General features: G+C 35.6%; 1 protein-coding gene across 4 annotated transcripts; it reads left to right on the top strand.

Annotated features, from left to right (window-relative positions):
- Window positions 1-52,498: 52,498 nt before the first annotated feature.
- Window positions 52,499-126,113, top strand: yrt (erythrocyte membrane protein band 4.1-like yurt). Of its 4 annotated transcripts, XM_081739820.1 has the most exons (17): window positions 52,499-52,832; window positions 61,113-61,217; window positions 69,494-69,536; window positions 70,906-70,984; window positions 78,436-78,533; window positions 80,297-80,417; window positions 82,139-82,226; window positions 85,002-85,090; window positions 86,189-86,290; window positions 86,559-86,696; window positions 88,402-88,829; window positions 94,912-95,031; window positions 103,399-103,578; window positions 107,979-108,099; window positions 110,917-111,013; window positions 114,353-115,018; window positions 125,036-126,113. In XM_081739820.1, exons 1-17 carry the CDS (start codon window positions 52,680-52,682, stop codon window positions 125,240-125,242), a joined length of 2,835 nt encoding a protein of 944 aa, XP_081595946.1. In that variant the 5' UTR covers window positions 52,499-52,679; the 3' UTR covers window positions 125,243-126,113. The 4 variants fall into 4 exon arrangements, with proteins under 4 accessions (XP_081595946.1, XP_081595947.1, XP_081595948.1 ...); XM_081739821.1 differs by lacking the exon at window positions 103,399-103,578; XM_081739822.1 differs by lacking the exon at window positions 114,353-115,018.
- Window positions 126,114-144,179: the final 18,066 nt, after the last annotated feature.

Genomic DNA, 144,179 nt, shown 5'->3' with positions numbered 1-144,179 from the left:
TTACGAATTTTTTTCTCCTCCATTTTCTCGAAAAATACGTATGAACATTTACGCTCACACGTAAATAATCTTATTCTGTATAATTAGATCTAGTGATTATTATATGTGTCGTCTTCGAACATATTTTTCCTGTCAAACACTAATAAATGTAATAATATTGTAGAATGTATTATTATTACTATTACTATTATTATTATTGTTATACCGATTTCAATTCATTTCACCAAATACAATAGCACCTTTTTGTTATTTTCAAAAGAATGAGATTATCTTCAATCTATGGGGGAGGGGGTATTGTCCTAAAAGCATTCCGAAATGACTGATGCGTCAAGTTGTTCAGCTTTAATTTATTTTTTCAGTTCACCGCAGTGCCAGAACTTGTCACGACATTATACTCAGTCACGACTTAACAGAGAAAAATTTGAACCACAACGAATTTCTTACTTTCTCAAAATCTCTAGTCAGTTTTCAATTGTGATTTCTATGACTACCAAGATGACCAGCAGAGGTTCGCATTTCCATTGACAAATAAAACGAGTTGTACTGTACTATGCAAAACAGGTAAGCTAAAATGGAAAATAAGCATATTTTTCTTAAAGTCTGCATTCACACTGACCTACACTACAATGCACGTACTTCCCACAAAGATGAGAAAAGAACAGTGAGCATGTTATTGTTGACTATTGGTATCAGAAATAGACCGTAGACTGTTACTCTCATGTCATGCCGATGCAAAAAATTAAGAACATAGTTATCAAGAATACGAAAGATATTTCCACTGTGCCTTACTCTAAAGGTAAAGAACAAACATAACGATTGAGAAAAACTTATTCTGGCTGTTTACATCATTCAAAACTCCTTGTATTCATTTCTAATAATAACTTTAATATTCAGAAGGAGTTTACCTCGGCAATAACAGAATGGTAATTCCTTAATGCAACCACGTGTATTATAGCTATCTCTCAAGCGTGGGAGTGTTTTAACATTTATTCACTTACAGTATCTAGTCACATGTTCCTTCATGACCAAGTTGCTAACGTGCGTGATTTCTGTGTACGTACTCCTGGATTCAATCCTTGATGGCATACTTGTCTCAGATTCCATGACCAAGGAGTGTTTTGAATTTACTTTAAATAATGACATCTTTGGCAGGGGCGCCCGAAGAAAATTTTCTAGGGAGGGGCCCATCTTCATGGTTGCTACATTACGTCTGGTATTTAATATGATTGGTTTGCTATATTGCGTTTTCGTGAGCCAGAAGGGAGCCCGAGGCCCACCCTGCCCTTCCCTTCGGGAGCCCATGATCTTTGGTGCTTGAATGGAGAATTCTACCTATCAATTGAACAACTAATCCAGTGGTTCTCAACTAATGTGTCGCGACACACTGATGTGTTACTCAGTCCCCTAAGGTGTGTCGCGAAATTTTGAAATTTAAAAATCATTAAGAATTTGTTAATAATTAGCTAAAATCGAGACAGACTATACCAACACTTCCAGCGGTAGCAATAGTGTTCAGTGCTATTTAAAGTCATTATAAAAACTATTATTATTATTATTATTATTATTATTATTATTATTATTATTATTATTATTATTATTATTATTATTATTATTATTATTATTATTATTTACAATAAAACATATCAAACAAGTGTGTCGCAATGTCCTCCTGGATGTTCAGTAAAGTGTGCCGACAGTCAAAAAAGGTTGAGAACCACTGAACTAACCCATTGCTTCATAAGAATTTTTTTATAAAACCTTACAGTCGAACGTTCTTTGCTACAGTTCTATAGATCCTAAAATCACTCTATTCTACTGTTTGATAAGTAATATCAGGGGCGTCATTTAGGGGGGGCTCAGGGGGGGCAATTGTCCTCCCCCAAGAATTTGAGAAATGCATATACTTTAATCGATTGTCCACTAATACACTAGTACAAAACATTGAAGTTTTTTGTTGGTGGTGCTCTTGCCCCCCCTCAAGCGAAGTCTGAGATGACCCCCTGAGTAATATTAGTAACAACAACAGTCGAAGAAATAACACATTGTTCAAAACTCTTTACTTCCAAACGTGTTTATTGGGAATTTTCATATCTATACACAGTAGCGTAGCCAGGATGTGTTGTGGGGGGGGCAAGTGCTGTTATAGGTACATGTAGAAAAATTATATATATATATATATATATATATATATATATATATATATATATATATATATATATATATATATATATATATATATATATATGTGTGTGTGTGTGTGTGTGTGTGTGTGTATATATATATATATATATATATATATATATATATATATATATATATATATATATATATATATATATATATATATATATAAATTACAAACATCAAAGTACCAAAGTACATTGTTGGACCTTTTTCGGGGGGCGGACCCTCTGTGCCCCCCTTCCCTACGCCACTGTCTATACCTAATCTTTGAAAAACTTTTGAATGAGATTGTGAGGGAGAAGACATTCGAAAGAAATTTATTTATTTATTTATTATGTATGGCACAATACTACTATCCTAGCCAGTAATGTACTTCAAGGAACTCTACATGTGTATGTTATGATTTAGGCATGTATGAAGGACGAATGAGCAACTATTTTATTTTATTTTATTTTATTTTATTTTGTTAACTTATTTATTTATTTGTAATCATTTTGAGCTGTACTTTGGAACAAATTTTCCACAAAAGTGCTTACTGATTTAGATACCGGTTTAAGTCATATATATAGGCCTATTAAGTAATTTTACAGGTGGCTGTACAATATGTTGTCCCTCAAATACTCAAAAAAGAGTCTACCTTCAAGAGCCGGTTAAGATAATACATAATATATTATACATAAATATTTACACCTTCAGCATACCTTCTAGAAAAGCTGTTCTGCCACATTAACATATTAGACAGCTTGTTTCAAGTTCAATTAAAATTTTTAACAGACCTAACTCATTAAATGTGTAGTAATTAGTTCCTTCTGCATATTTACGACGCACTCCACCATTGCCTTGTCCCCTTTAACGTACAGGTTTTATAATGGAAGTGTCTGTGACGCAAAAATGGCCTAGAGAATGACCATGTAAAAGAAATATTGCAGAATGAACTCAATACTAGTGTCTTAGCACGCGACAAACTTTCACCTTTAAAAAAATCGTTTATGAAACTGCAATAGTAAGCTTCATAAAACTGTCTTCTTGTATTCTTGAAATATTGCTAATTGTCTGTGTAGTAAAAGCAGGGCCGTAACTTGTGGGGGGCAGCAGGTGCAATTGCCCCCCAAGGGAGCTTTCCGCCGTTCGAGGGGGGCCCATTTTAAGACAAAATTTTCTTACTCCATATATGATACGAGCATGAAATTATAAATGAAGCATCAAACAGGTTCACTACATTAGATAAACAGAACAGTACACAAAAAGTTTTTTTTTTTTTAAAAAAAAGAGTCGTGGGCCCATTTCAATAAAAAAATGTCTACTGTTAGGGGTACAAGAAATAATATTTATTGGTTTGGCTTTGAGATTTGTCAACTTTGTCCCCTTAATTAATTAGTCATGTATGGAACGGGCCCAGGGCCGTAACTAACGGCCCCGCAAACCTTGCTGTGCAGGAGGGGCCTCAGGCTCCGGGGGACCCATAAAGAGTAAGAGAAAGATGGAAAAGGGGGCTTAAGAATTCGAAAAACAACTTTTTCTAGGGGGCCCAAATACGCGTATTAATGCTTCCACCCCAGAAAAAATCTAAGTTAAGGCGCTGAGTAAAAGTATTAATGTTTATGGTTTCCAATGACTTTGAATTTATTCCTGAATATTGGAAGTGATACATATTAAGATGAAATGAAGTATACACAATGACGGATACACTAATGAAATTTTCGTTATGACACTATGGGTAATGAGATATACCCCAGGCTCACCAAATGAGATTTGTATGTAGACAAATATCGTATGCGTGGGTTTTCTCGGGGATTTTCCGTTTCCTTTCACTTTCTTCATGTCATCATTTCGTTCATTAATATCATCACTATCTCCTTCAGCCTTGGAGCATAATCGTAGAAGGATAAAAGATATAGCAGAAAGTTACGATTAATTCCTAAATTTAGTTTACAAGAAGATGCGTTTCGTCATTATTACTCAACTTTATACTGAAGTATGCTACAGAAAGGAAAATCAAAGATAGTAAACAGAGTCTAGAGCTGAATGATATTTACTAGGTTATGGTGTATACTGATGATGTAAATTTAATAGGGAATGATAGGAGAACAATAGAAAGAAATGAAGAAGTCTTATTAAACGCTTGCAATGACATGCGTTTAAGTGCTAACGCAGGGAAGACTAAATACATGGTTTTTCGTCGGAATCGCAATACGGTCAGTTATGGATGTGTTAAAATATCAAATAATACTGTTGATAAAATCGAGAGTTTCAAATATCTAGGATCAATATTAACAGATGAAACCCATATTTACGATGAAATTAAATGTCGACTAAAAGTAGAGAATTCGTATTATTATTCAGCTCAAAATCTCTTGTCACGAATTCTGTCGAGGAATCTGAAGCTTAAAATATATAAAACGATCATCATAATTGTTGTTCTGTATGGTTGCAAAATATGGTCGCTTACTCTGAGGGAAGAACATAAACTGAAAGTACTTGAGAACAAAATCCTAAGACGAATATTCGGACCTAAGAGAAACGAGAATGAAGAATGGCAGAAACTTCATAATGAAGAACTACATAATTTATACGGTTTACCAAACATTGTTAGAATCATCAAATCTAGGAGGCTCAGATGGGCACACCATGTAGCCAAAATGGGAGAAAGTATGAAACGTTGCCAGTCTTAACTAGAGGTCCAATCGGAAAATGACCCTTAGGAAGACTTATGCGCGGGTGGGAGGACAATATTAAGATGGATTTCGTAGAAGTAAAAATACAAAGTAGAAACTGGATCCAGCTGGCTAAGGATAGAAGTCAGTGGAGATATTTTGTGAACGCGCTATTGAACCTCCGGTTTTCATTGGCTAGAGAGAGAGAGAGGGGTTAACTATAATATCGTCTAAAGGTAAAACATATCAAATTAATAGACCACATCAAATTGAACAAAATAACATGCTTGAGAATACATTCCGATGCGTAGTTTTCGAGAAAATTATTTTTTTATGGCGTTAAAAGTATGTCGTTGGTTGTCAATCTGATGAAGTTGATATTTTCTATTCTTCTAGATTAGATTATTTATTTACGAGAGTGTACAGTATATGAAAGATATAGGCTGTTAAATAGCAGACTGTGTCTGTTGTTGTTTGATTTCTCCTAATTTGTGACACATATTCTTAACAGTGGTACAACCAACAACATAAGCAGAGGGTTTCTTTGAGGAGTATTCTCCCGGAACATTTTATTCATTCTATCATTTTTTTGACAATTCCTTCATTTGTTTTCATTTAGTAGCGGCTAATGTTAGTGTTGCAGCGTTGCGCAACGACCAAAGTATTTCAAGAAAAAATATTATTGTCAATAGTAGTAAAGAACAGAAATAATACTTTTTAATACTTGCATATATACACTTTAAATAACATATTTTTTACTTCTGTAACTGTCCGTTCCGTTAATCCGTTTTAAAAAGCGAAAAATAATCCGTCACAGAGTCTCTAATTTACATTCTGTTGCAGCGAGCATACAACGACCAGATTCCTTCAGCGCGGCAATTGGAGCAAATGTTAAGTCTCCTTTCCCCTATCTCAGAAGTTAAAGGGACTGGTCGTTGCAGTGCTTCTGCAACACAGCACGTTTTCCAGTGAACGAGAAGGTTTTTTACGCTAAATAAGATTTCTGAATTTTTTTTCACTAGCAATTAACAAATGGAATTTGTTTTTATGCATTCATATTTTTAAATTACGGGACTATACTGAAGCAAATCAATATAATGACAATTGAAAAAAGGGATTGCAGAATTACAAAATAAGAAAGAAAATATCTAGTAGAGGAGAAAACAAATGAAAGTAGACCCGCATTTACAAGTTAATTCTTAGCTTATATTGATAATGAAGGCTTCTTCTATAGTAATTTGTGAAACAAATATTAATAAGTCAGTATATAGAATCGCCCCCTCTGTGGATAGTATTTTAGTATAAACATATTTCTTTTATAAAATAAGTATATTTTATACTCTTGATAATTTCCACATAAAACTGTATGATGGGGAACGCTACATTGAATTTGGGACTTTGGGACTAGTTAGCAATGCTCAGGGGCGTAGCCACGAGGGGTCCACCGGGTCCGGACCTCCCAAAAATTTTGAAACTTGACTAACATTTGTAGACTTTCTTAATGAACTATACTTGTTTAACAGAGAAACGATTGATGTAGGCTAAATATTTTATTTTACGCCTCATCATGTACTCTTCTTTTCTTATAAAAATAATCGTTCTATCATTTTCTCTAAAAATATAGATGACAGTAAGTAAGAATTACTTATCGTCTTTTCGGGTGCAGTATAAGACAGGTTCCATATTATGTAGACGTATTGGACTTCCCTCAAATACTTTGGACCCCTCCCAGTTAACATTTCTGGGTGTAGAACTGCCAGTGCTGTTTGCTTTGATGTTCTTTGATTTTTGGCTTCTGTTACATGCTGATCCTAAATCCGGCGGGTTTCAAAGTTTCCTTTCCAGAACATATCACATTGGTAAGCATTGTTTCACCTCATATGGGAGTATATTGTGTTCATCGTGCATTGCGTAACAACCAAGACGGATGATTTGGAATGTAGTTTTTTTTCTTTTACGCATATGTGTGTGTGTGTTGATGTATGAATATGTGACATTCGGAATTCATATAGCAGTACCTATTTTGTATCAGCTGTTTTGGTTTTTAATTATTAGGTTTAATTTTATTGGATGTGCTTTAATTCTGTAAATAACCTACAAATTCTGAATAAATTGTATACCATGACTTCTGTAAATAACTTACAAAAAACATTGGCCAGCTTTCAACTGAGGAAAAATTTGCAATTAAGGCTCAGACAAAACAAGCAAAGGGCAATTCAGGAGAGTGTTCGAAAAAAAAAGGTTTAAATTTACAGGATATCTTGTGGCAGTTGTGTTGTTTGTACCAGATACATTTCCTCAATTTATTTTAAATTTTCCTGGATAAACTGTGAATAAAGTGTGTTCAATGGACATTTTTTATAACACTAATCTCTGCTACGAACTCCCTTCAGTCAACGCTGAAGAGGAATTCGGATCACTGTCAGGGACTGAGTTTGCTAGAATGAATCGTTCGCAATAATCTAGAAAAAATATTTAGTGAATCTACAAAGCTTCTGAAATTAATATTAACTGTACCTATGGCGTCAGCAAAAGACGAAAAGTTTTTTTTTTCCACATTAGAAAGAATTGACACTTTCAAGGAATTGAATGTCCCAAGAAAGGTTTTCACCATTGGTTATGCTTTCCATCGAAAAGTACCTGACAATAAGAATACCAGAGTACAACCAGCATGTATTAGACAGATTTGCTCCATCAAAGAGAGGAGAATGAACTTACTAATTAATTAAGGTGATTAATCGGATAAAATGTTCTGCATTTTTTATTTTTTAAAAAACAGAATTTTATTTAATTTAACGTCACATAGCATTTGCATCTAAAGTTATGCTGATTAGTCACTGAGTCAAGTTTATATCTTCTATCTCTTATCGTTCGTACTGCAACACCCGAAACCACAATCCACCGGCCTCCACTGTTTTCATTGTTCACAAAGATATTATTATTATTATTATTATTATTATTATTATTATTATTATTATTATTATTATTATTATTATTATTATTATTATTATTATTATTATTATTATTATTTCACAAAATTATCAAAAATAAGTACAAAATGCTATTTCAGTGTATAACATGGAGTTTAGAAACGTATCAAGTAAGGGCAAGAAAAACTGTGATGGTTGACATTGCTGCTCCTTCATAAGTTTCTTAATATGGTAATAAGCTCGACAAAGCACATCTCACAAGGAACGGAACGAACGGAGAATTAACTATAAACCATGACTTTGCGATGAACAGTGTTGAAGCAATAGCTATTCCACTGCGAGTCTACGATTTTGTTTACTAACATAGTTAATGGGCCCCACGGACTTACTCCATTGTCCATGGCACCTAATTTTTTATGCATGATCATATCTTTATTATGTTTATCGAATGGACTAAGTTTGATTCGGATATCCAGTTGACACGTTCATGTCTGTTCCTTGTCAGATCACCTTCCACTCCTAAACGGTTGCGATACTTTGATTTTATTGTGGTCAGCGTCGAAAATTCTGATTCACAGAGGTAAGTTGTCGAGAACTGCACAAGAACTTATGACTTCTTTTGCTACTCTTGGGTAAACAGGTAGGAAACAAACCCAAAGTTCTTCCAAAGACATTGAGTTAAACAGTTCTTTGGCACCTCAATCGCATTTCAATTTAATTGCTTCCTTTTGAATTTTAATATGAAAGTAAATCCACATTAACAATGAAAGGTGTTTATCTAATGATATTGTCTCTTCATATGGTTTAAATTACACTCTTTAATTGTCAAGAAATTCATTTAATCGAGGAAAATATAAAAAATTGGGCGTAGAAGCATTCAGAAATTTCCACAGTAGGATCTTTTTCATGAAAGCTCGGGTCTATCCCGTCATAAGAGGTTAATATGTTCGTGTTTCTAAATTGGAGTTTGAGATTGAGATTATTTAATATTTCAATAAAGCAAGATATGGAAGAGAAAATACAAATATACGAGGGTCGTTCCGCAAGTAATGCTTATTCTTTTCTTAGAAACTAATGGAGATTGATAAATAACAACAGCACAGCTAAACAGAGCAATATTTCAGGTACATCAGACTGTCATTTTTCCACATAGTTCCCACTATTCGTTATGCACTTTTGCCAACTATGAAACAGAGCCTGCATGCTGCGCTTGTAAAAATTGGATTTTTTTTTCGTATTTGATTTTAGTTTTTGATCATCCAAAACGCTTTTTGTTTGATCAACAATTTTTAACAAGGAAGTTTGACTTATAATTATTTTACAGAAAGAAACGTTAGAGCTCTGATAATGTCAGAGATACAGTATTTGTGTCTCATAAAAAACAATTTTTGTAGATACGTTCTTTTGACACTAAGACGTCGAAAGGTGCTTCCACCACCTTTTCATTTTGCTAGTGAAAGGTTCCAGACTACTCCAACTTCATACCTTTCAGGGAGTATTATTTTTATAATAATAATAATAATAATAATAATAATAATAATAATAATAATAATAATAATAATAATAATAATAATAATAATAATAATAATAATAATAATAAAACTTTTATATTTGTCTATGAGCGCCAGATGCACTGTTGACAATTATCTTTCCAATCGGACGAGGTGGAGAGCATCATTCCTAAGGACAGTATAACACTGTGGGAGTTGATTGCCATCTTTTTCAATGAACATAAAACCATACCTGATATAGTCTTTACTATACAATCTTCTCTTTGAACTGGAAGTTGACATTTTATTTCACATCACACTGACGCAAACGACAAATTACAAACCCAATTCAACATTCACAACACCACAAAATAAAATTCTCACAACAAAACATCTGCCTGGAAAATTAATGAAACGAGCAATAACTTGCGAATGGTTCCTGTTATTCAGCAGCACAATAGCGATACTGTTGAAACGAGAAAGAAAAGAGTCCGTTATCACTCGATCATTAATCAACTTCAAAATAACTAATTTTGGTTGTTGATTTGTTACCAACAATGCCAAAAATAAATACTAAATACTACTCTGATCTCTTTCGATCTGATCTTTGAACTCTTCGTTTTTAGAGCCATTTATTATAAATTACATATTTAATTATTAATTATTGTCAAAAGGGTTGTCAGTGTGTTTGAAAGTAGGCTACGATAATAATAATAATAATAATAATAATAATAATAATAATAATAATAATAATAATGAACAATGGTATGCAGAAGTACTTTTGGAAACAAATATAAACTAGTGAGAATAGGATATTATTATTATTATTATTATTATTATTATTATTATTATTATTATTATTATTATTATTATTATTATTATTATTATTATTATTATTATTATTATTATTATTATTATTAAAGATCTGAAAATTCAAAGCTGTATCTGAAGCCGCAGAAGGGGTCAGCCGAGAACCACATATAACCAACGACCAAAAATAACGGGGGAGAAAGGGCGTGAAGTATATGCAAAGTTTGTGAAGGGGGAATCAGATGAATAAGACTGGAAACATGTTGAGTAACCGACGCAGTGTATGTTGGTAAGCAACCCAAAATACTCTAGAAACGTACGGAGCTGCATAATCTACAGGATAAATTCAATGTATCTTCTAAACAAGGAGGCAATTATAATTAATTAATTAATTATCAAAAAATTTCAAATAGTTTACACGTAAGAACTTTTCTTGGGAGAAAGCTTATACGATTAGTAAAAATATGAGCAACGGTTCTCGAAATAATCGTGAACATACATGCATACATTCAGATCAAACTGATAACCCCTTTTTAAAAGTCGGTTAATGAAAGGAGTTCTGACAGATTGACCGACGACTAGGCCAAACTGCTTGAACTAGGACTTGAAATTTGAACAGTATCTAAGATTTGTGGCGTGAGGTACCACTAAGGAAGGACTTTTGGAAAACTGACTGAGAAAGAAGGGGGAAATAGAGGTAGACATTATAATAAGATGTCCACTCACATCTCGGAAAGCTTTAAGGTTTCAGACATGAAATTTTGTTATTTGGTTGTTTCAGTTAAAATAATTAAACATGTGGTTCAGCGTTCTTGGATTTTTTGACCTAAGAAGGAAGAAAATAGTGGGGATTGCAATTATTATAATTAGATGCCCATATCTCGGAATGCCTTCCCTTAAGAGAAATGAAATTTCGCATTTGGACTTTCAATTTTCAATAAACACGTATTTCAGTGCTTTTTGATGTTTGATTTGAATGGGAAAATAAAGGAGAAGGTGGTTCACTATCAGGGGCGGACTGACCATAGTGGAGTTGTGGAGCTTTCCACAGGGGCCGGTCCATTACAATTCCAAGGGGCCGGTAGATCTAGAAGACTTTCAGCAGGGGCGTCATTTAGGAGGCAGAAGGGGGCAATTGCCCCCTCCAAGAGTTTGAGGAATACATGTATTTTAATCGATTGTCTAGTAATATACTAGTGCAAATCGTGAAGATCTTATGTCGGTCGTGCTTTTGCCCCCCTCAAGCGATGTTTGAAATGATGCCCCCGACTTTCAGACAGTACAGTATGACCAAATCGAAAGATGTAGACTATATCTGTAAAACATTTTTAAAATGTATGCCTATTGAACAGTCAAAATAATTAATTTCTTAATTTCCAATTTAAAATTGATTTCTTTAATGATGTTATAGGCCTCCACTTTCGAAATACAACAATGTTCTTTATTTTGCATAACTCTCAGACAAGGTCTGTAATGTAAAAAGGTTAAAATATATAACAGCCAGCCAACTCCCAAAATTTTATTTTGTATGAAGTTAAAAATAAAAAGCTAAATACACAAAAAAATCTTTCTCTTAAAACAGTAGAATAGATATAAAATTGTGACGATTCTGTGCTATATATTGGAAACTGAAGAAACATTGAGAATACTAAGCACAAAGTAGACCTATCTCGAATTGAATATAGTTTCATTTACAATAGCATATATTTCTTAGCTTATAAAGGACGAATTTTAAAATATAAAATTATAAAAAATTAGCATTGGATAACAAAACAATAGGGGCTACTTTTCTTTGAAAGGGGCCGGTTGGTGGAATTGTTCCACAGTGAAATTTTTATCCGAGTCCGCCCCTGTTCACTATGATGCAAATACGAGGTGTTCGTATTTCGTATTACACTTCGAGTGCACACGCATCCTATAGCCCTATCTATATGAAAGGTGCAGAAGGAAACACGTGGTATATTGCCCTCCTCTGTAACACGTTGGAGTATTTGCTAGTACATAATATTACAACAAATGACAATCTAAACACAAGAGAAAGACATACTTCTCTCTCCCTTTCCTTCATAACGATGTTAAACTGCAGACCGAACTAAGAACAACTGACTACAGTAAGACAAATAACAACAATATTGTTTGTGTTGTCATTAAAAGTAGGGTGGAGCATTTAAGATCTGAACTCGCTTTCCTTCTCTCCATCCCACAAAAGCATTACGAGGATCTTGACCCTACAGTTTCCATGTAGAATTGCTGTTCATGATCATTACTCTTAATATAGAAAGCTGATTTGTGCAGTTTAGTAATTCCAGAAAAAAAAAAAAAAAACTATTATCTTGTGTATACGTATCAGAAACGAATGGACAAGATAACACCTTGGACTTTATACAGGAACACTTTATATATATTCATTCTTATGCCAGGGACGTAGCTAAGGGGGACACGAGGGGCACCGCCCTCCCCAAATCTTGGCTTGCCCTCCCAAATATTTATTTACAATTATATGTTACAGTTTTGATCCGACAATAAATGAAAAAAATATTCATAGTAAACTCAAATGATTCATACTTCTAAGAAAAGGTTACTTTTAAAATCTATTTATAGGCTATTTCTTAAGCGTTAAGTGAACCGTAATAAGTGTATAAAATCAGTAACTTTGGGGGCTGGGCGTCATCTTCGTTAACATTGGGAGGTTCTTCCAGACCTTAGAGTGATTCCAGCCTTATAGTCGCTAAAAATCTGTACGAATGCACTTTTTATAACCAACTAAGACAAAACTGAAAGGTCGATTCGACCCAAAGGCTACCAAGATGCCTCTCCCCCATTGCTGAGGTTTGCAACATAGTATTTTATATTTTAATTGTTTTACTAGAAGGTATTGAGTGTAGATTTACTTTTGTATATTTATTATATTTAACAATGATTCTGGCAAAACAGATGAAAAAATTTAGACCACTAAATGTACTGGCGCTGGCAACAGGCTGAGCGAGAAAGAGTTTGTTTTCTTACTGAACATGGAGTGTTAAGTTTGCTATGTATGTGTTCTTGAAATTAAGTTAAATATGGAGAAGTTTATAAAATCTGGATATTTTATTTCACATGTAAAAAGTGAGAGACAATTGAGGAGTACATGCAGCGAAACTGATTAGGTGCATGTTGTCGCTGAGGAAAATATTTATTCGGATGCTGTTGATAAGGAAGAAACTAAGAAAATTGCTAGCACCTCACAGCAAAACATTGATGTGAATGACTTGTTTTCAGAGGTCCAAAGAAACTGGAGATGTTTTGGATCAACAAAACCACGTATCTAGAGAAGAAATAACTGCCTGTCGCGAGTGCTCAAAATGTATAGGCTTAGTGGCGATTGTGGTACATTTGGGTCGACAGGGATTGGCTTTCCGAGGCAACGATGAAGATGACAACAGTTTAAATAAAGATAATTTCTTGCAAATATTCTAGTTGTTACGATGTTTTAACTTTTTTTTTTAAGACTATGCAGCGCCAGGAAATACCACTTAGGTATATTTATACCCAGAAATTCAAAATGAAGTTATCTTGTGCCGCGCTGAGGAAATCATCAATGTCATTGTAAGTGAACTGAATGTCACAGGAAAGTTCAGCGTTATAACTGATGAAACGCGAGATATTAGTGTTTCTGAACAACTTAGTGTTTTCGTGAAATACGTGAAAAATTCTTAAACAGTAGAGCACTTTTTGAAATTTGAGGTAAATGCTGAATACATATCGAAAACAATTATCGAAACTTTGGCTTCTGTAGGTGTTAATAAGGGCTCAAAATGTATTGGGCAAGCTTACGATGGGACAAGTGTTATGAGAGACCACATAGGTGGTGTGCAAAAGTTATTTCGGAAGTCTCATCCCCTCGCACTGTATATCCAATGCCATGTGCACCAGTTAAATTTAATAATTGTAAAAGTTTGTTCGTTCGAACAAGCAAATACCTTTTTGATTTATTGCAGACTTTGCATAATTATTTCTTTGTGTAAAACCTTATAGACGATAAAGCAAGCTCGGACAGCGTTAGATTTGGAGTAATCCAGTATACCTGGTCTTTCAGACATTCGTTGGGCTTCACATGCCGGTATTTGTTCACTGAACGCTTTGACAAAGAATTATGGAGCTATAATCCCTGCATTAGAGGGTAAGGATGCTAAGAAGACTACTGAAGTTGAGGGTATTGCGGACAAACTAAAATCATTCGCAATTGTTTCATGCTTGATTGTTTTTAGCAAGATTATGGGAATTACTAGTGGCCTGATAATTTTCTACAAGGAGGAGGAGGACCTAGCAGATGGCCAGCTACCTATTTGTTTGGTTATTGGAGCCATGAAAAAAACTTAGAACAGAAGAAAATTCATTGCGTCTCTACACTGAAACATTGGAGTTTGCCATACAAAATGGTGTAGAATGTTTTAATCAACCAAAGAGCAGGGAAAAGCGAGATAATAGTACTTGTGGCATGAAAGGTTTTCTGGTTTCCGGTAGTATTCCAAAAAGATACACTATCGGGTAGTATTTCACTATCCAAAAGTACATATTTCAGAGTCCTAAGGTACTCACGAAACAACTTTTATAGAGAGAGTTTGGCAACGGACATATAATTTGAAGTACTCACCAACTACCTCTATAAAAATTGTTGCGGAAGTACCTTAGGATTCTGAAACTTGAATATTTGGATAGGACACATACAATATTAGTTTCTAAGTGAAATCTTGAGCCGAAAACGGTAGGTCCCATAGTTTCGGAGCTATAGACCTTTAAAGTTTTTTTTTTTTTTTTTTTTTTTTTTTTTTTTTTTGTAATGTTTTATGCAGCCTATAACTCCGAAAGGAAGCATTTGTGCATCCAGGTTGGCCTATACTTTTTCTTCTATCTTGGTGTCAGAAATCACCTTCCAAACGTCGTCGGTGTTGTTTTTGGTACACCATATATATAACATGTCCCTGTCTTATGCTAATATAAGTGCGCTTAGAAAATTGAATGATATTGTTTTCTTTTCAAATAATCAAATTTATCAAATTATAAACGGAAGAAACGATAAGTGTCTCTCCAATGAAAAGTACACTCACTTACGACTAAATGTGAAGGGTAAGGAATCCCTCCTCCCCAAACACATACACACACACACGGGACATGCCATTGAAGCTCACATAACCTATAAAGGCGATGTACAAGTAAGTCCTCATCAGAGACGGCCTTAGTAGTTGTGGTTGGTCCAGCTGCACCCACATTAACTCCGGTATTTTATTTTTCCTACAATTCAATCAGTTCTGAATATCTTGAATTTGTACTTAAGTAGTTTGCATTATGAAACATGTACTCTTAACACACTTAAATTTTCTCAGATATTTCCTTGAATACATCCATGGTATGCAAGTATTGTATATTCATATATGCAGCTTCTTTAAATACGTGCATAAACGTATTTATTACGTACATGCTAATATTATGCTAGAGCGTATGGTGGCAGGAAAGAGAGGGAGGAGGAGAAGGAGGCAACAGTTGACGGAAGGTATCAAAACAGAAAAGTTGTACGTGAAGATGAATAGGTTAGCTGAAGACCGTTCAGCATCGAAGCTTCTCACTTGCGGCAAGGACCTGCCAATAATGGCAGAATACTAATGATGATGATGATGATGATGATGATGTAAGTATTTTTGTTTTAATCTGCCTAATCTTTCTCCAACCTGCATCCACATTACAAAAATTCTGCGTCCGTCACTGGTCTCCATATTTGACTTCGACACGTACAAAAGGTAATATACTTACTTGTTAGTACCACAGCTGTTTCCCTTTGCCTGCTAGGTTTTGAACACTTAACTGAGGCAACGTTAATACGGGAAGACATGGTTGTCTCAAAATTACTCTGTATAAACTACCTCTGTATACTCTGTATAAAGGTGGGACACAATGCATGGCATTTAGGCTAAGCGAATGAAGACTATGTGTGATACGATGTTGCCGTGAGGCTAAGCAGTGAAGGGTTAGTCGTTTCTTTCGTGCACACATGGACATCAATATGTACAAAAACATGGCAACACCGCAGTCCTCTCATTTGCTACCAGCGTTTAAAGGAAGCAACGTCATCAAACACCATAAAAGTTGTTCCTTAGCATATTACTTTTAAACAATAACATTTGTTTATGTGGTAGACAACAGAAGTTCCCAGAACAGTTGATATTAGAGTGCAGCGAAATTATATTCAACGAACAAAAGAATGCAGGAATCCAGGAATGCAGGAATGAAAGAATGCAGGAATCTAGTTATAACAGTATAAGAGAAACTGTTACAAATGAAGAACATTTAAAATAGCAGATAACATGTTATAAAATATTAGACGTAAACAAATATTATAGGTAGTTTAAAACATGCAGAGATTGGAACGAAAACAATGAGAAAGAAGTGCACACTGTCATGTGTATATTAGTGTTGGTTTCTTTTTATTTATGGCATTTTTTTTCTTTTCGTATGGGAATTGCTTTCGTTGTATTTTATTTTGTCTTCTTTAATTTATATGTAAACAGAATAATATTAAATAAAGGTAGAAAAATCGAATAAAGACAAATAAATAAATGGTTAAACAGTGAGAAAAATATTAATGAAAAATCAATACATCTAGCAAAATGAGTGAAAATGAAACACGCAGAAAAGAAGCACGTATATAGGTCACTAATATGAATTAAATGTAAACTGAATAATGAAGTGAAAATCAATTTTAAAACATATGAACTGAAAGCAAATAATTCAGATTATGTAGAAAAAAATGTACCTTCTCAGTTTTTCAAGTTAATATGCGTGTTTTATTCATGTAAGTCATATTTTGGATCTAATTTCAATCATGTGAGTTTTGTTTCTCATTATGAAATTGCAATAAGTGACGATACTAGAAAGGCAAGGGGCGAGACTCCCGGTGGCGTTGTGCGCCCCAAGACATGTATTGAAATGTAGGTGAACTAATATCAAACTATTACTTTCCATATAATAATAATAATAATAATAATAATAATAATAATAATAATAATAATAATAATAATAATAATAATAATAATAATAATAATAATAATAATAATAACTATTCCCCAAAAGATCTCTTTTTCCCTTTGCTTGCCTCTTCAAGAAATTAAACCTGTAAAGTCACTACGTTTAATATTCCAAACTGAAGTGATAGATTTATCTCCTCCAGCTTCAATAGGCGGATGAAGAGGAAGATGAAACCCACATACACTTGTGAAGCTAGCTCTATAACAAACAATAGGTTCTGTTTAATTTTGTGCTCTGCGTGCCTATATGGCTACAGTCGGCGCTGGAGACCGGGCTCGATTCCCGGTGGGAATTCATGTCGTTAGAATCGCACGTTAGCTTTAGGTCGATGTCCCTTGTAGCCTCGGTGCTCAAGGGGATGCTAAGCTTCAAATTGAGAAGCTAATCTATGAAAATGTAATATTAAAACTGAAACCAACAGATTTTTATAATTCTGGTTTGAATAGAAGTATTAAAACCTAGATTGAACCACGGGTGGATACAGGATGGAGTCCTGGAGGGGACGGATAGACTCCAAGGGGTAGGGGCGGTCCGAGCTTATGGAGGTGAAATATTCACCTAATGATCTAAAGCCAGGGACGGATCCAAGACGGACTTCTAGGGGGGCGGTAGGTTATAATACTGCTACTTAGAGCTACTTTTAAGAGCTCCAAACTCTGGGATGGGTTTTATTTATATATAAAATAAGAAAGTTTCCTCTTCTGAGGGAGGCGATAGCCCCGATCGCCCCCCTTCCTGAATCTACCCCTGGATTGATCTTATTCTTGGACCAGTAAATTTATATGAAGGAAAATTTCCAAGATGTCTATTTCTGATTTTGCTTTATCAGGAATAATAATCAAAGCGGAAGTTATAAATTTCTACCAGTTCTACCTAGGTAGTTCCATAGAGAGATAAATGATAAATTGATATCTGTTCTTGAAATGCTGAATCCATATTTAAAAAAAAAAACAATTATAAAAAAAAACATTTCTTGCCTTCTTTTACCATTCTTTTTGTAGAGATCAATATTTAAGTCGGAAGTGCCAGCTTTTAGCCTTTTATTACTGGGATAAAGAGGTAAGGAAAGAGATGTAACCTTCTTGGCACCCTAAATTCATATCCAAAGACCATTTCTCGCTATTTCTTATCGGTTTTACTTTATGATAACCAATATTAAAACCGTAACTTAAAATAGGTTACAATTACTTCCGGTTTTAATGGAGTGGTAAAAGCTGAGAAGGGATCTACACTTATGATACTGAATCTATATAAGAAAGAAAGTTTATCACTTTCTTTTATCTTCTTTTCTCTATTGCGTTTAACGTTAAAAACCGAAAGTGGTACAAATCTATCTTCTAATAGAGGAATAAGAACGGAGATGGAACATATTCTTGGGTTGCTAAATCCACATGATTAAACTATTTCCGCTATCTTTGACCGTTTCTACTTCGTCACCTGTTAAGACATAGACAGACGGACGGAGGAATAGTTCTGTAAGGGTTCCATTACTTCTGCATAGTTTCAGAGAAAGAAAATTACTAAAATTGATTACATAAGCAGATGAAACAAAAAAATTAAATGCATTATTCGAATTTAGATGACTACTAGGTAAGAAAAAAGGCAATTATAGAGAGTGATCTAAAAATGCAATGAGAGATTTTGAGGAATTTATGTGATTGAAGTCTCACACTAAATCAGGAATAAGTGGAGGATTTTTCTTAAATACATCACAGATATCCGCCGTGAAACTAGGAATCACAATGGTGGTGTATCTTAACACATACGGTAGTGTATAGCACCCAATATTTATTTCTGGATTGGATCATCGGTCAGAGTATTAATCTCGGGTAATAAATGAAATGAAATGAAATCTTTTAAGTTTTAAGTTTTACGTACCACTGTTATGCCAGTTAGGGTAAAGGAGACGTTAATGATGAGAAATAAATGAAATGGTGAAATGAAGAAAGTGTGATGAAACAGGAGAACCCCGAGGAAACCCACGCAGACGGTGTTTGTCTACCACAAAGTAAACTTGGCTCGAGTTTGGATCGAACCAAGGACTCCATGCATCAGAGGTGAACGCTCTACCACTGAGCTAATCTCAGGTAAGAATCTGACTAGTAGTTTGGTTCCCATTTTAAGTAACAGGTCTTATCTCGTGTACTTTCGGCGTTAAAATGGTAACTCTAATAACCAATCATTAGGATCTTAATGTTTTACACCTTGGTTTCACCTTATGTAGTATACTGAGTGTTGGTTAGTGAGTAATATTCGTATGTTTCTCAAATGTTGAAAATTCGACAATAATCTGGTTACTGTGTAAGTAAGGTGCATATAGTACATATTCTTCTGTATTATTAATGCTAGTAATCCTTGAGTCACTGGAACACAATGCCCCGGAATTGACTTATTAAGTGATATCGTCACTTAATGCTTTAGTTGCTTCGTTCTTGTTTATCGCTGGGTAAGGAACAAGTTGTCATTCTTAAACAATGACTAATGAGATTGCGAATAGTCCTTGTGACCTGTATGTTGCGTTTACACAACTGTAGTTGTTATGTATTAATAGCGTACGTAGAGAACGGTAGATCGTTATATGATACATAGTATGCAGAATGACAAGTGTCGAAATGATGGCAAGGGTAAAAAGTACAGCATCATAATACGAATAAGTTACGTAACTATGAATTTCTATGAATCCAATTCCTCGTTCATTATTTACCATCAGTAATACGAAGATTCTTTTCCGGTTCTAATAATAATTCTTAAAACTAACATAATAATGTGTTAAGAGAATTTGTATTTCACTCATACGTTATTACAGATTAGTAATCACTGCTATTCCGTAATTAATTATCTTTTCTTAATGATTCTTTAAAGTTTTTGTAGTTTTTTTTTATAACTAAGCTACTAGGAGAAGGGTTAATCTTTCTGTGCGTTTAATGCTTATTTTTATTGTTATAATAATGTTCTCCAAACCCATCCTCACTCTAAATGTTTGTCAGGTTCCATATGAATCAATTCCCATTTTTGCTTTTCGTTAAAACATATAAATTTTCAAGCTGATCATAAATAACAGAAAATGAACAATTTTCATATCGTATAAAAAAGTTTATATGAGTAATAAAAACTGTTTAAAAGAAAGTAATATTAACTGACTTCCCAACTGCGCTAAAAAGCAATAATAATAATAATAATAATAATAATAATAATAATAATAATAATAATAATAATAATAATAATAATAATAATAATAATAATAATAATAATAATAAAGCGCACCATTAGGGTCTACTACTATATTGTTTTTAAAAATTTGAAGTCTGTAGCAAGCCAAACTAATGCCCTATAAAATTACCATCAAAATCAGTTGAATCGGTCATTGCAGAAAGGGCCTAAGTCCATTTCGTGTAGCTTTGAGATATTCAAGAAAAACTTTTTAAATCCAGGACTACAGACTTTTCTTGTGCTAAACCTATAGTTCAATCTTGCGTTTCCATCGTTGTAACACCTTCTACACTTGTCCTTCCTATACACAAAGCTGTCTATACCCTTAGACAAATGGAAAAGTTTATAAACGAAATTTCAGAAAATTGTGACTTACGTCCTTTCTGCAATTATTGGTTCAATCATGATATTAACACTGTCAGCAGTTGATGAATGTCATGGTTTAGCTCCGAAGATTATCATCAAATGCTAACAAGATTTGCATGAAACTACCGCAAAAACATACTTCTTGAAACACAAAGTAAATTACTAAAATTAGTGCACATGCACCTGTTTAATTTTTGTTTTTATTTATTTATTTTTACACACTTTGAACAACATCGGGATCTAAATCTTCCTGGTAAACGTTTTGCTGACGACACAGGACCAATACAGTCAAAAGTGGGACAAGAATAACAAACAAAAGTATCTCAAAAATTGTGATATTGAGTTAACACTTGTTTCTTACGAATAATTTTACAAGATCTACTGATCATTGTAAGAATCATAGGCGGCGGAGACTTCATTCCTGAGATATCCAGTTGATGAGAAGATATATCTCCATGCGAAAGCAGATTTGGCTCATCACTAGGAGGCGGCAGTTGATGAAATGTCATCTTTCTTCTGGTATCGCCGCGATGCATCTATGATCTTAATTTATTAGTCTACCGAAATGAGCTACTTTCGCAACAGAAAACAGTATACCTTTGTCCTTCCTTGGTGACAGAACGGTTTTCTTTCGATCTTACATACAGTTAAAGCAAAGTGATTAGTCTCCTTGGAAACCCGATGTTTACCTTTAGGTGACTGTTTGCTCTCAAGAACACAATCTACTATTCACTACAGAACAATTTATTCGAAACACGGCATAGAATTGATGACAGAGGCTATATCTTCTTTGACATTTTATCCTATCAGTAAAGAAACTGTCTCAGTGGAGTCGCGAAACCCAAGTCTTGATCTTATTTTTCGGAAACTAGATTACTAGCTATAATAGAGACATTTCATACTGTATCCGTTTCATAGCATTGGTCCAGAAATTTTTATTTTTTATTTTTTTATTTTTATTTTATTTTATTTTTTTTTATTTTTTATTTTTTTATTTTTTATTTTTTTTTTGCTTTGCTTGCTTATTTTACGCTGAAATTGTGGAGAAATATTAGTGCTCGGTTTCAAACGTTTAAAAACTTGAAAAGGAACCGGATCCGAACATATGAGGGCGCAAAATTTGCGGTCGCCATTAGCGACTAGAAATTTAGAGCTGGCGAGTAGTGTTTAGTAGGAATGGTTTCTGCTTAAACTCAGAGGGCTGCGCAGTTTCTGTTTCGCACGAATATATTGTTACTGAATGTGAGAAGAAAGAAAAAAAAAACGGACTGTGAAGTCTTCACAGCGTTGTGATTCGCTCCTCCTTTTCCACCCTCAATCGAAATGGTTTGCTTCAACGCGAGAGATCGTTTCCCCCGCTGTTTGAAGCTAGAAAGCTAAGGGGAGAGCCCAACGCCTACAATAGATCAACCAATCACGTCACGATGTCAGAAATAAATAAATAAATAACAAAATAAGTAGAAACCTAAAATATTTAAAAAAAATAGATATTTGCATGAGTGTAAGGCCTTTCACTTAAGGACTTTGATCCGGAGACTGCAATCGACAACTGGTATTCAGTGCAAAGAGGGAGAGCGTTAAACAAACATGAAGTCTTAAAGTAAAATACTTTTTAACATGTACTGTATATGAATTGTCCAATTCAAAATTGATTATCCTGAATCTAATTATCTGGTTTTGAAATTTTATACCTTGATGTAATCTCTTTCTTTGTCAAACAAAAGGCCGTGTGTGTGTGTATCGGGGAGAGGAGGGGGGGCGAAGAAGGAGGGTTTATCATAATTTGTACGTCAGATATACTGGCGACCATTATTTTTGGATTGGCGAGTGCGTCTGATCTGAAATTTTGCGCCCTGGAGTACGTGTTGGCTAAAATTAGAAACTGGACATTTGTGTGAAATAAGTTATTTTGTTTGCATAATTCCAATACTCCGTCTCTTGAAGTCATTACGGATTTAAAACCATATATATATATATTACAAATTCTGTTTTTTTTTTTTTTTTAATTTAGGTCATTTTTCTTAAGTTTCGGTGATTTTTCGTCATTTTTGGTATGATTCCATCATTTTTTTTAAAATATTTTTGTCATTCTTTTGATTTTCGCAATAAACCCGAGACTTTACAATAAGGTAAACAACAAGCGAAAGAACGAGGATCTCAATTACAGGCATTAGGCTTTCTTTCCATGTTGTCAAGGTAATGGTGGTGTACTCAACCATACGTAAGGTAAGTAGAAAAACTTGGAGTTTTCATTTTCAGTAAATATTTCTAAAATTAATTTTTGTGTGTGTAATATTTTAAAAGCAACAAGTGAAGTGACGTTTAAATTTGTTGCTTTTTCGACCTTCTATATCTTGGCAGAAACAGACAGCGTGTCTAGAAAGTCCTCCTACCCCAAATGTGAACCTGATATTCATTTTCCGTTTTGTCTTTACAATTTGTTAATTCTAAACAATAATCATTTGCGTGGAGGAGTTATTTATTTTTCTTCGCTGTAACGCACAGGACATGGAAACATATCATGCTTAACAGAACGCCGAGAAGAAGAAACAAGTGTATCTTACGCGGAACTATTTGCTATATTTGTATTAATCATTTAATCGTTGTTAATTTATATTTTATTTGCATATTTTCATTTAAAATCAAACTTACATATTTCAACTGAAGAAGCTCGTATTTTTTTCTGGTATCGCGGACACGATACCCATCATTTTGTATCTTAGTTGTATTCTTTTAAAGTTACAGTTACAAATTTAATCGTCATCTTTACAATTTTCAGGTTATTTTTCCATGTTTTTAAGGACATTTTATAGGTCACATACAGTGGTAGATCAAAAGGGTTAAAACTGGGCAACCAGAACACAGGCTATAATAGGTATATCATGAGTTTACTATAAACTTTGAAAAATAGATAAATAATAGCTTCAATTATTTCTATCACTCGAAAAACTAATGGGCTAGGCTAAAAAGTGGGGGGGGTGAAATTGAAGGGGATTGCTTACTCCAATGACGATATGTTAACGATTGTTTAGCAAACAGTTGTATCTTTGTTTTAGAAACTTGACAAGCTAAGTAGTCTTATTATAATCACTGTTCAGTAATATTTGTATTATAAATTATCCTAACGACACATTAAAATATTTAACGATATGCTAACTATACGTTAATTAAAATGTAACGATATGCTAATTTTAATAGTAGTCAGTGAAACCGGTAGCAATTTATTGTTTATTATGTAACACTAAATATGTTTTGACTTCTTCATTCAGTCTTTTTCGTAATAAAAAAAATATATATGTACTGTATAAAGTATTTGTAAAACGCTCCAGTCTTTCGTAGCAGTTATTTTTCTCGTAATGATTTTCGGCTGGCAAATTATTTCTCCTTTCGTTTTTTGTTTCTCAGCACTGTTGTTATTAAGAATTTTGCCCGACATAGCCTACTTTCCGTACGAAAGAAAGTTACGAAATCCTTCGCGGCGCGTGCCTTTTTTAAAAATAAAAGGTTGCACATGTACACACACACATATATATATACATTGTATACTGCTGTCTCTAAACTTTTATTGCTTGGGAAATAAATGAATGGCGTTTTTGGATGAACACCTTTGCAAGGTCTAATGATAATTAGTGATGGAAATCTGAAGGGAAAAAAATAAAAGTATAAAAACTCTTAATAACTTTCATTCTTCCCTTTACTTCTTCATCGTAGTATCTGGATTTCTTTCCGTAGTGTTTTTACTTAATGTAAGCTAAATACGAGATCTTAACTGCAAAACAGGCGCGGGTCGAGAGTTAAGTCACATTGGTAAAAACCAGTTTTATCGGTTCAAGTTAAGGGGGAAACAACTTATTTAAATTTCTTTATATTATAATGTAATACATAGAAGAATTAAAACATTGGGAACTTTTTACTTCCTTTAGTTTCAAGAGATAAAACGTTAAATTTTACCGATGTGACTTCCTTCACGAACCGTCCTTGCATTTCGTAGCATTAGCTATTACAGAGTGTTTTAAAAGTCCCGTGCCATAGGCAGAAATCACAATAGTTGTTCAATGTAATCTCAGTTGAGTTACACACACGTTTGTAGGCGGAATCCCAAGTTCTCGAAACACACGGGAGACATAATCTCAGCAAATCCGCAATGGAACCCAGGCTATTGGATTTCAGCAGCAATCGTCCTACTACGATAATTTGGAATATTGATTGTTGTTCGGGGTGGTTTTGATTGAATTCAATTGACGACATCTCGGTGTGAGTAACCTTCACGCCCACCCAGTAGTATTATTTCTGTAGGTTTGTCCTGTGTCAGCATCATGGACTACAATGAAAGAACTTAAAAAAAAAAAAAAAACATTTATCTTGTAGCGTGGGACTTTTCAGACAACCTGTATAGCTGAAACCATAACTTCAGACATGTTTCCTACTCCTTGTAAAAGGAAAATTAAAGAAATTAAGTCACTGCATTTACTTGAACACTTTATGTTAGGCAGGGGTGTCATTTGAGGAAGGTATTGGGCGATTGCTTCCTCCGAGTTCGAGATGTATATTTATATATATATATATATAGTGTGAAACTCTTATATGTCGTGGCCCCCTCTTCATCAAAATCTGAAATAACGCTTCTGATGTGAGGGGAGGAGGGTCCTGGAGAAAGGTAGCATCATGCAGTAGTCAAGTTGGTGAAAACCAATATTATTGCAGTAACAACTTTGGTATTAAAACCAGAATTAGTTGATTTTTACACTTCCGGTTTGAATAGATTTATTACAGTAGGTTAAGCAGAAGTTCGTCAAAGGGAAGGGTTGAAGATTCTAATTTCATATAGTTTCAAGTGCTCGTTATGCGTATCTTAATATGGTTCATATATAATTTTCATGTCTTTTTCAAAGGAAGGTTTAAACCCCGAACTCCATTGTACGCCACAGAAGGGTTAAGAGAAAAGACGGAACCTATTCTTCGAACGCTAAATCGATTCGAAACAAACAAATGAAAGGAATGTTTCTCGCTCTTATTGGTAGAACCGTATCCAAGGGGGGTCTAGGAGAGCCAGGCCCCCCTAAATTTTTGCTGGATTCCTAAAATTTTCACGGTAGGCTTGCAAACGAACCCCCCTAACTTCTACTGGCCCTTTCTACATTTTTGGGCTGGATACCGACCTGCTTATCAGTATTGCTCGATGTAGATTAATATTGTAACCGGAAGTTGCAGTAGATTTTTACCATTACCGGTTTTAGTCGAGAGTTAAAATTGGAAATGAAAAGTGTTCTTGCGATGTTTAATCGATCACAGGAAACCGTTTTTCGTTCTTTATTACTCTTTTTGCTCTATAGTGCTGTAGAAATAGGAAATTGTAAATTTCTACCATTAACAGATTCGATTCCTAACTTCTGACCCTTTACATCTTCGCCAAAATTGATGATAATACATCAACATATTTTTAGTTTTACTTCTTCTTCTTCTTCTTCTTTTTCTTTTCTTCTTCTTCTTCTTCTTTTTCTTCTTCTTCTTCTTCTTCTTCTTCTTCTTCTTATTATTATTATTATTATTATTATTATTATTATTATTATTATTATTATTATTATTATTATTATTATTATTATTATTATTATTATTATTTCAAAATATTTTAGGATTTATTTTAAATAAAAAATTTCATCCATTTTGTGTGTGAATGGGAATGAATTTAAAACACTTATTGCGTTGCCTCTTTGAATGACAAGGCTTACCCGTTGGACCCGTTTGCTTCTAGGGTCCCCTGATTTATTAATTAAAGCTGACCCCAAATTTGTCAAAAATTTACTTGTTTCTTTACTAAAAACACCCATGATTTCAGTAGCAAAAGCAATGTAAAGATGATCTTCTTTTAATTTTGAATATTTCGAATGCTTTCGTTTACTAGCTGCCTCGGCTGCACTTCCTGCTTCCTCGCTGGTTAATGTTATGTATAAGGGTGCGAAAGTGTCTACGCATGTAACATCCCACATTAGACTTTGGCCTCTTTTCCAGGGAATTATTATTATTATTATTATTATTATTATTATTATTATTATTATTATTATTATTATTATTATTATTATTATTATTATTATTATTATTTGTCTCATGGATGGATGAACTCACGGCCAGGTGGAGTAAATATATATAGGAATTTAAGTAAACCTCTTTTAAAAGCATGTACTGTACGTTACACCGTACTTGAATCCACAGGCTTTAGTTTTGGAACTCATGTTATGATATATATTAAATCTCTTTCTGGTCATTTTAAATTTTATTCTATCTAATTGAGTTATATCCAACTGTTGCGTTACGAAAATCACACTTGAACAACCATAGCGTTTTTCACACTCGTGTAACCGAAGCAACTCAGAAACAATGTAATAAAATTACCAAGCATGTTATCGTATTTACTTAGATAAGATAAACCAAAACATAAAAGGGAATAATTTGATGCTGTAGATTTACATCATACATTATCTTAGCTATCAAACGTGACGTAAAATACCCTTAAAAAAGAAAAGATATACCTAAAATCACACATGGTATATACTTTGAAATAGGGACGTACACAGGGATGGGTCCTGAGGTTCCGGACTTCCTCGAAATCCCGCCTTTTCTGTAAATTTTAGTTTAATTTTAAAGGTAGCTTTAGAAATTTTAATGTAATTTATCCTAATACTGTATGGGGCGGAAACGTGGACATTACGTAAAGGTGACGAAAATCGACTGGAAGCCTTCGAAATGTGGGTGTGGAGAAGAATGGAAAGAATTAGTTGGGTCGATCGGAAAACGAATGAGAGAGTGTTAGAAATGGTGGGTGAGAAAAGAACACTTTTAGATAGTATTAAGAAGAGGAAGAGAAACTGGTTGGGACATTGCCTAAGAAGAGATTGTATCATGAGGGACGTCCTAGATAGTGTTGCCACGAGACGAGGCGAGACGAGACTTCAGGCTGTCTCGTCTCGTCTCGTGCAAAGCATGTCTTGTCTCGTGTCTCGTCTCGAAAAAATGTGCTCGTCCCGTCTCGTGTCTCGTCTCGAGAGGTTCTGTCCCGTCTCGTCTCGTCTCGTCTCGTTTGTCTCATTTTGCCTCGTAAAAAATATAGCAGCATACCATGGGAACGAAAGTTAAATGTAGCAGGCTGCACCATGCTAATCAAGATACAACTAAGTTACAAGTATTAACCAGAACACAAAGACAAGAAATGTCACTGTAACTACACCGTGAGGCCTTCACCTCTGGTGTATGTGGTAGTCAGTTCGATCTCGGTTAGTGCCATGTGAGCTTTGTGGTGGACAAACATCGAATGTGTGTGGGGGCCGCGGTAGCTCAGTGGTAGAGCGTTCATCTCTGGTGCTTGGGATCTCGGATTCGATCCCAGCCCCTGCCAAGTGAACTTTGTGGTGGACAAACACCGTGTGCGTGGGTTTTCTCGGGGTTCTCCCGTTTCGTCCCACTTTTTTCATTCCACCATTTCATTCATTACTCATCATCACCGTCTCATTTAGCCTAACCGGCATAACCGTGGGACCTAAAACTCAAATATTTCATTTCATTTTTCGAATGTGCGTGTTTTCTCGAAGTTGTCTAGTATCCTACCACTTTCTTCATTCCACTAATTTTCCCATCATCATCCATTCGGGGTGGGCCAAAGTTGCCTAAAGGTCTTAAAAATAAATTCAAATAAGCTCACAAGGCAAGGACAAATAGTTTACAAGATAATATATCTCTGCTGTTAGTTGTCTGAGGCTTCTCGACCCTGGCTTTTTTTTTTTTTTTTTTTTTTTTTTACATTCTGAAACATTGTAATTTGTTTCACCAGTTTCAATACACGAATATACAGTAAATTGCTCATAGGTACTTCGAGAGAGAGAGAGAGAGAGAGAGAGAGACAGAGAGAGAGACAGAGAGACAGAGAGATGGAAAGATATATAGATAAATAGAGAGATAGATATGTGTGTACACTTTGATTTCATATATTCCAGCCTTTAGGTTTCCATACCAATCCAAAAACTACTTTCCATTTTAGCATGTTTAGATTTGTTGCAATTATTTTTTTAAAAAAATAAAGCTTGGAACCAAATAATTTTATTGAGTAATGGAAAGTATTTGATTGAAATTTTATGTTACTGCACAGTAAGCTCTACTTAAAGTGCCATAGTAATGAGAGCTGAACGACACATCTGACCAAAGATTGAAATTTGTTTCACCACTTGGGGCCAGTCTTCACCTCCATGGTACAAATCTGTTCCCATAACCGCGGGGTGTGTGCCACTATATGGTGGTTGCCCCGTTTGTGTAACAAACTCATGACAGTACACCCAGATTAGCTAGTGGTCTAAAAAAAGTTGATTTTTGGGTGGCCATTTTGGATTAAAGTTTCTTATATTGTCGTGATCTATTCGCAATCATACAACGTACATCTTCATACCAAGCTGAGCGGTCTGCGGCTATAGACCATAGCCTTGAAGGCCCCGGGTTGAGTCCCGGAAGGGTCATGTGTATGGATTTTAACAACATCTGTTTTTTCGTATTGTGTCAGGGGGCGAAATCGTACGGGATAAAAGGATTTCAGTCTGAAAAAATTGGAGAGAATATCCTCCCCAGGATACTTTCATGGGAGTAAGGAATTAGTAAAAATATAGGATATACATTTTATAACAGGTTTAAAATTATGGTTTGGGTATCCTATTTCTTTTCTGTCAATTATGTTCTTCAATGTTCGAATTTTGATCATTCTCATGATATTTTCTGCTTTCAATGGAGTTCCATGAATATTATACCAAATGTTCTTTACACTCTGTAAGAAACCATTTCTGAAGATAATTTAAGTCCTAATGAATATTATTCACTAGGAAAGGGAAGTATTCTCCTCCTCTCAACATGGAAGCAGAGCAAGGTCCGTCGACCCTACTGTTCCGCGCTTTTACAGGTCCCTTCATAACTCGCTGTTTCTACGTAGCCACTTTCTCCAGCTGTAGTGTGACGACACCGTGGTGAAGCAGGGACAAATATCGTGTGGTAAGTCTATGTTCCGCCTTAGCGATTTGCAAAGGAAAACAAATTTTTAAATGCAATAAAAGTAAAGACTACATACAGATACAATATGTACTCACTATAGCATTGAGTAGCACTTGAAGAACAGCTTTGCATCAACTGTCTTAAAGAACATTCCTCCTGCGGAGTTCCTGTGTTTTTCTACTCAAAAACCGAATTCTGAAGTATGTCTTAGCTTGTCGAATAGTTTCAAGATCGAAGTGTCTTTCTTAGGACATAAAACGGTCAGCCAATCACATTCTTTTTCTTTTCTTCGGTTCACAGTTTTTTGTGAAATGTTCGAAATATAACTTCATACTATTTTATTGCTTCCATCCACCTGGAAGAAGGTGAAACGAGACCACCACATAGCCACATATTGCCACCATTGAACTTCGAAAGAATCGCAACTATCTTGAATCCTGAGACTTCAACTTCCGATATGATTTCGAAGAGTAATTTTTACTTTTCATAGTCTTATCGAAATCATAATACACTGGCTGTTTCCACACATCTATTAAGCCTCGAATCATTGGCACCTGTACATTTCTGTGTGGTCCTAAAAATAAATAAACGTTTTGGTCATAGCATACACGCCTACTAACATTCAATTCATCAAATATAAGCACTGAAAATTTTTCCACACTTTTTAAGTAGCGCCCTTGCTAAGTCAAAATTTTCAAAACTGGGGTAGGAATACCAGGAAAAAACGGTAATTTTTGCATACAACGTCGAAATGTTGAAACATTGGGTACGGGGATTCGAACTTGTAACCGCAGATGATTGTATAATTTATCAATGAGGCGTGTTGTGTTAATGCACGAATTATATCTTAATCAATCCATCTTAGTTTTTTCTTGCCATTCATTAGCATATTTACTTGGCCCTGTATAAAACTTTATTGAAACGATCACAATATTATATTTTAGAACTGGCCTTTGAAATTAATTCTTTTATTATATTTGCTTTCCAATTCTTTTAACTTCGTTTGTAGACATATTATTTTGGCTTTGTACATACTGTTAGACTTCAGTTTTTCGTTCTCTTTACGCAAAAAGGAGAGCTCTTCCTTTGGTTTATGCCTCTCACTCTCCACAAAACAAACGAAAAATAACGTAAACAAAGAGTTATTTTTTATTTCAGTCACAATAGTTATTTCATCTGGCTGCACCCCAATGTCTGATTTGTTTTCTCTTTAAACACCTAACTTCCGTACATTTAATTCTTTCATTATTTACACCAACACGGTTCCGTATAGTAAAGGTAAGTTTAGTGAAGGCACGTCTTGTTTAAACTTTTTCTTGGGTAGAATATTTAGAAGCTCACATTTTAAATTATGTCCATAAGCTTCGGGAATAAAATGATCGGAATAGACGCTGGCATTTTCAACTTTAAAGATGTCTTTCCGACAGCATTTCTTTTGCCAAACTTTCCGCAAAGGAACCGAGGGAAATACATGACAAATAACTTTGGAACCCGTAGTATTTCTACTATAATTGCGACAAGTACTTAGTGTAAAATTCGACATGCTTATAGGCTAACACGAGCACTACAGTAATTAATGTTTTCTTAATACAGGAAAGCAAGAATCACTCACTTTCCTGCAAAAATCAAAGAAACAAACAAGGGTGAATGACAAGGACCTTGAGCGAAAGCTGTTTCTGCTCCCGCCGTGATGTCACAATTTTACTGCATCTTCGATTTTCAAAGAAGGGTAGTTATGACGCGACCTTAAAAGAGGAAAGGAACAGTAGGGTCGACGAACCTTGGAAGCAGAGGGCAATTTCGCACACTGGTCAGATCAAACATTTCCGCGTAACAAAACGAAGGTCCCCCTGTAAAATCTCTTCATTTAAAGTGTTATTTTTAGTATCATAAATTTGCTGAAAGCAAACAATTTGAAGGGTTCGTCGATAATATCTGCTTTTTTTTGTCCTGCGCCCGCCTTCCAAACGAAGAGGTGAATTTTACAACATAACTGCTGTATAATAAGCGAGCGATTGGTAAAATGGTAAAAGTGTATTTTTATGTGTATGTGTATGTGTGTGTGTGTGAGAGAGGGAGAGAGAGAGAGAGAAGACAAAATTTTAGTTGAAAGATTACATACTTCAATTGCCGTTTTCGGTTAATTTCGGTTCATATAGCAAAAAGAATACCGCCACCAGAGAATCCGCCATCTCAACCAGAACTTTCAACTACAGCCTGTAATGAGTGTAGACCTTATCCAGTTTTCAAATTGAATAGATGGGGTGGTAGTTCGGTTTCTTGACCTTGTAAAAATCTTCCCTGTCTTTGATTTTGTTTGTCATCATTCCAGCCAGAAATAAAAAAAAAGAGAATTCCTCAGTTTACAGCAAGGGGAATTGGAGACAAGACATTAAGGATGATATACCTGGAAGCTCATGTATCACGATTGATTCATTCAATAGCCAGAGGACACTTTTCTATGAAGGCTTTTCAACATGTTTTGTCACAAAGGGGATTTTCCTTTTGCAATCTATATGACCACTGGCAATTTCAATCTTGGCCATTCCCGCCAGCGTTTTCATTTTCGAGACACGAGACGAGACGAGACATTTCACGAGACGTCCCGTCTCGTCTCGTGTCTCGTCTCGTTTTCGAGACGGGACAAGTAGTTTGTCTCGTCTCGTGTCTCGTCTAAAAGGGTTCCGTCTCGTCTCGTGTCTCGTCTCGTTTACGAGACGAGACTAGACGGGACACGAGAAATGTCTCGTCTCGTGGCAACACTAGTCCTAGAAGGTATGGTGGCGGGAAAGAGAGGGAGCGGGCGAAGGAGACTACAATTAATGGATGATATTAAAACAGAAAGATCATACGCGAAAACGAAGAGGTTAGCGGAGGACCGTGGAGCATGGAAGCTTCTCAGCTGCAGCAAGTGACCTGCCAATAAAGGCAGAATACCTATGATGATGATGATCCTAATATTGAATTTCAACCGCCCCGAAATTATTTAAGAAAATAACTTAATTTTGCCCATGTTTATGTATACTGTTTCCGTTTGTTTTCGTTATTACCATAAATAATTTCTTTTGTTTATAATTTGGTCCTATGTCAAAGATTCAAGTTAGAGGTCTGCACGGGCCGGAATTTGTAGCCCGGGCCCGGCCCGGCCCGTGAACTTACAATGTGAGGCCCGACGCGAGTCCGAAATATGTTTTAGCATTTAGGTCCGAGCTCTTGTGATAATCAAATGAGTTCGAAACAAGCCCGAATTACAGAAACTTAATAATTAACGCAAAATTGTATTTTTATTTGCAGCAATTAGAGGTTTAATTTTACAGTTGTGCTTTAAAAGTTCTCCAGAAAAAAGGTGCAATATATATCGTTGTATAGTATATTTACAAAGTTAGGCCCGAAAAGGCCCGAGAAATATGGTTCTATATTTTAAAATTCATGGCCCGGGCCCGAGCCCGTGCAGACCTCTACTTCAAGTCTCCATACATTAAAATAACATTTAAAAAAAAAAGTTTGGTTTATCAAAAATTCCTTCATACACTTACTCTCTCTGTCTGTGGGCCCGTCCGTGAGACACAGAGTCTCAAGAGTTTCTTGGTGGATCACATTAATTTTGGCCAAGGGTCAAAAGCTAAAAATCAAGTTTGTTAATGAAAATGATCCATCCAATTGATCTGAAAAACTGGAAAATCAAACATCGGTTCACCATGTATTTCTATGAGAGTTGTAATGGATATCATCCTTGTTCGGTAGACTACCCGTAGTGTTGTTGAAATTAGTAGATTAGGATAATGCCTAGGATGGAAAATGTTAATTTATCCTTGGGATACAGCTCTAAAATGAAATTAAATGACTACCTCAACAAGTCTAAAGACTTAAATAGTTTCTATTTTTAAATATTATTCCATTAAAATATACTTTATTTAATTTGAAGTAAAACGCTATCTTTAATCATAGACTTGGTAAAATTTAGTTTTTAACAAAAAACAAACTCCTTCACGTGGCGTACGCTGTGACATTGTTACTTGTTTAAAGATACAATTAGTTTCATAAAGGGCAAACAGTTCCTTCCAGGGGCGTCTTTAATACCCCGTTTCCCGAAAAGGGCTACTTTTCTGCCTAAACACGCTAGGCACGTGCCTAGAGCGCAAGAGATTTGGGGGTGCAATAATTGGAGGGCGGAAAAAGAGAAAACATTAAAATACGCTCGTGTAGAAAAGAATTTGAAGTGTTGTTTCTTTTCCTTGCGATCATATATAGATATATAAAACAAGACAAGAGTTGATACAAGAAGTATATTTTCAAATTCGAGGCGAGACGACAAACCTAACCATTCTTGTCTCGTTTTCGAGACGAGGGTTCAAGAGAGACGAGAAATTTCTTGAGTTTCCTGGGTAACACTAGTTCACGTAAGTCTTAAGATCTCAAAAACTGTTTTTAGTGTTATGATTATTAGTAAAAAAGAAAGAACTACAAATTGATAGAGTGATTGCATTTAGTTACAAATTAAGAATATTATGAAAGTTTAAAGATATGCATGTCATCATACAAGATGTGGTGTGTTCAAAAATAAACCGAACTTTTGAAATAGCACACCAACCGGCAGAGGGAGCGCGCTGCGGCTTCTGAGTGCACCTAGCAGCAGGTTTAGACAACAAATTGTCATTTGCCACGTTTCGCTATGACCGTTACAGTGTGACCACCGCTATTACTTTTGTACTAGATCTAGTACATTTTATAGTATTTTAGTGTTCTAGTTCGTTCACCAACAAATCTAGTACTTTTGTTCTCCTCTTCTTTTCTCATAAGTACATTTGGGAGAGAAAAAAAAGAATCTCATGAAAATTTGGCAATGTACGAATATGTCACTGTTCCTGGTAACTTTTTTCTGCCTGTTCTTCTCAACAGTGGTATTTATAAGAGCGCAAGTGGGACAGATGCCGTCCAGTCGCCTTCTCCAACGAGAAGGAATTCTGGCAGTGGTTAGTTGTTCCTCACTTGATAATTCAAAGGGCTCGGGAAACGGGGTGATAGACCTAGCGCTTCTTCATGAATCGCTTCATATGCTTTTGGGGTAAGTGTTAGGGTGGGGGGAAAGAGTTCTAATACGACAATTAAGCAGGGATTCTGCCAGGACTTTTAGTTTGAGAGCGTAAAGTCAAAATTGGGAGGGAGCAAGTGGTTTGCACAGTTTCTATAAAATTTTGACTGAAAAAATTAAAATTTGGGGGTTCTTTCAAGAAGATGGGGGTTACTCCCTCACCCACAAGGAAAGGGGGGAGCTGCTGGAAACCTTCTAATATGATATTGATATCGTAAAATGTCATAAATAAGAGTGAAACGCGAGCAGGTGAAATTCTACTACTTTCCCCCCAGATCTAGTACTTTTTTCTGCATAGTACTAGTACGAAATATTTTTGCTTGGTGGTCACACTGGACCGTTACTTGGTGAGCTATAGCCGCAGAAGTGAGCAGGTGCACAAGCTGTTCGTCGGATTAATGATACAGTGACAATTAAAGAGCTTGAAGAAAAGGCGTATGTGTGAAATTTTGCTACAAACTTGGTAAAACATTTACAGAGACATTTCAATTGTTTTTCAATTCATTCAGGGTCTTCTCTTCTTGTCCAAAAAAAAAAAAAGTACGCATGAGTAGGCCAAAGATCAAGGTGAAGTTGGGTGTGTTTTCTGATTGGAAAGGCATTGCACATCATGAATTTGTATCACGTGGTCAGATTGTAAACAAACAGTTGTACCAGAACATTTTAGTACGGTTGAGGGATGTTGTGAGCAGAAAGAATCCTGAATTCTGGGAAAACCAGACTTGGATGGTGCACCGCGCCCGTGTGCCTACTCACGATTCGCTCCTCATCCGTAGTTATCTAGCAAAACACCAAACCCCGTTGTGTCAGATTCACCCTATTCTCCGAATCTAGCTTCAGCAGACTTTTCCTGTTTCTCAAACTTAAAATCAGTTTGAAAGGACGTCGTTTCCAAACCATAGAGGAGATTCAGGACAACGCGACAAGAGACATGCGCACCATCCCAGAAAATGCATTCCAGGAACCTTTCCAAAAATGACAGAAACGTTGGGAACAGTGTATTGACAGTGGAGGAGACTACTTTGAGGGGGACAGTACTTAAAATGTTGTACAATGAGCAACAAAGATGTTACAACAGATGTTGGGTTTCTTTTTGAACACACCTCGTATACTTCAATAATAAATATGGTTTAAATGTTCTTGTATCACACTTTTAGTAGACCTCTCATGACGCGAAACGATTATGATAACTACTAGATGAATTTAGAAAGATAATCAGGGCATATACTTTGGACATCAATTTATAAAACAAGGCGACAAAATGTTCTAAACGAGACAAGAAAAGCGTGCCGATAATCGAGACAAGACGAGAATTCGACAAAAAATACACAAAACGAAATGACAAAACATTATTTCTAGTCCTGTGGGCTATAATTATTGTCGATACCTTGTTCCATCCAAATTAGTGCCTTTAGAATAGTCTATTTGTTTCGAGAAGCAAGTTTCTTACATCATCTGGCAACACTAAAATAACGTAGTATGCGTTACGTTTGAAGTCTTTGCACTAAATGTTTCGCCAAATACTTGCTTATACATAACTTACAATAGATGCTGGGTTTATATGTTCGCATCGAGCTTTTATGAATGTTTAATTAGCGGCTTACTGACCAAGTAACAGCCATACTATACTGCTATTTAAATATGTACAAAATGTACTTTAGTTCGTGTCAGAAAGACTAACAAATAGATGTTAATATGTTGTAGGTCACATTTAATTTCCTACACGACGAATGAAATATACGTAAGTTTTCTTTGAAATTTAGAAAAAGGAGTGTTAGATTCTCATTTAAATTTGAAATTTTTCGCCTTTAAAAATTTTGCGTTCTAGGCATAATTGAATATACGACCCAGCTGGAGAGAAATTTGCTAGCAGCATTTTAATTTCAACGATCTGATGACTTTCGAAATTTATGAGCAACAAACCAAAAATGTTAGTCCCTAGTGAAAAATCTAATCTTGACTGACGGTAATTCTTTTCTTTTCTTTTCTTTTCTTTTCTTTTCTTTTCTTTTCTTTTCTTTTCTTTTCTTTTCTTTTCTTTTCTTTTCTTTTCTTTTCTTTTTTTTATGTAGTTTTGGGGAGAAATGTAGTTGCTTTAGTTTCTACTTTTGAATAGGATTGTCCCATTAGTATTTCAAACATATACAATTGGACAGCGGAAGTAAAAAATACACATCTTGTAAAACGGGAAAATCTCTTTACAATTGAGAGGGAAGATATAAATTTCGCTTTACTAAATTTGAGATCCCTACACATATTGACATAATGTGTAATTTAAAAGACAGTAGAGAACAGAGAAAGCACTAAATGCTATTTTGACAGTTCGTTTCTGCATGAAGTGGTTAGAAGGAGTTGTCATTCATACACATACAAACATATTCAAAATAATAATAATAATAATAATAATCGCTGCTATAGCCTTCCCAGCGCGAGCGCATGTGGTTCGGGACCATGTTAAGCTGTAAGTACATGCCTCATATAGCCTCGTTTCTGAAAGGGACGCTAAACTGAAATCAGATCCAAAGTTATTTGTAGTAGACATAGAATTTATTGAATGCTTTCCTATAATTTTTATGATAACTTAGGTCTACTTGTTTATCAAGAATCTAATTACTTCTCGTATCTACGTAGTAATTCTTGGAATTTAACTGTTGACAACACTGTTGCTAGATACCGACTACCACTGCTGTGAACATTGAAAATTTATTCGAGGAAACAACAAGAGAGTTTTCTTTTTCTTTATGCATTGTATTTGTTTATTTATTAATCTATTTATTTTCTGCATCATTCCAACATTTATATCTATACATTTCATGAAGTGCAAACAGGAAATTTGCTATTACAAATTGTTAGTTTCATTTAGTTTCAACATATTCTCTCAGTAAGTAAAACCAAACGTAGGACATGTGTCCCCAAAGTCGAGTGGGTTTATTATTAGTTTGCTGGTTGATTTGGAGTTTAAGGCTGCTTTTAGTACTAAGGCTATATGAGACGTGGACCTACAGCTTAATGTGGAATACAGATTTCATGAACTCGTACCAAGAATCGAACTCGGGTCTCCTGTGTTAAAGGCGAGTACGATAATCATTGAACCGCGAGTGAGCTCTAACTGGTTTACTATCATATTACTGAAGATATCAGTAAAATGTGACAGGGGTGCTCGGTATTGAATTTTAAAACACCAATTTTCGGTATTTTTTGAATAACGAAAAATATCGATATACCGATAAATTGAAAAACCGAAAACTCGAAAATACCGAATATTAATATGCCGAAAATACCGAACAATATTAAAATCCGGAAACCAAAATACCGAATGATGTCGAAAGACAGAAAACCGAAGTACCAAAAATACGAACGATACCAAAATACTGAAAATACCAAACGATACCAAAATAATGAAAATACCAAACGAGACCAAAATACTGAAAATAACAAACGATACCAAAATACTGAAAATACTGGATGATACCAGAACTGTAAATACTGAATGAAGTGCAGGATAGCTAGCAAACGGGAAAAGGCCATAATTATATATATAACAAGCTTGTGTACCCATAAGCTTGTTATATATTTTACGGTGGAATGAGTCATGTTAGTGACATTTCTTGCTGAGTTTATTCTAACTGACAAGTTTTACTCTTTTAGTAGTAGGTACTTCTCTGTTCAAGTTGAGGTAACTAAAAATCATTATTTGGAAAGAGACACAGAAGTAGCTATACGCGAAAGAATTAAGAAAGACTCATATTCTGTTTTTCTCAGGACAAAATGTCATGAATCGTAACATTTAAACAAACGATTCATCGTGTAGGTAACATTGTGTTCTACTTTAACTACATCCAGAAGCCCCAAATATTGCATTTCATGCCAACCAGAATGGCGGGTTAGTCTCATTTTCTTTTCTATTGATAATACAAAAGTACAATTGTTACAGCTCAAAAAAAAAAAAAAAGTTGTCAGAGTTTATTAAGGGAAGGAATCTATTTTATGTTTTAAAAAATCCGAATTTATTTAAATAGACTAGCCATTGACTAGCTGGGGGCTCTGCCCCAGACCCCCAAGTTTGCTCGGCCTACGGCCTCGCATTTCTTATCTATAGGTCTTTGCATCAACATTGGATTTCGTGAACTTGCTCCTCACATTTCCAGAATTTGCCTATCCGAGGGCTTCGCCTCTACACACTGTCTTTGCTCGGCCTAGGGCTTCTTACCTCTTGAACCCACAATTCTATCGTTTCTTTTCCTATTTTTAACTATCTAAAAGATTTTGTATCCTAAGAAAACGCCCATTTAAATAGCATGGGAATTTTTTCATCCCCCTTTAGACCCCTAAAAAATTAAAAAGTGGTAGAGCGTGGCTCAGTGGTAGAGCGTTCACCTCCGGTGCTTGGGTTCCCGGGTTCGATCCCAGCTCGCGCCGTGTGGACTTTGTGGTGGACAAACACCGTGCTCGTGGAATTTCTCGGGGTTCTCCCGTTTCCTCCCACTTTCTTCATTCCACCATTTCACTCATTTCTCATTATCAACGTCTCCTTTAGCCTAACCGGCATAATCGTGGGACGTTACACTTAAAGATTTCATTTCATTTCATTTTCGTCTTTGACCTCTGGTTTGATTCCCCGTGGGAGTCCATCTAATTCATATTCCACGTGAAGCTGTAGGTCCACGTCTCATATAGCCTCGCTGATAAACAGAATGCTAAGTGCCAACTCAATCAACCAACTAATCGATTCAAAGCAGTGAGGCTGATTGAGAAACCTCAAAGAAAATATACGCTATATTACCAAGTCGAAATTGAACATGTTTCTTATGAAAGTTACTCTGGAAGATTTTCTTATACCGTATTATGTATATGAAGAAACTTCCAAATTCGGAGGACTTTATCCAATTTTGACCATTTATCTTTGATTAATTTAAATCTCAAGCAATAGGAATGATCCAGAACCTCTTTAGAAAAATATACGTTATATTGCATCAAAAACAAATACGCATAGCCTATATTTAATCGAAATTATCCTGAAAAATCATTTTGCTATCACATTATTTATGTGCAAACATTAAACGAAGGACTAATTGTAAACTCGTTGTATCACCCTATTCTTGACACATTTCAACTGTAAACAATTGGCTTGCCTTAAGCCTCGAAGAAAGCAAACATCAAGCTTTGTGAAAATCGGAAAAAAATTTCGAAAGTTTCTGTGGAATACATAGACAGAAAGACTAGAAACGCCGTTTAAGTAAACTGGAAGATCATTTCAATCCTATTACTACCATTAGTAGTGCTATTATTATTATTATTATTATTATTATTATTATTATTATTATTATTATTAGTAGTAGTAGTAGTAGTAGTAGTAGTAGTAGTAGTAGTAGTAGTAGTATTTGAAACAAAAACGATTACGAATGGATAAGATATTCAGAATATAGCATGTTTTCGCGTATTGAATATGATATTGTTACTTGGAGCAAGGAGGAAGGGGACAAAAAAATAAAACAAAATTTCGATTACCTATTTTATCTATATGTGAAAAAATGACGTTATACGTCGCCTTTTCGCGAGAACAAGAACTGTTTGAAGTGAATTTTTTAACACTATAAAATAATACCATAAAAGGTTAGCTGCAATGAACTAGGTTTTTATAGTATTATTTCATATGGATTAGAATATATTTCTAAGGGGAATAAAAGGAATTCAAATTGCTTACAAAAACAGTAGAGCACTTTACGTGACTCATAAGTTGATGAGATGAAACTGGGCATATAAGCTCTTCATTAAAAATAAGTAAACACGTTTTTCAACATTTTCGAAAATTCCATTTTTAAATGAGAAAAATAGAATAATTCTTTATAATATTTTAATGCCTGATTTTATACTCATAAAATGCCTAACATGAGGAAACGACTGAATCGTTAGAAATGAATTTTGAACATACCTGGGTAGATAGTACTTGGATTTTGCTGATTTATTTCCTCCAGGAAGAATGAATTGCCACATTTGCTCTCAATGAAAATAACTTGCACCGTATTTAACATGTTATATACCAAAGTATCACTCACTTCACCACAACGCTCCAACTGGTTCATTTCTCAGAGGCATAGCTACTGGTATTCAGCACAGTCTTCATTATTGTGCAGTTACTGTCCCACCTGCACTTCACCTTTTCGAACAGAATATCACGACTGTCTATTTTAGAGGCCTCACAGTTATCTTTGTCACTATTTACTATCGTCCAGGCAAAACTTTCAACTGTAATTTCTTCCACTACATTGATACCAACTCCCGGCATTACATTGTCATGGTCGATCTCAATTTTCATAGTCGATCACAACGAGACAAAGACAACTTTCTAGATATTGTATGGAATGAAACAGGGTTCAATTTCATACTTTGTCGAAACCTACGCGTCCTATCAGTAATATTACTCCTGGCATAGTCTTAACTTCATCTTCAATCTCTCTGTCCATCATTATTAACTCACAGTATCTCAGTATTATATCTGTGCTTGACTCTATAGGTAGTGATCATGTCCCAGTCAAAGTCGAACTTTACTGTTCTCCTAACATTCAACCTAAGCCCTCAGAAAGTTTACTGCTACCAAAGGGCAAATTGAGATCAATATCGCTCCGATTGATTCCTACGGAATTACCGTACCCAACACACAACATGAACTCGATTGAAAAATCGCTGCACTTACTGCAGGCATTGACGACACAGCATATCATTCCATCCCAACAACCGAAGTTCAGTTAGCGTACATAAACCTAAGTTACCTCCGAAATACTTACCATGTATTTTAACCTCACCTTACGCAGAACTTTCCGTGAATTTCTAGCGACGGGTAACCTTAAAGCAATTCGGCTTCATCGCCAATCCACATTTGTTTCGTTTCATTAAAGAAACGACACTGGATTCAAACTTATAACACACTTACCAATGAAACTCACTATCAGTGTACATAATATTGGCGTAAGTTCCATCAACTAGCCGGTAGAGTTTCTTATACTCCATTGTTCATAATCATGAAGCAGTCCTTACCAATGCATAAAAAGCTAATATTTTTGCTTCATATTTTCAAGATACCTTTACACTTCTACCCGGTTAACATACACCAGACATCTATAATTATCTATCAACCGTAATACAGATGCAGCTTCTGCTTCTCTTCGACCATCTGCTGTTCATGATTTAGAACCCAATAATGATCTAACCATGCTGATTCAGCCCGAAAATATTTAGTAATAAACTTATAGTTAAACGCAATACTACTCCAGACTCTATTACATATGTTCTCATCAGAGAGGTCTTTCTTAGTAGGGTCTATGCCTTCATTCTGCGAACTGAATTTTTTCCGCTCGAATGAAAATACTACTAAATACTAAATTTCTTATCTCTCCTAAACCAAAGAGACCTCCATCAGGAGTCACATCCTACCGTCCTTTTCACCTCAGTACTTGTCTCTGCAAACTCATGGAACGATTCCTTGTCCCTTGCGTGCATCACCATTTTTATTCTTATAATTTTGTTTCAATTCACCAAGCTGGATTTGACCACATTTTAGCACTCTAGATCAAATATTCTGTCTTATCAGGCCATAATTAATATACCGGTAGTACAGATTTTACTTCTGGCCAGGTAACATTTGATCAGGAAAAAAATTCGACTTGGTTTTGGAATCCTGGCTTATTATACAAACATCATAGCTACCTTCTGTCATTTTCGTACATCCGATGCATATACTCCTTCCTAATATGGCGACTAGCATATATCTTAATCAATTAATCAGCATCTCATCCAATCTTTTTATAACCTGGCGTACCGCAAGGCTCATCTTTGTCTCTTTTATTATATTTATTGTACGTCGCTGACCTTGTTCCTAATACACAACATTTTAGTTTGCTGATGACACTGCTTTCTTCACTGTACGATCTCCTAATAAAACTATGCAAGTGGCTATTGATCCATTCGTGCACTAGTGTCATGTGTGATGGCTGAGTATTAACTCTTCAAAGGCATAATCCATAGTATTCTTACTACATAGGTGTTACTCTCGAGTACATCAAAACCCGAATCTACTTTGCCTTCAAGTTAATCATACACCTGTTCCCGTGTCAACTACTATTTACGTACCTCGGTGTCATTTTTGACACTCATCTTACCTGGACTCAACATCTCACCAAAATCATAGGTCAAGCACAAAATCGACACCTTCTCAAACAATTAGATGGCACAACCTCGTGACTAAGGGCACATACCGTACGCCATACATATAAAATATTCATACGGAATATATTAACATATCATCACACAGCCTGGACATTTGCACCCCAAAAATTTAAGGAAAACTTACTATCCTAGAGCGTCATACTATACGCCTAGAATATCGCATAAGAGACCGTCCACATATTACATAACGCTATTTTTGAACAATTTTGACCCCTTCCCTCCCCTTGTCACACATCGTAACGCAAAGCGGAACCCCTTCCCCCTTTGTTACGTAACACTTTTTGATTTTTCTTTTTTTTACCAATTTTCCTTATTTTGGGGATTATTACAATGAAAAACTATTTTAATGGTAGTAATTTTTATTACACAATGCTTGTATTCTGAATATTTTGTAGCGTTTTTTCCCAACAAAGCAAAGTATTAGAAAACGGTAGTACCGTAATAATATTTCAACCCCATAAGATTGTTTAATTAACCAATCTTAATTCTTTGAAACTAAATATGTTGTTTTCCCACGGATATCGCATCTATTCTTTTAGCTCACCGATGATCGACAAATATAAATTCTGCCGGAAAATGCTGATGAAACAGGATCTAAAGAACTGACATCGACTCCTTTTTCCGGGATACAGGATGCTTCGTATATTTGAAGTTCGTCGACGATATTCCGAGGGAAAAAGAAGTTCTCTTCCTCGTCGACCGCAGATTCGAAGTGACTGCACACGAGAAAGAGCAGAAACATATCGTTTGTGAATAAGCTTTCAAGCAACTTCTTTGGACTTCGGACTTCAGTTTATCCCTTTCTAAATTCTTCTATCCTAAATCAGTGCCAGAATGTGAATAAACTCGAGTTCTCCAGAAATATTCAAATCCAAACATAAAAAAAAACAGAACGAGATGAATATCCGACGAATTAGGTTTTTAATTTATTATTTTGTTCTGCAAATCGTTGATCGTTCCGTGGCGGAAAATATTATTTCACCAAAAAGAGTTTCTTCTGTTTTATATGCGAAATCCCTTAGGGGAATATAGTGGGTAATGATTCAAATCAAAAGTTTTAAATGTTCTCAGGAATGTCGATACGAGTGAGAACGGGAGGGTATTTTTAAGTGGTGGATACGATCGCTAACAACTAACTCCAGAAAAGCACGTGCCGTAAATACAATGCTGCGATATCCACAAAACGGAGTTTTACTGTATTTTAATACACACAGGGTTCGTCACCAATAATGCTGGTGTCTAGTAGCGTCTTCCAATCCCTTTTGCATGATTCGATTTATAAGGCTATGTGTTCACAATTTCCCAAAATAATAGGAATATTTATTTATTTATTTATAAAGAAGAAAATAACTGAATAAAATTATTTGTTTAAAAGATTGTATATAAACCTGAGAATAAAAATAAAAATTACAGCAAAAAAACATGCGTTACGTATTGAAGACGTAAAACCCCTCCTCCCCTTGTCACACTTCGTAACGCAAGGTCCAATCCCCTCCCCTCCCCGTTGGTGCGTTACGTAATACGTGGAGGACAACTAAGCCTTTTACATCCAACACAATTATTTTATGAGATGATTGACTTTCCGCCACTATTTACTCATCTCGAACAACTTCGTATTCGTTATATCTGCAAACGTTTTGCTCAGCACCATCCTATGTTACTTCATAATATGAAGTTCATATCCTCCGCTACCGTGATACCAATGCACCACTAACTTACGTTCATATTCCTCTTCAGCACTTCATGACATTATACCATTTACAGTTAGATCACGACATATTTCTAACTTTCATCTCGTATCTATCCATCATATGCACCGTAATTAACTGTTAACAAGGACCTCCTCTGTCTTTATTAGTTCCTGAATCGACCAAGGAACAGAAGATAACTTCATTCGACTGAATTAACATAATCTTGTGATCTGATGTCCAGACCACTGCATTTCATTCTTTTACTTCCCTTCACTTCATTTCCTCATTTCTTCATTTTCTTCTATGCTGACCGCAACTTTATTTCCTTCCAATCGATTGTGCTCCTGTAATTGCTAGCAATGTCAACTTCTAGTAGTTTACCTCATAGTGTTTTTTTTTTCGGAATCATTCCATTGAATGGGTAATTAATATTAATATAATAAATAAATAATATGACAACCTCTTAGACTACCTGCATTTCAATGGACTCAATCAATCAAAACTATATCACTTACCCGAAGAAAGGACGCTACGACATGATGGACAAAAAATTAGACATTCCATAATTTGGTCGCTAGCGATCTTTCTTAGCGAGTACAGAAATATCTTGCTATTGTGGTTTTGAAACCCTTTCTTGCTCATATCTCAGACATTTGTTGCCTCCATTCTTGGAGAACTGGACTTTTCAAGCCAAGTATGTGCATTACTAAAAGTTTGTCCAGAAACTACTAGGTCCAACTTTGATGATTATCCAAACGGGTTACCACATCTACATCAACTTTCATTACAACATATTGTATCCCATTCGCTCTATAAGGTCGGCTCTCCATGTAAGATCTTGCGCATATAACTTGGCCTTCGATGGATGGTCGTAATGGAGAATTACCTCCAATCTTCCTTGCATTCCCGTCCGTTTCACAAAAGTGGAAAAGCGGAAGGATGGTGAAAGACAAAGCAGAACGTCCCACTGCTTCCACCATCTCGAACGCATCCAGCCGGTACCAATCGTCACGTCAAACGGGGAATTATGCTGAGAGTTTGCTTAACTCACTGTCAGCAAATACACAACATTTGAATCAAACATTAAATCTATTGACATGGGCTCTAAAATTGTTTATTCTTCATTGTCACATCAACAACAACATCAATAAGTCATCGCGTCTGTATCAGGACAACATATTCATTTCTTTCTTCCTCAAAACTTTGAGTCAAAGTTCTCGAGTACCGTAACGGGATAATTCGGAAATCATCAGACCCAAACTTCCCGACCACATACGATACAATGCTTCTTTTGAATGCTTTGAGAAAAACATTAAAATCGACATACTCAATTCATCTCGACGAAAACAACCACCAATCCAAAAAACCTCCTCTTCTTTTAGTGGTCGTCAGGTGTGTCGGTCCCTCGTACACAGACGAGGAAATTCCCGAAGATCTGTTGTTGGAGGCCAAAGAACATCGGATCCGTAACGATCAGGCACACCACTTACAGGATGTGAATCTTAACATCATCAGAAGAGTCAATCGACACCCTACTTGCATATAGCGCTCTGATCCATAAAAGACGGCAGCGTGTCAAATCATCTCTATCGTCACTAATACATAAGAATCGAAACAACAACGAAATACAGCTTACATCACCAATGAAAAATCAAAACAAAGAAAGTAAATTGATAACTAAGGTACACAGAATATCTGAAACAAAATACGTCTTTAGATATCCGATAGTCATCCAAATAATTGCAGGTTCCTCTACAATAACAAGGTAAGTGGATTTACTTCGATTCCTGGTAAAAGCATAGAAATAGAAGGTGTACCTTGCTTTTCCGCTGTCTCTAGTGCGTATTCGAAATATCAGTTGTGAGAAAACCTTATTCATCGGTAAGGAGCCGCCATTCCCCGATGCAGGTAACAAAGAGCGCCAGGGTAGATACGAGGCCAGTGAAGCAAGCACTGGTAGATACGAGGAGGCGACCCGCGGTTTGTGTAACTTTGCTGTGCAAGTCAGTTGAAGTGGAAGCACTGTTATGGAGATATATTTGGAGCTTCTGTTCCGAAATAGACACAACCGAAGCAGCCGAAGAACGACAGACGCGAAAGGGACGTAAGAGAAAGGAAAATCGTGTACTCTTGCAAAGAAATGTTTGCTCTTTGACTTTGAAGGCTCTAAAATGGTGGAAAAACTGTGCGAAAACACGTTTCTTCTCAGTTTTATTTCTTTTTTGACAATGTTGCTATCACTTTCAGGCTCCCCAAAAATATATGCTGTACCTGAGGGTATTACAAAATTTTCAACAAAAAAGTCAGCGACGTCACCCCAAAATTTTTTCTACGAGTTTTTTAATGTTCAAAACGCAAAAAGCAAAGAAAATGCGCATAGATGTTTTTGAAAAAAATTACACATTTACACCTACATAGTATCTACAATCTGTGAAACTTTCAAACTATATCGACCATCCCCAAGAAAATTTTAAAAATATTCAATTTTGAGCATGTATGATACTATAATTCGGTGAGGGGTAGGGGTAGGTGGTCAAAATTTTTTTTGAGATACTTTTATGTCAAGGGTATCATTTTGAGTCAATAACGACCCAGTTTGGATCAAGAGCCGATTTCACTATCTTACTAGGAAAGACCCTTTGGTAAATGTTTCTTAGGACTCGAATATTAAAACTGTAAACTTTGGTGGTCCTATTTATTCCCTTCCGTTAGTAAAAAAATCGTAAAATCACTAAATTTGTCATGTGTTCACCACTGGTCGACCTAATTTACCTTGTTTTATGAGGCTTTCTCACGTTATATGGGTATGTGTTTGAGTACAGGGGTCTGTTCTCTTTTATACGACGTGGATACATTGATGCTTCCTTCTCAGAATTTGAGTATGACTGTTAACCCTACCACCCCTTAACCCTAAAATGCATAGTGGGACAGATATGGGTCATAGGGGTAAATGTAATCTGTGCTTTCCTACATACAATATGTAGTTGCTAATGCATTTTGAACCAGATTGCATTTTGAACATTCTCCAGTTTCCACTTAGATGGCACTCTAAGCGTACCGGCACATCCGTTGCTCATTTTTCTTTTCTCTTGCAAAACTACTTTTTTTTTTTTTTTTTTTTTTTTTTACAGAAAATAAAATCATGCATTGTAGAGTTAAGTTTAGGAATTGTCAACTTGATAAACGTTCATGAGGTAACAAATATATATTTCTGTAATTTTGGTTCGTCCTACTTGTTCCTTTTATAAATAAAGGAAAAAATCTGTTAAAAGTTCAAACTTCGAAAGTTTTTGATCTATATATCCTCCTTGATAACGCTTTATAGTATTATATGCTTATGTAGTTGAGTACCAATGCCAATTCTTTCATAGGTCATGGATACATTGATGGTCTTCTCTTAAAATTTTGGAGGAGTACATTGGCTACTTTTTAAATTTGGAAATTTTTAAATATGTATATACAGTGGCGGATCCAGGATATGATCAAGGGAGGGGCTAAACCATAATTTGTATCCAGTGTAAAGCTGAATTGAAGCCCATTTTATCCAGTGTAAACCTGAGCGTCAAGGGGGGCTAGAGCCCCTTAGCCCTCCCCTTGGACCCGCCCTTGTATATATATATATATATATATATATATATATATATATATATATATATATATATATATATATATATATACAGTGAAACCTGTCTTTAGCGGAATCGAGCGGGACTTGCAAAAGTTTCCGTTAAAGTCAGGTTTCCGCTTAGTGGAGGTAGGCCTTTCCTTTCTTTTTTAAATAATGCTTATAAAGGGGCATACTGAGGAAATATATTGCTGTACGTACATTGTTCGATTACAGTACTTTTTTTCTTCTACGAATAAATACACAAAAAAATTAAAATGAATACAAAATATGCTATGCACACGTTTTCTTTATTTTTCTAATAGCCAAGCAAGGTTTTATGTGTACATTGCTGCTTGGCTGCTTGACTTTCCGCATAAACTTTAGCCTGAGAAATTATACTAAGTGAATCAGAATCACTTTTCGTAAGGCAAATTTTTGCAGTTCCTTTAAACTTCTGAGAGAATCTTGATATGTATTTATTCTACACTCTTCTTGGAACTCGTTATCGTATTCCTCTTCTTCCTCTATCTCGTTTTCTTCTTTCCAACATTCCGTATGATTCTTGGTTAAGTTGCGGGGATTAAGGACAATTTGTGGGGGTGAAGTGGTTGGGGAAGGTCAACACTGTCCAGAAATATTTAACAAAAGAACGAACATTTTATCGCAGACAGTGTAATGTATATGTCTCACAGAATGTCTAAACATCTAAACGCTGTACTCCGGAACTCAGAATTTTCCGTTAAATGTTTATTTTTCTTTCCGTTGTCATCATAACACAGTTTCCGCTTAATGAAGGGAGTTTTACATGTTTTGTTCTCCAAAATTCATGGGACCGTAAAATGTTTCCGTTTAATAAAGGGTCCGTTGAAGACAGGTTTTACTGTATATATATATATATATATATATATATATATATATATATATATATATATATAGGATAATAACTCTCTAGAATAATAACTCTCTAGGATAATAACTCTCTCTATTGTATACTTCTGTAAATTTGGATGGCCTTGCTTGTTCACTTCTATGGGTACAAAATTGTCAAAAATACATTGTCTAAAGTGATGACGATAATTTTAAATTTTGGCATGAAAATTAAATTAGTATGAGGTGGAAATTTTGAAGGTTTTGCTTACTGTTCACTAAGATAGATTGTAAATATGATCATACGAATGAATACAGGGTCCTATTGTTTTTCATTGTACATCTGTACCTTGAGAAACTTTTCTTAAATTTTGGGAGCAGTACATTTAGTCTATTCTTAAAGTTTGCAATTATCAAAAGAAATAAAAATTCGTAATTGTTCTGTATTACAAGAGTATATAACTTTTGTAAATTTGGATGGTATAACTTGCTTTTCTTTCATGGATAAAAAATTGCCAAAATCTGACTCACAATGTCACACTTAGAACTTTCTTGTAAATTTATTTTTGGTGCAACTTGATTGGTCGATCACTGTCTCTGATTAATATCAAAATTTAGACTTGAAAAGCTAAATTTAGAGTGTGAAACTTGATAAGCAATTAACAAATCCGATTACTTTACAATAATATTTTTCACACTTTGAACTTGGGTTTGTAGCTATGATTCTTGTATAGTCTAAGGTCATTGGTGTAAAGGTATCTTTAGTGATCCCTGCCTCACACTTCAAACATTGGACTTCAAACCTGGTAGGTAATTATTGTAACTTATTGATATACATAATTTCACATTTGAACACTAGAATTCTAGCTATACCTCATACACTAAAGTCGTTGGTGTGAAAATTTAAGACTTAATACCTGATATGTAATTATTAAAATCGATTAACGTGCAACGGCAACAATTTTACACTTTGAACTTTAGTCACAATTCAGAATCGTGGTACTGGTTTATACCGAGCGCCCCGAATAGTATACCGAGAAGGATAATTTTATATTACTTGACATATATTACAACATATTTAGGGGCAGGAGTAACTACTAAGGATGTTCACCTCCTTGGTATCCTCTAGCATCATCATTGTTTTTAACTTCTATATGCTTTCTTCTAGAAAATTTTGTCCGAGAGAACAAATTCAACATGTGAAGGGACTGTTCTAGGACACTTATTTGTTGAAGAACGTGTTTTACATAATATTGACATATAAGCGCAGTCTTGATCACTCTGGATTAGCTTGTAAAGCCATTCCGTTTCTAATAATAGTAAATGTGTTCATAAGATAGGTATCATCATATCAGCGGCGCAAATCTGTCTTCAACATTGGGAAGGGGGACGGGTAAGACTTTTTTTTTTCTTTTTAGAGATGCTCAGACTATTTATGAAGTTGAAAACAATGCTGTGGAGGAATAGGGGAGGAGTTGTCTTCAACATTGAGAGGCGGGCATATTTTGAGGCTTATTCTGAGATGACATCAATTTCATCTCACTTTCCTTTGTGGCAATCGGACACAAAACATCCCATTTCTCCCCAAAAAACATATTTCAAATTGTATTATTGGGGGACAACCCTCCCCAGTTCCAAGATCGGAGTGTAGATGTGCCCCTCACTTCCCGGGATTTGCGCCAGTTCATGCTATATAATCTTATTGGAACTAGTTGAATTATTCCATTAATGTCGTCTCGAAAGAAAGCAACTGTCTGTGTTTTAACTTTCTAGTGTGCACTATATGATAATGCCAGTAATAATGGAGTAATAATGTCAGTATTTCCAATGAAATTTACTGTTCTTTGCTTTCATGAGGTTTGTAGAACTTCACGCATTCATTAGTATGTTATATATTATCCATTTTATAATTTTAATATAAATTGTTCGTATATATATTTTAAAGGAAAATGTCTCACATGTTCGTCTATAACACTAATTCCTAATAGTTAACTCTCGTCACTCTGCTATGTGCGCTACTTGCCTATGTAGTTGAGCACCCAAATGTTATATACAATACTAGCGTTACTGACAGACGGGACGTTTTCCTTTCATAATAAGGATTTGAGTATATTTCTTTCAAAATATCATCCACCTGACAAACTCAACTTTGCTACCATTTACCATTTTTACTCTAAAACCCGAAAGTGAACTGATGAAGAGAACTGTATTGTAAGATTTTCCTTACTTATGGATAGAAAAGTTTGGAAGTCTAATAAATTCTACTTTCTAGAATGCAGTATGTGCTTAGCGAAGATGATCATCGTTTCAAGATCCACTACTATGACAGCACATTTGGTAGGTCCTACGTAGGCTTTAGTCGGCATGGTTGGGAATTGCAAAAATTTGTTGGTCCAGCGTAGTTACGTGTAGACCCTAAGTGGGAAAATACGTTGGCCCATGTGTAGTGGCGTATTTAAGGGAGTTTTCGGGCTTATGCCACCCGAAATTTTATTTACTATTTTAAAATAAATGAAATATCTTGCAGAAATTTCACATTTTCAGGAATAAAGTTAGCAAAGCCCCAGAAACAAAATCGTAACTACTCCACTACCCACGTGTATATTGTCCAACAAATAATTCATGTCATTTATCCAACAGTTTCGACCTCGTATTCCCAGTTACATTTTTTTTTTTTTTTTTAAATTTCTTTCGTAGAAGTTGGGAATTTAATTGGTTGGCAAATGATCGGCAAAGCGGTAAATAATAACGTTACCTAGACTACGGATCCCCATTGTTGGTCTATTGTCTGTGCTGCTAATATAAGGGTCCTTTTATGATATAATCAACATCTAGTACGTATATATGCAGTATAATAACGTCCAAAGCAAAGTAGAAAGTCGGTAAGGCGCTCGCTCTAGCCTTACCCTATCCTCTATATAGTCATCAACATTGGGTGACAAACTTTTAAAAAAGAATTCGTTTGAAATAATAATAAAGTATGAAAATTATAATATGTAACTTAAGAATATACTTCATTCAAAACCAACTTAACAAATAGCATATAGACGTATGATTTTGAGTAAACCCGCACATTTGCTAAATCGAAATTCCAACATATAGTAGTAACCAAGGAATAATAATATTTTCTTTAAATGGACTTTAAATAGTGTTTCTCAGATAACTGTGTCCAGAACAAAGCACACTACTCGCTGTAATTAATGCAACAATTGTTTCTCTCAAATGGTTTTAACCGCAAGTAGTGCGCAGCTGCAGAGGATTAACGGTTGTGCAAAGGGAAAAATCTTCGTCACACAGTACCTGGTAACTGTGTTGACATAGCATGTGTGGCAGGAGCGGAGGTGGGAGTGATTGTGGTTGATTAGATTTGTTTATGTGATGATTTTTTGTTTTAATCCGTCCACTTAGGTGCCTTATATTCATGGTTTAACAATTATTTTAAGGGGCTAGTAGTGAGGCCTCGGAAACCGTCGTAATGTTGCGATTTTTAAGCAGGAGAAAGGGTCGTAACGCCCAAAAGACAGCAACACAACCCAAATCCGGACAACAACGGGCGATCCAAAGTAAACATCTCCTTCCGTGTCGAGTTATTCTTTTGGATGGCACTGATCTGTCAGTTGATCTGACGGTAAGTTGCTTATTATTATAATTGCTTTATATATGCATTACTAGATTCATAGTGACGATGTCTTGTCATAGTAGGATGTGATGTATCCATTATTATGTTCTTGACCCAGAGGCTATGGTATGCTGAGCGACGCCAAGTGCCTATTGTTTGTGTGTAATTGTGCAAGTTCGCTTATGAATAATTTCATGCATATTCTGTAAAGAAATTAGTTAATTTTAATGATGGAAGTAATAAGTAACGAACACGTAGTCAAAAATATGCGGATCCTGAGACTTTGAGTTAGAGAACTTAGTCATACTTTTTAAATCCAAGATGGGGGAGGTTAACTTCTTAGCACTAAACAATGAATAGTAAGCCAGTTTCTTTTCTCAAAGCTAATCTACTCTTTAAGTATAAAATTTGTCGTTCAAGTAACTTACATTAATTATCGAAACTGAAGATGAATATGTTATAGTATAATATGATCATTTCATCTATATGAAGATAGATTATGGATATTGGGATGGATGAAACATTTAATGGATATAATATATGAATCATTTAATGGATATAGTATACATAAAGCTGCATCAGTTCCCGAAGGAGCAGGACGCTCATACTTTTAGGGATTATTCATTGAGTATGTACGAACGTACAAAGGGGGTAACAAAGCGACTTTTATTTACTTATCGACTGATGCGAAAATAAAAAAGAACGTACCTGTACTTTATATCTGCATCCGTAGTGCCCTTGTACTTTATCTATGACTATGTGTGTGTGGGGGGGGGGGATTTAACGCATATCGCATGTCTTGTGCACATAGATACTTTTTACTATTGCACTACGTAGAAAATTTATAGTATTTCATGTAGAAGTGGTAATAGAACACAGAAGAAGCGCAGATCAGGGGGTTCTCATGTATACTATTACCATGTCGCTAATCATACATCAAAACGACTCTGCGTAAGGCCCTTAAGGTTTATTTTGTACAGGTCTAGGAATTCTTTATCGTTACGTGTCGAAGGCTTGGTTAGTTTAGTACAGAACAATCTTGCCATTTTTTAAGGTCTATGTTTAGTTGAAGGGCCTTATGCAGAGTCGAAAAAAATCACAATTTCGCTAATTTGTGTTAATATTGTATTAGTTTAAGGGTAACTATTTGTATTGTTGTATTCACATTCCCTTAAGCGCTCTTCCGGTGAGTACATATAGTCTATAGCATTTCAAATTTCTACATATACTTCTGTTTCATTCTTAAATGAGACACGAATCAATAACATTTCCCTTCATTCAGCTCATTTCCGTGCAGGTTTACTTTTGACACACCACTCGAAATAATTGTTAAAAATTCTTTCATTATTTTCCTTCTTATTGTTCTCCAAAGGATTTGCATTTTGTGACACGTCATTACCCCGTTTAGCATATATAAAATTCAAAGGGGCCACCACAAGTAATTTCTGAAAAATTACTATTCTTTTATGATTTGCACTTTTTTTTTTACGATAAATACGGTGTCCGGATGTATGGCGTAAAGATTACAGTGCAAAAACCACAAACCAAGCTGTGCTAGGTAGCCACTAAAAAGCACGAATGGTCCGAGTTAGGGCAGGGCGAAGGTGGTGGGCCTGCGCAACAGCATGGAGGTGCTTCCGAAGGGAGCAGGTGCGTCAGCGACATTGGTATACGCGTAAGTGAAGATAATGAAAACTGGTGGGTTTTGCCAATGATACGAATTTCAGTAGCACTTACGGTTTCACACTAATAATGCTCCACTTGTAAACATAAAATACAGCTTCCGTATACTGTGCAGAAACACCGCCGGTGGAAAATAGTATCTAATACCTTTCTATGCACTATCTTATTTTAACCGTAGTGATTTTACTTGTAATTATTTTACACTAATAACCCTACACTTGTAAACCTAAAATACAGCTGTATTATCTTGTGTTTATTTCTGTCGCCTGCAGAAGTGTGTTCCTTATAAATATGTGTGTCTTTTCATGCAAAGTGCTAAAGTTTACCTGCTGTAAATTTTCTATTTTTTACCTATTTCTGACTCCGTCGTCTAAACAGTAAGTACACAACCTCTACAGCATTTTGCATTTCCCATTTCTACAAAATTTACTTATTCTATTGTTAAATGAGGCACAAATCAATTATACTTCCCTTGAACTCATTTCTCTGTATAATTTTTTAAACCTACTTGTGGCACCCTTAATCTAAACGTAGCTCATTTCTGTTAACACTAAGTTAGGTTTGGTATTTTCAATTAGCAGTTACCCTCATTTAAACATTTGGCCTCTTTCATATAAACATAAACCAATTAATTAGTGATTGTGTAATTATCAACTTGGTTTTAAAATGTTTTTCCGTAGTTATTAAGGTAACTTCTTTACTACACTGTAATTAAAGTTAGCAGAAACCTGCCTTCACAATTTTACGGCTTCGTGAGCTTTTAATAGAACTAAAGTAGTTTAACTTCTGATGAGCTATGATCTGTGTATAAGAAAAACAAAAGAGAACACTGGGCAATTCTAAAGGCTTAAGTTTTGCTCTACTTAGGTTTAAGAAAATCGAAAGGAAAAAAAAATAGTTTAGGCAATTCAGTCAGACAAGGCGCCCCAAAAACCAGTTTCGAAAAGTATTCTAGTTGTAGATAATGTGAGGTGTTTAAGAGGAAAACGTTCTCGCTGCTAATGTAGTACTTCAGCGCCTAGACAGATTTTTCTTTATTTGGTGTTGTTTCATTATCAAAGGAGAGGGCCAACATGCACAGATGTGTGTATAACCTAAAAATGGAAAGTTGTGTGTTAGTATTGGTTCTCCTGATTTCCTTCATATGTTTAATTGTATAAGATCAAGGTAGGTTTCGTTATTTTATAATAATAGAATAGGGCATGGTGGCTCAGTGGCAAAGCGTTCACCTCTAGTGCCTGGGTTTTCTCGGGTTCTCCCGGTTCCTTCATTCCACTATACCATTTCATTCATTACCATCGTCATCGCATCCCTTGGTCTTGGAACATAGTTCTGGGGTGTTACATCAAAGTAAAATAATAACAATGGGATAATTATGTATTAAAAAAAAAAAAGTAGCCTAAATAGTCTATAAAGTGCTTCGAAGAATTTATTTTTCAGTAGAGATAACTAAATGCACGACCTCGTGTTCAGATGAGTTCTTATAAATTAATAGCGAGCTCCAATGAAGGTAGTAAAAGCGAGCCCACTTAAATTAATTAGCGTGAGATGAGCTATTATGGATGCCGAGCGAGTACGGGTGGGAGCTAGCGTGAGCCATATTAAGCGTAGTGAGTGCAAATGAAAATAGTGAGACAGCCCGACTGAAAAGTAGTCATGTATTTTTCTGGGTATTATTTTCAATGTCTTTGTCAACTATATAATGTCGTTTCGTCCGCAGTGCAAGATTAATTTTGAGTAAGAATTTTTATTTTATATGTCGTTATTGTTTTGCGTTTTAAGGATGATTTAAAGGGACAAGTTTTGGCGATATATGTCACTACAGTCTTCGTATCTGTAATGTATTTTTTGACCTTTCACGAAAATTTCTTTTACAAATTTCAACCTAGAGACTTCAAATTTTTAGAGAAGAAACTTCATAACCTATCAAAGCCAACAATCCGTGCCGATTTTTTATTTAAAATTTTCTTCATTGTTGAAGGTTTGGATATCCATTCCAACAATCAAGCTATTTCGACAATGAAGAAAATTCTAAATAAAAAATCGGCACAGATTGTTGCCTTTGATAGGTTATGAAGTTTCTTCTCTAAAAATTTGAAGTCTGTAGGTTGAAATTTTAAAGAGAAATCGTGAATTTTCGTAAAAAAGAAAAAATACACTAGAGAGATACGAAGACTGTAGTGACATCTATCGGCAAAACTTGTCCCTTTAAACTAACCTTAACGTTTCTTTTCAATGTGGAGGCTATATGAGACGTGGATCTACAGCTTGACGTTAAGATCATATGAGCTCTCACTGGAAATTGAACCCGAGTCTCCTGCGCCCAAGGCTATTATATATGTTTAGTGTTTTTACTTACGATTATGTGCTTCAGGCAAAAGGAGATGGATGATTAATGAAAGAGAATTATTGTGAAATAAAACGTTTTTGTGTGTCACTGTAATTAAATTAAACCAAGACACACACACTACCCATTAAACCAGCGGGGAGGGTTCTCTGCGTTCAATGTAAGGCCTGATTTCTCATCATATGTATATTTGAGAAATGAAGGCAACAATCGATTTTTTGAAGACTGTATGTGAAATTACGGTTCAACGCAACATCATTTTGACTTGCTGACTGTTTCTTTGGGAGAAGGAGGGGAATCAATGGCTTAGTGTAGAGAACGTACCTTTAATGGACACGTGCTATACTGCAATTGATAATACTTGTCCTTCCTCACAGCTTGCTGCGCGCACGCGGTGTTCAATGCTTTGCTATCGGGTTTTGCGTCTGGTATTGAAATATGAAATTATTCACTGGAAGTGAATAAAAAGAATGGTGTAAATAACCAGCAGGTCCACTACTCAAGTTGACATTCGACGAAAACAATGTGAATTCATTTATATTCAAATTGGCAATGTGCGGAAGGACTGGAATTTTTACATTGCCGAGCGAGAGAAATGAGCCGCTATAATTGGCTGAACGTGCTGTTGCCATAGAAACAGTTCTTCTTGCCTGATTGTTATGATGATCTGTAGGAAGGAAAAACAGAGGAAAGCAACTGTTAGAAAGAGCAAATTGTATCAAATGGACTGTAGATCATGTTTGTGGTGAACAAGGCTTTCTCCGGATTACTTCTTTCATCACCACTTACTTTCCTGATTGCAGTTTATGTGGTGCAGGTCCCTCATTTCGCATGAATATACTATCCCTAAAAAGAAGTTCAGTTACAATCAGTTGATCAGTCTAGTCATTCACTTGCAATGATGATCCGCCTCCTAACGCATAACGAGACGCCCAGTTAATCCGTTACCGTCCCAGTATTAATCTGTAGAAGTACTGCTGATTTATCCGCTGTACAAAGCCTCGATTAGTGCATCAGACCCAATTTTTGGCTAGGGAAAAGTAAAGTAAATTGAATTGTTTTCTACATTCCCTTCTGGCGCTTCACAAAGGACACATGATGCTAAAATTTTTAAGATCTGGAGTACAGGAACCTGGAGATTTTCACATGATGTACAATGCAGATAAAAGAACAAGAGGCACAGAAATCTATAGTAACGTACGGTAATCTTTTTATTTATTTATTTTTTGTCTTCGCTTAAAATAGATAATAAAATAAAGGTTAGTACTTATTAAATTATCTGAATGTTAAAGCATCGTACTGACGCTGCTTTGGAATGACCTCTTGTTATCTACATCATATGTGGTTTTCTAGAAAGAAATTGTTCTGCTAATAGGACTACGTATTTTTTATCAATATTTTCCAATTGTGTAGAAAAAGTTAATGTTTCCTTGAGTTTATATTATTGAGATTTCTTGTTAAAAATGATTGGTTCCATTTCTTAATGCACTCCGGAAATACCGTCAGATATCTGCACCGTATCATCAGATTTGGTAATATTACTCTCTATTCTTCATTTATATATATGAGCCGACTAGACATATATCTGTGCTCCAACTTTATACTAACCACTTTACTCCAAAATAAAATAGTAATTTGTAGGTTTGCAATTCTTAGCTTTCTTGAAGTCCCAACAGAATTATCGATTTGCATTACCGCTATTAGCCTTTTACCGAAGATCAGTACCGTTGTCAGCAGATTTTATTTTATTTTAACCTGCGTCCTCTTACCTTTTTCGAAAAGGTAAAACTGGTAAAGGCATACTTCGTATTAAATCACATTATAAGATGATGAATTATTCTACGTTGACAGATCACAGAAAATCATTGAAACGTTATGTCGGAGCATTTAATATCTGGATTCATCAAGTAAGTGTTAGTTTTTACTCTGGCTGTGACTGGAAAGTTTTAGAGAAACTGGTTTGTCTTCTGTTCGTCTGGTTCTTGGAACGGAATTTTACTCCCGAACTTCCAATGTGAATTCCGTCAATTTTGTTCGACTACTGATTATCTTGTCCACATTGAAACTATTATTTAGGATGCTTTTCTTCATGAAGAACATTTAATGGCTGTCTTTTTTGATCTCTTAACACTCCTATGATCTACCTGGCATCCCGGAATCCTGCAACACCTAGACTCTTGGAGACTGCATGGCCCTGTGGCCTTGTTTCTAGGCGACCAATATTTTCGAGTGCGAGTGGCGTTACCTTTTCTGATCGCTTCCTTCAAGAGAAGTATGTCTCTCAAGTAGTATTTTGAGTGTGGTCTTTGTTGCTGTGGCTGTGATATATATCATTTGAGTAATAAGTCTGCCACTACTGATCACCAATATCAAGAAGAGTTTTGCTTTATGTTACACGATGGCTTGAAACACCATGGCTCTATTCGCTGTGCGTTTGTGCTTAGCTATGCCTGCTATGGGCACCCCTTCTTCCCCCTCCTTTAGCACTGAGGTGCTTGCTATTCTTCATGCCTTAGATTACCATGTGATCCATACTATTGTCCGTATTTTGATCCTATCTGACTCCAAAAATGTTTTGTCAGCCTTAGTAATGTTTACACACAATACTCTAGTTCAACATATTCTCTTGAAATGCCTGGAGCTCCTTCGTGGCTGTGCGGGTAGCATAATCGCCTTTGGCGTGGCTGACCCGGGTTCAATTCCCTGCCGGAGTTCGTGTGGTTTGGGTTCCACGTTAATCAGTAGGTCCCGTGTCATAAAGCCTCGCTGCTGAAAGGAACGTTAAACCCAAAATCAACTCTACTCAACTGTTGAATTGCCATTCACTACCTGCTACTAGTTCCGTTCTCAAATTTTGTTGGATCCCCAACCATGTGAGTATTTGTGGTAGTGAACAGGCAGATGTTTTAGCAAAAGACAGAGCTTTTCATGGTATTTAACTTCTGACACCCCTATCTTGCGCTGATATTCACCTAGTGTTCAGTTCTCGTCTTTTGCAGCAATGGCAGTTGGATTTAAACCTATCACGTGGCAACAAATTACATGCCAATACACCTAGCTGAGGAGCTTGGGTCTAATTCGCTATCGTCTAGTCGGAAAGAAATACCATTAACTCGACTGTGGATTGGGTATAACCTTGTCACAGGTGCATATGTTTTGCTTCGGGTTGCACCTCCGAATTGTACCGTTCGTAGTGCATTTTTGTCAGCTCATCATCTACTTGTTGATTGCCCCGCTGTGACTCTTTTTCAACTGCGTTATGACATCCCACTCGACCTGAGATTACTACTTGGCGATGAATTATATTTTATTCCTCGACTCGTGAGGCTTTTATAGCACATCCAAGTTTCACATGGGATTTAATTTGTTTTGTGTATGGATATCTTTAGTCTTTACTAGTATTCCTTCCCTTATTACTAGTTTTACTTATTATAGATTTTTTTCCCTATTCGATTCGCTTTACGTTGGTGTTGTTTTGTCACAGTATTTCTTCATGGTCTTTTATTTTGTTTTTCTGCATAGTTTTATCTCTGCGAATCAGGGCGAACCCCGCGTACACCTCTCGCCGAGCAGCCCCTGCAAAGAAGAATTACTTCTATTGTTTTCATTAACGTCCACTCTGCTTGTGTGTATGTGGTCCGACTAAGTAGAGTCATTTTACCTTCGACAGTATGTTGTGACATTTGTCTGTCGTTTTCTACCCGTTTCCGTATGCTCATGTTCTTTTACGTTGTAGTTTTCTAAGATTTTTTTGTTTTTGTTTGTTTGTTTGTTTGTTTGATTTTGATTATGGTTCTGAACGGGTGCATATAGACCTTGTTGGTACACCCATGTCATTGCTTGTTCTTAATCTATTTTGTTAATTATTAATATTCATTCTATTACGCTATTAAATAATTTAGGTGAGATAAGTTCAGATGTCCAGGAGGTAGTTTGGTGGTAAAGCACTCACCTCTGCTGCAAAAGATCCGTGGTTTGATCCCAGTCATATGAGCTTGTAGTGGACATAATGTTCGCGGATTTTTGTCGGATTGTTCCGATTCCTCACATTCTCATGCCATTGATTCTTTCGTAATAATTCACTCTTAAGTAAATCATCGGCCTCCTCCTCCATCAGAAATCTTACTGTAGTTAGCGTTTTGAGGAAGTGTCCTGACATGCTTATATCATAAGTGTGGTGTATGTTATACATAATTCAGTGATTCTACGCATATTTGTGGCAAACTAAAAGTAATGTGTATTACAATACTTATTTTCAGAAAAAAGCAATTGGCAATGATCTGTATGAACAAGTATTCTACTCCTTGGATCTCATTGAAAAAGACTATTTTGGCTTGCAGTACACAGATGCAAATAATGTGCAGGTAAGTCAACTTTTTTTATCTGTATTGAAATTATCACAGTTTCACTGTATTGGTTTGGAAAAAACTTACGTATATTTAAATACTTCAGATTTAGTATTTGTGAAGCATGTTTTACTGTGTAAGGGTAACCTGTACGACTAACTTTTTTCTACTCCACGTATTACGGTTAACGTCATCTGCGACGCTTAGTTAAATTTTATATTTCTTGTATAAATACAAAAATATTTCGCTGTGCAAAGGTTTCCCGTGTTTATATACCCTAGTCATATTCTGTACATTGTAAATAGGAACCTCCACTTTAACTTAGGCAAATAAAAAGAAACTGCCTTTATCATCCCCGATTTTGTTTTCCAACTTTATAGTTTCCATAAAAAAAAAAAAAAAAAGCTAAGAAAGTTCTGTCGTTTTTTGACCCACCATCTTCGAACATCGATATGTCACCTAAGATGTACCTGGAAGATCAACAGTAGTCCCCGTCAGCATGGATTCCATCACGGTAGAACTTGGTGGGCTGTGAAGCGAAGAAGGTATCAGGTGCATTTTGCTCCTGTACTAAGGATTTGAACCGGCGTCCTCTAAGGTGATTGTCCAAACAATGGTCCCGGGTTCGATCCCACCCCCTCCAAGTGAACTTTGTGGTGGACAAACACCGTGTGCGTGGGTTTTCTCGGGGTTCTCCCGTTTCCTCCCACTTTCTTCATTCCACCATTTCATTCATTACTCATCATCACCGTCTCCTTTAGCCTAACTGGCTTAACCGCGGGACGTAAACTTAAAGATTTCATTTCATTTTGTCCAAACAATGGAACAGGTGATAATCGGACGGTGCAATGTCTGGGGAGTGTGGCGGATGCAAGTGTGTTTCCCATCCAAAGCGTAGTATGGTGTCTCGGGTCATCCTTGCCACGTGGAGCTTAGCGATGTCTAACAGGAGGACACCATTGCGATTCAGAAGTGCTGATTCCAGTTTTGAGTTTTTCTTGAACACAACTTAACTGCTGACCACAGTTGCATTGACGCTTTGTGGTAGCAGTCCAGCAAACACACATGAGGGCCTTCTTTTGGTGCAGTGCTGATTTCGGCTGTTTTGGAACCGCGGCGCCATGGAGCTTCGTATAGGACTTATTTCTCATTAGATGTCAACACCTTGTCCAGAAATGACTTTTTCCTCAGACGAGACAGCAAAAAAATACAGGTGTTTGCTCGCGTTGCCTTCTGACCGGAATCAAATCATGTGGGGCCCATCGGCCTAACTTGCAGTGCATCCCAGGTTAATGGAGGTGCTGCCGAATGATTTCTCCACTCACACTGAATTGTAGTCCCAGTTCCTCACATGTCTGGCCACTGTTCGCCTCAATTGCTGCCTGAAGATCTTCATTTTGTACATGTGTTGGTTTTCAAGCACGTGGTGCTTCTTCGAGTGTTTCGTCACCGTCCATAAACTTGTTAAACCACCACTGCACTGTCCGCATAGTCACGACACCCTCACCAAAGGTCTGGCATATATTCCACCCCACTCCAGCGGCATTTGACCCCAGTTTGAACTCGTGTAGCATATACGCCCTTATTACTCTGTGTGGAGATCCCATGTTCACTCTGTCCTTACGTAAGTTCAAGGTATAACTGAACTACCACAACCAGGAACATATTCAACCATTGAACTTTGCAACTTTTCATTTTGAGCTTTGCAATTTGCAGCAAGATTTGTGTTTCACGAAAAACTATTTCTGCAAAGTGAAAACTTGAAAAGATTTTGCAGAAATTTCTGAGTTTTGTTCTTCCATCATCTTAAAACTGAAAAGTGAAGGGCCACGGTGGCTCAATGGTAGAGCGTTCACCTCTGGTGCTAGGGGTCCCGGGTTCGATCCCAGCCCCCGCCAAGTGAACTTTGTGATGGACAAACCGTGTGCGTGGGTTTTCTCTGGGTTCTCCCGTTTCCTCCCACTTTCTTCATTCCACCATATCATTCATTACTCATCATCACCGCCTCCTTTAGCCTAACCGGCATAACCGTGGGACGTAAAACTCAGAGATTTCATTTCATTTCATTTTGAAAAGTGCAAAACAAGAGTTTGCAAAGTTGTGTCGTATTTTGCAAAAAGAAGTTTGGCTTTGTCTGAATGATTGATTAACAGCCATTGTCGTCTGAAAATGTGTTGGAGGTTATTATATTCATCAGGTGATGAATCAAGTGAGGATGAGATTCCTATGAAAGTGCATAAAAACAATCAACTTCTATTTCAGTTTAAAGAATACTTTCGTTGGACAAGTGAGCAAGTAGAGTTCGTATTGGAGCATATTAGACCGGCTTTGAAAAGAACAACAAAACACAGTAAAACCCTTACAGCAAAACAACAAGTACTTCTTTGTCTTCATTGGCTAGGAAATGGTGCTCTAATGCACAGTGTGTCAAAAGCAGCTGTTTGTAGAACAGTACATGTTGTTGTGAACCCTTTTACGAACGTTATGTTTCCAGATATAGTAAAATGGCCAAATGACAGAAACAGGGCCGGATCTAGGATTGTCTGAGGGGGATGCACCAGTAACTACCAAAATAAACAATCACACTGAAACTCTTCAAAGTGACATGTGACAGTGTTCTTTATCCCTAACGACACTGATGCATAGAACTGAGAAAAGTATTTTAAAGAGGGTCGCAAGTGATATGCAGGAAAAAATGTTCTTCTCTCGTCCTGGCTTCTGTCCTTTTTTTTTCTTTCTTTCTTTCTTTCTTACTTGAAAAATGTCATTGTTTTGCTTGGTGAATATTTTTCCTTCATCCTTTTGAAAATCGACTTAAACTGTTGCTTTTACAAAGCCCTGCTTTCTTTTAAGCCCCAAACAGAAACATGATGGCAAAAAGTTTAGATAAGTGTTGGTATTTTCACTGCTAGCTTCTCTTTTTAGATAGTGTATATTTACAACGAAGGGCCGGGGGGGGGGGTGCACATGCATCTTTGCACCCCCTTAATCCGGCCCTGGACAGAAACAATATTGCACGAAATGTTGTACGAAAAGGTGGTTTTCTTTTAGTTTGTCGATGCATAGATGGAACACTTATTAATATCCATGCTCCATCGCAGAACGAAGAAATGTTTGTAGATAGACATGGGAAGCACTCAATTAAGTTTTGATGATATGCGGTCCCGATTATGGGTTTTACAGTGCAAATATAAATTGGCGTGGAAGTGTACATGATAGTCGTGTTTTACGTAATTCTGTGGTAAGCTGTCTATTTGAAGGAGGTTGAAGACCGTTCCTCTGTGCAGTTTTGCTTGGTGACAGTGCAATAGATTGAAAGATTGGCTTATACTGCCTTTGCATAGGAATCCAGAAGATTGTTGTCTTTAAATGAACTAAATATTATATTGTTTTTCTTTGACTACTTGAAGAACTGCTATTTTCCTCTCATCAACATCTTTTTCTTTTCCATTTATGAAATAATTCACTAAAATTCCTATTACGAATCTTTGCAAATTACTAACAAGAATACAGGCGCTGCGCCTAAAGTCGCACTTCAACATTCACTTTGCAAATGCTTTGCAACTGCAGTTGCAGAACATCAAATTGCAAAGTTTTTCAAAAATAATGATAAAACTCAAAAGCTTTTCACTTTGCAAAATTTGCAAAGTTCAATAGTGGAATAGTCCTCAGGTAGTATGTTGGATATACCCACACTAACGACTGACCTTCACCTTATTTCCATTGGCATTCAACTTACGGTGTGAGGGACAATGGAACATAGACTTCCACAAAAAGACGGCAAATACGATTTATGAATTGAAGTCGACATTGTTTTGGTATGTACACTCATGTCCAAAATTATTGTCACATGTCTATAAATATGTTGTAGGAATATAATTTGATAACGAATTCGCCCGGTATTTCTTATAATGTTAGTATGCACATAATCGGCAAATACATGTATGTGGCAAATTTCATGTCAAAAGAGCAGTGAATAAGAACAATAAGACGAAAATAGAACTTTCTTGTCCATTTAGCAACATTTTATTTTATTCATTCTAATTTTCGTATTTATATTTCTTTTCCTATGAAATTCACCACAAATATACATTTTCCGATTATACACATACTTTTAATATAAAGTACCCTGCAAAATCATTATCAAATTATATTTTTACAAGAAGACAGTTACAGATATGCGACAATCATTTTGGACATGAGGTACATATGAATGTAGTAAAACTATAGTTTATTACACCAGGGATGCAAATAAGCACAAAATTTTACTGACCCAAGATAAAAGCTACTAATCCACATCCCTCAATATAAATCATTTACTTACCTTCAGTATAATATTAAATACTCGCCCACAACGATGAACCACTCGCCCGGAGCGATTGGCGAGTGGTTATTTACATCCCTGTATTACAGTTTGGTTTTCACATACGTACCTCTTTTAAAATTAAATGATAAATAAACCTTAGTTTTTCCGAAGACTCCATGTTTGCGAATCTTCTTTGCAACTTCCGGTTCGAATTTTAAAATTTTGTTTTCATGGTTTGAAAGATCGAATTATCCCTTTCTGAAACAAATTTTGTATCATTTCCATCCGCGACCATTTTCTCGAAAAACCCATATTTTGGAATTTTGACAGATTGCTCATTTTTACATGAGTAATAAACTCACCAAAATTCTTTATCAACCAGTGCTTCACGAATTAGTTAACAGCCTTTAAGCGAATTTTCGTTAAGTGGGACGTCCCATTGGCAACACTGGAAACAATAAGACGACGATAATTGGATCGTAATTGCAGCTTATATTTATTAAATAAAGATTAATAATGTTTTTCTAAGTACATCTTATTTATTTTTTAAAATCAAAAGGACACTAAGTTTGTAAAATGACTCCCATCCTCCCGTATTCTTAACCCGGAAGATTTGGCATATAACTTTAGGTAGAAATTATGGAATGAAACACAAAAGCTACATTTTAAGTTCACTTACTAATCGTTTGAAACAGCTTCACTCAATATTATCACATTGAATCAATCATTTATTTACTTAATGTAATCTTCAATAATAGTATGTACGAGGGCCACTATTTATATTTTGAGCCTAACAATGAAAAAACAGTGATTTGTCATTGAAAATTGATTTATTGTTTTTCGAAATATTCTCCTTTATTATCAATACACTTTTGCATTCATTCGAACCATTTGTCAAAGCATTTTTTCCAATCATCTTGAGACACCTCCATAATATGGTTTTCGAACAAATCAATGGCTTCTTCCGCCGACGAAAATAGTTGTCCACGCAATTTATTCTTGACATTCGGGAACAAAAAGAAGTCATTGGGTGCCAAGCCATGAGCAGTTTTTCCGAAAAAACAAACGACCATTTGTTTCAATGTGCTTCGAGCGCGGATTTGGTTCATCTTGAAACACCCATACAGTCGACTGCTGTTTATGTTCCGACTCATATGCATATATCCATGATTCGTCCGTCACCTGTTACAATCTTATATACGTCTTTTGAAACACGGCCATTGTATTTATTAAGCATTTGTGTACACCAATCGACGCGAGCTTTTTGAGTTTTTGTCAAAGTATGTGGAATCCAGCGAGATCAAACCTTTCTTATAGCTAAATGATCATGTAATATTTTATATTTGCTTGTGAAACTCTTGCCTAGGGTTGCCTTAATCTCACAGGGCGATCTTGCAGTATTAGGTTTTGCACAGCATCAATGTTCTCTTGAATAACAACTGATTTTGGACGACCTTCGCGAATTTCGTCAGTGAGTGAATGGCAGCCACAGGTAAAATCGTTATACCAGCGTTTTACAGTGGCAAAGGGTGCGGCTTCATCGCCAAATGTGGAAGTAAGTTGTTCGATGCACTCTTGTCTTGATAATCCACGTCGAAAATCGTAATAAATCATCGCACGAAAATCTTCACGAGTTAATTTCATTTTTCTGTTGTCACACAATCTTCAAGTGAACGTGAACAACACAAATAAAGCTATTGACAAAACATTTGAAGTACGTTATGGTCAACAATGTCAAACGTTTCTATGCAAACAAAAATGGCGCCTTACTACAACCAGTGTTGCCAAGGCTGAAAATATAAATAGTGACCCTCGTAACTATGCAGATGTTCAAGTAGGTTGTAGGTGCACTGACTATTCGTAGTCACAAAAAACCTGCCGGAAACCTGTACCCTGTTGAATGTCAGTGTGAAAGCATGAACACAACTTCAACTTGACGTTATATATATATATATTGTTTGTGCTACCCCTACTGGTTATCGTATATGCATTTAACAAAAGTTCATCTTTGCAAACTCCTTAAATCTGTACACTTAATAGCAGAAGTTTGATTCTGGAGGAATTATGAAGTAGGTCGATGGTACATAAAAAATTAAGTATTTTCCGCAATCAGAAAGTGACTTCGCTGAATACGAGTTACCGGTCATACACTTTCCCATTCTTGTACTTTTTTTTTTTTCTTTCTTTCTTTTGAAAATTGTCTATTTCAGTTCCTGGCAACAAAGTGAGAGCAGTGCCTGAAGCAGTTGCTTGTACTTTACTCACAAATTCATGTGCAGTTTTACTGCTGTGTGCCTGTTTTTGCGAAAGGTTATGCCACAGTGTTCACAACCACTCCAGTATTGTCGTAGGGCCCTTGCCATGACCAGTTTCACTGAAAATGTACTGCTTTGTCGGACATTGAAAGTGATTTTTAAAGTAGGAAGCAACACCACCAGAAATCCCTGTTACTGTTTGTGAAATAGTAAATATTACTCTTCGAGGTTTTTGAGAATTTTGTTTATGGCTATGAGGGCATGAACCAAATCGTGTTTCGTCACCACTTACTATAACAAGACTGTCTGTTGTTTCGTACTAATACACTACTATCATGAAGATGAAGATTGCAGTACTCATTTTTCCAGTGATAACTCTAAATTTTACTTTGCAGAATAACAATCCAGTTTCCAGCGCAGTCTATGTACAGTAAAATAGCATTTGTATCGTGAGATTTTACGCGACGCTTTTCGGTAGCAATTAACTCTCTCTGATTATTTGATGTAGCTTAGTATATGGCGTTTGCGGAAGACTTTGCCCAAAGAACGCTTACCTCAAGAGTAAATTACACCTTGTGCATATTTTAGTAAGAAATAATTTACATAATATTACACAATTAGTGAAGTGTATATTTATGAAATATTTGAGAAAATTGTCTGCGTTATCTTTGAGGAAATCGTCAAAATAAATAAATAAATAAATAAATAAAAATAAATAAATAAAAATAAACTATACCCCTCATATTTTTTTCAGAACAAATGTATTATGCCATATTATCTGGTTATTAATGATATATATTTATTTATGAAACATGAACAAAATCGCTTGAGTCCTTATTAAGAGGATCGTTCAAAAAAATAAATAAATAAAAAATAAAATAAAATAAAATAAATTACCCATTGTATATTTTTGGGACAGATTAGTTATGTCATAATTATCAGGATAATAATATAATATTAACAAGATCGCCTGAATCGTTTTTGAAAAAGTCCGAAAAAAAAAAAAAAAAACACTCCAAGAATAACCCATCCCTCGTAGGTTTTTTCTCAACTATACCATAGTATAAAATGAAGTATTTGCCAATTGAACATAAGGAACACACATTAATTTCTGTCACAGTACTGACCTGCAAGTGTTCCTATGCTACCAAAATCCTTCAGATAATGTTAGATATTTCGAGCACAGTTCCAGAGTTCTCATTCTCATGAAGGTTTTGAAGCTTAAATCATGCTGCTTAGCTGGCTGATTACTGATGTCTTTTTGATGGACACAGAAATACTTTCAGGACAGTTTTGCCACATAATGGAATAATTCCTATTTGCTTTAAATTGCAATAAGACTCCGAGAAACAGATAGTGCTAGATGAATTCATGAGTAAGACGGGTAAGGCCTAAGGATGTGTTTTCTTTAACTGTATAGTGGGAAATCGTGGTAAACCAATGTTTTTTGGTAACGTCTATTTTCTTTTACGATGATTTGCAATCTAGGGAATTCAGAAAAGTGTTTCTTTTGTCTGACCAGGTTCTATTAAACCAAAGGAGAGAAACAAAAGATGTTCCCGTACTGGTGCGAAAGGGATATTTTCAACTTGTATTAACATCAGTGTTGTTGCATGTACTCTTTAGTTTTCATGGTTTCCAAATATCTGTTTATGTGAGTAAATTATTAAAGCGTGAATCGTGTCGTGTGTGGATTGAAGCATCTTTCAATAACTTGAAACTCTCCATTACAGCATTGGCTGGATCCTACTAAAGCTGTCAAGAAACAGGTTAAAAGTAAGTACAAATAAATTAATGTGTGGTTAAAATTTCTGTTATGGAATATGGTGGTTGGTGTTGATCTCTGATTATTATTTGTTTATGTATTTTATCCTTTTATGTAGTATGTTTTTGGTAATTTCAAATAACTTTTATTTCAGCTTCGTCTGCATGTGATTGTGATCGATTACTATTGTGTTCTGTTAGAATCTGCTAGTCTCTTCTGCGTTAATTGTCTTCATTTTTTATTTATTTATTTTTTATTTTATTCGTCAGATGGCCTTGGACTTACGTCTTTTGGGATTTGCTTCTTAACTTAATTCATATTATTAATTAATTGATTATTAACAAAAGGGCTCATACTAATCTCTCCTATTTAATATGTTCTTCCGTAGTTCTGTACTATTTTTCCAACGCTTTCTTTCTTCTATGTGTTGCGTAGATTTTTGTTTCTATCCACAAATTTGCTGTATTTTTTTATGAAACAAACTCTCAAGAATTGGTATAGAATTAGATATGGCAGTTACTTGAAGATTTGTCTCTTGATAAACTCATGTTCTATTCCAGTTGAACATATACTGCTGATAATTTGTGTCTCCTTGTAGACCACATTAGAATCAAAATAGTTTTTCAGTAGGGTAGTTTTGAATTTTATATAGACGTGAAAGCCATCGTCAGTAAATTTAAAAACAAAGTCATAAGGAAATATAGATTAAAATAAAGGTCATAGTAAAATAAAAATTAAATTGTAATATGATATACAAAAAATGAACAAAAAATATACGACTGAAACGTGAATTAAACCTGAGCCTCCGGCTTACTGTGTCGATGAGTTAACCACTACGCTACCCAGCTTCCTTCCTGAACACCCGACTGTTTTTCCGTTACTCAGCACTACTTTAAGGGTGGAACATCAAGATTGGAGGAATGTTTACAGTTCGGGGAGCAGACTAGATGGCATAGTCTGATTAACTCATCGGCATAATAAGACGGAGGCCCGGGTTCGAAGCACGTTCTGGTCGGGAGTTTTCGCTTTTGTATATAATTAAATCGCATCTATAAAGGATTCGGTGGGATATAAAATGAGTTAGTGTCTCAATTTATAAAAAATCAGCCAAATTATTCTAGTTTGATTTCCAAAGTGAAATTGTGGTATTGATTCTTTTTATAAAAGGAAAACTAACAGTTTGATAGCGATTGGTGAAGATTTACGGTATTCGCTTGGATCGTAGTTCAAGGGAAGAGGTCAAATTAGATTTTTAATCCCAGGTGAATGTAAAAGGCAAGAACAGTAACAGTATTTTCCATGCGGAAAATATTTGTATGCAGATGATAAGGGAATTTGATAATTGGATAGAATTAATTGTGATAATTTCTTCTGTTTTAGTTGGACCACCGTATACATTCCGACTTCGGGTGAAATTTTATTCATCTGAGCCTAACAACCTGCGTGAAGAATTGACAAGGTAAGGTTTATTCTGTATTTAAATACAGAGTGTTATTGGGAATAATCGTATAAGATGTTTCAGTGAGATATTTCACTTTTTAAATAAGTATATTGGAATGAATAATGTATTAGACCATCTACTACAGTACTTAAATTTCCAGTTTGGCTAATTCTTCGTAAACACAGAGAAAAGGAACTGGCCATCCTACTTCTTCTCTACTGGCTTAATGGCGCCTCTTAGCAACATTAGGGTAAGCGGGTTAGAACTTTATTTCGGACAGAACGCTCATACATAAATACAAATGTAAATGAAAGAATTTATCTGGGGAAATAATTTACGGTTAGAAGATGCTGAAAATGTTTCACCCCTACCTCCTTTCCCTGGAGATACAACCGTGACTATTTCATCATGTCATTAGATACATTTCTTAACACAATTACGTCCAGGGGCCGCGGTGGCTTAGTAGTAGAGCGTTCACCTCTGGTGCTTGGGGTCCATGGTTCTTTCCCAGCCCCCAGCAAGTGAACTTTGTGGTGGACAAACACCGTGTGCGTGGGTTTTCTCGGGGTTCTCCCGTTTCCTCCCACTTTCTTCATTCCACCATTTCATTCATTACTCATCATCACCGTCTCCTTTAGCCTAACCGGCATATCCGTGGGACGTAAAACTCAAAGATTTCATTTCATTTCATTTGCAACTATGTCTATAATGTTTTCTGCTTTTCCACTGATCCTAGAATTGTTCTTAATCAGGACCACCACAAACCCAATTCTCACCACACCGCATGCCCTGTATGGAATTGAAAGATTTGGTAAGCCAGTAATCCTTCACAATAAACACACCCTATCAAATTGTTTCTCCATTTTAATAGTTATGTGATACCAAAGAATATTGTTAAATCCGCACGAGAACAGAAGATCGATATGTGCTCAAATTAAAACTCCTTATTTCATGCATCATGTCAATGTGTATGCTTTTTTTAAAGTTTAACGTCCGTTCAGCAGCGAGGTTATATGAGACGTGGACCTACTGATTAACGTGGAATCTGAACCACATGAGCTCCCACCGGGAATCGAACCCGAGACTCCCACGCCAAAGGCAAGCGTACGCTAACCGCTTAGCCACGGAGGAGCTCTTCAATGTGTATGTATTTTATATTCCAACATTACTTTTTAAGTGAGTTTGTGAACACCATTTTAAATTTTGCGTGCCCTTAAGAATGAGGATATGTGCAGGCTCTCGGGATCTCTTGCGTACAATCGTATGTCATTTGTATTTACGGTATCAGTCTGTACGCTTCACAATGTTAGGTCGACATTTCTAAGACAATGGGCAGGCCGCTGATAGTGAAACACGATTAGTCATCCGGTTGCTAACAGAAAAAAATAATGACAGCTGCTAATATCTATCACCAGCTATGTGAGGTGTACGGTAACGGTACAGTGCGTGATAACAAAATGTGAAATTTGGTCAGATTGTTCAAGAAAGATTCGAAAACGCCCATGCTTAACAAATTCAAGACCTGATCAAAATATTTTAGCTCAGAGGAATTCTCCATACATACAGACCTTGCATATAGTGGCTTCCAGTTCTTCTGCCATCTGAAGAACGACTTTGAAAAAACTATCGCAATGGGCTGAAGAGTTCTGCGAGGAGAGTGTCCAAAATCTCTTTATTTGGAGTGTCCAAAAACCTTTAAACGGGCAAGAAAATACATAGAAAAATTAAGAATTGTATGTAACTCCAAATAATAATACTTGTTTCGTTTTTATTGCAAATCGAATCTTTTCAAATAATAATAATAATAATGCTTGTTATTGTTTAAAAAGCGAGACATTCACAGAAACACCCTGTAAAATGTGATTTTGGAATAAGTTAAGACGTTAAGTGCGTCATAATATACGGAAAGTTGTTTTCGTTATAGGCTAGTAGATGGCATTATGTTTGTGTGTGTTGCTTCATTACTTCAGTTATACGAGACTATGAGGTGGTACAACAAATAGGCAAGAGGCATACTTCGAAACAATGAAAATGAAATGGAAGGAAGTCTTTAGTTTAACGCCCTACTTTACACTCTAAAGACTACAAAAGAATGATAATAATTGTAAGTGAATCATCTTGGAAAAAATGGTGAAATGAGTATGTGAAAGAAGCGAGAACTTTGAGAAAACCCACAGACAAGATGTCCACAACAATCGGGAATGCCTAGAATTTTCGATCAGGACCTTCGCACCAGAACTGAATGCTCTGCCATGAGCCACCGTGCCTCGTGTATACCCAGACATTATCCTGTAATTATATGACTACCGAGTGTGACCATTTTGGTATATTGCCTTATGTGGGTCTCGTACTTTCGTCTGTTTATCAGTGTTACTTTACGATATAAATCCTTGGTTGTAAATTTTACCTTGGAAACAAGCCTAATGGTTTTTACGAATACAAGTGAATCTGGCATTTTCGAATGTGAAAAGGTGATATAGCTAGTTGTCAGTTTAGGAAAAACGTTGAGGCTATAAACGATTTTTGTAAAATATGATGAAATTACCGTTTCAGGGTACTTGACAACGATGTCCTTAGGTCAGCTCTCCCTTCTCTCACCAAGCAAAACTAACAAACAGGTTTTTAGGTTTTTTTTTTTTTTTTTTTTTTTTTTTTTTTTTTTTTTTTTTTTTTTCGAAGGACAATATGTCACATTATACAGTTAGTAATAAACGTGAACAAAATCGAAAGTCCCCAGGCATAACTTACTCCACTGGTAAACAACTCTCTCTTTCAATTTTTCTTCGAAAACTACATTGAGCTACATTTCGGTAAAGAACAAAACCATTGACATTCAAAAGAACTCAATTCCACCAGTAAATTTCTGAATTGTTTTGAGACAAATTCTTTATGCCATAATGTATGTTTATTTGCTACAAACGATGAAGAAGATTATTACATCTGTTTTCGTCCCTGCGTCGGGAATGTGACGACCTCATTGCCTAATTCTTCAGCACTGCAATAGCCACTAGTCTTCCAGGTTGGGAGCTCATCACCATTCCTGTAAAACCCCTGTTGCGGATGATCTGAGGCAGAGGAATGATGATATTTCTGTACAATATGGTGCCTTGGATGAAGCCGGCCTAATTTTCTATTGTAACCTGGAAACTATTTATGGATTCCGATTTGATTTATGGGCCAGATTTCCATTTTTTAAATTACTTTGACCTAGCTGTGATTCTCAGATCTGGTTTTGCTTGTCCTGGGGTCTTGTGACGTCGGAGTGAAGCTTGGCGTCTACTGGTGCTGGATGGAGTGATGCCGTGAAAGGGAAATCTAGAGATGAGATATCTTGAATCTACAAATAAGCCTCACCTTTACAATGAGTCCATAGGACGCTGATCTCGTTAAAAGTACCCTTCAGTCAAGGTTAGAAGTGGCGCTGGGTCCTCGCATATTGGGTTGGAAGTCATCGCAAGCAAAGCAGACCAATTTATTGTTATAAAACTAATATCTTTAGACAGTTTCGCTAACCATTTAACTTATATCAGACACTATCGCCAGGGAAGTAGGAGATTATACCGTAGTTATTTTCACAACATGGCACATAATCAAACCCCTTAAAAGCCAGAAGTATAAATACTCAATTAGAGGAAGCGAACGAAGAGAAGATCGTGGAACATTTTCCACGTTATTTAGTTACTAAAGATGCAAAGTAAGAAGCTACTGGTAGTTTGAATAAACTTTCACTTCTCATTCTACTAAGACATTTGCAACATAGTGCTACGGAAACTTTTCCACCAGGACATATTCGCAAACTTAGAAATAGAACTTCCCTCATACAGATTGTAAATGACAAACAAAGTTATTGCTCAAATGCGCCACATTAGGCACTTACAAGTTGAAGCACATCATCAGCTGAATATCAGTAAAGGGATGATTATTTGACCTTCGAACTTTGTCGGAAGCCGAGATCAAGGATGAGTTGGTTGAGCAGCATGTTGTGGGCGTTAAAATGAATCCACACCCGCAAGATTGGAAAACTACAACCGACAGATTTCTATATCATTGCGTTTGACGTCCCAGACCTACCAATCTCTTTCCGATCATAGTGGCCTACCTGCTTTACAATTTACCCATTTGCCTCGTTACAATCTCCGCCGTGCAGATTGGGGACAGGTTTCTGCAGCTTTGACTTTATACCAGACCTCATCTTTCCGTCAGGGAACATTTTTGAGGCCTTTCACGCAAGTATGGTAGCTTCTGCTAATGCTTCGATTCAATTGTTAGATGGGGTTCCTCGAAAGCGTATTGTCCCTTGGTGATCGGAAGAAATACATTAGCTATTCTTGCATGACGCCGAGCACTTCATCCCTTTAATCGTGTTTTTACTGGTGACAATTTGGCAGTTTGGTCTCCTTCATGCCACAGCACGCTACTTTATTAAATAAAGGAACGGCGTAGCTGGCACGATTATGACTCTAGTTTAACTGCAGATAGTTCAATGAATGCTGTTTGGTTCAAAGTTTGTCGTTTTCAGCGCTATTCCACTTCCATCTACGCTTTTGCCAATGAATTCGGCCAGTATTTTGCTACAGTTTCTAGTTCATCCAGTTATTCACCTGACTTCGTACAAGTTGTAAGCACGAGCAAAATGTAAACTTACATTTTACATCACAAAATAATGAAGATTACAGTTTGCCTTTTACTGCTATTGAACTTAACCACTGCCTTCACTAAAAATACTGCACTAGGGCCAGATCCATACATTATGCTTTGCTTCGCAATCTTTCTGCCACTGACAAACGATATCTTGTAAACCTCTATAATCGTATCTGGATTGAATGATCCTTTTCTGCTGTCTGATATGAAGTTTATATTCTTCCTGTTCTGAAACGTGGGAAATCGGCTACGTCCAGCTCTAATTAAAGCCAGTGCCTAACGAACTGCTTATGCAAGTTATTGTATTATTATTAAAATAAATAAATAAATAAAGCGCAATATACGTTTAGTGTAGTATTTGGAAATTAACTCATTGATTTCCAGTATCCAATGTAGTGTCCGGAATTTCCGTTCCAATACTGATCATTTTGAGAGTGCAATCTAGGGTGCTTTTCGCCATCGCGATGTCCTGAAAGCTTACGACACCACTTGGAATCATGGAATTTTACATCAGCTACTTCTTTGGTTAGTATGAGGTCATATGGGTTTCTTTCTACACCAGTTTCTTGGAGATTGAGTAGGATCCACAGTGTCTTAAGTGTGACTTTCTTTGCTGTGGCGGTAAATGGTTGTATGATATAGATATTTGCTTTTGTTCATGGAATGTATGTGGACGGAGTGGAAATTTACTGCCGCACTTGTGACCTCATGTTACTACTAGACAATTACAGCTCACTGTGAAGAAGTTTTCACGTTGGTTGGATTTTGTTCTCCATCGACAAGATTGTCTATTTTTATCGCTTACGGAGTTGTGCATGTTATCCAGATCTTTATTTGAGCGATACATGCTTGTGTTTTGTTGACAGTATCCAATTTCTGGGCCTTCCGTTTGGTCACCGGCTGTCTTCGAAGTCCATCTACGAGAGAGAAAATATCGCTCTCTAAGAGCACTCCCAAATGTGTAGTCTTCAGGGATCTGAAAGTGTAGTCCAATGTTTCTTGAGTGCTGATCGTAATGTTCTATGTCTGTATCGTACCTTAACTCGCTCAGTTGAACTATGGATGCATGATTTATGTATCTGCCAGACTTAACTACATTATACCAACTAAACACTGTCTATCATCTTGGTATATTTGGCGGCAGGTGCATTCCTTACCAGTTCTATTTCCAGCTTGTATATTAAAGCGCACGAGCCATCTTTTAACTTATCTCCGTCATTTTCTTCAATATTCACTGTTGAACTTTGCAATTTTACTAATTTTACTTACGTCATTGCATGTCATGCGCAGGATCTTAATCTTTTGTGACTCTCAGAGTGTTTTGAAGGGGCATAGTTGCTCAGTAGTAGAACTCTTACCTCTGGTACATGGGGTCCCTGGTTCGATCCCCGGCTAAATAAGTTTGTGGTTGACAACATCGTGTCCGTGGGTTTTCTCAAGATACTCCCGTTTCTCTCATTTCATCATTTACTTGCCTTAATCATCGTCTCCCTTAGCCTAAAGGGCATAATTGTGAAACGTTCAACTGAAATTTCAAAGTACTCTGAGTAGCCTCCTTGATATGCAGAATAACATCCTTTCGTCTAGGAAATCCTCCTATCATGTCATTGATTATTAGCACAGGAATGTGAGGTACAACTCAGCTGGGTTCCGAGCCAGATTGGCATAGTTGGTAATGAAGAGGCAGATCGTGCAGCAAAATGCTGGCCATGAAGGAAGAAAGCTTGATCTTCCCATACTCAAGACGATCTGCATTCACTATGGACTGCTGAGTGACAACACCGGCAGCTCGATTGGGACCAGATTGTCAACAATAAATTCCATATACTCACACTTGGTGTCTGGACCACCAGCTTAAGATTTTCTCGACAGGAGGAACGAATTTTAACTCGATTTCACATTGGAAATTCACACTTAACACATGGATTTCTGCTTTGTGATAAAGACCCATCATTGTGTGCGGGTTGTGGAACTAAACAAAGTATTCAACATCTGCTTATGAATTGTCCTCATCGTGCCCACCTTAGAGCGGATTTTACCCTGGCCTACCAGCAGACTGACCAACACTTCGGAGATGATTACCGAACGATCTCTTAAGCTGTCATGTTTCTCCGTCACATCCATGTTCTACCCAGATTGTGATTGTTTTAGTGTTTATGATTAATTCATTTCTTTCTTCTTCTGTTTTTTTTTTCTTTCTTTCTTCGTCTATTGTCATTCAAAGCATTTTTTGTTTCCAGTTCAATTGACAATCTCTGACTTCTTTTATCTTTCAGACTAACTTGGGACTTTATTTATTCTTGCCCCGTATCCCCGGCAAAAGAAGATTAATATTCCACTGTGTTGGTAATTTTACTCTAGTGCTTTTATCACTGTGTTTATATGTTTTCTGTCCTGTATTTTCTTTCTTGGCAAACTACTGAATTTTAGACATTGACGTGTGCAAAAAAGACATTTGCAGTATAGCGCATCCACTCCAATCTCGTACTCTTACCAGTTTTCGTAGACCACAAAAATTGTGTGATTCATTATTAAATGTTTACAAATTGGAGAGAGCAATTTAGTACTGAGCCTTTATTTTATAGTAACTTGGTAATTTTGAAAGATAAATTTCATTTATTTACAGTAAAAGTTTAATTTCTACATAAGGTTCGGAAATGATTAAAACATAAAAGGTGAGAGATTTTAAGTTGAACACTTGTAAAATTGAAAACACGTGAGTATAAAGAACCTAAATCAATATGAAAAGCTCTGTAGCTGTTCTATTTATTAAGTAAATAGTTAAGATGCAGATATGGCTGTACTAATACCAATTTAACTTGTTTCAGGTACCAGTTCTTCTTACAGTTGAAGAATGATATTCTGGAAGGAAGATTGGAGTGTCCATATCAAACATGCATTGAACTTGCTGCTCTTGCGTTACAATGTAAGTACCATTTCCTAAAACGATATCATTATACAGTTAATAATATTGGTTATATTTGTAAATCAATAAAAGTGGAATAGAGGGTGCATGCCATGTTTTTTTAAATTTTTAAATTTACTATTGGCAACAGTTTTGCTTGGATATGACTACTGCTGAAGTTGAGATTTGTACAAAACTAAACCTAAGATTACATAAGAAAAGATATGTATGGAATGCATATCTAATAACAAACCAATATTGGACTCTACAATAACACCACTGGGTTTTCGTTCTGTTGCTTTAAAATAACGGGAAGGCAGAAGATTCAACAGCGTAAGGAATTAAGCACAAGTTTTGATGAATAGCGATTTGGCCTTACACTATTATTTTATTACAAACGAAGCAGAAATATCTCAAGAGAAAGAAAAAAGTTCTTTAGAGTGAAGTTAAGAAAGTGTTGGAGTTATATGAGTGCTATTGTGATTTTAAAATTTTTGTCACAGCACCTGTAAACAGACACTGAAGATCACATAGTCGACAGCAGGGAATAATTTCTATTATTCAATTTTTCCGAGAAGTCTAGCCCTAGTAAGCCTTTAGTTTATGGGCACAGATTTAAAATACGTTGGTCATGCATTTCCAACTTTGATAACCAAAAACAGTAACAGGAGGCCACGCATTGTGGGATTGCTCTTCAGCGCGTGAACTATTCAAGTAGGTTCTTTTAGAGTAAATTGAAGGTGCTGTTTGATGTTAACGAATTATGAGTATTGTTTTTCTACGAACAGGAATGATACCGATAACTTAACGGACACGTACCGAGAATGACATCAAGAAGTCGTTGAAACGTATACGATAAAGTTAATAATAGAATACCTTTCAACATTGGAATATATATATATAGTTAAATATTTCACCGTTATGCCCTGCCGAAGGATAATGAATGGTAATCAAAGGAATAGCGGAGTGATGATAGTGGAAAGAAACTAAACACTCGAAAGAGTTAACATTCTTGTTTATTCCATTCTGTACATTATCATAATACTGTATTCGTTTTTCAGATGAGACCTAATCGTATAAATAAAAATAAAAGTGATCTTATTTGTGATTCCATCACGTGCAAACGGTTGAACTGTTTGAAATGAATTTTTGATATAGTTACTACCTACCTTGAACTAGGTTTCTGTGATGTAACTTTCTTTAAAAGGTGAAAGGAGGGGCACCGGAGGATTAAAATTTATGACAAAGTGTCTCACGTTCTTCTCGGGTTAGGAAGGCGGAACTTAGTATAGAAACTCCTGGTTAAATATAAGCGGATACGTTTATAGACATTTCGCCTGTTAGAACGGAGGAATTCTATAATATTTTAATTTGCCAGTTTGTATCCATAAAATAGCAAAAGTGAGGGAACTATTGAACCGTTTACAACGAAGTTTTGAACATGGGTTGACTTGTGTATTTATCAGTACACTTCAATTGAAATGCGTATCCTAACGAGGGAAGGTTTATTTTATTTTTATTTATTTATTTATTTTTCAAAAATTAACACCTGTACTGTTTGAAATAAATTTTCGAACATAGCTCTTGGATCGAAATGAGCTTTTATCATTTAATTTCGATTTAAGTACTCATCCAGCGGGGATGGAAGGAACAAGTGTCCGAATATATTTTTCAAATATTTTCTAGATGTATTCTTCCCGTACGAAGAACAGGTATTTCAACTATAACTATTAAATATTATTATTTTGATGTTATTTGTTAACCTACTTATATTGTTTATGTAGCTGAACTTGGTGACTACGAGGAAGGAGTTCACACACCAGCTGTAGTATCGGAATTTAGATTTGTTCCAGATCAAACCGAGGAAATGGAAATCGCTGCGTTGGAAGAATTCAAGAAGTGCAGGTATAGTATTCACTTATTTTCAGGTACAGCTCTGAAAACATAGATTAGAAAGAATTATACATTATGCAATCTAAAAGAGTAGTGAGATATGGGGTTAGTGTCCCAGATCTAAAGTATATGAATCCAAGGTGGCGACAAACCCAGAAAACCGTGAAATTTCAGGGAGTTGAGAAGACCGGGAATTCAACTAAAAGTCATCTTCCTCCTGTGAAAAACGTTTGACATTGGTTTTGTTACGCTCACTCCATTTGAGAAACCATATTTTGACATACTGAATTTTTGCCGAAATTGCAAAGTTTCTATATAAATACGGTCTTAAACTTCTGGAGAAATCACTTTTAAATTATAAATTGAAGTTTCATGTTCGGATCGTAATATGTCTGGAAATTTATGGTGTGCGTTTGGTGGGAATGGAAGGGCATCACGCATCATGAGCTGCTGCTTCCGGGCGAAACAATAGACTTAAACCTATAAAGTTGACAATTAAATGCAAGTACACCGAGCAATTCAAAAGAAACGTCCGTAACTGGTCAACAGGTAAGGTGTCGTATACTATACTGACAACGCTGGACCGCGTACATAACAATCCGTCAGAAATTGAAAGTGTGGCGGCTGAGAGATTTAAATACATCTACCGTATAGTCCGAACCTGATACTGTCATACAGTCTTTTGTTTCTGCAGGGTATCTATCGGTCACGAAAAAGTCACGAAATTTAGCTTTTGGGTCACAATTTTTTTTTAAAACTGTACAAATGTAAGTACAGATTGGAAAATTTTGTTTTATAAAACGTCAAAATTCACCACCAAAAAATGTCTATGGTCGGGTTTAGACGCTTCGCACTCAAATTCGCTCTTAAAAATGTTAGGAATTTTTTTATGATTTGGTAAAGAAAGTTCACGAAAAGTCAGGAAATTCCATTTTGGAATTTTAGTAGACATCCTGTTCTGTTTCTGTAGAACTCCCTAAATGGTGTCAAGTTAGTTTCAAAAGAGAACTGTGAAAACCAGATGACACAAATTTTTGACCAGAAACCACAGCAGTTCTATTGCGACGGGATTATGGTGTTACCAGGAAAATGGCAGGTCATCGAAAAAGACGTTTCAGAATGCTATTTTCAAATCGCAATAAATGTATTATCAATGCCCTTCAAAGTCTCAATACTTTTTAGACAACTTGATATATTCAGAAGTATAATTGAAAAATAAAAAAAATTGGGAAGTAAGTGTTGCATTCGACTAATATGACTGAGTAGAAACTTGTTAAGATGTCTGTATGCGAATTTCGAATCCGGGGCTTTCTGTTATGAAATAAGAGCGCTAACCGTTCACTTACACTCTTGTGGGAAATGAGCCATGTATTATTCTATCATTATTGTGCCTGCTAGTATTACAAATAAAATTACTTTCCGAGATTGTTTCTTTTGCATTTCACATAAAAGTTTGTTATGTTTGTTTTCAGTGTTAGGATTTTTACAGTCAATTGTGAATTGATCTACCATCGTGTGTTCTGATTTTCTATTATTTCTGTGAATATTAATAAGGGCGTAGAATTACGTTTCCAAAACTTATTTATGGTAACAATAAAGTGAGTCTCTCAAAATAGCTAATATTTAAATACAATGTTTTAAACTGCCAGAAACCTGTTGTAATAAAACTAACTTAACATATTTTTATTTGTTTCATAAGTAACACAGTTGATCGAGTTAAATTTCCTTTTCAGAGGTCAGACTCCAGCCCAAGCAGAAATAAATTACTTGAATAAAGTGAAATGGTTAGAGATGTACGGTGTGGATATGCATACGGTGTTGGTAAGTAATGTATTCTTAAAACGTTAATGATTTCAACACAAATGATAATATTATAAAATAAACCTACTTAACTTTAAGCTGCGGACGTAAATAGTTTAATTTTATATTGCGTTCAAAATTTGAATATAACTGGATATGAGCTAGTATTCCATCACGTTTGTTTTTGATGAATCTGGGGCTTTTATGTCATGGAGTTCGGTTTTAGTAATTTTCTTGTGATTCATAAATTCTGTTCGACTTAACGGTGAGATTACACGGATAACTGATAGGAATATTATTTCATTATGCTAAAATACTTCCAGAAAAGTTCTGTAAATATCTTGAAGTAACGTAATCTTCAATAAAAACGGTTCTTTTGCACATGGACATTATTTGAAACCTATAAAGCTATTTGGTGTCCAGTGATTTTTTGTTTATTTTCTGTTTTAAAAGTTGTGGTGACTTACAGCCCACTGGGTTTGTGAATAGTCCATATCTTGTGACGTTATTACACAAAGAATCGAAAAGTATTATTCAGAGAAGTGATGGAGAAAAGTAAATATGTATTTCCCCGGCGAGCCCGAGCATGAAGATAAAATGGAAGGCTCTGCAAAGAAGCCGAATATTGGTTTCTGGATTGCTAATGCTCTTTATCCGTCATTATGTTTCTCTTTTGATTTTTTAAAGTGTGTATTAAGCCCTCTTCTCGGGTTTCATCTTCTCAGTTTTTTTTGTATTCTCTTCATATGAAAAATCTTTCAGGTGGCTATCTTGCGTTTAGTGTATCTGTTATATTATACTGGCAACTTTTAAAATTTACAATATCAAATAGTTATGAAGTGCACACTGTACTTGCCAGAATAATATAGCAGCTATCAGAACAACCTTGTAGTTCATGGAGTGGCAAAACCGATTAGGTTGCAAGTTATTCTTAGACCAGTAACTCAATGACTACTACACTAGCTTTATATGTATCTATTTTTTAGGGGGTAGAAGAGCCCAGTAATTTTGGGGATAGTTAGTTTTTTCTATGGAAAATAATAGTTTTATATTATTTGACCTATATTACAAGACGATATGTCTAGAGGGCAGGTGTAATCACAGGGTCATCACTCTCTTCTGGCAGTAACTAGACCGCATTAGTTGGGCATGTTTTTCTTCTTTCATCAACTCTGCTAGGTGCTTTACTCACAAACTTCTTAGGCATGCACATACAGTCGTCTACCAGGGTGTCTGTCGGTCACGAAAGTCGCAAAAAAGTCACGAAATCAGGAAACGGCCATGAAAGTCAAGAAAAAGTCACGAAATTTAGCTTTTGGGTGACGATTTTGTTTTATTTGTACAAATAAAAGTACAGACTGGAAAATTTTGTTCTATAAAACGTCAAACTTCACTACCAAAAATTTGTATGGTCTGCTTTAGACTCTACCGAATCGCAAGCGAAGCACGCTTCTATCGCATGCATGAAAATTCGGGCTAATTCGCACCCAAATACGCTCTTGAGAGTATTAGGGAATTTTATGGTTTGGTAAAGAAAAGGTCACGAAATTTAATTTTGGAATTTCAGTAGACACCCTGTCTACATTCTCCTTTAGTTAGCAGTTTCGATTTCGAGACTGTAGTCTTAAATTGTATTCATTTTATAAAATGTAAAATATTGGAGAACTAATTTTTAGATATGAATGGCAGTAATTGTGCTTAACCCTTTCAGACCTGGTGGTACATTTGTGTACATTAAGTTTTAAGCTTAATATAATTACTCTGGAGGATTCTAAATGGCTGGGTTTTTATGTCAGAATTCTTTGAACTTTTCTAAATCACTTTCCACTATTTCTGTGGTGTTTTAATCTGTTGTCAGGAAGCAATGCACATTTCTTGTAGACTACTTGCAGGGGCTATCACAATGGACAAAGCTCAGCCACGTAGGCTGTTTTATTCTTGGCGAAACAAGCTATTTGCAATAAATTCTCCTTTTGTTTTAGTGATGTATTTTGAGTTTCTAAACTATATAGATCACAATGATGTGTTCGATTAATCCCATTTTTATTTTACATACGTATTTCAACCCTAATGCACGCAAAATGTTTCGTCCATAATTCTCTAAATATGACATCCGCAAACGAATTAACGGTTGTATTTCATTTGTTAAGTCATAAAGAATAATAATTCAAAATAACAATAACACCGGAGAGTAAACAAAAAATCAGGTCTGAAAGGGTTAAAACATCATTGAAGACTTCCTTAAGGGATACCGGATGGAAACCTGTCTCGATCCACTAGCATCAATCGGAGAGAAGTACCTCTTCCAGTTTATGAATTTGGATTACATTTGGATAACACTGAGCATGTCAACTTACGAAACTAAACTTATGCATGCATAGATGTGGTTGAACGTTCACCTCTGGTGTATGGAGTCGCTGATTGGATCCCATCTCATGCAAATTGAACTTGGTGGTGAACAAACACCGTCTACGTGGATTGTCTCGGGATTCTTCCGTTTCCGCCCACATACTTCATTCCACCGTTGTCATAATCGTGGGACGCTAAAAATTACGCGTATCGTAAAAATTGTTCACGATAGTATTTGTATGCACACTAGGAAGTATTCGTATGCACACTTAATTCCATCTATGCAATTGTATGTGTACTGTCACTGGAACGAATTGTAACACTTAGAACCATTGTTTAAAATTTATTTACTTTTTTTTTTTTTTAATCCACCACGTGCGAAATATTTTAGTTTAACATGTATTTAAATTACATACCTCAGTACTTCATTGGAAATTTTTATTTTAGGGTAAGGATGGGTGTGAGTACTCTTTGGGATTGACGCCAACGGGAATCCTTGTGTTTGAAGGAGCACAAAAGATTGGTCTCTTCTTTTGGTAAGTTTGTACTGACATATTCCATAGAATAGTTAGATAGTTTTATGTCTATATTGTTGACAAAGGTACTTGGATTTCACAGAGGCATAGATCATTTGTTACGGATAGATAATTGTTATTCTTGCAGATGAATCACTGATCTTATAACAAATTTATATTATGTAAATAAACAAACAAACAGAAAAAGATAATAAATAATTGTCTGCAATTGTAAGGAAGTGCCTAGAAAGAGGTTGACGTATTTGTAATATTTCATGGAAGAATGGAGAACTAGAGCTATATGAGACGTAAACCTGCAACTTAACCTCTTTGGTAAAAGTAGTACTGTAGTAGGATTATTCTTTAAATTAAATCAGGACGTGCACTTTTTATATACTGTATACACAAAATAAGTAATACGTAAAATTGTATGAAAAACTGAAAGTTACTTTATGCGAACGGGATACGTACCGCATCAATATACGTTCTTCAATGAGTTGAGAACACTGCAGCAAACTGTAATACCAATAGTGCCCATAAATACTCGAAAGATATTTTCAGTGACATGCAATGTACAGTATAATTTTCCAGCCTCCTTTGTTTACGGTAATGGCAGAATTTCTAAGAAATTGCTTTCTGGTTGGAGGGTACAAATTTATTGAGATCCTTCAGATATTTTCTTACTGATCATTCCCTTTTAGGAATCAAAGAACTTGCGTAATCACTAGTAATTTTTAGCATTCTATAAGTATCTATAGTAAGATTTTCAACAGGAAATAAATATTAATTCAGTTTTTTCGTGTTTCTAAGGCTCTCGATATCTAAAGAAATATGCATAATCTTACACGTAAATAAACTGATCACTTACGACCTAAGTACTTAGTATTATCGTTTCTCAATAATTTCATATAATTCAAAGAGAAATTGCTAAAGAATTGCATGTGGAGAAATATCTAGTTTGAGAGAGTTACGTAAATCTTTACGGAAAATCGGGTTAAATAATTGAAAATACAACAATCATATCTGATTTTCTGTAGTTATTTGTGATTGATAAATTCCTGCACTTACTGTTTTTTTATAATTGTAATTAATAACTATTTATGTATTAAATTATTACAGGCCCAAAATAGGAAAATTGGACTTTAAGAAGAAGAAGCTAACGTTGGTTGTTGTGGAAGATGATGATCAGGGGAGGGAACAGGAACACACGTTTGTATTTAGGTAAGCAAACACTTACAGTAATAATATATATATATATATATATATAAAGATAATAATACTTTGTTTTCTGCGTGAATATAAAAAGAAAGCAGAACTATAAATGAATACTGGGAACTACCAAATCAACCTTACTAGTCTAATGCAATAGCAGGGAATATTAAATGAGTTGATTCCTGAACTTGAAGTACGGTTTGTTTCAACAGTATCTCATGTTGTATACTAACTATTTCATTGAACAGTATATTGTATTTTATGTTCAATATTTCAGGTTACACAATGAAAAAGCTTGTAAGCACTTATGGAAATGTGCAGTGGAACATCACGCATTCTTCAGACTTCGAGCACCGGTTAAGGGTCCTTCTGCAAGGCAAAACTTCTTCCGTATGGGTTCCAGGTTCCGTTACAGGTAAGAGTTATTACACTTCGTAGTCTATAAGCTACATAAATATTTTTCGGTTCAACACTTTGTGAGAGAGAAATTGAGAAATGGCTATAACGTAATGACGTCCCAGATTTGAAAAAGTTCAAAATGTAATGTCTTTGAGGAGAATTAAGGAAAAGGAACTTAAAATATGCTGCTAAATCAGGGAAGAAAGAAAGGAAACGGATTTAAGCAATAAAAATAATTAAGTGTAGAATTTGAAACCTCTTCTTAACGTTTGATTTTTTTTAAAGTTAAACTTGTAAGTCATTTGATATTTCAGAAAATTATTTGGGAGTGTATAGAAGGCATTCTAAGTGATAAGGGCAAACGGAACAAAGGGTTGTTTTCTGAAAATGCACTCTGAACGATCAAAATAATCATACGTTTATTTTAAAACTGTATTTTCTAAGGGAAGGAGTAACTACTTCCACAAAGTATATATACAGGTGCTAGATTGTGACCATAGATCTACAGTCACGATTAATGCCAATTCTACGTAGTAGATGACATGATATGTAGTGTAAATAATATAAATTCCCCTAGCTGTCATTTGAATGCGTTTTAGGAATATAATTCCAGAAATGTCATCGAAGATCCTAGAAATGTGAGGTAAGTCTTGGACAAAGATCTTGTTAAATTATGGGAAACATCCTCTTCCAAAATTATTCATAAAATAAATTTTCAGTTCGTTGTGAACTGTGCAGATGAATAACAACCTTTTAAAATAACAACCTTTAGACCTGTTGGATGTAATGCAGAATTATTAAATACCGTGTAAATAATAAATAAATGTACTTTTATGGTTTATCCTAAGTTAATTTCAATATTAGAAATCTAAATTTCTAGAGTATTCGTACAAAACTTCTATGGAACTGTTGTTGTATATATATATATCTCAATTAAAACCTTTCAGACTGTCCACTACAGCTGTTTACTTACTGGTCGGTTCATATATTTTTCTCAGGATCTTTCTTTCCCATCTCACTAACCATTCCTCCTCTCTCGTGGTCATTACCCAACTTTCCGAACCATACATGACTATTGGTTTTAGTATTGTATTGTACAGGCTTAATTTTTTTTTTTTTTTTTTTTTCTGCTGACGTTTCTGGACTTGAATACATTCTGTAATGCATAATAACATTTATTTCCGTTTCTTATTCTTACCTGTATCTCCTCTGCTGTTTTATTGTCTTCGGTGATTGTCGTGCCCAGCTACCTAAACTTGTTCGTTCTATTGTATGGACATCTATATTTAAATCCCCATCCTTATTGGTCCGTTTGGAATTTTCGAGTTTCATATATTTTGTTTTGTTTGCATTTATTTCTAACCCTATTTCCTTTGCTTTACTTTTCATTACTTTGTAATTTTCTTTTAGTATGTGTCTGTTTCGTGCTAGGATTGCTATATCGACTGCATAGGCTAGAATTTGAACTGTTCTATTTAAAATGGTTTCTTCTGAGTTAATAGGAGTTGTCGTATTACTTTTTCCAGCGCTATGTTAAAAAGTATTGTTGAGGTTATTTCGCCTTGTCTTAATTCCCTCTTAACTTCAGATTCTTCAGTTAAGTCACTACAGCTGTTTAATATGCTATCATTTCAAGGAGTTTTTAACCTACACCCTAATTTTATTGTATTATGGTAAATTTCAGACAACAATTTATTTTAAATGTTTTAATATTGTTTCAGCGGGAAGACGGAATTCCAAACGACACAACAAAATCGCGCTCGACGAACCGTGCAGTTTGAGAGAAGACCCAGTCAGCGCTATGCTCGTCGACAGTCCCATGTATTACGAGAAAGACAGAGGCAAGACAAATCTGCTGCGAAAGAACCCGAAGATACTGCTGTGACTGCGAAGAGTGAAAACGCCTCAGGAAGTTCGAAAGTGGAAGTAGCAATTGTAACTCCTCCTTCATCACCCACGAAACCCAAAAGTTCCTCCAGTTACGCAGGGCAGAGCTCGTCTTCCAGTGTAACACAATATAGCTCATCACCAACAGCCAGTATAGTGTCCGGAGGCACTGCAAATGGAACTCTCAAGAGAAGTTCTCCACAGAGTACAATTGTTAATGGAGTAGAGAAGCCTGGAAGTCCTGTGAATTCCATACAATCAGGTAAGAATTTTAATTATCAGTATATTCAGTACAAACATCCTTTTCACGTGAAATTCACTTTTCTAATATGTAGAATATTATTGGAAGTAAATTAATGTAGACTTAAACGTAAATAAATGTAGAAAAAATTAGTGTAACACTGGTAATAAATGCGTAAAGAAGCTTTCACAAATTCAGTTATCTTTTTAGACCATACTTCAGGGCGCAAAATTTCAAAGTCAGACGCACTCGCCAGTCCAAAAATGATGATAGCCAGTATCTCTGTTCTTACCATGGGCCACTTGTTCAAGATGAATAACAACAGTTTTCCTCGACTTAATAAGAGTTTTCAGAGAACCCTCCTCCTGACTAACCACCGCACAGTGTGGATATCAGAAAGGTTAAGAATTTCTTCTTCAAGAACCTGTGCTATATTTCGCAATGTATGAAGTCTTTGCAGAGAGATGGTAAAAATTAAAAATAGTTTTCACTACGGAGTCGAACGTTTCTACGTATTCGACTTCAGGCACACATCTAACACAGCTAATTACAAGTGGTGTGCAAGACCGTGTATTGCTATCATTTTGGTACATAAAGCTTTCATTTGCACAATCAAATCAAATATGTATCCAACCATATTCGCGGCCATTCTTTAGCTCTTACACTGGAAACATTTTCACGGTGCACATTACTTTGATCATGTATAGCAAAGGTGTCTTTTGAAAGGTGCAAAAAGCTTTTGCTCTCTATCTGATCAATGTTACTGGCAGGTGGCTGTGTACACAATTTACAAGATGTAACATTTGTTGAATCGTCGTATAACAACCACTCGAACTGACCTATCCAATCTTTAATAAATTTTCTTTTATTCCCAACTGGCAAAATATCATTGTCCCATTTCCTCTTTGCAGAGCAGCAAGGCGAATTAAGCAATATACGGTTGCATATTGAATATGTATCACTAATAACACCTTTCACTTGCTGAGGCACGATGTTGTCTTTGTCACACACATCTTTATCCTCAGCCGTCCCGACATATCTAGTAGTTTTAGCAAAAAAAGACTTTTTATAATTATAACGTATTATTCACAGGAAACTAAACAGATTCACACAAATCGCACATAGATTTTATCGTGGAAGCACTAAGAGGAATATTACATTCGTTATAGGTTCACGTTGTAAAAAGACTGGCACCAAAAGATTACCACGTCGATACAGTGACAAAGAATGGCATGCTTCTCCAAGCCTTGCAAGAATTGCTGTTTCGATTCGCGTTTGTTTAATTGGTTCTTTATATTCGCATAGAGGCACTGTTAACGATGAATTTCACGACAAGGGCCAGATAGAAGTAATTCCTCCCTACATCTTTATTTATTTATTGACTGATTGATTAGCTAAAAAGAGAAAGCAGTTAAGTGACCAGTGATAACGGTATCTCATGCAAATATCTATTTTTTTCTAATTTTATGTATTTACTTATTTTGTTATTTATTTTACTGAAATCGTGACGTAATTGATTGATCTATTCTGAGCACTGGGCTGTCCCTCCAACTGTTCTAGCGGGGGAAACGATCTCTCGTGTTGACACGCCAGGAGGCAAACCATTTCGATTGAGGGTGGGAAAGGAGGGGCGAATTACAATGTTGTGAAGATTTCACATTTCGTGTTTTCTCTCACTCAGTGACAATTACTTTCGTACAAAACAGAAACTACGCAGCCCTGTGAGTTTAGGCAGAAACTATTCCTGCTGAACACTGATTTCCGGCTCTAAATTTCTAGTCGCCAATGGCGACCTGGTGAACGGAAATTTTGCGCCCGGCCGTACTTAATTATCTTCCAATATTTAAAGACATCATTAAGAATTTATTCCACTAGATAATACTAGTACTATACACTTGGAAGAGAAGAGGTGCAAAGAATACAGTGATCTGTGAGTAGCGATTTTCGCGAATATAAAATATTACACATGTACCGCATATAATGAAATAACAAATATGTACAACTTGTGTTAAATATGATTTCAAAAGTAGTTCCTAACGTAATAAATGTAAATAGCGTCTTTTAAATGTTGTGAAATAATGTGTGTATCAATAAAATTTTAGCTGAACATAAATTGCAGCACCTTCTGTTGAAGTTAACTGCGCTAAATAAAATGAAATAAAATTCATGTAGACACAAATTACGAAATAGATCTTCTCAAATGCAGATTACTGGAAGGAAAATTACTACGTCCAGAAATGTGCAATATACGAGGGTGATTCAGAAAGTAATGCCTCCAAGATGATATCTTTGTGTTTCACAGATAGCACCGTACAAGTATCAATGGAAAGCTTGCTATCTCAGCTACAAGTGGTGGCATCATTTTCCAGTATAGTTACCATTACAGGCAACACACTTGCGCCAAGGTTTTTCATGCAATTGCCGAAGAATTGTGGTGGCTGCCGATGGTCTTAAGTTCGGGGAAGAACCAAAAGTCACAGGACGCGAGATTCGGTCTATAAGCAGGATGAGGCAGAATGTCAACGATACTTTGCTGCCAGATGGGGCAACTGAATTTTGCGGAGAAGGGAACGTGTGGCGGTGCTCCATTGACTGATGCTTCGTAATGGTGTATCCACGGCTTGTCGACGCTGATGAATGCTTCTGGACGCATAACCTTCCGCAGTCAGAAATTCCATGACAGTCCGCTGTTTTCAACCGGACATCACCACTGGATGCCATGGGTTGTTCCATTACTCTGGAACGAGAAAAGATAGGAAAGTGAAACAAGAGATATTCTATAGCTTAAACAATAGTGCATTAATGATAGAATGTTTGCAGTATTATTGGCCAAATAGTGAGCTTGGCATTACTTTCTGAATCACTCTCGTACCAATCGATAGATCTTACTGAGTTGCAGGGCTATCGGGCACAAAAGTCACGAAATCAGAAGATGGTCATGAAAGTCAAGAGAAAGTCACGAATTTTAGCTTTCGGGTCACGATTTTTTTTAATCTGTATAAATAAAAGTACAGACTGGAAAATTTTGCTCTATAAAACGTCAAAATTCGCCACAAAAGTATCTATGGTTGGCTTTAGAAGCTACCAAATTGCAAGCAAGGCGCGCTTCTATCGCATTCATAAAAATTCGGCCTAATTCGCATCCAAAATCACTCTTGAGAATGTTAGGAAATTTTATGGTTTGGTAAAGAAAAGGTCACGAAAAAGTCACGAACTTTCATTTTGGAATTTTAGTAGACACCTTGAGCCCAACAAAATGATACGCATGACTTTGAAGGTTCATGCGTGGTTATCGAGAAAATGGAGAAAAAATAAAGCTTATGAGACCATTCATTATGATATTAACAAGACGGCACTACATATTGTGATTAATGAGCTGACATTGTTAAAAGTTAAAATCGCCATTAACTCTTAATTTCTAATTAACTAAACTAATATATATCAGTTCATAGATCACATCGAGCTAAACAAGGTAAATGCTTAAGGTTATATTCTCATGCGTAATTTTCGAGAAAATCGAAGAAAGAAAAAAATGTATCAAAATATATTGCTAACTAGCAAATTTTGGTTTGCTTTTCCCTAACGGAGACACACACACACACTTATGCAAATACTACTACTATACTTGTAATTATTATATGTAAGAAATAAGTCTCTAAGGAACAAAATTTAATGTTCATTATTAAAAAATAAATTTAATGTCGTTCGCTGTTTTCGATAGCGACAACGAGAGGAAAATAGCATTCAGTCATGGAAATATGCAAAGTGTTCCAAAAATAAGTCTTAAAAGGTACTTTAAAACTTCACTGGAATATGGTGGGATTTTTGTTGGATATAGACACACCAACTCAAAAGATTTTTGTTCTTTCTTTCTTTCTTTAGTTCATTCCATTTCCATATGCATACACTTGGTGGCATGATACAGTATCTAATTGATATTCCAACTTATTCAGACACTTTTTAGTACGGGGGACGCGGTGGCTCAGTGATAAAGCGTTCACCTCCGGTGCTTGGGGTCCGTGGTTCGATCCCAACTCGCGCCGTGTAGACTTTGTGGTGGACAAACACCGTGCTCCTGGGTTTTCTCGGGGTTCTCCCGTTTTCTCCCACTTTTTCATTCCACCATTTCATTCATTTCTCATCACCGTCTCCTTTAGCACACCCGTGGGATGTAAAACTCAAAGATTTCATTTCATTTTTCTTTTTAGTACTCACCTTCAAGTGTCGTAACAGTGTCAGTTATATGCACTATAAATCCTCATTGTCAGTCGTTGTATGTCCTTGATGTACTCCTATAAAAAGAATTCCATTCTCTCCCAATCCATCGCTGTCTAAGAAATGACCGAATTGTAAGGTCCAATGCAGCAGCGTACTATCTTGCTGGAAGAGTACACGTGCTTGCAGATCATTCAATATTGTTATCAGGTAAATGTCAAGGTAATGCAGCGGAGGAGAAAAGACAGCTGTATAATGCGATCAACCAACACGCAGTACCAAACATTAACTTTGGGGTTATCACGTTCCATCTCCCTTACATCATGTAGATTAGTTGAGCCCCAGGTGAGTACGTTATGTTTATTTTATTATTATTATTATTATTATTTTTTTCAAATACATGGAAAGTGGATTCATCTGAAAATAACACTCTCTTTAAAAAAAATCCTCCCCATATACACATACAAGAATATCCATAGCAAATTATGCATATTTTGGTGTATCCTCTGGTTTTCTTTTGTAGTGATCACAATTGTTATGAAAATTAATGAAAGTACTTCCAGATTACTTTGTGTACTGTCGTGCGAGGGATATACAGGTCATGTCATGCTCTACATATGGAGGTCTGTCCACAATAGTGTAAAGCCTGTCGAATTTTTCTGTGTTCTTTACTTCTTCGTGACTTGCCTAAAAAGTGGTTCAAATCGACAATGTGTATCTGCATGGAGTTGCCCTACCATTTTCTTGTGGATGGTCAAGAGAATGGTGACCTTCCATATTACGTTCTAAAATTTATGTTGCGTGGAGAAACGAGAAAATTATTCATTACCAATAAATAAATAAATAAATAAATAAGTAAATAAAATATCAATCACAAGTTCCACCATATGACAGTAAAATTGTAAAGTACTTGTTGGGACAGGTACTGTATGTTAAGGGGGAAGACTACAATATATTTTTCAAAAGCTAACAATTTTTCTTTTGCCCATTTTTCGTAAGTGAAAAGAGATAATGAAATGTAACTTACCATAGTAATAGTTAATGTTATTCTACACCCGAAAATACGAATCAGAAGAATTTTCAGTGTTGCCATCCATAGAAATTACAGTGTGATTAGATTTTGAATTACCAAAAAATCTAGGTTAAGGCAGAGACTAGAAAAAAGAATTCAACGGTAATTGATGACTTACCATGGTGTCTTTGTTCCTTGTTAACTACTTTTTAAATAATATTTTTATTTTGTAATAACTTACATAATTTATTACAAAATAAATAAAAATATTATTTAAAAAGTAGTTAACAAGGAACAAATATACCATGATAAGTCATCAATTACCGTCGAGTTCATTTTTCTAGTCGCTGTCTTAACCTAGATTTTTGGATAATTCAAATTCTAGTCACACTAATTTCTATGGAAGGCAACACTGAAAATTCTTCCGATTCGTATTTTCGGGTGTAGAATAACATTATATATTATTGTGGTAAGTTACATTTTATTATCTTTTTTCACTTACGAAAAACGGGCAAAAGAAAAATTGTTAGCTTTTGAAAAATATTTAGTAGTCTGCCCCCTTGATTGTTTTTATCTTAGAATGATGTTTAACAAGTATTCATCATTCTTCATGCAAGGGAAATATTCAAAATTCAGGAAATCAAAAGATTCTCTGGTTTCTGTAAACTTCAGTGTGTCCTTGTATTTATGTGCGATAAACCAATCGGTTTTATTGGAGTTATTTTGCGATGATTTTGTCAATTGGTAAGGCGTCAAGTGACTTTTACTGCTAATGCACTTGAACGTAAATTAATTTGTTGTTAATTTGAGGTAAACTATCTATAAATATATCATTTAATGTTAATAGCAGAATTTATTTTATTTATTTTGATTCAGATGCAGAAGAAAGATTGGATAACCTTTTGAAGAGTCTTGCTAAGGAAAAGCTAGGTGCTGTTAACTCGGAGGAGTTGAAAAACGATTTATCTGCATCTACGGGATCTAGCAAAACTGATGGTACGTTATGTATATGAACTTATCAAAATCTCACTTATAGGTGATAGTATTTCAAATATCAAGAAATTCACGTCATAAGTTATGTAATAGTATTTCATTATACACATGAATTACATACCATAAAATTGTGTAAGGCATAGTTACACACATGAAAGTACCTCGTAAACTCTCGTTGAAACACTTCATCAAATAGAAAGGGGAAGAAGTACGAGGAAAAGAAAAGAAACAGTAAAGAACAGAGGAAAACTGTGAACGGGCATAGAGATAACATTTAAATATGTAGCAAAGTGGCCCAAATATATTTTACACAGTATTTTTGAAAGTAAGAGTATTTCATGTTAATTTTTTCTGTAAACTACATCTTTTAAACAGAAGCTCTTCTAGAACTGAGGAGGTTTTATCTTGTGTCTCTCCATGTGACCCCGGGCTCTGTTTCCAGTGGGAAAGCACAAGAAATTTAATTTCATAATCATTCACTTTCGCTAACCATCCGCTTTCTTTAACGTAAAGGACATAATCGTGGGATGTTAAACTAAAATATTATTTCATTTTTGATTCACTTGAGTTTTATCTTGTACTGTCATTTTAAGTATGAGACGTAAAGTTACGCATTCGATAAATTCTCTGCGATGTGTATTCTTTTTTCTAATAGTGTTTCTAGTTCAGACGCCATAAAAAGTTATATCTTACCAGAATACAAGTTGCACGAGAAAGGAACCATCTTCAGATTACAATGAGCGTTACGAAGCCGTATGGTGCTGCAATGGAAGAAAAGTAAACTATATTGTATGATCAGTATTTAGGAAAGAGGGAATGTAAATATAGTGATGTGTTGAGTTTAAAATGTTTTGTTTCGTTTTTACATTTGCGATCAGCAGTTGGGGAGGAGGAACTAAAAACAACATTTGACTTTACAAAGTAAGTGTTGAAAAATTTATAAATGTGAAATTGGTGCGTTTTAAGTGGTATAATCAGGACTCCCACCGTCGTGGAAGATAAGAAAAAATCAAACAGTTCAGCTTACTCATAAAAATTCCTAGATGCATATAGATTAAAAACCTGCAGGATGGAAAAATATAGTTTTTTCTTTAAAATTATATATATATATATATATATATATATATATATATATATATATATATACAGTATATATGGACGTGAAAATTTGTAGATCGTAACCTAGAAAAGTCACAGCATTCGTGCACGCCAATTAAGTGGGAACCCTGCACTATATAGCCACTGCAAGAAAAGCAATGCTCGTATATAGTTGGGGATGGGTATTGGGGGACCGAATACTGGCATAGATACTTTTCGTCGGGTTCTCAAGTAACCTAAGTGAATGTTGCTTCAGCGACGTGAAAGTTTGTATAACTTTTACTTTCAAAGTATGAAATTGTACTCAAGTGTTGTAATTTTTACGTAAATGGAAAACTACCTAAACTTGCATTTATCCTTCCGAAGTTGTGGTTACAGTATAAAGCAAAATTTACCTTTACAAATAGGAATATGCTAATATATTCCTTTGGCAGCAGTAGCCGATTTGTTAAAACGCAATCTTTATAGTACAGAAGATTCGTAATTTAACTGCTAATACGAAAAGTCAACTCTTATTTTTCTTTTTCTTCAGCCAATTTTTTCCCCATGCCTTTCTCCGACATTGTGATCCAATATCACCTGTTTAATATTTATTTATTTACGAACATAATTCCAGATACAGCCGAATCGACAGTTTACACTGGAATATCTAACAAATCTATGGGACAATAACATAATGCACTAATCGTAATATCTAAACTAGTAACAAGAAGAGACTAAAATTTAGCCACTAAAATGTCATCGTAGTACAATTACATGCAGCTTCAGAATTAAAGAAATCGAGCAGAAAACGTTGAAGTATTGAATGTCTAGGGGGACACTATATGGAAGAGATTTGTATTACGTGTTCTGAATGGAACTCGGAAATACAATTCTGAGTTGGCCATATGTAAGTTGATACAGATATTTGTAATCACTGGTTTTATGACTAGTGTCAGGTAGTTGAATATTCAATATTCGTAACAGTGTGACATCGCATGTATGCGAGGTACTTTCAAACATACTATTACAAGGAAGAAGTTTAGAACTGAGTTTAACTGGAATAGGTTTGTAAGATGCCATTGTCCAGATGATGAACAATATTCCATTTTAGGAGAAGTTTTTACCTAGTAAAACGTTGCTAAAGAAGAGTTTCATATTTCTGTTAATCTGTACAGAAGGCCTAGAAGACTCATGGATTGCTTAGTGGTAGTGTTTATATGTTCTGTAAAAGTTAGCTTTGCGTCCAAAATAACTCCGAGAACCTTATGACTATTAACTCTCGTGAAGGGCGAACCATGTTCACTTTAAGGAGTCATGTGTTACATCGAAAGGAAAAATTATGTTATTTTGAAGTAGCTCGGAGTGCTTTTTCGTTGAGTTCCCAGAAGATTTTGCAGTCGTCTGCAAATCACAAGATTCTGCTGGAGGTTGAGTTGAAGCGGCTAGCTAGGTCATCCATGTACAATATAAAAAGAGTGGTCCAAATACACTCCCTTGTGCTACTCTGGATATTACAGGTAGAAGATTAAAAATCGATCCCGCCAAGTATATTTCCTGGGTGCGGCCCTGTAGGTAGCAAGTCAGTAAGAGTGGCCGATGAATACCGAATCTTGGGGAATTTTGTAAAGTAGCTACGGATGGTTAATGGAATCGAAGGCATTAGATAAATCGAAATAGATAGTGTGTAGTTGTGCATTGTTGGAAATGCTGTTTGTAGCATAATAAAGCATGTTAGTTTCGTAAGGCAAGAGCTATCGAACATGAAATATGTTGGACTGTTAATATAGAAAGAAGTAAATTTGAAAAGTGTCTTCGATAATTTTCTCACAGACGATGAATATGTTTGAGAGAGGCGAAATAGACTTATAAAGCGACACGTGACCTTTCGATCGGGATTTATAGATGGGAGACACGAGCTATTTTCCAATAGGAGGAAAAGTAGTCTTCTATGAAACATCTGTACAAAATAAGTGAAAGGGGGGGGGGGATAGATGCTGTGGAACGCAGAAAGATTGTGCTTTTATTTTCAGGGCCTGAAGCTCTCAGGTGGAAAAGACAATAAAAGTGACTCAGCCTTTGGAGCATTGATATTTATACATGAGATAACATGAATGGGTAGACAGACTGAATGGGGAAAAAGCAGATTGTGTATTTCCATTTGAGTATATGTTAGAAAAGTACTCATTAAATTTCTGTTCTTTCATCATCTTCACTGAGCTACCATCGTTCATGACAAGAACCATAGTTGAAGTTTTAGACCTAGACCTGGTAAGAAGCCAGAAGTGTTTAGTATTCTTGATGCTGGTGTCTGAAATTTTGAAATATAATTTAAGTATTTTCACCTTAGTAGATTCGTTATTATTATTATTATTATTATTATTATTATTATTATTATTATTTGTGTGTGACGTGCTATATCAAAGTTACTATAACTATGTTCATGTGGAAATGCACGCCAAATTTCCCAAGCTCTTTTATATATATAGATATATATATATATATATTCTGCGATGTGTGGCGAGTCTATTCGTCGTGCTTTTTTATCGGTACTGGTACTGTTTTTACTTTTGCATGGATAATATCAGTTAAGAAATCCACTACCTCGTCCATTGTCTCTTCAAGAATGTGTCCACGGTAAAATTTGTAGTGCTTTACAAATTTCACCCCAGGGGATTCTTCTTCCAGTTAGGTGGGAAGGTAGGAACTTCCTTTTTAAGCTGGGCGGTGGATCTAAAATAAGCAAATTTTTCGATGAGACGACATTCTTGGGGGAAGAATTTGAGATTACATGATGTAATTTGTTACATTTACGTGTTAGGCATATTATACTATCCCAAATCGATTCCATAATAAAATAATCCATAAAGAAACCATTATTTGCAACTGGTGCTATCCCATGTTGTAAAATTGTATTGTCGATTCATTCCAGACCAAAGTTGTAGTCACCGAAAAAAACGAATTTGGCACCTTTTGACAGGATATCTAGAAGTGATTCGTGGCAAGCTTCAAGTAAATATCGAGCTATTTCTGTGTTGTCTGTAGGAACACCCGACAAGCAAATTTGTATTTTTTGCCAGACTTACCTCAGCCCTCACGTATGAGGTCATTTTGTGTTCTGCTGGCTAATTTATTAGTAGTACACACTAACACACCTCTCCCGCAAGTGTTGCTGTCGTTTCTGTATGTAGAGAATTGATTAGAAAACTGCAGTTCACTGTTGCTGATTCATTCACCCATGATTCTCATCAGTAAACAGTCATATTCCAGTAAGTCACTGATATTAATGGCGCAGTCCGTAAGTTTTTTTCTAATGCTTTGTAAGTTTTGGTAGTATACCTTAAAATGGTTTTCCTAATCACTGTATTTCGGGCCAGGATTCCCCTGGGCATCATCACACAACACTAAACACAGAATCTTGAGTATCTGATATGCACTTTTTACTTTGCCTGCGTGAAAACCTAGGATCCAAGGTTTTTGTCATTTATGTTGAGCGTTGTAAAGTACATTTGGGTAGTACGCTGTAGCAACAAAGTATACTTGTCTTTCACTGCATTTTCAATTTGATATTGTGATTGTATTGTTAGTTACAAGCTCTAGTCGTAATCTTACTATAAGGATCATAATATAAATGGCAAAACACAGATATAGCACAAATATCCAGCCCAAAGCAGGAGCACGAATCTCGCCCTTTCTATGAACGGACGCCATCTTGCAAACCTCATCATTAATATATGATACCATAATCTATGGGTGGAAGTTGACATGAGCTTGAATGTACAGGGGAAAACGACAAGTAAAGAACATTACAGAATGAATATTATATTGTTTTTATCTACCACGTGACTCATAATTGTAATGATAGATGTATTGGCACTGATTGTGAAAGGGTTTTATAATAAGTGGTAGAATCCTCATCTCTTGTTCTCTTTGTATCTCAGCCTGTATTAATTTACGATGGATAGCATTGTGTCTAGGTTGAACCATTTCATCATACTCTTTTCATTGCACTGTTTTATTATTATTATTATTATTATTATTATTATTATTATTATTATTATTGTTATTATTATTATTATTTCTTAATCATCACTTGCATATTTCTCCGTCTTCCTTACCTGAAGGGCGTAAGTACGAAACATTAAAGCTTTAATTTAATTTTTTATAATACAAGAGCGTCATTGCGTAATTATCTCATACTTCTCATACTTACTACAGTATTTGTACTCCATTATATTGGTACTGAAGTTTTGAAATAAGAGTATGCCGTATAAGATTTGAATATAATTGAGCCGTTATTAATATAGTGCTTTTCGTTTCAATAAATGTTCTATATGCTTGACTTAACCTCTGCAACAGTCAGTCTCTTGTGCGTTTTTGTACGGCTGTTGACTTCGTTTTCACATTCCATGTTTCGTTTGAATCGAGAGTTCAATTAGAAAGTTGTCCTACCAAGAAAGGCGAATTCGTGATGAACTGATCAAGCAATCAATCTGTCTCGCAGTAGTATATTTAGTGTTCTGTTGTTAGTACAAAGTACTGCATGTTCGTGTGACTCTGTTTTTTATTAACTATATTCTTTGAGTAGTCAAAGGCATAAAATGTTATGCAGTTGGCTATTAAATATTAATATAAATTCAGATAGTTTGTGCTAAAATTGATTCGTAATATGTTGTGTTGTTTGCATGAATAGAACTAATTCTTTGTATATTTTACTTCTGTAGTCAGTAACTGAACTAACAAGAATAGGAGTTTCATATTATTGTTTGTCAAATAATCATGAAAGTTAAAAAAAAAAATTAAAAAATCGTAGAAGTAGCAGCTGTTTTAATTAAATAGATATAACGTGATAATTCATCCATATTTTATCTTATTTAACTACATCTAAAAGCAACTGATTGAATAAGGAAGAAGGTAGGAAATTAAGTGAAATTCGGAACATTTTGTTGTGATTAAAACAGCAATTAAAACAAATTTGAAAAAAAAAATAAGAAAACTGTTAATATTACAGAATTATGCTTAACGTTGTAACTATGTTTGATTGCTACATATCCTAACTATATATAAAACTACATGAACTGACAAAATAAGCGATACTTCCAATTGACGTAGAAAGATGAAATTTGGCATGATTATAGCTTTCCGGGATTAACCAGCAGAAGAATGGCTAGAAGTGAATATTTTTAATTTTTAGGGGGTCTAAAGGGGCGATGAAGAAATTTCCCATGTTATTCATATGGACCTGTTTTTGAACCTATAGTTTTATGTTTTAGATACTTGAAATTAGAATAAAAACTTGAAATTCGGTATGGTTGTGCGTTTTCCATAGGATTATTTAAGAAAATCACTAAAAATAAAAATTTCCAACTTTAAAGTTGTTTTACGGGGAGGTGAAAATTCTTCCCTGTTATTTATATGGGATATCTTCTACACCCCAAAATTATTGGGCACTTCCTGTAGGGCTATAATGATGAAATTTGGCATGATTGTAGCCTTCTGGAACTAACAGAGAGGAAAATTGCCAAAAGTGAATATTTTTAGTTTTTAAGGTGTTCAAAAGGGAGATTAAAAAATTCGCATGTTATTTAAATGAGCGTTTTCTTGATATACAAAATCTTGTCTTTTAGGTAGTTGAAATAAGAAAAGAAACTTGAAATTCGGTAGAATTTTTTTTTTGTGTGTGTGTGTGGGGGGGGGGTTAAGAGATGCAAGGCCGTAGGCCAAGCAAACGCGGAGGTCTGGGGCAAAGCTCCCAGCTGACCAAATTCAGGAAATATTAAGAGCAAATGCACGAAATTTATTGTTGATGCAAAGGCTGATACATAAGAGATGCAGGGCTATAGGCCGATTAAACGCATGGGTCTGGGGGCTTTGCCCCCAGCTAGCCAAAGGCTACTTTGAAAATAAAATCGTAACAATGTAACTATTAAAAGTTATCACAACAGTTGTACTAATTTATTGCAATTCTGGTGATAATGGCAGTCAGTTGCCGTTGAAACGTCAGCTTAAAGTAAATGAAACACGGATGGGACATCGAACGTTTTATTTATTTAATTATAAAAGTCTTCATGAAAATCATACGGAATATATAAAGTAGTTATTTTGTTTAATTAATTGACAAATCTACAAGCTCTTGTACTAACATTTCAGGACCGTTTTTTCAAAACTCGATAGAGCAGATTTTGAGAAACGGAGGTGTATATATGGGATAAATACGCTTTTTATGCTACCAATCGAGCTGTGAAATCAGAATTGGCAAATCTCGAAATGTTCCGTGTGTATGGAATACTAAATGATGAGCGTTTTGTCAGAACTCGATAGAAGTTGTGTACAGTAATAACAAAAATGCAATTCCTGTAAAAATTGCATTTCTCTCTCTCTTCAGTGCCTTTAAGTTATTCACTAAATTAAAAAAGTGATGATGAATAGCGAAGAGCCTTAAGTGTGCATTTCTCTCCCGGAATTCGGTTATTCAGTCATGTTATAACACTCTTACTGTCCAAATAAATATAAATTCATGATCGTTAATATGTTTTTATTTTTATTATTATTATTATTATTATTATTATTATTATTATTATTATTATTATTATTATTATTATTATTATTATTGTCTCCTGTTTGTTTTGTTGAGTATAAACCTTTATTCTGAGAAATCAAAAAAAAAAAAAAAAAATAACATGAAAGTATGATATTATCAACATTGGGCGGGATTTTCAGTGGAGACACTCAGAAGATGCCAGTTGATAATACTGTTTACGGCTTATATTTCAGAAGTAAAATATGATTTTCAATAATTTATTTAAAAGAAAAAGCCAATATTTATCAGATTTTTAATTCAACTGGAATTTAAACTTTTCTCGTTAGTGAGATAGTAAGTAGGACAATGGACGCCTAAACTTCTCACTTCGCAATGTTCACACTGTCATGGTAGATTTAATATGTCTAAAAACCAATAAAATAGTCTATACTGGGAATCCTACATAAAATTATTTACATTGTTATATTGGATTTTTATTTAGTATTAATATGTTGGTAGAAAATAGAAGTAGGCATTGACGGTTGAATAATTAACGTGTTCATTAAATACTTTTTAAGTCGCATTATGAAATTTTTAAATGAAAAAAGACAATAATTTGTTTTCGTAGATCGTGAACAACTATTTATAGATGTACAGATTAGTTACTCAAAAATTAATAGTACTATGTGAATTTTAAATGAAAAATTTATTTGTCACTTCCTTTAGCAAAACAGTGATAATGTAATTATTAAAAGTAGTTTCTCTTTCATTAGAGTTGGACAGTGGAGCTTCAAAATTGAAGGCTATTGAGTCTCCTAGCTCCGTTTCGAATATATTGGTAAATGTGAAGGACGCACATTCTGTCGTCCCGAATAATCAGAATTCAAAGTACCTGAGTCTTGGTGGGGCTAGGCCGTTGCCTCCTGAGCAGTTGAAGTGTAACATCCTGAAAGGTACAGTATTAAAAGCTTGATTTGCTGTTTGATAGTACTGTTTCAGGCGTACACTGTGGTGTCATATTGCTGCTAGATTTGGAGTGGTGGGTAATTCGTCTGCAAAAGGTGCTGGGCTTCCATATCCCTTCTGTAGCTACTGTGGTATTTATACTTACTATTATGTTTGTGAATCGAGTGCTTGATCGCTTAAGTGTATGAGTTGATTAATTGTATTTGTATTATAACTGAAACATTCACTTTTTTTTTTTTTTTTTTTTTCCTTCCTTTCTTTTTAACGTGTATGCGCAAAACAAGTACACTATTGATCTTGTAGTTAGCGAGGTCGTACATTTGTGCATTACCGAGATAAAATTGTTGGAATTCTACATTAGCATGCATCCATTTGTCATCTTTCTAGCATTATTACTTTTGTAGGGTGATTTTGGTTTCTGATGCTTTTCTTTTTTTGTTTCCATTCTGTCTTGGTTGTTTTTATGAAAACCCACCCTTCTTTGCTTTTGTATTGCATGTATTGCGCCCACGTGGTTAGATCATGTTAATCTCTTCAATACATGTGCTTGCTTTTATTTGCCATACGATGTAGAATGTGATTGTCAGTATTCACCTATTATTTAAAACGCTAAGCAGTTTTGTAATGTATATTAGTTAAGTGTAACATCTACCATTTGAGAAAGAAGTTTAAAGTCATGAGGATGTTGATATTGATTTCTAGTTGTAATTAGTTACAAATGTTTTCGCAATATGTGGAAACAAGTTTCAAATGGAACATGTGACGCCGTAGTTAGAGATGGCAGTATATTAAAACTAAGCAATGTGAAAGATACGTAGTTAGTGTGCTATATACGGTCATCGTGCAATTGCGATGCAAAATGCTTACAAAAATAGAACGATTTTGCGAGGAGTTGATTAGCAACATACTCAAATGTATGGGTTATCCAACAATGCAGACATGAGGACTTAACCATTTCCAAGGAAGGTATCTCGTCTGTACTTGACAAGGTTGATAAGACCAGCATGGACATATTTCCTGACGGCAAGGAATGTACCAGTAAATGAATTGCCATCAGTAATATCCCGAACACAAATTGATAGTTGGCGTCCTTTGTATCCTCCCAAATCCAAGAAGACAGAGAACAGTGCGTTGACATTAAAGGTTTCGGTGAGCACTGTAAATATCATTAATAGTTGAGATTTGAACCTGATAAACCAGCGTGAAAGCAAAATCGATAAGATACTGCTTCACCATATTGTAGAGCATGCGACAAACAGCAGGAATATATATGTGAACTCTACCTGGCTCATGAAAGGTGGAACTTTATTGTTAGACGTTAGATGAGGAACACGTGTGTTCAGAGAACTGTAAGGAACTTGAGACAATGTTTTATTTGCCAAGAAGAAAGAAAATTTCAGAAGTGAAACAAGGAAACAATGGGATGTTTGTGAGTTGGTTTGGTGGCAATAGGGTGTTCCTACCAACTAGAAAGCCCGGAAAACGATTGAAAGTTAGGGAAAGATTTGAAAATTGAGAACACTAAAAATGTCAGAAATATCTTTAAGCCATTATGAATTACTGATGGTGAGATGAATTGGTGGATTGGAATATGTGTAACCTACTACTTCACACACTACTTATTAAGTGACTCCAGCTCGTTAAGAAAAGTTCACTGAGATAACAGGATTGCACAAAATTTTCTGTGAAACTGTGGAGCGTCCGCTGGTTGGAAAATGCCATTTGTTTTCAGAAGGCATTGAAAATTTGGGATTATGTAATTAAATTTGTACAAGTAGAGCTGCCAAACACGAGACCTACATTAGCATGCATCCTGAAGAAGGCAGCAAGCGAGTCATTTATTAAGTGCAAACTGGCTTTCTGCGACATGAAGCCATTGAATGACAACCCTCCCTGCGTAGATTTTAGACTTCAAGACCAATGGTCGCATTCGTCTTGATGCTGTTACAAAATCATAACTCGCTGTGTGAAACCAGAACTCCTGAAATGTACAGATACAGTGTTATTAAGTGTTGATGTGACAGAAGCAGAAAATCTTACTATGGGCAAAAATGTCAGTATTGGGTTTGCTGCGAAACATTTTCTTGCACAAAAAGAAACAAACCAAATCAAAAAAAGAAGGGTTTCCTTGACGTAAATTTTAGTAACTTCCTGGCGCCAAGGTCAGGTTTTCGCGTTAATCTTGTTTTTAATTATAGTTTAATAGTTTTAATTAAAATAAACTGCTGTTTTCCATTTTCTGTTTGAAAGTTTTGGTCATATTTGTGCCTTTTTTTTATGTAAAGATGTGTAATCCGGTTTATACACAATTGTGGTGTGGTCTTTAAAAAACGAATATATATATATATATATATATATATATATATATATATAAGTGACTATATATATTAAAGGAAGAGTCGGCTGTAGGACAGGGGGGCCGACTTCACAAGAATTTCATGTAGTCTTGGAATTCTTATGGACAGTCATAGAAAGTCAAGGATTTTTTTTACTTTTTTTTTTTTTTTTTTTTAAATTAGATCCTGTAGGAATCTTAATAATATTGGGGTAGGGTTACATTGCAAGTTACCAATTCGTCTAGTCAACAAAATGTAAAAGTGATTAGTTCTATTATCAAACATCCTATATGCAGTTTACCAAACAGAAATTCGACTTCTAATGGTACTGTTGAAGATTAGACTTGCGCGTATCGGGATGTTTCAAGCCATCATTCTAATTTGTAGTAAAAGAAATACGGTATATACCTGCTACACCATACAGTAAGATTACCCTTAAAATCATTTAATACGTTTCCTATGGATTTGTGTGCATTTGACCTGTTATCGAGGAGTTTTCAACAACAGGACGATCTCAAATATTGGATAGTTTCTGGAATGTGGGCGCAAATGGAGTACTATCTTTAGTGATTGTGTGGATTTTCATAAATTTGTAGTGTTTGTTTCCATAGATCGTAGACAACTCTCCGCTGGTGCCTTTTTGTCAACGGTCATGATCTTACTGTCTTTCATAATCTCTAGTTTTTACAGTGATACAATCCAAGTTCTTACTTTCCTCCATTTTACTGTTTGTAATTTCTACTGAGAACTTGAAAACTTCAAAAAAAAAAAAAAAATATATATATATATATATATAAAATAAACGTATTTTGAAATCGATCTTAAGAGTGTGTTTGTAACTACGTTACTGAATAACTATATTAATTTTGGAAAAGATACAAGATAGTAGTACATAATTAACCCCTTAACCTGGCACTTATTTTTCTCATGTTGGTAAAAATTTAAAAAAAAAATGAATTTGTAGAATTTACATTTAAAAATAAAATGCATAGATCAAATTTGTAGAAAGAGTATTCACTTAAGAATAAAATAAAAGTTACATAAATCTCTAAAAGCTTGCAAGATTTCACTGTTATTTTATTCAAATAATGGGTGAATAAAAATTGATAGTAGAATTGCGTTTCTTCTAAGGTTAAGGGCTGTACTGTAAGTTCAGTACTTCGGAAAACGTGAAGTTTAAATTGTAGTCGAGAATCGTGAGAAGTCGATGTATATACTGTACTTGCTGGTATCTAACAAGTGTCAAATCCTGTTTTTGATTGGTTGATTTGAAATTCAGCACCGAGGTTGTATGAGACGTGACGTATAACTTAACATGGGGTCCGAACCACATGAGCTCACAGCAAGATCTTTGTTGTAAGTCAGAATTGTGAATGAATAAAACGAAGGAATTCGTGTAGGCCTAGCTAGATTAGAGTAGCCAATTTCTTTCCACTGTAGTTCAGGGAGGTAAACAGAAAACTGAAAATGAAGAAGCTGTAGTGAAAGGATACATCGAAAATTAGGATTTGAGATATTTCACTATGACTTCGTTCTGAATGACCAAACCATCAGTACCAACATATTCTCCGAATAGTTAGAGGATGGTTCGATGAACGCAGGGTGAGGCCTTCTACAGCAAGACAAAGCATAACCTAATACCTCTCGAACAACCGCAATAAACTCGAGGAACTAAAGGAAATTGCACTTACGCTACATCCAGCATGTAGTCCGGACCTTGCACCTTCAGATTAGTACTCCTTTCAATCCACGGCTTGTTTCCTGCGCTCGCGATGCTACTTCATCAACCAAGAAAACGTGGAAGCCTCAGTGCGGGAGTTCTTCGCGTCGCACAAGAACTAGTGTCGGCCTGTATCGAAGAACTGGCCGAAGGGTATCTTAAGACGGTCCAACACGGTGATCTCTATTTTGGGAGCTAGGCAGCTTTTGTTGTAACTTGACACATAAAGCAAGTGACTGAAATATTATGAATTATTGACTCGGTCTGATAGAAATGTGTACTATGTCTTCGAATGAGAAAAAATTCAGTGAGCCTGTGTTTTCTCTTACAGCTAAGGTAGAGGAGGAATTGAAGAAGACTCCTTCTTTGGTTGTGGAGCTGAATAATAAAGATGATTGCAAAATGTCCAATGTCACTGATGGTCCTTTCAATGATAAGAATCTAGTGAATGGGTAAGTACATATAAATTGATCATATATTACTAACTTATGTTACCACTTGCTAACTCTGCTGCTCGTATAATTATATTTCTTGTATATAATAAACATAACGTTATCACAATCTTACTAGTTCAGAGGACAATATCGAGACTTACTTAAATGTTTATTCTAAATTGACAAATGTAAAATTCGAATACTAGTCCCATTGTTAAAACGTATTGATGTAATCTAATTAAACTTTAAAATCATTACAGTCTACATACGTATATGGATAGAGCAAGATTGCAAATCATTTAGAAATCTAAATTTTAGGGGTTCGAAAATCAGCTATCGTAAATGTAACGTTCCCAGTTCAGTGAGAAAGAATTTTTTGGAAGTTCACTTCGAACGATAAGTTATGTGGAAGTAATTTGTTACCTTAAACTATTTAAATTGCTTCATAGAGAAGATAGTAAGAAAATAATAGTACTGATTTTTTAAGTAGTCGTCCCACAATTAATTCAAAATGTATAGGAAGGGTTCTTTTGGTGTTTTCCGTGATTATTCCAAATCTATTGTTAGTCATTTAGAGCAAGCTGATATTAAGTTTGTAATAAGGTATACAAAAAACGAATTCGAGGTTAGCGGGCAGTTTTGCATGTATCTGCAGTGCTGGGCGGTTATACTGTGTATTGTCATTCTGCCTAGTTTTGACCTCTTTCGGAAACAGTGTTGATATCAATGTGTTTTGTATGTGTATAAATTGTTTCTGTAAATGCAGCTACAGGTTTTAGGAAATGTTCGATATCACGCGGCTAAGTTCAATTCACAGAATCCTTTCTTGGTTGCAAACTTTTTTTCATTTCACTTCATGAAGAGAAGTTAGTTGTGCATAGTAATATAATAGAATTCAAAATTTGCATGCCGAAGTTCTAGACTTACTATCACCGAAGCTTCTGACTAAACTTTATTACTATTCTCATATGTTAAATAATATCACATTTATTTTAAATATAAATGTACATACTATCATTACTCTGAAATTATGTAAAGTATAGTTATTAGTGACTGTCTCATCCCGAAAGTAGTATCAGATTCCAATAGAAACAACAAAACATTAAACAAAATACTGTATTGATTACCAATGCTCTAAGGACATCTTCTACCAGTGACTACTTTTCGGATTTTTCTTGTCATATACTTTTGCAACTGTCAGTCAGAAACGTAGTGATTGAGGATTCCTTCTCGCACATATTGTTCCGCTTTGAACTTTCGAAATCGTTGCTCAAATGTTGATTTCATCCATCACGTCCCCGTTACAAGAAATCTGGAGTTTTAGATTCTGTGTTCATTTTTGACACTCATGGAACAAACAAAACAAAACAAAAAAATGTTTCCAAAGAGGTGACTTGAATATAATATCAGTCAATTGTGGAGCGCTCACCTCTGGGGTGAGAGGTCCCCGGTTCTATCCCAGGCCATGTAAGTTTATGGTAGATAACTTCTTATCCATAGCTTTTCTCGGTGTTCTCCCGTTTCCTCTCATTTTCTCATTCCACAAATTCTTTTATAATCATTTATGTTCATTAAACATCCATATCTTTATACCAGAGGGTGTATAATGAGAAATTTCATTTTTTTCGTTTCTTCCAAAGCATTGAAACCCGTTAGGCACTGGAGAAATGAAGTAAAATTTTTAGTTTTACGTCCCATGCTTATGTGCTTTTTGGACTAAACGAGGTGGATGATAATTGAAAGTTAATGATTATGAAAGAATGTGCATGGTAATGTGAGAAGAGACGGGGAGAAACGCTGAGAAAACCCGCGGACATTAGATTGTCAGATTACAGTGACATTCGCTGCTGCATTCGTAGTAGCGTGGTTCACTTCCTGGTACGGATGTAATGTACAAAATGTTACTACTTTCCGGATGTCCCTCATAGTGTTGTAGTTTAGGCTTTTCCTCAGAACTGCATGGAAAATTTTACATAGTAGATAGATTAGTGTGTCTTGTACGTAGTACAAAGTAGAATTATTCTTCATAAAGTGTAGGAGCTCATTCTTTGAGACTTCGTGATGATTGTCAATCTTTTTCTCGAAATAGTAGTTTAGACATAGTAATAGTAGTAATTGCCGTATAGGCTTTTTTTCTTGTAAAAAATATTGCATTAGTATTAATGTTAGTGTATGTATACTTCTCATGAGCAATGTGTAGAACTATTTAAACTATCAGTCAAAAAAAAAAAAAAAAAAAAAAAAAGTTTCACGACAACTTTTCAAGCATTCTGATAACATTTTCCTTATTTCACTTCTAGCAGAAAACTGTATTCGCCTTTTCCATGTAGATGAAAATTTAGAGTAACTTCATTTGTGTTAATATTTATATATAATCTTAAACTTCTTTGTACTAATGCCTTGAATATTTCTTTCCACGATTTATTTTTTATCATTTATTTATTTCATTACTTACACATAAAACATTTTAAATCTGAAACTAAAGAACAGGCCGTGGAAATAGTTGCTAGAGTAGTGTTACTTAATTTCTATTGTAAAGTCCAGCTTGTGGTTATTAAGGTGCACAAGTGTGAAAACGTGAGAAACAAAAACGTCCAGGACACGAGAAATTACATAAGTCCAAAGTCATTGCTGTGTTATTATTTCAAATAACTCCCTTTTTTTTAATATTCAATAAAATAAAATAAAATTGGGTTGTTAACTAGGAATTGTATGATAAAAATATATTTCCGTTATACCGAGACAATATGCAGGTACTAATAGTATTTCTTACAAACCAAATAACGTTTGTCGTAGAAAATACTTCTTAAAGTTTTTATACGTATTTCGTTTCAGTGATACCTTCCCACGAAACAAAAATCAGATGTGTAAGAATCAGATAGATGCAGCAAAAGAACCATTAGACACTATGAGCGCTACTTTTGTTTCAGTGGTGAGTTTTGGTTTAATATTCACCTATAGTGTCCGCATATGTTAAATTGTTTTAAAAATTGTTTCATTCGTATTTAAATGCGGAAAAGAAGGGAAGAACAGTAAAAGCAAGCTGAATGTATCTTCAATTAAAGCTTTTATTTTGTGACTAATTAAAAAAAAAATCTTAAATACTTGAAAGTCGGAATGAAATAACATTTTTTGTGTGTTTTAAAAAAACTAAAATGTTTCCCCTTCTGTAACATGTTTTTATATATTTATATATAGTTCTTCTATTACATGTTTGCTTCAGATTTACTGTGAGATTCATAGAAATTACCTTTCGTTTGCTTCTTCTACAGTATTTTTCTTCGAAAACTTCTTCATGGACTATATTTCGCAAATGGAAGTGTACATATATTCGTGTGTGTTCTTAATGTATATTATTTAGTGTGTAAGTGTTATACGTATGCATGCGTACATATTTCTGTGTATCTGTGTACAGTGGTTCGGCTTTTGTTGGGGGAAAAAGGTAAAGATAATAGTAGATGTATTTATCTTTCTAAATTCTAGGCATTATTGTAGATATATATGTATCAACTTGCTTCATCGCTGTCATAAAAAAAAAAGTATGTTAATTGTTAGGATACTCCTCACACCACTACCAGTAAGTATATTTGCTAATCTGTTGTAATCATCACATTATAGTTTTTTGAGGGAGTTACACATTTTTTTCTTTAGGATTTATTTAAATTTTTTACGTACGTTTTGACATTTAAATATTTGATATGAGAGAACCAGCGGAACCTCCGAGATAATTGATACAAAATAATACTGGTACTAATAGCGTACAATTATTCGGTTCATTTAGCTTAAAGAAAGAAGCTCTACGCATATTAAATGATTAAAAGGATTCCCCTTGAAGTATGCTTAAATGAAAAACCGCACACGGTTTCAATGCGTGGGCGCTATCATCCGCTGTGCTGTGTGCAAAGATATACACTGCTTAATTAATTTGTGAAAGTTCTTCTTACTTGTAGAAAAATGATTAATACTGATCAGAAACAAATCAACCAGTCATCAGTCTCTCGGCCTAGCTCACAACATATTTTTTCTGCAAGTAAGAAGAAATTTTACAATGTAAATCATTAAGTAGCGTAAATGTTTGCATGTTGCACTGAGGATGATGGTTGCGCATGTTGCACTGGTTCAGTCGCATATTACATTGCATCTGAATAAGGGTTCCATTCAAAGTGTTAGTGCACGGACAGTTCCACGTTCCCTGCATCATCTTAGTTTCAGGAGCCGCAGACCAACCCAAGTATCCTGCTTACAAGCCGCCATCGGACTGAACGCCTTGCATAGGGTCGAAGGCACAAGGATTGGACCATGGAACAGTGGAAACGGGTAGCCTGGTGTGATGAGTTCCGACTCCAATTGCATCGCTCCGATGGGAGAATCCGAATCTGGTGACAATAGCATGAAGGCATGAATCCCATATGTCAGGTTGTTACAGTGCAGAGTGGTCGGAGGTCTTTTATGGCCTGGAGTGTCTTGGGCATCATTCGGATCATTATTCCGCATAAGAGGATCCCTGAATACTGAGCGATATGTGGATATCCTGGGGCATCATGTACACCGTTTCATGACCATGTTTCGTGCCAATGGGATGGGCATTTTCCAAGAAGACAACTGTCCAGCCCATATTTCTGGACAACTACAGATCGACTCGAAGCACATTCTACCGACCTCAGTTAATGCAGTTGCCCCTTGGGAGTCCAGATTTTAATTCAATGGAAAATTTGTGGTATGTTGAGGAAAGGACTATACGGAGTTGACAGCCCCGAGTAGCAAACGTGAACCAGCTGTGCGCCACTGTGAAGGATACATGGCTTGCAATGCCTTAGACGACGCCCTGCAGTTACTCCACCACGTCGTTGCAGTTCTTAAGGCCAAAGAGGGTCAACACGGTACTAGATTGGTGTACGTAATTCCGTGACAAGTCAGTGTATTTGTGCATATATTTGTAGTTATGAGTCGTTTTAAAGTTCTTGAAGTCCTGAATTGGTAGTTTCGTCTGTATTAAACATACCTTAAAAAGTATTTTCCTTACCCTCTGAGTAGGAGCACTCTTTTCTCACATGTCTTTCAAACAAAAGAACTCTCCTTATAGTCACAGGTCCTCACTACCACCATACAGAGACTGAGCTTTACGGGGTGCGTAAGAGACCACTTGAGCTTTTAAGACAATATTTCTTGAAATTCTACCCCAGGCGAAACTTGAGGAAAAAAGAAAGAAGAAAAACGGTTAATGAAAAGTTGAACGAGATGCTTCGTTCAAGCCTAGAATTTGGGAAGATCGAATCAAATAACCAGTACATATAAACCTTTGCTAGAATAAATATTCCATAGTTTATCTGCCATTGTACAGATATTATCTAGTCACGTCACTTCATGTTGAGTAATTATTTTTGACCTATAACTTATTTTAACAGATAATAGATTAAGTTTTTCACACCAGAAAACATTGAAAAACTTGTAATAGTGTAAATTCATTCTATACCCAGTAAACATTGTATTGAGGTGGATCTGAAATGAATCAACTGTTTCTTAAGTGCATATGATTTTATTTATAGTCTTTTTTTAATTTCTGCATACATACTTTCAGGTTTAATGAATATAAAGCTATGCCCGACTTACTAATAATGTAATTCTCAGTAGATCTACGTTGATTTTTCTTAAAATAGATTCCATTCAGTTAATAAAATTTTAGGCGAGAATTACAAAGGAGATGATCATAAAATTATTACTTTCATAAGGAATACTCCGCAAGTTGTAGAAAAGTTCACAAATTTTAGTGTTGATTAATTGATTGGACTTCAAAGTCCTTTATCAGCACTGAGACGATGTGAGACGAGATCTACAGAAAAATGTAAACCAATTCTGCTCTAAGTTTGTGTGGCAAATGCAAACCGTGTATGACAATTATGTTTAGTTAAAGAACGAGATTAAATTAGAGAATCTTACCTTTTAACGTGTTTTTCTCGTTGGCAAATTTCTGATACATTGATATTAGTATGAAATAGGCTAACTTGAAGTTCAGTATGTTTTACCGCAATTCTCTGTGTGTTCTGCTGGTTCATATATACGCCTTTTTTATGTATTTTGATTATTTTAAATTCATGTATTCATTTTTCGTTTTGTGATTAGTAATCGCTTAAGTATTTTCTGTTTTATTTGCAATTTTTCTTAAAATATTAAATTTAGTAGCTTCCAAATGCTGTGAATACATTATTTGTTTTCTTTTACGCTTTTTATGTAAATTGTTTGTACTAATGCTTGTTTTGTTTGGGTGGTGCAGGGAGGTGACAAACTCACCCTGTCATTAGGGGGTGCTAATGTTACCAAACCAGGAGGCATGTCACCTGTTATGGCTGCTGAATGTGCTGGGCAAGGAGCAGAAGCAACTGATCCGTCCATACAATTTAATCCGAATACTCCAGTTACAGTCACCCATTTCTCATGGAATGACAGAGGAAAATTAGAAAAAGTAATTTTACCCTCCGACACAAAGACACACGCCTTATCGGCAAGTACACCACTTTCAGACACAACACTTCCCAGAACTAGTTCGCCTGAATCAGTCTCTTCTTCATCTGGAGCTACCGAAACTACAAGTAATTTCAATCCATTTAATCCTTTCAATACAAGGACATCGTCCTTATCGAGGGAAGAAAGAACAACCACTAATCCTTTCCATACAGAATTCCCTGAAAAGTCCAATCCTTTCATGGCGACTGACAGTAGTAGCAGTACCAATCCCTTCACACAAAGAGATACTCTTACTAATGGCCTTTCCCCAGTCAAAAATAAACTCACCAAATGTGAAGCCTTTAGCGATACAACTTCAACGAGCAGTATTTCTCCTGAATCTACGTCCCCTACATTGAAACAGTTCCCTAAAACTGTGGAGAAGTCCCCAGCGGTGGAGGGAGTATTAGTTCCAGGGCAGATGAATGTGCCTAGAGTAAGTGAAAGGCTTTTTAATACGGGTAACCAGTGCATGTGGGTGAAAGTTTTAATACGCATGTTGTTAAGTTTGGTTTATTTATTTTAACCTTTACGTAGCATGCTTCAATATTTTTTAGAGTTAATTTTATTTTTAAGTAATTTACCGGCAAGGTGCTTTAAGAATATCTAGTTTAGGTTTTAAAGAAAGGTAAATGAGATTCTTAGGTGTAGATCATTAATACAATACAGGAGTAAGAATAGTAATGACAATCAATTCCTCATGCTTGCATGAAATATTTAATTTATATAACGAATTGCTGATTACAAGGTATTCTGTTTCATTGTACAGTCCGCAGCAAAAAACCTGCAACATGAGCATGTAAGTTTATTGTGAAACGAAGAAGTCTTTTGCTCCAAAATAAGTGTGCAGGGGAGGACGCCGAGGTTTTTCCTGGCGTGATTCGTGCCACTTAGACGTTATGTTGATTCCCTGCGTTGTTTGGCGTAGTTTCACAATAAACTTACATGCTTATGTTGCAGGTTTTTTGCTGCGGACTGTACAACTTCGTAGGGAGGAAATGCTTAGTTACACAGTTCTAGTTATACTAAGATCTATTTACGGATCTTGACACCAATAAGATAAGCCTTCCACGCTGGTCTAGTGGTTAGTGTGTGCGCCTTTGCTATATTCTGTTGTATATTGTTGAATCAAGAGAACCTCGAAGCGTGAATGAATTATAAACATTAAAATATTTTTTTAAAAAATTTAAAAAATGAAGTATAAGCACTTTCGGTAAAATTTTCATTGATTAGGAAGAAGTATGGAGAAGGGAAAAGACAAAGAACAGAAAAGTAGCTGTGTTGCGTCTAGGTTGGCGTCGTGGTGGCTGTTGGAACAAAATTCACCTTACGAAGTTTAATCTTTGTAATTGATTGGCCGTTGACAAACTGTATTTTTATTTTTTTTTTAACAAAAAATGATCTGTTGAAATAACTTATGGAATACCCTGTATGTATATATGGTTAACCTGCATGAGTATTAGTAGTATCATAGTATTACATAAGTATAATATGGTAAGTAGTGTATTTAGAAGGAAGCGCAATTACTAAAGTGATATTTACAAATAAATGCTACTAGTTTTGCTTCTTAACTCCACTCACGGATGTGTGTGTTTAGAAATAAAAATATTTAAGTGTTTGCAGGGAAGCTTTTTCAGTATATTTGTATGTTTTTAAGAAATTGACATCTAGAACTACGTTTGAGTATAAATATAACTTTTAAAATTGAGAAGTATATGATTAGTAACTCCTTTCACAATACACTGAACAATTGTAAAATTACCTATGTATAATGATAAACTACTAAAAAAATTATTTCTTTAAGTTGTTTTGTTATCAATAATACAATATCCTATGTGTTAATTATATTTTCAAGGCTATTAAATAATTAACTGCACAGAGTTTATATAAAGTATCTTCCAAATTTTAAAATGTTATCTCCTGAAATACGTATATTAAGCATTAAATATTATTACAAAGCAAAAATAGGTGCACACACGATAGAGTAAAACAACTTTTAAGCGTTAAACTATAATTCAAATTCATTATTCCCCACTCTTCCCATTGTGTGATTAGCACCGAACTGTAGCCTGTATGCATACTAATCTCAAATATTAAGAAATTATAAAATGAGCCTACAGTAGCAGTGCAGTACTTACAAGCGGACCAGAACTTAAATAGATACAATATATAGTATAAAGGATAAACATGGCGAAAATGAATTCAAGTCATTGCTTACATTTGCTTCGGAGAAAATGATTGCTGGTAATTAACGGAACGGAAACAGAAATTGGTACAAATTTGTAAATTTGCTTGACTTGATGTCAGTACTTGAAATTTTAAGGAATATTCGCTTTATTAAACCACTAATGACCACGTATTCGGTCGATTTTTTTTTTTTTTTTTTTTTGAATTCTTGAAATCAGACTTTATAGACAGAAGGCTGTTCCGCATATGTTTGACCAAACACGATTCCTCCTCCTCCCCCCCCCCCTCGCGCGCAGGACGAACTAGCTGCGTCTGTCAGTGTAATGTGTAAGCTGCGAGAATGTGTTTGTGTTTTCTTGCTAGGTCGATAATGCTGTCCTGACTGAGCCATTTTCGAGAGGAGCACGTTGTATAACTTTTTCAGGCGTTTGTGTTTTCCCGCTGGGCAAAAAATGACGCCAAATCCGCTTTTGGGAGAATTATGTTGTTGTCCTTTACGACGCAAATGTTAAGTGCTCCAAGAATCAGAAAGTAGGCCTTAATCAAGAGTGTGATCGGTAAAAATAAGGATCCCGTGGTCGTAGCGTTCGTTTCTCCAACAAAGGGGAGGGAATAAGGCTGTGCACACAAACTACCACCAGCATGCAGACGAAATTTCGCAGAATGTTCATGCAAGAAAATCCGCCAACCCAAAGACAGATGGAGAAATATCTAAATGTGTCTTTGGGAACTGTCAGCGCACCTCGCATCAACGATGGAAACGAGATCAACATGGTCTATATCTAGTAAGATATACGGCATATTTCAGATCGTCCCTCCCATTCTACCAGGATATGAACGGGGCTACTAGAATACAGGGCGTCCTTTTCAACGAGTACCTATGAAATTACAAGACGCATGTCCAATTGACGCTTTTCAATTTGGCCTGCTTAAAAAAGAGTTTTGGAAAAGAGGTGAGTGACAGCTGTGAAAGAGGAATGGAAGAAGTTCCCTCCCCTTGGTAGTTGTCCAATATAGCCTTCTGCAGTGAAAGCTATATTACCGAACCATCGTTGAGAACCAAGGCAGATATTAAGCACTGCCGCACCTGGCGCCATGGATTTTGTTAACTGTTTTGGTAAGTACAGTTTAATCACACACGTGCAGAACTGTCTCTGTATTCGAAACAAGTAGAAGTCGAGAGCTCCAAAATACTCTGGATTTCAATAGATCAACGTAAATGCTGTATTTGTATTTTGATAACTAAGTAGTCCTATACAACTAGCTGTATCTATCAATCGCGATCGTGGTCAGTGGAGAATAATAAATGTTTAAAATTAAAAATGCTTCCTTTCTTATATTAACTTCATAGCAACAAGGTTCAAGAAGATTTGCTTGCTAGTTTGAGATGTGGTTAACAATCTACTCCATCACGGTTTTTGTAAACAGAAGCTATGTAATTGAAATAACTTCTCAGTTGCCTTACGGACCAAATTCGGAACATTTAAAATTCTGTATCCCGATCCGAAATCAAACTTGGGACCACTTATCTAGGAGATGTTAAATGGAAAACGAAGCTCTTCACCGTCCAGATCCCTGATTGATCAATGATAAGTTACGTCGATTTACGTGTTAAAGTCTTTAGGATTTCTTCAAGATTATTTGCAATCTTCCATCATACTAATGTAGAGCCGTTCGAAAATAAGTGTAGTTTTTCAATATTAATAAACACGGGTCTGTAATGCTAAAGTGGACAATAGTTGTTATCCCACATCCAGTTTATTGAGATCGTTACTACAGGATTTCAAGAACGTAAAGTGATGATTATTATCTTGTATATACGATAGAATAATTCTTGCAATGCAGAACATGTACAGTTGTATAGATAATGCATGTAAATGAAGCATGAGTTGAATTCTTTAAAGGAGTTTAGGGTTTGCCTTGAAGTTCTGTGGTAACTCATTGATTTCTTATTAAGAAACTGACTAGTTAGTGCTTTTTTTTGAACACTATAAATCCTTACTTCTTCCATAAAGGACACATGGATATGTGATATACTCAATTCTGCATTTAACAATCATGTACTAATGAAATGTAAAGTCTAGTATACAAGGTTTCCATTGAATATACAGTATACAGTGTATAAACAGAAACTTAAACGTTACTAATAAAACTCCAGCTGACCAAAGTAGTATATAAATTTTAAGATTATATATACTACTTTGGTCAGCTGGAGTTTTATTAGTAATCTTGAATTTTCCAAAGCTACAATGAATAATTTACAAACTTAAACGGCAAACGGGAGAAACGTGCTATGCAGGATCCCCACGACGACTGAGTTTTCTTGAAAACTTTTTCCTCGTGAAATTGGTAAGTGACGTCAGAGGAACAATAGTGTGTCACATCCTTCCTTATGGTATTACATAGCCATAACATTAGCGTGTACATGAACTGTTCATTTAATTTCCTGACTTATACTGTAAATAATCATAGAGACAACTTAACCACATATACGTGTTCGTGCTTGTTCTCTTCAGATTACTCTTCTGCTCCATCGACCATTGTCAAGTCGTTTCCCTTTTAAGATGGATTACAGTGTAGAGAACAAGAAGTCAGCTGTACAGGCCTAGCCTTACGACAGTTTAGCTACCCGGAACAAATTCGTGATACATGATCCTGATCATGTTAAACAGCACAATCAGTAGCACTTTCATCGAGCGTTGGACTTTCCTACTCTTTTTGGATCTCACGAATCAGATGACTTGCACTGAAACGACAATACCTAGGTGTTGGTGTTTATCCGTAAACCCATAATCCTTCTTCGGTTGTGATACTAGTCAGAAATGTATCGTTGACATTTCCTGCTGATGGTGACACGAATATCGTAGTCAGTGAGAATCGTCGGCATGAATTCCGTCGATACATGCCTCATTTCGATGTATTCGTGTAAGATTGGGACATGAGCCGGTGGAACCCACAATTTTCTGGGCAACGAGTCGACGATCGGATCTAACAAGTATACTGACTCGGGCAGTTTTCTTTTCATTCCGTCTCAACGACAGGCAATCAGGATGGGGATCATCCTCCATAGACATTATTCGAGCTTGGAAACATGCATACCGCTGAACGTGAGTGACTTATTGATGCATCACCGAATGCTGCTAAGAACATTTCTAAGCGTTTTAGGCAGTTTTTAAGTGTATAAAAAATTTTACGTAGATTTTCTGTTCATTTCGGTCACTCATTCACAATCTGACATTGATCATACTACATGCATTCACTTCTTAACACTCCCTGGACTCATGTTAGCAATAACACTATGACTTCATCATGAGATGTTGCCACATGTATCTATGGTGAGGATTCCGATCTAAAGTTAATTCTTTTTGAGAAAATAAAACAACCTGAGAATTAAATTAATTTTATATTAACGAGCCTCGCCGTAACGATATGTACAGGATAATTGTATAATGGGACAATCCATTGTACACCATGATATCTCAACAGCTTATACAGGGTGTTTCAAAATAACACCGACAACGTTAGGGAGGTGATTCCTTATACCAAGATAAGGCAAAAAAAATATAGACCAACCTGGGTGCACAAATGCTTCCTTTCGGAGTTATAGGCTGCCGAAAATGTGAAAAAAATGAACTTTAAAGGTTCATAGCTCCAAAACTATGGGACCTACCGTAGTCGGGTCAAGACTTTACTAAGGAACTAATATGTGCTCTATCCAAAAATACATACTTCAGAATCCTGTAGTACTTCCGCAACAATTTTTATAGAGGTATTTAGTGAATATTTCATATTATATGCCCGCAACCAAACTGCTTGTTCAAAAATTGTTGCCTGGATACCTTAGGATTCTGAAACCTGTATTTTTGGATAGAGCACATATTAGTTCCTAAGTGAAGTCTTTACCCGACCACGGTAGGTTCCATAGTTTTGGAGCTATGGACCTTTGAAGTTCATTTTTTCATGTTTTCGGCAGCCTATAACTCCGAAAGGAAGCATTTGTGCACTCAGGTTGGTCTATACTTTTCGTCTTATTTTGTTGTCAGAAATCACCTCCCAAACGTTGTCGGTGTTGTTTTGAAACACCCTGTATAACAATATATGTGCGGGATATATTGACACGCTGGGACTGGGATGTTGTTGAATACTGGCCGTATTCCTCGGACCTGTCATCTTGTGATATTGACGTTTCCATAGTGAAGAAACCATTACGTGGAAGACTGTTTCGGACACGTTATGACATTGCTACCACTGTGCGACGTGAACTATTCCGTTTCACACTGATCAGGTGAATGCTTTACTGTGCCACCCACGTCATTGGCATCGTGTTGTGGACGCTATAGAGACCTCCTTCGACGGCCTGTATATCGATATATGTGTGCCTCTGTTATTCATGTACTGTTATTATATGCTTATCAGTACTTTTGTCAAATAAAAGCATGTGACACGATGTGTTGCTTTACGCAATTTGTTGTGCTCCGAATACTCTTCTTCCTCCGACTATATTTATGCACCGTGTTTGCCTAAATATTTTTATTTCCTTCCTACTTTTATATACCATTGACTTGTTGTTTTCGCGAAAAAAATAAATAAATAAGAAGTTATGAATTACACTTCAATTGTATTCAGGCCTCACACTTTTTAAATGATCAATCTATGGAATGTAAAGTACATGAGTCTGACTTCTTGAGAATAAAATTACAGAACTGTTAATTCGACCTTTGCAGCAAACTGATTTGTGCAAATCCATCCTAAAATGTAAAATTATTCTCAGAGACATTCAAGAAAACTTCTTCGAGCCCAGTGTAGCTAGTGATGTTGCTGAATTGTCCAAGAGGAAATATCTATGTACAGCAATAATTGATACATGCCACATTGACAGTGTACTCTCATTAAGTTCGAAGGATCCCTGGTTCAGCTATTGTACTTGTGGTAGACAATATAGTATACGCGCGTTTTGTACTGTAAGTTTGATATTGCTACTCGAACGTCTCAAATGTAATTTCCGATTCTTAAGGTTGCATGTAACTTTCGTCGAATTTATCGTTATTACTAAACCTCGGATTTTCATGTACAAACCAACCCCGAGATATGCATTCAAATATGCGCGAAAAATATAAAAAATATGCACTAAAAATTTAACGTATGCGCTGAAACATACACTAAAAAAATAAAATCTCAATTTCTTACAAAATATCTTTCCGTAATGACCTCGGTTGCAATGAACTGTTAACGCCTTTCTTACGTTTTATTGTATAAACCCTCTGCATTTATCAGTGAGAAACGTTTTGTGGGTCGAGAAGTTCCTTTCTACATCAGCAGAAGTCATTGGTGCGTGAAAAACACCAAATGTCTTCATATGTTAGGTCCTCTTCCAATTCCTTGTTTTCAAGATTAAGTACATTTGCAATGTCATTGATTGCTTTCTACCTGGGATTTTTGCCTAATATTAGGCAAAGTTTATTTGACGCTATTTTCACAACACTATGGGTTTTACTGGACAAAAGTATGCGATAATTCGCTCAACTAGGAGAGTGAATGTTGCAAAGCATTGTTACGGGATTCCAACTGTCTGATAATTCCAGGTATTCTCGAGAAGTGGTTGTGTTGCCACTTGTAGAGAAACATTTTTGTTACACATAAACAACGTCTGCATCATCGAGATTTAGTGAGTCTACAACTGTCTTCACTTGATTTAAGTTTTTTGCATAATACGACACAGCTTCTAGCTCGAGCCCCATCAGGTTAAAACTGATTGTGGAGGTAGCGGAATATTTTTCATAACTTTGCGAAAATACGTACGCGCGACGGAGCTTTCACAAATACTTTCTTTACATTCAGTACAAGCGCGTCTGCTTCCGTATATTGGCATCTAATTGTTTCTGCTACGCGATGAAGACCGTGTGCAAGACAAGTCAGGTGGGTTAATTTAGGAGATAACACTTACATTATTTAGACGGACAACATTTTATTTTGCGTTTACAAAGTGATTCAGTTCATTTAAAATAAAACCTACTTTCTTGTGATATACTCTGAAATAGGCTAGTGTGCAGCAATAAAATTCAGAAATATGCAATATCCTGCAAAATTTACGAAATATGCATGCACATCGAAATTCATTCCAAACATGCACTTATATGCGCTATCATATGCGTCTCAAACGAATCCTTGCAAGTCCATCGGAAAGAAAAAAATACTTCCATACGTTTCTGTATGTTACTATAAACATGCATTTTGCATATAAATCCGGGGTATAATTATTACCCATACCGTCTCAGTTGAAATCAGATAATGATCTACCGAAAGTTTGGTTTAAGCGGAAGGAGGTTGTTAGTGTGAAAAAAGTCACAAGTTTATTATTATTATTATTATTATTATTATTATTATTATTATTATTATTATTATTATTATTATTATTATTATTATTATTATTATTATTATTATTGAATACTTACGTTCTTTCTGCAAGCTAGAATTCATAGATAGCATGTTTTGACAGACAGAAAAAATGTTTTGTCGTCAGTAACCTGAGCTAAGAATGAAAATACAGATACTACAGTACAACCCCTCAAATCCGAACCCCGGAAATCCGAAAACCCGGCAAATCCGAACACGTTCTCATGGGAAAAAAAATAACTACAGCTAGAAAATGAAAAAAATAGATTTAATCACACAAATTTAGGTTTTTTAAGGTTTTAACATTTTTAGACTTAATACTTATTCAAAACGATATAAAATACAGTTAAGTTTAGATAAAATAGGAAATAGTTTACGTCTACTTACGTATTTCAAAAAAATCCAAAACAATGAAATCATTTTAGGTTAACTGGATTACGATTCACACGAAAAATTACAACACAAGATTAAACAAACACTGATTTTTCATTTGAAGTCAGTTATCTTGAACTGTCGAAGATTAGAAAATAAGTACGTAATATTATTTCCCGGGTAATCCGAACCCCCCGAAATCCGAACAGGCTTCAGCCTCAATTAGTTCGGATTTGAGGGGTTGTACTGTATAACGATTTGTAATGATTATACATGTATAGTGAGTCAAAGAAGCTAATGTCCTTTCCGTTTTGGTCACATTAGTGTTTTCTTCCTTTATGATACTAATACTAATCCTTAAAATACTACACTCACCACATATTTCCTGAGGTCAGATAACTTGGATATATCGAGTACAGTACTTTTGTGATATTTTGAAAAATTTTCCGGCAATGAAGGCTGCAACTTTTATTTATTTATTTATTTTATTTATTTATTATTAATTTTTTTACATATTCTGAGATTTCGTGGGATTTGTATACACGGTGACCGAAAAGTGTGTAAACAGTCCCGTACTGATCGGCTCATAGCATTTTGTATCATTTACTTGTTATCCTCACAGATGTTGAGTTAGTTTCTTCCTTATCTGTTCTTAATTTATTTTCACTTGTACCTTAAGCTCGGAAAAAAAAAACAAAGCAAATAAATTCATTATCTTAATAAATTAAAATGCCATACTTGATCGATGTAGGTCTGTATACCTACTTTCGGGCCACTCTGTATATTCTATAGAAACGTACTCAAAAATGTTTATACTTTCAAAAAATAATTTGATGTGACTGAGTCTATAAAATTTGACTTTGATACTTACTTCCTATCCATTTTAAACGCCCAGAATTTTTTTTCTTTTTTTTTTCTTTTTTTTTTTTTTTTTTACTCCCTAAATTACTACCTTTTACTTTTTAGAACCAATATATATATATATATATATATCATCTCAATTCCATTTTTACGGTATCGTAGTTCCTATGACATTTGTTTTAAGCAAGTAATCACCCACTACATTTTTCATTCCGCCATGTTTCGCTGTGGTTTGCTACGTGAGTTGTATTTGCCGAGTAAATTTTATAGATTTAGTTACATCAGGTTATTTTTCTAAGGTATAAACATTCCTTTGAGTACGTTTTCATAGAAAAAAAAAGCTGGTGAATAAAGTAACAGCCTTCACTGTCGGATAAACTCAGACCGTCTTGTTTTTCGAAATATCACAGAAGTCTTATCTGACTTCAGCGTACGTGATGGTGAGTCTGATTAATTTAAACAGATGGTCTTTAATATTATTATTTTTTATATTTGTTTGTCAGCACACACAGATTTTACAAAACAAATGAACACCTGAATATAGGTTTTATTTTTACTACTAAAAGTGATATTTATTATTATTATTGTAATGATGTTTTTAAGTGTATGATTAAAATCTATAATTTTGTTTTATCTTCAGGAATCTGGAGTTGGAAGCGGTGAAGCTGAAACACATTCCCCCAGTATAGGGACTAACGTAAAACCTAAAAGTCCTGCGGCAAACCATAACAGCTCTTCTCCCAGCCTAAATCAACTATCACCTTGGTTAGTATCAGAAGATATCACCCCGTCCAAAACGGAGAAATCCACTATTCAAAGGAAGACTGTTATTACTACGGAATTATGATGAGTTTAAAAACGACCATTAGGTTATTAGTAAATGAACTGCTTTTATTTTCCTCTTTGTGGAGTAGAATGTTTCGTCAGACCGTCAATTATATTTAAGTTGTAAATGTTGTACATGATAGATGAGTACCTTTATTTTTATTTGTTGTTAATGTGACTGCCAATACACTTTTGGGGCAGTATTTAGTGCCATGAGTATTGCAGTTGGTTCAGGTTCTACTAAGTACTTACTTTCATGTAAGTATTGTTTTCCGACAGAAGCGTTCTGTTAATAGAGTTGTAGATTTTCCTTGGGAGCTAATGCATTTAATTATCTATTTTTAAGTAATTCAAAGTAGACAGTATTGTTTACCTGCGTTTTGATGGGACTTTGAGTTAAAAAAAAAGAAATGTTATTTATAAACGCTATATTTGAAATATATATATAAAAAAGAATACATCCTGTAGAAAGCTGATTGTTTCGTAGCAATATTTATGCTAGTAAACAATTTATCATTAGCTGTTGAACAGTTATACAACATTTAATACATAGTGCTTTGAAGTATTGATTTTATGTATATTTGTGATATAAAATCATGTTTTCTTTATTTTTTAACTTGTTGCGTATATTGGTATTTTATTACTATTTTCTAACGTGTTCCTAGCATTCGATATTTGAACATCTGAACGTAGGCTTGTGAGGATGATATATATATATATATATACATAAATAGATATAACAGATTTAACAGATGCTTGAAGCTGACTGTAATACATTTTTCTAGTTGAAATAACGTTTTCCAGAAGGCATTTTTTAAAAACTTCTACGAATAAATTCATCATTCCTGTAAAGGAGCTTAAATATCTTAATAATAAAGTTCTTTAAAACAGAATGATTTAGTTTCATTTATTTCTAAACTTTTACGAGTTCTTATACCTGCAAGTCAATTGAAGCGAACTTCTACTGTACGAATAATATATATTTATGGATGGTTGGATCTGGATAACTTTCGTTAAAGCAATGTAGAAATGTGCAGCTTTGCTTTATTTCGAGGCTTTACAGCCATACCTATTGCTTTAAGTCCAAATCAGCCAAGAATGTGGTAATAAATTCAACCACAATTTGGAAGTTTGTGCATGTACGAAACGTGGTAGGATAATAATTTTAACAATATCTGTAGAAATGAGGTATTTTTTCCCAAATTTAAATAGAAAATGATTCTTTGAAAATATGAAGGCATGCTCAAAGGTTAATGCGAAAAAATGATGTTATCGGTAGCAAACCATTATCGAGTTACTGAAAGGTGACCTCTGACAGATAGCTGCACATGTTGTAAACAAACGAGATGGGGGATTGTTCGCCAATCACAGCAGTATTCTTTCACGCTGTTGCTAGGCAATGAAGGTCATTGGCTGTGCTGTTGCCGGTAGTTGAGACGACTTGTTAAACGTCTTAAGTTCATTGCCAGAACTGCTGTTTCTGTTGCGGAGCCTCAGGCAACAACGCCTCCAATACTCCACGTGCTCTACCCAACTGTCTAGAAGCCATCTTTCCTTGCGCACACTGTAATGTACAGAGCACAATAATTATTTTTTTCACATAATCGTCTTGGCGTACAAAATACTCATGTCAACATGTGAACAGCTTCGTAATCCCGTCATTGTAAAATTGTTCATCTTGACGACGGAACCACAGCGTGACTTCCTGCTGCTCTGCATTGTCAGAATTAAAATTAAAGTTATCTCATAAATTCCTTAAGTTTTGAAAAAAAGATTAAGAATTGATGGAGCCAGACTTGTGATAAATACTGGATGAGGTATAACAGCGAAACGAAACGATTGAATTTTCTCAGTTGTCAGTGCACTAATGTAAGGGCGTATATTATCGTGCTGAATGAAGGGTACCATTTCTGGACGAACTCGTCGAATCCATGCTTCGAGCTCTTTTGTGTGTGTTAAAATACTTATCAAAATTGGTGGTAGCACCCTTAAGAATAAGTTTCATATGCACTATACCAAGAACGTTCCACAAAATTGTCAGCATGACTTTATCTGCCAATGCCACAGCTTTAAACTTTTTGGGGACCAGGCGGTATTCCATGGAGATGCTCTTGTGTCACGGACGAAATTAACCAGGTTTCATTACGTGTGACGATGTTGCTCAAGAACTCATCTTCACATTCATGGCGCTGAAGTAACGTGTCTATCACATGGAAAAGTCACGAATCGAGAAATTGGTCACGAAAGTGTTCCCAAAAGTCCCGAAATGAAGGTGCTGGTTACGAAAAAATACTGAATAGTGTTAAACAACTTATTTCCGAATTTTTGCTAAGTACTAAGTCTAGCCAGTGCTTTTAGTCTGATAGACCAAAATGGAGGATATGTTACATGTATTCCATTTACGTGCTGGACATTGAATGGTCTAATTTTATTGTAATGTCTTTACATAAATTACTACTGTGTAGCGTTCGGCTTCGGCGGTAGAGCTAATTGAAGAAATATAAATAAGTTATTAATTTACAGTAGAAGATTACCGTAATGAACTTACGATGTACGAAGGAAAGTAGTATTTCATATTTATTTTGCATGTAGGTGAACTAACTTCAAGTTATCACTACGATTATCAATATACAAGTCCACTTTGATATTATTGAAATTCAAATCATTTTAAATAGAAAGCTCTAACGCAAGATGTCGATAGTCTACTTTCGCAATACAACAGTACATATTATTTAGCATATATTTATAAGTCTCTTCACGTTCTACGATGCCAAAAAAAAAAGATAATCTAACGTATCAAATAAGAGCAAATAGTTTCTAATGGCGAAGAAAAATGTACTTGCTGTATGTTACCTGCGCTTTGTAGTAGGTGTACTGGTGCCTTTGAGTGACTTGCAGAGTAGATAATCATGCCGTCTCGTTATCACTTCAAAAATACAGATATTGAAGATACGAAAGTTCAAACATAAGGTGAATGTGTATGGGTTTGGGTACTGTACCTTTTTTAATTACTCGAGAACTATTTTGTCCTAATGCACAAAGGCATATAAGGATTCTTGAAAACAGTAAAAGAGTCTGTAAAGACATTCTAAAAAGTTAAGGAGGGTTCTTAACTGATGTTCACGTCAGTTATGTCCTGATCATACTATAACAATTTTGTGTCTCATTACCTTAATACTTTGGAGTGTTTCACTTTCAATGCACACAATACACTTTCAAGTGTTGACTGCTGTCAGTTTCCATATTCTGCTCTCCTTCAGCGGACCTTAACGAAGTTTGTTTTAGTCCTCCTCCTCAAATTGTTGTATTTCTGCTTAATATTGACAAGTAGCATATCTCCATAACTATCAAAATATTCAGTAATTTTCCCAAGGCCCAAAACTTTGATTATCATCGAAGCAAGGCTTAGTTGTAGTTGAGATTCACACAAAAAATGGCAAGGATGTGGCTACACGTTAACTGGTCCATCATGTATGTAACATTTTGAATTCTAGTATTCTGTTAAGTACAAGGGCCAAAATGTTACTAAATACGATTCCGTACATCGTAACTAAGTTTAATTTACTATTTCTACAGCGAACTAACATAATTTTACCTAACTTCAAGTCAGTAATATGTATGATGGACCAGTTATTTACACCTGTCGTGCGAAAATGACTCCAGAATACTTTAAATAACTTTGATTGACTAGTAATTGCAGCACGGATTAAAGATATTAATTTTTATCCCAGCCACAGGTACTCAACACCGTTCTAAAACCTTGTAGTCCCCCATATTCTCTAAGTTTTACCGTTCACTGTAGGCTGTTACGTTGTTTGTAGGTGTTTTTCGTTATTTTTTCGTATATTGATACATATTCCCTTTATATAAAATTTATTAGCAAAGATGATTTATTACTGCAGACCAAAAGATTAATTCTGCACCTCATAATAATGTGCAGAAGAAGACATTCAGTACAATATACAGAAGGTTTATCCGTCTATATGAGTTCAATTTTAAATCTTCACCTCTGCTCACAGAATCAACTGATCCGAATGATTCAAACAGCAAGAGAAAGTCAAAGGATTTAGTATCACGTTAAGTTCGCATGTGTGTGGTGTGTGCATCATGGCTCCGAAGATGAACCGGTTTTGAGAAGGCTACCTCGTAGCACTTTACCACGCCAAGTTTTCCGTGACACATTCAAAAACAGTGCAGTGAAAATGATTGTGCGTTAGAGTCAACGACCATCAAGAAGATAATTAATCGGTATAAGGACCACCACGTTCCAGCACTTCGTTCACCCAGCAAGAGAAGTAGAAAGCGACTGTGTACTGCGGTGACTCCACCGGTAGCTAGGAAGTTGCATCGAATGGCCCTGCAGAAAACCGTTATACCAACGTGTGATGGTAAAACGATTGCCCGTGGTACAGTCAACTGTGATCCGCAACCTACGTGGAAAATTCAAGCTTCGGGTGGTGTTTAAAACTTGTCGACATGTCCTTACTGCTACCCATCGGAGGGAAAGAAAGACCCACTACAAGCGCCTCTACAACTCGTTCTATCCGGGGAAAGTGGAAGTTTGTTGCCACCTCGATGAAACATGGATTTATCTATCAGATTGTGGCAAAATTTGAGCAGTAACGTACACCCCACGAGACGCATAAATCCATCCTGACTTCATCCGTCAGTGCAAAGCAAGTTTCTTGAAGGGATTTCTGGTTGTTGCGTGATATTGCTATAAAGGCAAGTAAATGATTCAGCAGGTGCCTAAAAACTGCAAAATGAACACAGCATTTTATCAGCAACTTGTCCTCACACCAGTTTATATAGAATAATTCCGTTTGTATGGAAATGCAATAGAGTCCGTGTGAATATATACAAGGCCTCATCACATACATCACGTTCTACTCAGACATTTCTGCAACAGATGACCGGCAAGCACCGGTATACAGACTATTCACTTCCGGGACATACCAGTGAAGTCATCTGATGCTAGTCCCATCGATATTTGCGGCTTTGGCCTATCGAAAAGACCACGTGCATCTTGTGTCACCACGATCCGTGGTCTCTGGAAAGTGTGCCAGGACGAGTGGTTCTATATTTCCGTTTCTGCACTTCTTCGGAACCTCCTACAATGGAAGTTACGGTGCAAGGCTGTTGCCGAGACACTGTGCTCACATCGAGGGCAACCGATACTAGTCCCATTGTTTATCGTAAGGTAGGTGAGACGTCAAAGCCGGGCACAACTAGATGGATCAACCTTCTCTATGTAATTTTCGAATCGATACAAAAATGAAAGTTTTACGTACACAATAATTGGAAGTAATGTTATAACGTTGTTTAAGTAAATTATACACCATCACCATGTATATTATCAGATATTTTCAACTGCAGACAGCAGGAAGAATAAGTTTTGCTAGAAACTCGAAAATTGTCACATCCTGCGAAATGTGAAGTGCAAATAAGTATAGAATTTTTTCTGGAAGTGGGATAAAACAGCAAAACGCAATTTTAAGTTGAAAACTTACCTCGAGAAATTAATTCTTGTTCCATATCTTCATCACCCACCTTACACATAAATAATTAAATTAATGACATGTAGAATCAATTATTGTCATATGTTTTAAGCAAAATTTAGGTTACGTTTTATGACGTGACTTGGTATCTAGTTATATCATAAATAAATATCACAAGTTTGAATGCGAATAACACAGAGAGTATTAACACCAAGGCAATTTATTTTGGTCATGTTTTACATTGATATGTTGTACACCTGACGCACGAATCATTTTTCGAAATGTCCCCCCTTGGCCTTGATGCAGGCACGAAGTTTGTCCGGCCACTGGTCAATGGCAGTACGCACCACGTCCATGGGAAAATTGTTCACTGCTCGGGTCAAGGATTGTTTCACTGTCGACAGATGAATCCCGTTTATGGCAGACCTTCGCCTGAAGGACTGCCCAAAGTTTGTAGTCCAACGGGTTAAGGTCCAGGCTGTTAGAAGGCCAATCAGCGGTAGAAATGAAGTCGGGGATGTTCCGTGCCAGGCAGTCCTGGGTTGTTTTCGCTTTGTGGCCTGGAGCAGAATCCTACTGGAAGGTCCATCTTTCTCCAGAGAACATGGTAGCAGACAGTGATTTCACTATAGGTGTTAGCGCTGTGTCCTGGTACACCTTGTTCGCAAAAATGCAGCTGGGTTGTGCCTGAGTAGATCACTCCTCACCAAACTATCACTGAGGCAGGATTGTGTGCCCTCTGAACCCTTGGAGCTTCCTCAGCAGCTACAATAGATGACGTGGCATACACACAGTCATTTTCGGCGTTGTAGGCCTGCTCAATTGTGAACAGCTTTTCACACTATTGGAGCTACATGTGCACAACATGTAAAATTAAGAAGTCTGATATGTGGCAACAAAGGGTAATAAAGGAATGCACTAGAAACAAGTGAGGATTTTGCATTATACTTCTGTAGGCCCGATAAATAAGCAGACAACTCGCGAAAACAAAATGATACATGTGAGGAAAGATACACGTGTTTTCTAAATTCTGTAAACTGGTTCTCGATTATCTTATCAATATTTGGAAGAGTACTTACTTGGTATTACTTGGTAATGTTTTTGTCTTTCATGTTAGGTGACATATTATTTTACCTCTCCTACACGCCATATAATTATGTTTGTACACTGTAATATTACCATATTTACATTGGAAATATAGTTATTTTATTATTACATCATTTCTTTTTTAATCGGCCAAGATAGCTGTGTGGTCTAGAAGGCTAGACAACCGACATATTAGGCATCGCGGGTTCCAATCCCGCCTCGGGCATATTTTTGTTGTACTTTTCACCTTACATTTCATTGTAATCTTTCTCTTTCATAGTTATTCGGATCCCACTTTACACTCCTATATAGATTCGGAGCTGACACAGGACGTAAAAATGGCATCAGTCAATTTCGTTTTTCAAATGCATCAATGTTTTGTGACACCGCTGACATTTTGCTATGTTATACTATCTGTGTTATGCATTTGAACTAAATTCGACCCAGATTTCTTTATTACGCTCTGTTGCCACATTTCAGACATTTCCATTGTACATTTTCAGCACAAGTAGCTCCAATAGTGTGCAACACTGTATCACTACACTTCACTGTTATGTTTAGTGATAATAGTGCATTTTAAATCTGTGCACAGTTGTATATAGTGCTATTTCAAACAAAATATTTTATGCTGGGTTGGCAACACTGCTTCACATATGGCAACACTGTTTATAGTGTTCGATAGGGCATTTTGTTCTCATCATATTGTACAACTTTTGTTTTGATTGCTTTAACGGTTTGCAAGATATTTACTTTAAACGTACATAATTCCACGATATAATATTTTGGATTTTCAAATTTTTAAGCCCCCTAGCTCCTATCCTTCTGGTCCATAGCACCTTAAATTTTACTCATTTTTATTTTTCATGATGCTCTACCAGATGTGCTATGTGGCAATCAGGTTTTAACGACAACTTGTGAGACCCTCCCGTGTCAGTAAAGGTATTTTTAAATTAGGTCTCTCATCAAAAAGTATACTGCAAATTACAACTGAAGGTCCCAATGTTAACTTCAAGCTCTTTAGTGATTCCATATGATTAATAAAGTAATGAGAATTAAATGAAGAGCGTAAACTTCTAACAGATCTAGACATGTGTTCTCTTCATTTTGTATACGGTAGCTACAAAGCAGCACCCACTTATCTGCGTAGAAATTAAGTAGTTCTTGAGGTTTCATATTATTATTCCAACTCATCTAGACAGTTGTAATATATCTCTGTGAAAGGTTAATTTATTTTCTCTTAAAATCTGTTCAATCAGATTGGTTAAAAATATAAATATGATTGGAAGAGTACAAAATATGATACCCTATTTAATATATATATCAGCGTTGCCAGATCTAGCATAATTTGCATGTCTTTAGCATCTAGCATCTTGCTTTTAGCATCCTGCCCAAATCTAGCATAATTTCAGCAAGTTTATCAAACAGTCGCAAAACCTAGAGATGAGAAAGAAGTTAGTAATGGGAAGAAAAAGAACGGCAGAAATGTATCCTGTCCCATTGATTCATACAATCGGTAAACCATACAGACAGCCTTATTGTTCGAAGCAAATTCGAAACGGCGGGAGGTCATCCTTTTACCGATACCTTTAGAGAAGAGGCGTGGAAACAATTTAGTGTTTCTGAATATGAGTTTTATTGCAGACGGTAGCTTCTTGATGAAACATATAGCACACAAATGAAGGTGACTCAAAGGCCTTTCGGCATGTTTTTGACCCAGTTCACCCCAGAGATGCATTTTTTTGGTAGCTCCAACCAGGGTTTTCTCATCTTTGACTGCGAGGTCACTTTCTTTCAAAATATGTAAACAAACACTTTGCATTCATTTATGCGACATATTTTTCTTTCTTTATTCTTCTTAGAAGCCAAAAGCTGTGAGCCTGGCAATGACTGCACTAGTTTAGTTGAGTTGCAAAGATTTGGTGCGTGAAGTATTGAGTTCTATCCTCGTATTTTTGCGCTCTGTGTATTTTAAGGTACGTTATCGCATCTCAACTTTGGTTTTCTTTTCTTTAGTAATTATGAGAATTCTGAATTTAGTAATTCTGAATTAGTAATTATGAGAATCTAGCATAATTTAACCGAATCTAGCATAATTTCGATCAGGTTTTGGAATAATTCCGAGCTGTGAGTCTGGCAACGCTGATATATATATATATATATATATATATATATATATATATATATATATATATATATATATATATATATATATATATATATAGAGAGAGAGAGAGAGAGAGAGAGAGAGAGAGAGTCTGTTCCAGCTAACCTACCCGTGAGCAATAACTTCTCCGTTTCCAGCTCTTTTGTGAAAAATAGTTTGCTTCCTGCAAATGTATTTCTTCAGTCGGTGACTGTGGAATTAGGCTACAGTCTTTTTGGATTTCCTCTTAGACGGTCAAATTTTCGATGTAATTTTTGTGCACTTCTGGTCACAAAAACCTAGGCTGCCTTCCAGAGACTAAGTCCGAAATAATGACCTTAGATCCTCACGAATTCCCTTTAGGTCTATCTAGCTCGTTTTCCCTACTGTTTTGTCACTGTTAAGGGTGGAAATTGAATGATAATATTGCAGTATGCATATAAAAATTTCGTTGAAGATACATAAAATAACTACAATTCAGAAAATTACGATAATTTTAAGTTGCAAATTTGATACATTTTTAATATTTTTTATCTAGAACGATTAAAAAAGCGATAATATTAGGAGAAATATATCAAAAAACAGATTTCGATGATTAGTCCACCTCCACACGATTTCCTCACTGTTTCACTGGCAATTCGAGTATTTGCAAAACACATTAGTCTGGTTACCTTTGTTGGAGCGAAACTAAGGAGTAATTTATGAAAAACCCATTGAAACCAGTAGGATAAAAGCAAGAATATTTGAAACATTCTGTTGTTTTCTTGTGAAACAGTTTGGAGGTTTCAACAGACAAAGTAAAATCATATTTTCTTGTAATGTTAGTATTACAAACTACCGTAAAATAAACCAAAGCTTGAATAAATTTTGCTTCGCATAAAGTGAGTTACTTTTCTCTTTTTCAAATTGTCCTCTTAAAACGATATTTTTTTAAGGAAATGAGATAAAGACTTCTGGAATTTATTTTATGCAAAGTCCTTCAGCAAGTAGCTCTGTAACTAGTATTCAAAACAAACATACAAACATAATGAAAACTTAAATTATGAATCTTTATAAAAAAATATATGATTTGTTTGTTACTTCTTCAATGGTCCATGGACTATCTGGTGGACAAATGTTTCCTCCCACCTCCTTCATTGTACAATCACATTTTCACCGTGTCCTTTAGCCTCGGTGCATAATCGTGGGACGTTACTATTTTAAGCTAAATTTCATGACAATTCTACCTTTTTCTAGAAAGAGGAATTTGAACATTTGTCCTCTTTTGAACATTGAACATTTATGTTAAAATGACCCTTACATATGTTGTTAATGGTAAAAAAATAAAAAAAAAAAATCTTTCAGTTTTACGTTCCACTATATGCCAGCTAGGCTAAAGGAGAAGGGCGATGATGAGAAATGAGTGAAATGAATAAAGTGGGAGAAAACGGAGAACCCCGAGAAAATCCTCGCACACGATGTTTGTCCACCACAAAGTTCACTTATATTAAATTTGGTCTTATAAACGTAAGGATAGACAACAAATCTACATATTATGCAAATGGCACACTTGTTTCCCACAAATTTAATAAGTAAATCAGCTGAAATGCCCGATCTCTGAATAGGAGAATAGGATTATGGAAAAACATTTTGACTTTTTTCTCCACTAAGATACACATTTCAACAAGTGTAATTATAAAAACCCAGGAGATATGCAATTTTGATGTATATTCTGAACTACCCTATTAATGTATGCCAAGTTATTGGACCGACCGAAATCCGAGTGTCAACATACACAATTTATAACCACATATAGCTCATGTAATAATAACCATGTTAGCATGGGAGCAATTTAGAATGCAATCTCATAACAAACTTGACCATTTAATTTTAGGTAGAGCAATTAATTTGTTAAGATGGATAGTTTTGATTGCATAAATAAAACTAGAGATATCAGATCAGATAATTACCCAACTGGTGCTGTGACCTTATGTCAAAATCAATAACAACTGTCATATTGAATTTAGAAGTTAGGTTATGAGTTGAATGAATTTGGTAACGAAGTTGAATAATAGAAGTGTGTTATCAATTTGTAACCAGCATGTACTCGCCCAGATTTTGATCAGTGAAGATTTGAGAGGTTGATCCTTCTTGTCTGATGGTCACTTGAAAACTCCCTCGAGTTCACTACTTTTTTTGTCCACCTACCTTTTCTTCCTCGTTTTTGGTAGCGTCATTTCTTCCGCTTACAATTACATTTTCAGAATTACCTCATAACTTGAAGTAGGAAGTGTTTGTTATTGCCTTGACACATTGCTACATAACATAAGTTATATTTCCTATTAAAATAATGTTTTATCTAGACATAGTTTTGAATTGTTACGAGACTTCCTTAATTTCTTTACATGTGTGAACGACCTAACAGCACCAGATTGGGAATTGAGTTTTATTTGCATTTAAAATATGAAAGTTTACAAAATATTGATGTCAAAATTAATAAAATATTATTTGCCCTTTACCAAATCGCTTCAGTCATATTACATTCCTCCCCGCTTGAATATTCGGCATTTCCGATGTCGATATAAATTTAAGAAAAATCAAAGGAACACCAAACCATAAGTAAATTGAATGTATAAGACAGTTCGTTAAAATAAAATCAGTTTGTAGCAAGCTGAAATGAATGTGATAAAACACTGTTTAGTCCAAGATAATCATATCAAAAATAAAAATGAAGTCGTTATGATATCGTTTGCAGTATGCGACTTACAAAGTATCATTACTATATTATTCGAGTTTGAGTAGTGTTAAAAGGATTCAAGACAGACAGTTACAGGGGCGGATCCAGGGGAGGACGATCGGGGCAATCGCCCCCCCAGAAGAGGGAGCTTTCTTATTTTATATATATAAATAAGACCCATCCCACAGTTTGGAGCCCTTAAAAGTAGCAATATAACAACACACTCCCCCCCCCCCCAGAAGTCGGTCCTGGATCCGTCCCTGGACAGTTATGTGCTTTAATCGTCAAATCTGAAATTTTCGAGGCCAGTTTATATCAACCGAAAACTGAACTGTGGAGAAGGATCTTCTGACGGCAAGGGACCAGCTGTGCAACAGGTATGACATTCTTATGTTGGTCAAACTCCTTTATTATTATCCTTCACGAATTCCAAATAGTTACACATGACCAATCTAAGTTTCTCAGAACCTTAATTTTGTATAAACATGTTCCCAATAAATCGAATTAACATGAACATAAAGACTTTGCTATTTCTCGGAACAGCTTCTATAATTCTCACCTTAACTAAGACAGGTTTACGATTTACTTAATTTCTGCTCAAGTTTTAGGAGCAAATTTGAGAGAAATTTCGGATATTTCGCTGGTTTTCGTCTGGTTTTTATTCAGATGCTACGGTACCCATACACGAATAGAATTAATGTAAGACCAGCCGATCATATATATTAACATGGCCTGAATACCGACATCAAAGTCCGATTCAACTACATTTTGTGTGTTTAATAGGAGAGTGAATGGGTAATAAGCTAATGACCATCAAAAATCTTTGTTATTTTCAAAGATCTGAGCTTCGTTAGATTAAAAATATTACAGAAGAAAAGGTCTTCAGCGTAAATTACTGTTGGAAAACCACCGTGAAGTTTTTGAGTAAGTCTCAAAATAAACTTTAAAAATACCCATTTCTCCATGGTTTCCAGTGGAAAAAATAACAATTAATTTCTTAATCGCTTCGAGTTATTTTGATTTCAATTGAAAATTAAGTTCTTGATTGATTAGTTTAATCGGCCGTTTTTAATGGATTAATTACAAGCCTGATTTTTGTATATTTTGCGTTGGCTTATGGGTCATTCCATGTGAAATCAACAAATTAAACAGGGATTTCTGACCCGATCATCTTAGATTTTTACCAAATTTCAGTATTTCGTAGGGATGGTCGAGATATGAAATTGTGCGAAGTTGTAGCTTCCTGTGTGGTGAGGTTTCTGAATTATGGGGGCTCAAAAATACGAAAAAATCGCCCACTTTGGTACATACACGAAACTTTCGGACAACACTGCTCTTGATCTAATTGGCGTAGAGAGCTGATTTTTGTTTTGTTTGAAAGAGCATAAAGTAAGCTTTCGAACGATATATCGCATGCTAGTTTTGGAAGAATATATGTTTAAGGTCACCCAGTGTGACCTTTTGACCTTGAACTTTTGAGGATGCATATCTTCGATTTTTCTAAAACTCGCTTATAATTTACACACAAGCTTACTCTAAATATTATATGTAGTTATTTCTACAAGAAATTAACTCGTAATGTCTTTAAAAAATGTTCCTCAGGGTAGGAGTTGCATTCATGAGTGCTGATTCATTTTACGAGGACTTCCTTTAAGGGTCTTCAATACAGCGGAATTAAACTACGGCTAATTTTAGAGTTTTTCTGTAATATCTTCAAAACTAATAAAAATATACGGGAAGCAGAAACGTAATGAACAAGACAATACGATTCTGCATGTGATACCTTTACCACAATTCACCTATCTGCTTTTGGTACGCCGCTATTTACAGAACCCTCAAAAACTGTTAAATCTATCTACAGTTGCAAATCGAAATCCCAGGGTTGGGTTTACAAGAGGCAGAGGCATCAGTGACTGAAGGTGAGAGCAAAATTAAGGATAGTGCGAAAAACACTTGATGTTGCCTAAAATCACATCGGGTAGAGTTTCGCATTTCTAAATATAAATTAGTACTTTCCTACACTGAAAAATTTCTCCGGAATTTAACATCCTACAGAACCCTCTTTAATATGTACTCTCTTATTTTAACTGTAAAACCTAACATTTGGTAATTGGTTAGTGTTGGGGCCAACACTAACGATGACAGAAAACAACGTGTCCTGCGGGACTCTAACCCGCCTATACTCGCTCGACAATACTGTCTCAATTAAATGTTATTAACCTAACCGAACCAAATGTGAATAGAATATCGCAAAAAAGTCGATTAAAAACCTGGCCCCTCAAAGCTAAACAATAGCCTAACATTTTTTATGACGGACTATTTATTCTTAATCAGTGTTCCAAATTTACAAAAGTTACTCGAAAATTAAGACGAAATTTAAGCATCGGACCAATAAATAGTGTATAGATTTACACGTATTTACTGAACAAGAAAGGAACCATGAAAATAAGATTTATTTGGAAATAGCAATAAAGGAGGGAAATGAGACAAAAGTAACTGTGAATAGTAATTTCATTCATTTCTACAACCTTATTAAATATATTTACACCAGCAGGTGCTACCATAAAAGTACACAGATACGTTTAAATAATCTAACAATTGAATCAAGAAATATAAAGAAATGAGCAAGTATATTCATCCTTATATTTGATCGTTTATAAAGGATGCGAAAGTTTTAGCCAACTTAGTTAACCAAATTACCATCAAAGAAAAGTTTGATACAATATTTAATGGAAAAGTATGACGATATATAATAGGCTTTGCTCCACAATTTATGCAAAGATTGGTGCTAACAAAGGTAGTCATATAATGTCATTTAGCATTTTCTGAGTCGCGTTGCTGTACATAAAATTTTTCAAACGTCGGTGCGAAATGATCCCTGAGGCCTAGTATCCTGTCATGGAACTAAAAACTATCGTTATAATGTGTGGGTGAGTGTGACTCAGTGATGCCAATTGAAGGGAAATTTCCCTCGGCGCAGGGAAATTACGGATCGAATTTTGAGAGAAGGGAAAAAGGGAAATTTCTTCTCAAAATCCAGTATTGCAGGGAAATTAGAGCTAAAGTTGGAGGCAACAGTTACTTTGTTCTTATATGAATGTGAGCAATCTTTGTTATGAATTCTCCTTTTCTGAAAACTTTCAGATGGCAGGGCAATATTCCAGTCCCGTTGTAAAGTAAGACCGAATGCAGTAAAACGACAATAAAAGACCTCCTGGTCCCGCACGATATTTGCAGGACGTGTTAATTTGTAAGGGTGGGTGACTGACGCCGCCAATCATAAATGTAGTGGATGGGTGGATGGATCATGGAGGAAATACATCTTTTCTTTTTCTCTTTTTCAACTAGCATTCAAGTCAACTGGTTTACTGGGGGATTTCCTGTTTCAACTAAATTTGTCTCGTTGCTATTGTGGACCTCCGTTACTTTTCCATCCCAACATTTTTTTTCTCTTGTAATCTCCTCCATCCAAAAGATAGGAGTGGTAGGAAAGTCGCAGCAAATGTATGTAGAATTCAAAAGCCTTGTTTTCATTGCCGAACAAAGCTCTCCTTTGATTTTATATGTAGGACAACATACCCATTATATCTGTTTCTGACCATCAAAAAATAAACCTTTTTCGACGGATTTTAGTTAGTATGTATGTGTTGTTTGCACGGGATTGACGGGAGGTCGATATTTCTAATTCTTTCCTTTTCCTTTTTTTTTTTTTTTTTTTTTTTTTGTGCGAGTGAAAGAATTCTTCTTGTGTGTTGTACGTTTTCTTTTCTTTTTTTTTTTTTCTGCTTCTGAAACTCTTGGAAGTAGTGGAACTATTGTATCTATTCGCGTTTCGGCAGCTTCTTTTTTTGTTTCTTTTTAAAACAGATTTTAATTTAATCACAAATAAATACGATCTTTTGGAGTATTGTGCAGTCGGGATAATTTAGACGAGTGTTTTGACGGTGTGTTCTAATATCAGAGTTAAGCTATTGTTGTCCAATTTCCGTAATAATTCTAGTGTTTCTCCTTTTTTTATTTATTTTTTCTTCATATTTTGAATCAACCATTGTATTACGTTCAATATAATGGAAGTGCATTGCTCAGAAAAAGGATCCACAACACCAGTGAAAAAAACAGCTAAAAGAAATGAACTTTCTGCTGAGGAGAAAGTCCCGCGAAAGCAAGTGAAAAAGTTTCGTTCTGAATGGCTGCAAGAACCCCAATTCAAAGATTGGATTCAGCCTGTAAAAGATAATGAAGTGAAATGTAGATGCATCGCGTGTAATGTTGTTTTGAACTGTGGGAAGAGTGACTTAGAAAAACATTCTAAGTGGCAAAATCATTCAGTAAATGTTAAAAGTTTGAGATCAGTGAAATCAATAAAGTGTTTCGTAGGTTCATCAAAATCAAGTGAACAGTCCGATGCTGTAAAAAATGCTGAAATTAAAATTGCAGCATTTTTCACAGAACACAATGTAGCGTTTCAAGTTGCTGATCATCTTCTGCCATTGATAAAAGATGTGTTTCCAGACTCAGAAATTGCGAAACATATGAAATTAAAAAGAACAAAGTGTACGGATATTATTAAAAATGTAGTGGCCCAAGTTGAAACAAACAGGATTGTTGAATGCTTGAAAAAGACCCCATTTTCAATATTAGTGGATGAAAGCACTGATATTTCTTGCAATAAGAGCATGTGTGTGATGGCTCAAAATGTATCCCCTTTCAATGGTCGCGTTCAAACCGAGCTTTTGGAACTTATTAAATTGGACGCCAAAGATTGTTCAGCAGACAAAATATATGCTGCATTAGCCTCATGCCTGCGAGAGAAAGACATATCCATAAAGAACATTATTGGTTTAGCGTGTGATGGTGCAAGTGTAATGGTCGGTTGCAAAAATTCTTTCGCTGTGTTACTAAAGCAAGATTGTAATATTTTCCATAAGTAGAAGCTTTGCTTTGTATATACTGAAACCCAAACAAACTATTTGCTGAGCAAAACAATATATTCACATAAAAAAAACTACATGCGTGTTACAGTTTCGCCAACTAACATTTTGGCTTCATCAGACCAGGGGTGTAGCCAAGGGGGGACCCATCGGGGCCGGGCCCCCCCAAATGGTTTCCTGGCCCCCCCAAATGATCAGCTTTTAAAACATCATAGTAAAATTATCTTGCTTCATTCATTTAAAAGTAATAAAGTTTATTGACAATTAATAATTTATGGTAAAATAGTAAGAAGAAATATTGTTTTTTTCCATACCAATCGAAAAATAGTATGGCATCTCTTCCTTATATCGATTGAAAAATAGGATACTTTTATTTTGTGACAGCAGATTACACAATTTACTGCGATTTATATTTGACAGTTTAAAGACAAACGTTTTAACAAGGTACTACAAATACAGCCATAAAACAAAGATATTAAACTAATTTATAAGTACAGTATATTTTTATATGCTTTAACAAGTGTTTTAAAAGACAGAGGATGGAAAATTTGGCGAGAAACAATGCTTTTATTCAATTTGGATTTCATTCGCTCTTTTATTTATACTCAGTGTAATAAAATAATTATGTTTTTTTAGTCACGAATAATAAATATTTTTGCCAGGAAACCGTAAAGAAATTAAGTGAAATTTCAAAGAAAATCAATGTTGTGTAGATAGGTTCTGTATACAAGGTCTTAAATTTAAATATAAAGGTAACCAAGAAAAGTTTTGTTGCTTTTTCACCCACCACCTTCGAACACTGATATGTCACCTAACCTGGAAGATCAAAAATAGTCCCCATCAGCATCGACGACCTTCTGAAAACGTTCTGGAAGGCCATGGAATCCATCGCGGTAGAACTTGGTGGGCCGTGAAACGAAGAAAGTATCAGGTGCATTTTGGACTTTTACTAGGGATTTGAACTGGCGTCCTCTAAGGTGATTGTTCAAAGAATGGAACAGGTGATAATCGGACGGTGCAATACCCGGGGAATATAGTGGTTGCAATATTGTTTCTCATCCAAGGCGGTGTCCTGAGTCATCTTAGCCACGTGGGACTTAGCGTTGTCCCGTAAACGAGGACCCATTTGCAATTCAGAAGTGATGGCTCCAGAGTTTTGAGTTTTTGTTGAGCACAGCTCAACTGCTGACACTACACAGTTGCATTGATACTCTGACCAGCTGGTAGCAGTTCCCTATGGACGAAGAACCAAACACACAGTAGGACCTTATTCTGGTACAGTGCTGGTTTCGGCTGTTTTGAAATCGGTTCATGGGATGCTAACCAATGATGACGGCGCCGTGGAGCTTCGTATAGGACCCACTTTTTATCACATGTCATCGTCCTGTCCAGGCGACTGAAGCGTTGCCTTCTGGCCCGGAGTCAAAATATGTGAGACCCATCGACCTAACTTGTAGTGCTTCCCAAGTTGATGGATGTGCTGCCAAATGGTTTCTCCACACACTGAATTGTAGTCTCAGTTCGTCTTTGTACATGTGTTGGTCTTCTGGCACGTGGTGTTTTCGGGTGTTTCGTCATCATCCTTAAACTTTTTAAACCATCGCTGCAATGTCCGCGTCGTCACGACACCCTCACCAAAGGCCTGGCATATCGTCTGTCCCACTACAGCGGCGTTTGACCTCCATTTGAACTCGTTCAGCATACATGCTCTTATGACGCTCTGTGGATGTCCCATGTTCCCTCTGTCTTTACGCAAGTTCACGGTGTGTCTGAATTGCCACAACCAGGTAGTATGTTGGATATACCCATACCAAAAAATGACGTTCGCCGTATCTCCACTCGCATTCAACTCACGGTGTAAGGTCCAATTGAACACAGACCTCCACGAAAAGGGACAGACCTTTCTTGGTTACCTTCAGGGCCGCCCACAGGGGGGATGTATGGCGCAAGGTGCGCCATTGAGAAAAATTTTGGGGGGGATTTTACTCTACTTTCCATCTAGTAATTTTACTGTCGGAATAGCATTAAAACACGATTTTGAGAAGCTAATTTTCAAAAATTTTCCGGGGTAAACCCCCCGTACCCCCTACTTCGATACTCGACGAATGAAGTACCGCGCAAGTAGCCGTATGAAAGGAAAGGTTAGTTCGTTTTAAGAGAGAAGGGCCGCCCACAGGAGGGATGAATGGCGCAAGTTGTGCCATCGAGAAAAAAATTGGAGGAAATAAAAAAAATTGGGGAAGAATTTTACTCTAACGTCGAATAAGTAATTTTGCTGCCGTCAGAATAACATTGGAACACGATGAGATTTTTTTTTTAATCTCGAGAATGAATCCTCCTAGCCCTTGCTTAGAAACTCTATGAATGAAGTACCGCGTAAGTTGCTATATGAAAGGATGGCGCCAAGTTCTGGTGAACAACAGTTACAAACACTCAAGGAATCACTTTCAAATTTAGATTTGAAACTTGCCTATGTTGTCTGTTGAAAATTATAAAGTAGTTTTACATAATTGTGAGCTAATGGTAACCATACAGACAACAGCCAAGTTTCAAATCTAAATTTGAAGTGAGCCAGTGAGTGTTTG

This window comes from Thermobia domestica, chromosome 15 (assembly GCF_964235325.1).
Source record: "Thermobia domestica chromosome 15, izTheDome1.hap1.1, whole genome shotgun sequence".
NCBI lineage: Eukaryota > Metazoa > Arthropoda > Insecta > Zygentoma > Lepismatidae > Thermobia > Thermobia domestica.
This window is presented reverse-complemented; position numbering and strand designations above follow the sequence as displayed.

What these genes read in the sequence shown, in the direction of transcription:
- yrt (XM_081739820.1), top strand. Translation starts at nt 52,680, where the DNA reads ATGTTGCGATTTTTAAGCAGGAGAAAGGGTCGTAACGCCCAAAAGACA. An exon ending in TGTCAAGAAACAGGTTAAAA is followed by an intron (nt 69,537 to 70,905) that starts GTAAGTACAAAT and finishes CTTCTGTTTTAG; the next exon opens with TTGGACCACCGTATACATTC. An exon ending in GATAAGAATCTAGTGAATGG is followed by an intron (nt 108,100 to 110,916) that starts GTAAGTACATAT and finishes ATTTCGTTTCAG; the next exon opens with TGATACCTTCCCACGAAACA.